The following is a 144179-nucleotide window of genomic DNA, read 5'->3' as shown; positions in this document are numbered from 1 at the left end:
GTGTGTTGTATATATTTATAATATTTGCATAGGGTTTGTCGTTGTTTTGGGCGGGGTGGGCGGCGGAGCCGAGCTGTCTTGCAGCCATCATGGCGTCGAGCTCAGTTCCTCTCACTAGTTTCATATTTCTCATGAGGGGTTGTTCCTAATGTTTCTATTTTAGCGAGGTCAAAAAGAGATCCCATTAGTGGCCTACTGATTTTGCTTGATTCCTTTTGTTGTTTCTAACGATTTTTCACTATCTGCAAAGACTAAACAGAGTATTGGGACTCTGTGCTTGTTTGTAAATAGAGAATGAACCAAAGAGAACCAATTCTAAAACAGTAAATGCTTGGATAACAATCAATCAAATGGAGAAGGAAGCAGGCACGACGGATTACAACGGGGGCAAAGGCCTGCGTTACCTACCCTTCACTATCTGCAAAGAGAGAATACTCCTAAAAGAAAAGAGGGGGGAGGGGGGGAAGCGTTCAAAGCACATCAGCGTGCATAGACACGAAAATGTTTTTACCTACCACGTACTTGACATTTTAAAGCTTTTGATATTTGCTATTAAAAAAACATTGAAATTCACTGAAAAAACCATAGGTTATAGACCATATATAGTTAGGAATTAGCATTTACAAAACCTTGAAAATTCACTGAAAAAACCATGGGTTATAGACCATATAAAGTTAGGAATTAGCATTTACAAAACCTTATTTTACTCACACAAAACCATTGAAATTCCATATATAGTTAGTTGCACTAACTATATATAGTGCACCCCCAATCCACTGCTGATGATGTCACATATTACATCATTCATGACATGGTCAGTGACATCACTGATGACATCACTGATGACAACTCAAATGACATCACTGACAACATCACTGATAATATCATTCATGTGATAATACGATGAACCTCTTCAGACTCTAATATAACCTTGGATACAATCAGTGTAAACAGACACTCACAGATTGTCACTCATCCATGGAGTTACTCATACATCTAGTCAGTCATGCAAAGAATCAATCACACCTCCATTTCCTCAACTATACAGTTATACACACCTTACTAATTCAAACATATTCTAACACATATTTACTCTCCTATACGATCCCTGATACAAGTTCACAATGATCCATACAGCCACTCACACATTCATTGGCTCTTATGCACGGTTATATGTGTCAACTCTCACATGCACTGTGTTTTACATATGTACTTACTTTGACATGTTGCACTGAGATATCCATTCACTCACCATTACACTCATGCACACAGTCAACCGCCCATGCAGCTGTTTCCACATGCACTTTTGAACCCATACATCTAGTGAATCAACTGCTCACACATCTATGCACAGAGTCATACACCTCCCAGCCACTCACACACATACTCAGTCTCCCATACAAATACTTGGGCAACCAATGAATATCCCATATAGTTACTCATATAGCTACTGATTAACACATTCAGCAGTTTACAGAACAACAGACATAATGATGCACAAATTAAGACAGTTTAGTCACTAACCCATGCACTCAGTGAGACACATTTAATCACTCTCTCATACAGTCAGTCATGCACCTACTAAATTCTTCATCCAGACACTTATACATCCACTCATTCTTCAATATGTAAGACATATTTTAACTTTACAGAAACATACAGTCATTGGATAATGTCATCAGTGATGTCATTTGAGTTGTCATCAGTGATGTCATCAGTGATGTCACTGACCATGTCATGAATGATGTAATATGTGACATCATCAGCAGTGGATTGCGGGTGCGCGATATATAGTTAGTGCAACTAACTATATATGGAATTTCAATGGTTTTGTGTGAGTAAAATAAGGTTTTGTAAATGCTAATTCCTAACTATATATGGTCTATAACCCATGGTTTTTTCAGTGAATTTTCAAGGTTTTGTAAATGCTAATTCCTAACTATATATGGTCTATAACCTATGTTTTTTTCAGTGAATATATATATATATATATATATGAAGGCTCAACCACTTCTCAGTTTCAATGAAAAGAAAGGCAGCACACCCGGAATTTCAGCACAGATGAGTTTTTTATTATCTCGACAGATGCGCTTTGGGAAAGCTCCCTTCCTCGGTGTCAAACTGAGAAGTGGCTGAGCCTTCATACATATCGCGGTACACCACCGCGCTGCAGCACCCGCTTTGAAGAGTGACTCGCTGTTGGTGTGGTTTGGAGCAGGAATATATATATATATATATATATATATATATATATATATATATATATATATATATACTACTATAATAAAGGAAGAACTTTTAGCCTTTGAGGCGGGTAACTCGGGAACCACAGAGCCAATCCACACACCAGATACTCCGTTGGAATCGTCAGGGTGTGTAGATGGTTATAGGCTATATAAATTTTAAAAAAAACGTTATTTCAAAAATTTACATTAAAAAAACAAATAGTCCCTCCGAAGTAGCGCCGGCCGCGACGTGCGTGCTCACGTCAGGAGCGCGGGGAGGAGAGGCGTCCAGGAGCCAGACGAGGAGTAGTGGACATGGCGCGGGGGAGGAGCGGTGACGTGAGGAGCAGCGGACAGGCCAGCAGCGGTCAGGTGAAGCGGCGAGGAGCGGTAAACTGAGGAGCGGCGGCTGAGGTAAGGAGACCCATGTCGGAGCAGGCGGGGGTCAAGGCAGGCGGGGGACGGCCCGGGCGGGGGCCGGGCGGGGGCCGGGCTGCTGCAGGGGCAGGCGGGGTCGGGGCAGGCGGAGGGCAGGCCGGGTGGGGGCCGGGCTAATAGCTGTGGGCCAGGACTCTCCAGGGCGTAGGAGACAGGTCTTAAAAGAACAACTATCTGGTTTAAATCCCCTCCACCACTGTATGTTTATGCCTCCCGGCAGTGAAAGGGAAGCATACAAATACTGGCGCCTACGCGTTTTTCTATACCCCCGACTGCTGCTCTCATGGAAGGTGAGGAGACGCAAAAATCATGTTTCTGCGAATATGTTTAAATGCAGGTTTGTACTTCTCCGAACTTTGTGGAAGTGGAATTTTGCACATGAACATTCTGCTGTAAACTATATTTTCAATGGGGCGGGGAAGCCTGATTGCTCCCGGACAAGGTTGGGACGGGCTGCTAGTATATATATATATAGCATCTTTATTCCATTTACAGAATCATCAAAGCAGTAAAAAACATCTAATTTTTATTGAAAATATATAAATAGCATACAACTTTATGCCAATTAAAACACAATATATATACAATACAGTATTTTAACAAGGTTTACAATGATTGATAGAGTGCAATTGCCTAACATTCACGTACATAAAGTGCAATTTTGTTAATTTTTAGCAGCGTATGAATAAATGTTTATGTAAACCTGCAATCTCTTAATAATTACAACACTTTAAATTCATGATTCCTCCGTATATTACTGTTCAAAATCAAGGAAGAATATAAGCAGCAGGTCATTTAACAGGATCCTAAATGCATAAAGTGCATATGCCTCACAGTATTTCATCATTAATGTAAGTTTTGCCTTTTAGCTACAAAATATTCGGTGCCAAAGTGTACAGGCACCAATAAATAAAATAACGATTCTTGAGCGAGACCCTAAGATCATACTTCGGCATATTCCCTCACTTATTAAAACTTTAAACCTCGCTGTTCTTTATAGGTGATTTATGTTCTAAAAGGCGGAATTGCAATTCCCCAGCTGTTTCGCCGACGTATCCTAAGTTACATGGGCATAAGAGCAAGTAAACGATATTACTACTCCTGCAGTTATTTAGGTCCTTCGCAACAAGGGTGTGTTTGTTATATATGATGTTTTTACCCATCACAGATCATACAGCTACCACACGTATAGCTGCCGAAAGCTTTGGTTCCTGTGATTGTATGTTGTCCTGTTTCAGAAACATCTCTATAAATGTGTACCAGTTCTCTTCTTAAATTATTGTTGTGTTTAAATGCAAACAGTGGTTTATCTAGAATGTTTTGTTCACTATCATTGAGAATACTCCAATGGGAGTTGATGATATTTTTTATTTTGTTACTAATGCCTGAGAACTGGCTCACGAACACTATTTTTTGCATTCCATTTCTCTCTTGTTGCTTTTTATTTGTGTTTGTTAACATACTATTGAGGTCGTAAAAACTAGCGCATTTGAAAGAGTGATTTATTAATTTATTTGGGTAAGCTCTATGTTTCAGTTTTATTTTAAGATTCTCTGAATGCTTGTAAAAATCATCCAATGATGAGCAGTTGCTTCGGAGCCAAAGGAAGTAGCCAAAAGGGATGTTGTCTTTTTGAGTTCTGGGATGACAACTGGCATAATGCAGTAAGGTATTCTTGTCCGTGGGCTTTGTGAAAAGTTCCACTTCTAAATTGCTGCCGACAAAAAACGTACAGCCTTGTTGCTGTACTGAGATATGAAGTTTAATTTTTCATCTCCTAAGTTTAACCATGCTAAAATGCTTCTAGAAGTTCCGCTGTCCCCTGCCAGATCAATAAATCTGTACCACTTTGCCACATTTTCGAAAAAAAAGGTGCAGTTTCATTAAAGATATGCATTTCTTCAAACTGGCCAACATAGAGGCATCCAGACTGGGGGCACAGGTGGCCCCCATGCTGGTCCCTTTACATTGAAAGTATAGGTTGTCTTTAAATAGGAAAATGTGATTCAGAACTATTCTTATGCATTCCATTATGAATTCAGCGTTGGCCCCTCTGCTTTGTGCAGGCCCCAGGATGTTCTTGATGACAGCCAAAGTATCATCCTGGGGTATGTTTGTATAAAGGGCTTCGATATCAAGCGTTACAAGTAATTGCATTTGGTTATTAAAACTTGAACCCTCAATAATACTGATCATTTGTGCAGAGTCTTTGACATAGGATTTTTGTGTCTGCACGAGAGGTTTAAGAAAGCTGTGTACGTATTTACTTAATGGTTCTGGTGGGAACATAGCCCACTGAAATGTGTTGACACCCCCCTTTTGCATTGTAAAAAATAAGAGAACATTTGAGCCTAATCATACAAGAACTGATAGACTCTAACACAATTGATTTAATCAAATTAATACAATTATTAAGAATTTTTATGTTTTCACTTGTTTTTGTCTCTCATTTACATTGAAATATCTTTCTTTTTGTGTATTAATTTGTTGACATATATAGATATATTTTAAATTATTGTTATTGGTTTTAATGGTGATTTTAATAAATGATTTTTCATGAGATTCACTAAAAGTTTTTTTGTTATGTTTATAATTGCTTTATGGGTTCCGAATCAAAAGTGGATTAAATATATTTGAATGCTTCCTTTATGGTTGAATGGAGGGAAGTGTGAACCAAAGAGAAAGCTTTACTTTTACATTGTCTGATACACTGCCAGCCAGCCTTCTGTAACACATTGCATTACTGGTCCTGCTTTCTAACATATGGGTGGCGGTGGCCCTATGCAATGTCCGGGGATCTGTGCTTTCCCCTGTAGAGCATCAACGCACCTTACAGCAGATGCCAGGATCAAAATAATAATAACTCAGTGTTGAGAAAGAAAAGAATAAAGTATCATTTGAACACACTAGTGCTTTGAATGTACTCCAGGACCCCTCTCCACAATATCTAAGCACATGCAGCCACATGCATCAAGCGATTTTGGAGTCGCAAATGGTGCGAATCGCAAAATTCGGCTGTTTGCGATTCCAAAATCACTTTTTTGGATGCATTAAACAATTTTTTAGAAATCGCAATTTTTTGCGATTTCTAAAAATGCAATTGCATTTAATGAATCGCATTTTTGCGATTTCTTAAATGCAATGCATGAATGTTTAAAAAAATGTGAATTCGCAAATAGGGGGAGCAAATTAACACGAAGTTGAACCTCGTGTTAATTTGCGAAATCTTTAAAAAATGCTCAAAAATGCATTTTTGAAAGTGTCATGTTACACACACACATGTCCTTTGGACATGTGTGTGTGAAACTTCCACTTAAAAAAACATTTCAAGGGTGCAGGGGGGGTCCTTTGGACCCCCCTCAGCACCCTTGAAATGCATTAACAAATTGCGATTGGCAAAAGGAAAATCGCAAAATGTTAATGCCTTCCCATTGATTCCTAGGGGCCTTTTGGCCCATAGGAATCAATGGGAAGGTTTTCCTTAATTGCGGTTCTCAAAATGTGAATCGCAATTAAGGAAAATTAAGAAATCGCAACAATATTTGTGAATTATTCATGCATTGCCGTTTGCGATTTCTAAATTGCGATTCCTTAATTTTCGCAATTTAGGAATCGCAAACGGGTGCAATGATGCATGTGGCCGTTGGACTGTACACTCATAGGGCCTGATTCAAAAAGGTAAACTTACACTTTTGTGTAGGATTACAATGGCTTGCTTTTCACAAAGGTATTTTACTAGTCTATCAGGGCGTAGGTCCTGGAAGAGTGAGCAGTTACTTATGCCCAACCCCTCCAATTTTGCGAATCTATCTTCAATTTGAGTTCATTTTTGTAACAGAGGGTTAATAAGAACAGAAACCATAGTGTCTAGTCTTTTCCAGAAGTCCTCATCATTTATCCTTGGAGTTAATGTAACAGAGTCATTAGTACTCAATACAGACCTTGCCCAAGATCACGGTCTCAATCTCCGCTTTTTTCTCCACAACCAATAACTGTTGAGTCTTTTTGTTTTTGCGGTCCCCACCTTTTTTGTTTCTGATGGTGGCTCACTATTATTATCTTGCCGAATTTTAGCAACCTGGCCCATGTAACTATGTTAGGCCCATTTACTAACTCAAGGGGAGGAGGGGCTTGTAGGTCTGGTGCTATGTGTTGTGTAAGTAAAGATTGGGGAGGATGTAGGTGAATGTTACCCAAAAAATGACTGTTAGTGGGGAGCGTTTCAGCAAGGTCAAAGGGTCCAATGAGAGCCGCCACTCTGTTACCTCGATCTCAAGGGTGAGGACTAACTCAGCCCATAGGAAAAAAGTGTTCAGTGTTGTTACTACTCCGGACCTCAACTGGTCGTTGATGGTCTTCCATTTACTCATTTCAGTACCCCTGATGATGTAAATAATAGGAAGTGGCACTGTACACTTGATAGTCCCGGGGTCCAGATGTTCGAGGGGGGGGGGGCCCAGCCCAGCCTCCTCCAGGCTCAGACTGGTGTGGAAGGGCCTGCCCTTGGCCCAGGCTTTGCCCAAAAGAGGCCCGGGTGAGCCCACGTGCGTCCCGCGCTGCGGGACCCTTGAGATCCTTTTAAGCGCCTCCTGGCACGAATTACAATCATTGGTGGCTCTTGCCGCTTGGCCCGCTGGGAGATAGAGTCCTACCTTGGTAGCTGCCGCTAAAGTGACGCTGTGCAAAGGGCGCGCCCCATGATGCGGGGCCCTGGAGACCCTTTTAAGCACCTCCTGGCGAAAATAACATGTGTTGGCGGCTCCTACCACTTCGCCCCCTGGGAGATAGAGTCCTCCCTTGCTGGCTGCTGCTAAAGTGGCATTGAGCTGTGAAAAGTGCGCGTTTGAGTTCCAAATGGAGGGCTCAGAAATGCCTCAAGTAAATATATTTTCAGCTTTCATCTCATTTCCATCATATACTGAGAATAATTTCTGTCAGTTTTCTGATCTGTTTGGGTAAGCACTATTTATTGTCTGCTACATGTTTCACATTTCCTTGCCATTTCACTTTTATATGCCACTAGCAGCCCGCTCCAGCGTTGCCTGGGGCAGAAAGGGGCTGGGGGCAGCATTTGAGGCTTGCATGCACTTCTGCCCCCGGCCACCTCCCGCCCCCTCCCGCCCCGGCCCGGCCCGGCCCCCTTCCGCCCGTGTCCCGGAGAGCCTGATCCTTACTTAGCCGCCGGTCCCGCTCCAGGCGCCCCGCCCGCACAGGCTGCCACTCTCCAGGCGCCCCACCCGAACAGGCTGCCACTCTCCAGGCGCCCCGCCCGCACAGGCCGCCACTCTTTAGGCGCCCCGCCTGCACAGGCCGCCACTTCACCCAGCAGCAAGCAGGGCCGCGGCAGTCCTCCCAGCAGGTCGCGATCTTCGGCGCCATTTCCGGAAGTGTTACCAGGGAGCGCAAACCCAAATGATGTCATCACGCAGACGTCGCGGCCGGCGCTACTTGCAAGGGACTAATTTATTTTTATTTCGACATTTTTTAAACAACGTATATTTTTTATTTTTAATAGCCTATGTCCTTCTGCTTGCCCTGAGGTTTTCAAAGATGTCTTGGGTGTTTTGATTGGTGGTGTACTTTTCGAGTTTACCTGGCTCAAAGGTATGTGTTCTCTCTTTATAATAGTAGTATAGATTAAGAACATCTGGTTATTACAGAGCTTTGATACATTTTCAAGAAAGTTTAGAAAGGCCTGTCCACTGAAAGAAACATATGTAGAACATTTTTTATAGGCTGCTGTTTTCAGTAGGCATGTGCACATGAAAATTGAAATTATCAATGTGATAACTCAAATATAAGAACATCACATACTACTCTCTGCGCTGCAGGTTTTGTAACCTCCAACGGGTTTTACAAATGAACATTCTCATATTGCTACCAGTAACTTATTTTTTTCAATGAGTCCTGTTCTGGCTGCAACAATGATGCCAAATGTATCATGTTCTGCAGGATAAACATTCTTTACTATGCAGCCTGAACTACACCCTACCATTACAACGCGGGCAATACAACCAATGCAATGTTACCACGCGTTCCATTATGACGCAACTTGTTACAATGACTTGCATTAGGGAACTTGTTGTTGGCTTTTAAATCCAACACCTTCCCTACTGTTGCACAGACAGGAATCGGAATGGTGATATATACTATTCCAAAGTCCAGCACTTCCTAAGGCAACTCGTCGTGACGACTTGCGTGGTAATGGAACGCGCGGTAACAACACGTTTGTTGTATTGCCCGTGTTGTAATGGCATGCATTGTAAAAGCATGCATGAGTGTGTCATACATCCGTTCTGCAGTGTGTGCTCAGGCCCCCCCCCCCCCATTCCCTCCACCCCGACATAGAGGACGAGAACGAAATTTTTTACGCTTTTGTCATTAGAGAGACAAGACCCTTTGAATAAATGCACCTTAATAATGTAATATATTTTAGTTTTGTATAGTGCTCTTGTTAACAAAGTTTCAAGGTGACACCAGACTGGCTGAATTCGAAGGAGAGGATCAGCTAAGAAATCATAATGAAAATATACTGCTAGAAATAGAATTATTCATGAGTAAGTCATCTTGTGAAAAAAGGAAATCCCGCTCCTGTAGCAGGTTTGGCAGCAGGAGATGTTTCTTCCAGCCGATGCATGCTCTCTGAAGGAGTTATTTTATCACTTGAACGTTATTTCATGAAATCGCACAAAACAAATACACCTGCCTCTTCAAAATGTAAATCCCTCACTTCTAATATAAGTCTCAAAGTAGAAGTTTGGAGCTTGTTAGGACAAGATTGACTAAATTGGGAGGAATGTGGAATACCTGTCTTCTGTCTGTCACTTTTTCCTATTGAGTCTGTGCCCCATAGAGAATAATTGGACTCTCATATATTTCACTTTGATGTCTATCGACATTGCTGTGGGAAATAAAGTCATACATGTAGAATTCAATAGAATGGCAAACGGAACCAAACGCATGTACATCCCAGAGCAGACAGAGTTGACCAACATAACCACCACCAACAGCGCCAGATTTCCAGGTATATTGACAGCGGTGATGAAAAAAACCACATTGGGCCTCATTCACAAACAGCCTCCCCACTCGTGGTGGAGGTCCCCCAGCTGTGGGGGAGTCTCCGCATTTGGGGCGGATTCTCAGCAATGAGAACGGAGGTTCCGCGCTGGGTGCGGAGAGTCCCCCCAAGTCCGCGAGACCCCATCACGAGTGCTGAAGCCCTTTGTAAATCATGCCCATTTACTGCAACCCCTGCACTGGCAGCAATGCTAATGCCAGTGGCATCACCTCCGTAACATGAGTCTGATACTAAAACCTTAAGGGATGTCCGGATGGGATGGAAATACAGACATTCTCTTGTTCAACAGTGAATCTGGTAATAAGCTTCTCTTGGATTTTAATTGGACCAGTGCCCTTATCCTGGATTGGTGCAGCCTGGTTGTCAAGGGATTAATTACCTTTAGCCCATTTCTGCTTCTTTTGGCAGCTGTACATTAGCTTTTGGTGGCAACTTCAGTAGCTACAGTTGGAAGCAAGAAATGTTGGGGATCACTCATAAGTGGAAAAGGAGCTGGGCATGGCAGTCTCTGAGGGTCAGAAACGGCCTCCAACATGCCACTTCACCGCCATGATGTATTAAAACCCTCAACCAGAAAGTCCACCAAACGCACCATCAGGAGACCACACCACTACTGTAATTAATAATGACATGCAGCGCTCCTCAAAATACTCATTAAAAAAGTTTGAAAAATAAGAAGTTACTTACAACCCCAAGCAAGCAAATGACTCTGTGGCATTTAATGGTCATGGTGGTGATGATGAGGGTGAAGATGATGGGTTTTAGGCCAGACGCAGAAAGCCAAATAGAGATTTCAGAGGGTGCATTAGTAAAATGCTGAAAAAAATACTTGTCACAGGTTTGGAAACACTTCATCAACTTTAGTGGCAATGTCATTTCTACAAGAAAGCAACTGATGAAGTAAAGGCTCCACTAGAGTGAAGTCAAGAGAAGGAAATTAACTATCCACAAGCGTGATGCAAATGACCACCGTAGCCTCCTCAGAAACAAACATAGTGCCATCCTTGGTGCAAACTAACACTGCTACTTCATGACACCTATAAGTGAGGCTGATTGCAGCAATTGCAACACTGTAGGTTCCACCTAACATTCTATCTCATTTAACAAAGTGTTAGTGCTCCAACACCAATGTGAAGCATTGGCAAGCCAACTGGTCTTGCTTTGCCAATGCTTGTTAGTTTCCAGTATTGGCTTTGCCAATCCGACACAAGCTTTGGCAAAGCCAATTATGGTGGGCATTCATCTTGAGAGTATAGAAAATAAAGTTGCAAGCCTGCAAAACGTTATTTTGAATGCTTCCATCATAGTAGCCAGATTGCACCTAGACAAAACATGATTACTACCTTGAAAGTATAGAAAATAACACTTCTTGATGGCCACATCTGCAGCTATTGGCTTTGCAAGCATTGGCATAGCCGATAGTAGTGAGTAGCCAACTTGAAACGTTAATTTACATGCTTTCAAGATTACTATCATGCTGCATCTACACACAAACTGGCAGCCATCATGGAAAAAATGTCCCAAGATGGCCGGCAGCCACCATCGGCTTTGTCAACAATTCAATAAACATTGGCAAAAGCAGTAGCTGCAGCAACCGGAAACCATTGCAGTTTTAGCCTGCCTGTAATTGCATATTTGATCCCCTGTGTTGTGTTTTAAACTTGTGCCTTTCCCGGCTCATGATTGCCTCCATTTAGCGAGTTGAATTGTGGGATTTGCAGGCCAACCTCTGTAGTTTGACCTGGTTTTTTGGCCAGCAGAGGGAGTAAAGGTTTATTCAAACAGTATTGTTAGATTTCAAGTTAGTGAGGTCCTTACCTGCTGAAGTCCAAAGTGTGGATTGAGCCTGTCTGTCTCCTAGGAGATTCTGAACAGGAGAAGCTGCTGCCCAGTCCCCACCCCCAGGACAGCAGACCTTTGGCTATGCAGCTACCAGGCAAGTCTGAGCCCTCCTCTCTCACCTGCCCAGGCCCCTTAAGTCCTTGCTGGGTGCACCCCAAATAATTCTCCTCCATCTTGTGAGTTCCAGCCTACCTGTGCCCCAGATTGCAGTGAGTAGAGTCCAGGAAGTGGTAAGGAGACAGACTAGTGCTGTCTCTTTCCAAGACGAAAAGTTATTTAAAAAACGATTTTCACTTTCTGATTTTACTGTCATACGTACTAGCACTTTAATCCGGATTTCAGTAGCTACTGCTAAATACTTAGGCTGGGCTTGGGTGGTTAGATTGAAGCTTTTGGATATTGATCGTTGATTGTGTACTTTTGTATAGGAATATTGGATTTGTTAGTCAATGTAAAAAATTAGTATTCATAATTTATAAGTCATTTATAAATAGCAATCAAGATTTTACCTTTTGAATTGTGTTTTTATTAATCTGATTGTAAATTATATTTTAATTTCATTTTTTTATTGATATGTAGGGGGGAACACCAGGAGAGGAAAAACTTGCCTGGGACGCCAAAGGGCGGTGCCGGGAGGTGAACGGTGGTACATTGACTGGCACACGGGGAGCGCCGGGAGACTCCCCGAACTACAGCCCCCAGCAGCCTCAGGGGCGGCGCGCCCGTGACGCGCCTGGAGCGCCCGGAGGTGCTAAAAAAATGCTGACCTCCCGTGAGCCCAAGGGGGAACACCAGGAGAGGAAAATCTTGCCTGGGACGCCAACGGGCGGTGCCGTGAGGTGAACGGCGGTACATTAACTGGCACACGGGGAGCGCTGGGAGGCTCCCCGAACTACAGCCCCCAGCAGCCTCAGGGGCGGCGCGCCGGTGACGCGCCTGGAGGCGCTAGAAAAACGCTGACCTCCCGTGTGCCCAGGGGGGAACACCAGGAGAGGAAAAACTTGCCTGGGACGCCAACGGGCGGTGCCGTGAGGTGAACGGCGGTACATTGACTGGCACACGGGGAGCGCCGGGAGACTCCCCGAACTACAGCCCCCAGCAGCCTCAGGGGCTGACCTCCCTCTCGCCCCGTGAGTCGCGCGCGGGAGCGACTGGGAGAAGCCCGGGACAAGGGCGGGACAGTCTTTGGCAGTCGTTGGCAGGAGGAGGCAGGGCAGGGCCACAGACCCTGCTCCTCGCAATGGGGAAACACAAGCTGAATGTGAACGGCGGAGAAGGTAAGAAGGCCAAGGTTCCAAGGAAATCAGAGACTATTATATCTTACCTGACATCTGCTGTGGGGGCTCTTAATGACGAAATTGCAAATGCGGAAAAAGAAGTGGGACTCGGACAGCCCGCTCTAGAGCCCGGGGACCTAATTGACCTAGTTGTCCCCGAGTCCGCATCTCATATTCCACTGGAACCCAATGTTGCTGTTAGGGCTCCTACCAAACCTCCCGCACCCAGGATTACCACCTCACCTCCTCAACCAAGTAGTGAAATTGTACATCCTGAACCGGACTTATAACATACCACCCAAAGCTAAACACAAACGAGGCAAGACAATCCGTAAGGGTGACTCAGGCAGTGCGGACAAACTGATTCCCGAGGATGTTCACGCCAACCTGGCCAAAATGATCGAGGGCTTATTTGAATCACGGTTGGAACCATTGTTGGTAAACATAGCGAAAGACATTGTGGACACCCTGAAATCATGTGTGAATCACATTATGAGTAAATGCGACAAGATTGATAAATATTTACATGAGCGCAATGCACACAGCGAGACGCACCCTAAAAGTAACCTAACACCTGAGCAACAAGGGAGGGTCTCCATGATAACTAATGAGCCAGTTAGCTCGCACATGCAATAGCATAGCACTAACTGTGCCCCTATGGTCATAGCACACGATGATAGGATTGCATCTTTGCGGGGGGCACAAAAGGCTGACGGTGCGGGGGTTGGGGCACCAAGTGTGGCAGCGACCCCAATAGCCATGGGGCACCAACCCAATGATGAACCCGTAAAAGACCGACCCGGGCAGTGGATCTTCCACCGGATGCTGCCCGTTTAGTCGTTATTTTGACCAGGATCCGTGCCTCAAACCACACCAGAGTGAATATGAGTCCGAGCTGCTAAATAGAACTAGAAATTGGTGTTCACAGTTCAGTAGTGGGAGTGTGGATGTGGGCAGACACATCATAGCTGCTCGAAGGGTGGATTGGGTGGGAAGGAAGGTCAAATGCATCCCCGAAGACTGTGTAATTGTTAACTTTAACAGACGTAATATAGCAGATATTCTTCTCTGGGATGGTTCTGATCTAGTTGGTGTTGGTATCAGACCACTCCCACTAGGGTATTTTTATCCCCCTCCCACACACCTTTAGCCAAGATCATCCCACCGGCCTATCCCACACCTGATAGGAAAAGCAGGACGGATAGGGGCTCCGCCACACATAACCTACCAAACCCAGCAGGCCCTACTGTGGGTGAGACCAAATCCTGTAGTAGCTCCACCCACCCATGAACATCACATTGACAGTCAGGGGACAGGGATCTTACTTAGTAATAGGTTCTCCCCCCTTTCTACTGACTCTCTCCTAGACTCCAGCGATTGACAGCCATCCACCGTGCCCTCTATCACGGAAGTCACCCCTGCATATAGGTATCGCCACATACCAGTGGTAAGCTGGAACATCGCAGGGCTAGGGAAGAAAGCCACAGATGCTAGATGGTTAAACTTTGTGTCCCAATATGAGATTTTGGGTTTTCAGGAAACATGGGATGCCTGTGATAACTTTTTCTTGGATGGGTACCGGAGTTTTTCAGTCAAGGCAACCCTTGGGGAGGGTGGCAGGCACAAAGGAGGGCTGCACATACTTTTCTCTTTAAAATTGGCAGGTGTCACTAGTAAGATTGATTGTACCTCTGATAACATCTTATGCATCGAGTGGGCCAGGCCAAATTCTCCGCTAACTCTGATAGTTAATCACTACAATGCCCCCACAAGGGATAGAAACTGTTCACTTTTGAAGTCCCTATTTCTGTTTTGATCATCATATAAGTCAAAGCAACATGCTTCTTTCGATATCCTGTTAATGGGAGATTTTAACGTCCACCCATGTGGCTGGGGTTGTTTGGCCAAAGAGGTACTGGGCCCCACGGTAGCTGTCAGTACTCACTTTGAGCACACTGCACAGGGGACGGACTTGGAAGATCTACTCGCAAATCTAAATTTATACGAGGCTGACGGGTCATGGGGAGATGAGAGGGCACCGACTTTTGTAGGCAGGGATGCCAGTACAATTATCGATTACATTTTCATTACTCCCGGGCTAATCGATATGGTGGTATCCTATGAAGTGTGTACGTCCCCTTTCAGTGACCATAATCCTGTAGTCTTGACCCTGGACATGGGTAGCAACATTGTCACCCAGGTTGAGCGTCTGGTGAACCGTGGTGATACCCTCGTCCCTAGGGAGCAGGGCCGCAGATTAAATTGGGCAAAGGTTGTTCCGGATAGCTTTATGGATAACCTTCTACATAGCAGACAAGCTGACATCACAATTTGCATGGACAGCACATCTGAAGGCACCGCCATTATTAGTTCTTTCACCTCTATATGTACACAAATCAGCCATGACCTGACGACCATAAAGAAACAAGCGGATTCATCTAGCCCTAGATGGTTTGATAGGGAGTGCTCTAAAAAACAAAATGCTCTCCTTCAGGCTCTCAAACAGCAGCCAAGAGATAGGGAGTTGGTGGGCCGGCTTAGAAAAGAATATAGGCAGGCTACCGAGACACGTAAAAAAACAATAAAAAGTGAGGCCTGGGAGAGCTTAACAACGGTTAGTGTACTGAAAGACAGTTCCCAATTCTGGATGATTTTAAATCACCCTTACTTTTCCATCTCAAATACCACCGTTCTGGATTGTGTAATTCCCGAGGATGCCTGGTTGAATAATTTTAGTAAAATATATAATAGCGAAGAAGGGCCAGCTACACTCCGTCCCCAACAGCCTTTGACTGAAGCATCCCCTCTGTCCTTTTCTGAATTTGAGGTTATCAGGGCAATCGATGAAATGACCAAACATAAGGCCCCGGGACCAGACGGTGTCCCTGCAGACCTTTACAGCTCCCAGTCACCATTATGGGCCAAAATTCTTACTAACGTTTTTAATTCAACTGTTAATGTGGGATTCCCACAAACCTGGTCCACCTCAACCATTATCCCTATATTTAAGAAGGGCTCCAGATCCGATCCGACCTGTTATAGGCCGATCTCGCGAATCGACTCTGCCGTAAAGATTCTTGGCAGAGTCATTCTACACAGACTAGGCGATATCATTAAGGAGAAGGGGGTGCTCTCTGATCTCCAATATGGTTTCAGAGAGAAACGAGGTACAATAGAGCAGCGTTTGAACCTCCACATGCTGGTCAGCAAATACACTATGGCAAAGCAGGGCCATTTATATCTGGCCTTTATGGACCTCTCCTCGGCCTTCGACCTGGTCAATAGGGCCAAGTTATGGGCCATATTGGCTGGCATTGGGATTGATCCCCCTCTGGTAGACTTCTTGGCCGCACTCCACGCAGACCTATCAGCCACCATTAGAACTAACTGTGAAGGCAGTACCACCAGACCTTTTAGTTCTAGAAGAGGTGTGAGGCAGGGCTGTATTTTAGCCCCACTTCTGTTCACCCTTTATATTAACTCCCTAGATAAAGCCTTGGAGGGGTCTATACCTGATATCCCCTACGTGGGGGGGTCCGCAGTACCCGTACTCCTCTACGCAGACGACGCAGTGCTTTTAGCCCGTACAGGGGTGGGGTTACAGAGGCTTCTCGACGCATTTGGCCACTTCATGACTTCGTTAGACCTCTTGGTCAATAACAAAAAATCACATATCATGCTGGCAGGGAAGCGACCTAGGCAAAAAATTTGAAATCTTTCAGCTGCTGCGAAGAGAGGATTTCGAGGGTACAAGTGTTTACCTATTTGGGTGTGATATTTGAAGAGAAGGGCTCGTGGACCCCACAGGTGGATGCGAAATCTCTAGCTGTTACTAGATCCACCTCCGCACTCCTGAGTTTCGCTAAGCGTCTTGGGTTTGACCGATGGAGGCATTATTGAAGGTTTACAAAACCAAATGCTTATCTATAGCCTCCTATGGAGCCCCATGGTGGGGTTACTCTCACTGTGGCAAACTACAGACAGTAGAAAATCACTTTCTTAGGTCTTTATTGGGTGTTCCACAATCCACACCAGTCTTATCAATACACACTGAGTTAGGGTTGGGATATATCACAGACTTGCTCCAACTAGCGCCCCTAGTATGTTGGACCAAAATCTGGTTGAACAAGAACATTACACTAAACCATACCATTCTTAGGGACTGCATGTCCTTGGATAACGCCTCAAAGATTCCATGGCTGGAATACGTAAAGGGGAAGATGGGCAGACTTGGCAGGCCTGACCTTTTTAGTCACCCAAACACTATAATTAGGGAAGACCTGAAATGGATTAAAGAAAACTTTATGAGGAGGGCAATTCAAACACGGGAGGAGAAAGAACTAATTAAACCCAGAGCTAGAGCCAACTTCCTCCTTCTGACTACGCCCCAGATTGAACCTTATCTAAAAATCGTGAGCAGACCATTCCATCGTCATTTGCTCATTAGATTTAGGTTCAATATAATCCAATATTCCCTGGGAGATTTCCAAGTGTGGGGTGTTCATGATGAGTCTACCCCGGGTAGCTATGATAATTTTTCTCAGCAGACCCTCATGCATTTTGTCATGTTCTGTAGCCACTACAAAGAGAGTAGAATGAGGTTTTTGGCACCCATTTTAAGAGACGCAGGTTTTGTCCAGGTACGCCCTGCTCTACTTTATCTGCAGTTATTAGGTAGTACCAGGACAATCCTCGGGGTTGCTAGCTTCCTGGTCGCAGCAATGCGTACGAGGACCAGGATGCTATCACCGAGGCAACTGGAAGGGTGACCCCACTATCTTGTATTTGCTGCTATTGTTTTTTTAACTATTTTTAACCTTTTTATACTGTGTATGAATTATATTGGTGTGAACCTTTATATCTGTACATTGGACATCATCACAGATTTGGACCTTCAAATGTTTTTTAACTTTATGAACTTTGTTACATTGTAATCAATTTTTAAATTTATGCTGTCTTGTTGCTTTTATGATTTTAAATGCAATCGAATAAAGCTTGTTTTGACTGACTGATATGTATCCTTGAAATATATGGAATTCTCAATGCTTTTATGAGTGAACCTCGATTAAAGCTAAATTTGACTTGACTTGACTTGATTTTACTGTCTTTGCCTGTGGTTGTTACAGTTAAAAATTGCAGTTTTAGCCTGCCTGTAATTGCATATTTACTCATGGTGTTGTGTTTTAAACTTGTGGCTTTCCCTGCTCATGATTGCCTCCATTTAGAGTGTTGAATTGTGGGATTTGCAGTCCAACCTCTGTAGTTTGCCCCTCTCATTCCTTGGTGAAAATTCTGTTTTCCCTCCAAATTTCTCCTTTGCTCTGTGCTAAGACCCGTTTGTTAAAACAGTGCACTCCCAGCCACCATTTTGGGTTCAGAAGCCAGTGAGACCAGCCCCGCTGCCTCCCCCCAGCAACAGGGATTTTCTACATCAGAGGGTGATTCTGTGAGCTGTTTAAACTGTATTTACTAGGGCCTGTGCACTTCATTTCTTGGCCATCAGAGGGAGTAAAGGTTTATTCAAACAGCATTGTTAGATTTCAAGTTAGTGAGGCCTTACCTGCTAAAGTCCAAAGTGTGGATTGAGCCTGTCTGTCTCCTAGGAGATTCTGAACAGGAGAAGCAGCTTCCAACTCCCTGGCCAGTAAACCTTGTCTGAGGTCGCTGGGACCTTATATGGTCTGCTAGTGGTTGGTACATGTCTACACTGATTGGTGGTTGTATCTGGTGTTTCTTTTGAATTCGGGTTAATGTCCTCATTGGTTGGGTGTTTGAGAGTTCTGATTGGTTTCTGGGTCTGTGATTCAATCATTGTAGGGTTGTGACTAGGGCTATGGTTAGGATTTCTATTGGAAGTAGGGACTAGGGCTTCCTATGTTATTGGTTGTTGGGAGTAGGGTGGAACTAGGGCTAGGGTTAGAGCTTTAATTGGAAGTAGCGATTAGTGCGTCTGATGTGATTGGTTGTTGGACTAGGTGTGGGACTTGGAATAGGGTTAAGCTTTCTATTGGAAATAGGGACTAGGGCTACCTGGGCCATTGGTTGCATGGACATGTTTTGGGACTACTAATAGGGCTAGGGCCTTTATTGGACGTAGGGTTTTTGAACTGATTGGGTGCTTGGACTAGGACTAGGGCTAAGATTGGCAGTAAGGTACTGTAAGGTCCTGATCTCCTATTGGTTCTAGATTTTAGGGCTAGTGTTTGATTGGATAGTGTTAGAGTTAAGGTTCCCATTGGCTGAAGGGGTCACCTGATTACTAGGGCTATAAAAAAGGCCAGGATTAGGCCGTCTCAGCCCGGGCGTCAAGGCTAAGGGCAGAGAGGGCAAGGGCAGTTGCCTGTTAGTGCCTGTTCGAGACTGGTCGGGACTAGGCCCAGAAATGCTGCCCTTTTTCTCATTTAGCAATACCCAGCCAACACCATCCACATCCACAAACAGAGCAACACACTCACACCAAATGTATACCACGCACAACACTATGCACAGATTAATGTACCAGCATGCACTACAAACCAAACCAAACCACAGGACTTCACTCGAAGGTGTCAGACCGCTTCACAAGCGAGCAAATGGCGCCATGAGTCTTACCTCGACTGCCGCTGCCGCTGCACACGCGCCTCCAACCGCTTGCACATCCCCAGGCAGACGAGGCAGCAGGACGAGGCAGCAGGACGTCCGAAATATATAACGGGCAGCCAGCGCCGAAGATGGCAGCCCTCACTGTGTTGCACGTTAGGCACGCGCTCCTCTCTCCATGACATGGGCATGGGCATAGAAAGGGGACTGTAGAATGTTCCTGAAGGCAGTAGAGCACTTGCCGTGATTGTCTCTGCACCTGTTCATACTGTACAGCACCAGTACGGTACATCCAGTGCAAATGGCTGACAGTGAAGAACCCGGCAAGGCTCCAGCAGTACATTCAGTGCAAATGGCTGACAGTGAGGAACCCGGCAAGGCTCCAGCAGTACATCCAGTGCAAATGGCTGGCAGTCAAGAACCCAGCAAGGCTCCAGCAGTGGCAAGAAGAAGGAAATATGAAGCCAGTTACAAACTTAAAGTTGTGGATTTTGCCATGGAACATAATAACTGCGCTGCTGCAAGACAATATGGAGTAACAGAAAAGATGGTCCAGGCCTGGAGAGCAAATGAGAAAGCATTAAGGAGTATGCCAAGGGGCAAGTGTGCATTAAGAAGAGGCACCCCACATTGGCCAGAACTTGAAAAGCAAGTAGCAGACATGGTGACTGAGCATCGCCAAAGCGGTTATGTAGTGACCCGAAATAAAATCCGATTGGTTGCACTTCAGTGGGCCACATCTAACCCAGATCTCAGCAACAGATTTAAGGCCACTGTATCCTGGTGTACCAGATTCTTGGGAAGGCATAATCTGGTATTGCGGCAAAAGACAAAAATTGCCCAAAAATTACCTGCGGATCTTGATGCCAAAATGCATAGCTTCCATCGCTACGTTATTAGGCTGCGCAATGAACATGGTTATGCGCTAAGTAGTATCGGAAATATGGATGAAACTCCAATGAATTTCGATATGATTGCAAACAAAACTGTCCATCAAAAAGGTGAAAAGACAATTTTAATAAAAACAACAGGACATGAGAAGTCCAGTTTCACAGTGGTACTAGCATGCACAGCTGATGGCGCAAAACTGAGACCAATGGTTATTTTCAAAAGAAAAACAATGCCGAAACTCAAGTTTCCTGCTGGTTGTTTTGTGCATGTGAATGAGAAAGGATGGATGGATGAAGAAGGGGTAAAGCTATGGCTTGATAATGTATGGAGCAGGCGACCAGGTGAACTTCTACAAAGACGTAGTCTACTGGTGTGGGATATGTTCAGGGCTCATTTAACTCCTAGCACCAAGCAAAGGCTGGCAAGACTAAAAACAGATGCTGCAGTTATACCTGGAGGATTGACATCGTTGGTGCAGCCACTGGATGTGTGCCTAAACAAGCCATTTAAAGATCGCATCCGAGAACAGGGGAATGAGTGGATGGTTAGCGGGGAAAAAACATTCACAAAAGGAGGAAACATGCGTGCTCCACAGTTGGATGTTTTGTGCAACTTTGTCATAAAGGCCTGGAACGACATCGAAGCAGAAACAGTCATAAAGTCTTTCAAGAAGTGTGGCATATCAAATTCATTAGATGGTATGGAGGACGACTACTTGTGGCAAGATGAAGAGGATGCCGAAGCAGAGACCACATCATCTGATACGGAATTGGTACCAGATCCATACGATGACTGCCTTACAGATGTACCACAAGATCTCATTGATTTACTTATGAGATCAGATGACGAAGAGGAGGATTTTGAAGGCTTTTAAAGGGAACGTTGTAAATCCTGTAAAAATCGCTTGGACTTATGAAAAGTTATGAAAAGTTTAATCCACTTGCACTGTTTCATGCACTAATTTATGTTTATCGTACCGTACATGTTTGATGACAAACAGGTATGTTCACAAGTGACAGTTTTTCATATGGTTCTAAATAAAATTATTGCGACTAAATCAATATTGTTTATACAACCAATTTGTTTGAGTTCAGTCTTTGAGTTTGTACAATAAACGCTTAACACTGTCCACTGATAAAGCCTTACTGCTCACCCACAGGGAGGAGGATTAGAATCACTAATACGGTAAGCTCAAAATAAATTCTCGGAATGGCTATGCAGGACTGCGTTGGACTGCGCTGGAAGTGGGGGTAGTCTTATACGGCGAGTATAGCACGAAACCTAAATTTTATCAAGCAAAGTAGGGGGTCGTCTTATACGCCGGGTCGTCTTATACGCCGGAAAATACGGTACTTCCATTGTGCATCTATGTACCTTCCATGTACTTGGATCTGTGTGTCTGTTACTTTTCTCCTGAAAAAGCATATCCAATGCACTACCTTATTTCTCATCCTGTGCCTCTATCAATATCTTTAATCTACATATACTTACCTCCTTTATATATCTATATACTTTCAAAGTATTTATGGATCTAAATATTTATCACTTTCTTCTAATTTAGCATTTCCAATGCCCTACCCTATTTCTCAACCTATACTTCGCTCAATATATCTTCTAGCCCAACCTTGTGACTCATCTCAAACTTCTACTACTCCTTCCAATGCACTACCCTATCTCTCATCCTATACATATATCAATATATCCTCTACATCCACTCTTTCATTTATCCCAAACCCCATACCACTACTATGATTGCCAAAATAACTCTTTCTAGACTCTCTCCTACTCTCTCCTCCTCTCCACACCTCTTTTACTATACCGATCCCCTAAAACAAACTTTTCAAAACTCTTCCCTCTGAGTCCATCCCCTCATAAAACTCCTTTTTACTCATCCAAAAGCCTCCTCCTACTGCTAAGACCTTAAAAAAAAATCCTTAACTTTTTTATCCCTCCACTATCCTTTTCAATCGAAATTAACAGACATGTTCACTTCTCAAATTCCATATTAAACTATACTAATATACTACCCAAATAACTGAATAACATATCCACTACTCAAATTACTTCATATTTTTTTTACTATACTAATTTTCAACAGTAATCCTTTATGGGTTCCTGGGTGGCATGCTACTTGCCAGAAAAGCGCTTCAACACCCATCAGGAGTAACAAGTGCTATATGAATGCAAATCTTTCTTCCCCTTTTATCCCTCCGCTATCCTTCTCACTCCATGTAACTGACTAATATCCACCACTGAAATTACTTCATATTTCACCATATTTATTCACCACTAATCCTTTGTATACTTCCTGAATTGCCTGCGTCAACAAGCGCTATATAAATACAAACCATTGTCCTCTATCCTTCTGCTATCATTCCAAATCCAATTAACTGACTAACCTATCCACCACTTAAAATGTACTTGCATGTTTCACTATCCTAATTCAACACTAATCCTCTAAGGGTCCCGGAGTAGCATGCTACTCACCGAAAAAGCGCTTTGACGCCTCGTCAGGGGTAGTAAGCGCTATAGAAATGCAATTACAATACAATACAATACAATATAGATCTGGAATATGGGTTACATTTGGCTCTACCTCAGCTCTTTCCTTACTCAAACCATATCTGGTGGGACTCGGGTGGAACTGGGTGGGCAATACCGATTGCAGGATAAAAGTTTTACTCATCTTGCTGAACATCAGCTTTTGCACGTGGGAGTGGAACTAGCTTTTCTGATATCGATTATGGACCAGGAGATGAGGAGGAGGATATGCAATGGGGAAATCCGTAGAGCAAGCTGTCACATTACCTATGCACCATTTTGATGCTCAAATCCAACTTGGATACTTAAAGTACTCTTTCTGACTTAAGGTTACATAGCGCCAGTTTCCCACTATACTTCTTTCCATTTTTAGGGGAGAAGATGTAGCCTTACGGCTAGAGTGGTCGACCTCGAAGCTGGGGAACCGGGTCCGTGTCTCGGCAACAACGCTCAACATCCTGTGATTCTGGGCAAATCTCTTAATCTACCTGTGCCTAACAAAAATGAATGTGTCCTTCTGTATTGAAACTGTATAGCGCTCTGATACCCGATGTCTTGGGTCTAGTTCGCATTGCAATTGGGTGCTTGCCTATTATCTCCTTTGAAATGCTGGCCCATCATACTTGTCATGTGGGCTTTAGCATCACATGAAAAGACCACTATAACAAAACAATAATTGGCAAAGCCAATAGGTCTCACCTTTTTTGGGTCATGCTATTGGTTTTGCCATTTCTTTTGCCATTTGCATGTGTGCACATGCGTCAATGCACATTTATGGCTGACATTCTTGCAATTGGTTTATTATTAAAGGAAACCCATTTCAAGATGACTGTCGACACGCACATATGTTGTGACGTCTGCGACATGATGAGTTCATGTGCTTGCGTCATGATGCAGGCAACCAATTTTAGTTTATCATTCTAATATGGCAGACAGCCATGCTAGAACAGTAAGTTCAAATGTAAAAAGAAAAGCTTAAAATAAGAGTGCATGAAGTACAAGCAAGGATTCAAACAGTCTGCTATCACTTTGCAAATCCCAGACCCTCATAAAAAAAAGGATAACAAAACTAAAAAATGTATTTCAGGAAGCAAGATGGGTAGTATTAGTGAGTACGGGGGGAATGAAAGGAATGCATGCAGAGGAGAGAAGAAAAGCAAGTGCAAGGAAACACATGCACTCTCCTGGGTTGCTGAATATAAAATAAAAAAAGTGCTATTATGAATGCAGTCAAAGGATACAACCCATCCAATGAGAAAACCTGTGGCCCCCATCTGACTTTGATATCCCTGAAGATTGTCCCGCTCAGCTGCCCTGTCCATCTTGACCCCCAGTCTGTATGCTGGGTCAGGCAACCCAAAAGGGAACACCCATAACCCCATTGACACCCTACAGGCAACCAGGAATCCCTGCCGCTGCCTCCGAGACGCCCTCTGCGCCAGTGGAGACAGCGACATCGTCCCCACGCTGAGTGTGTTCTACATCAAACAGCTCACCTCCACCTCAGGAACCTATGATATAGAACTTGCTACCGTTTGGGCATACTTCCATCATGCTAGTAGCTCATGCCATTATGTCATCACTGTTAGGCTATTATGTTATATCAGGTCTATGTTCTTTTCATCCCCACTATGTAGCGTGAGCCCAACCTGCGGGCCGATAATGGGGACTGGGCTAGCGGCTGAGGACCTTGGATGCTTTTTGGAGGTACAAACTGACCAACCTGTCTATCATTATGCTGTGCTATATAATATCATTATGTTGTTTCTATATTCTTTGCGCTCAACTTCTGCCAAAACTTTGAGCTTACTTCCTGCAAATATTGACAGTTTATATCTACTCTGTTCAAATTTCACATCTCTCCTACACACCATTGTAATGTTTTCTTTTTGTGTTTTGACGCATGCATCTGTTTTGTATTTTATATGTAATTGATGTACCCTGAAGTCCTTATGTAATGTAACTGGTTCTATTGTAAAACTTTCTGACATCTTCGGGTGAAGTATGCACTATATATATATATATAAATGCATAAATAAAGAATAGGAAGGCAAGCCATTGAATGAAGAACACAAAACAGAGATAGACAACAAAGCAAGCAAATCAGGAGGATGGGGCTGATCCAAAGCTAACTTTAAGCATGTGTTAAGCAACAAGACCCTGGACTGGATCACCTACTTCCTCACCGACAGAACCCAGAGGGTCCGCCTCCCCCATTTCGCTCTGAAGCCACCAAGATCATCTGAGGCGTCTCCCAAGGATCATCCCTCAGTCCTACCCCTTTCAATGTCTACATGGCCCCACTTGCCAATATCGTCTGCTTGAACAACCTCAACATCATCTCCTACTCCGATGACACCCAGGTGATCCTCTCACTCCCCTAGGACCCCGTCACCACCAAAACGAACCTCCACAAAGTACTGAAGGCCGTCGCCGACTGGATGGAGAACAGTCGCTTGAAACTGAACTCAGACAAGATGGAGGTCCTCATCCTCGGCTCCTCCCCCTCCACCTGGGACGACTCCTGGTGGCCTGCTGTGCTGGGAGCCGCACCGACGCCCACCGACAACTCACGCAACCTGGGGTTCATCCTGGACCCATCACTCTCAATGACCCAACAAGTCAACACCGTCTCCTCCTCATGCTTCAACACCCTCTTCATGCTTCCAGAACCAGAAAGACGGTCACCCATGCCCTCGTCAGCAGTAGACTGGACTACGGCAACACCCTCTACACTGGAACCACAGTCACACTCCAGAAAGAAACTTCAGCATATACAGAACGCCTTTGCACGCCTCGTCACCGGGTTCCCCGCCACTCCCACATCACTGCCCACTTGAAGGACCTGCACTGGCTCCCCGTCAACAAGAGGATCACCTTCAAGCTTCTCACCCGTGCTCACAAAGCACTCCACAATGCCGGACCAGCATACCTCAACAAGCGTCTCACCTTCTACACCCCAGTACCCCAACTTCACCCTCTGCACTGTCCCACGCATACACAGAACCACCACCGGCTGCAGATCCTTCTCCTACCTTGCCGCCAAGACGTGCAACACCCTTCCCACCCATCTGCATCAGACCCAGGACCTGCTGACCTTCAGGAGACATCTCAAGACCTGGCTGTTCGAGCAGTAGCTGTTACCCCCCTGTCCCCCTTTAGAGCCTTGAGACCCTCACAAGTTAGTAGTGCGCTATAAAAATTGATTGATTAGGTATTGGAAATAATATGTCTGCCTACATACAATTAAAGCTATCTCTATCAGAGATCTTAAAATGTGAAAATCAACAAATATTCGTAAGTTAATTCTAGGTATCTTTTCATACTGCACTTCTGTTTTTCCTAAGTCATGAAAACAATAGATGTTAGCATTGTCCAATTTGATACTACTCAATGTACAAACAACAACGTGTAGAAAAGACTGGCAAATGATGCTTTGTAATACAGCTGTTACCGGGGCTTCCTTCAACATCACTACTGGTCCTGTCATTGGCATATAGCAAGTCATGCAGTATCTCTGACCCTCCAAACCACACCACGCATGGAGGGTGTATATTTTGTGGGATTGGACAGGCCCTGCTTCATCCATACTCAATTCTTGGGCTGCAGGCAGTGAGTGGTTGTCAATTGTTTTTCGGATACTGAAGAGCCACTGATGGAGGCAGGCTTTCTATGCAGGCTATTTGGTGTACCTCCTTCTCCAGCAACTCTGTGCACAGTCGCCATCAGGCTTAGGTGGTGAGCCATGTCTTTCAGCCCTCCTTCTCTGCAGATATACGAACAGGCAGAAAGAGGACTGCTTGGGGCGTGGCTTGCGCGCCGGCGATAGAGGACGTCTCTCCCGTGAGCTCCGTTTCGGACAACCCGCGGATGCCGTGAGAAAGCGTCAAAACCGCCCTTCGGACGGTTTTCCTGCCGGATTTCAGTGTCGGAAGGTGGGGACTCCACAATGCAGTACTTTGCCGACCAAAAAGAGCGCAGTTTCAAGGACAATTGGTATTGGTAACTTTCTCTTCACTTCGCAACACGAACGGCCGCCATTTTGTATGCCGCTGGTCCGTGTGTTTTTTCTGCGCTGTTCCTGCTCCTTCTCCCTTTGCTCTGGCGCTAGCTTGGCGCTGTTACCGCTTATGACCCTAAATCATTCATGAGTTGCTGTGGACTATTTTTCACCTCTGACGCTACTCCCGCTTTCCAATTTAAAAGCGCAGTTTTTTCTCTGTGGTAAAACGACCGCCATTTTGTGCCTCTGGATGCCTAACATTCTACTTTTGCTTTGCTCAAGGAATGTGATGAATGCCTTAGCAGTACAACAAGTTTCTTGTTCTTCTGACCTCTAATGACCATCGGTCTCCTCCAATACCTTAATACATTGTCTATGCTTCCTTGTGAATGTCTTGGTGCTCTATTCATTTAATCGGACACTCCATAATGCCATGAAGGTCCGTCACAATGTCAAGCCTATGAGTTAGTGGATGCCTCTTGTTTGTCCTCGTGTGGCTGTTATTTCATTCGCACACTGATAAATAGTGTGTCTCAGTGTCCTCTTTTTTGCCACAAGGTGTGCCCCTACCACATTTGGGCATCCACACATTTCCTATTCAACAGCATTATTGGGCATAGCTTCCTTTCCTCATCCTAGCACCATGGCAAATGTCTCTACTTCGCCGAAGTAAACAGGAACAAAACCTAAAAGACCAAAGAATGACCCACCCTCCCCCATTAACTCTTCGACTAATCCTGTTCTGGACTCAATCCTTGAGGAGGTGCGTGGTCTCCAACCGTTTATGACTGCTACCAACGCTAAGCTTCAGCAGATTGAGGAGCGCTGGGTGGTCATGGAAAATAAGGTTTTGAACTTAGAACAACGTGTCAGCGATGTCCAAGACCTCTCAACCCGGATTCCACTTTTGGAACAAGAAATCCACAAACTCAAATTACACACCGAAGATTTGGAAAATAGAAATAGACGCAACAACCTACGCGTTTATGGTGTTCCGGAAAATTTGGAGGGGTCCGACATGGTCTCTTTTATTCGGAAACTTCTTCAGGAACTTTTGGAACTCTCCCCATCGACTCATCCTCTCAACATCCAGAGAGCGCATCGTCTTGGCCGTATTAATTCCAACGCAACCAAACCACGTGGAATCATCATGTTATTCTTGGAGTTCACAGAACTCATGGCTGTTCTAAAAGCCGCCAGGGCCAAACGTCGTCTCCAGTGGTCTGGTCACAACATCTTCATTTCCCAAGACCTCTCTTCTGCTACCAATGCTCGACGTAAGGAATTCCTGAATCTTCGTCCCACGATGAGACAACTCAACATTCAGTATGGAATTCTTCATCCCTGTTTCTGCAAGATCACACACAATGGGCGTACCAAGTCGTATGATGATCCCCAGAAACTTCGAGACTATTTGATGAGTATCACACCGTCCACCATGGAAACTGCCAGCTAATGCCTTTTCGTCTTTCAATGTTTTTCCTCTTCTAACGTTACTGCTTTACTCTCTATATTTTCTCCTACCTTATCTCCCCTTTCTATTTTTCTTCTATACTCTCTTCTCACATCCTTGTGTTTATCCTTTCTAATTTGTCCGTATATGGTTTGCTCGTGGGTCTTGTCCTCTCTCTGGTGTACCCGCGTCTCACATGTTTTGGTTACTGTTCTCTTCTCAGATCAAGCCTTCGTGCCTTGACCTGTTTTCTAATTCTCTCTCCTTCTTTCTGTATCTTCCTTCTTTCTTTCTCTTATCTCTCTTTCCTTCCTTCCTTCTTCTCAAGCTACCTCTGCTGTTTCATTTACTTCTCCGTTTCTTCCTTCCATGCTATTTGGTTTTTCTTTCCCTTCTTGAAATGAGCGATCTCCTACTCCAATGTTTAATCGTTATTTTTTGTCTCCCCCTATATAGTGATCTCCCTGCTGTGTGCTACCTCCACTCTTCGCCCATTCCTTCCTCCTTCCGACATGTGTAATTTTGTCTCTTGGAATGTTCGTGGTCTTGGTCATCCTGTCAAGCGTCAGAAGGTATTGTCTCACTTAACCAAATTTCATTCACAGGTTGTCTTTCTTCAAGAAACTCATTGCTCGGACATTGATTCCCTTAAATTAAAAAGACAATGGGTGGGTCAGGTTGTGTTTTCTCCTGCGGTCAACAAAAAAGGAGGGGTTGCTATATTATTTCATAAGGCTTTAAATGCACAAATTATCTCCTCTCAAAATGATGATGAAGGTCGTTGGGCAATGGCAAAGGTTGTTATTCACAACAAGACAATGGTCTTATTGAATATTTATGGCCCTGTTCGTCCAGACCCCAAATTTTGGAAAGACATTAAGTTGCTTACTGCATCCATTGACTGTCCTAATTTCATCGTTGCTGGTGATTTTAACCAGTGGTTGGACCCTTTTTCAGATCGCTTGTCTTCGAGTAAATTTCAACCTGATAAAACCCATAAGGCTTTTCAATCTGCCATTGCTTCTCGTCCTTTGTATGACTCGTGGAAAGTGTGTAATCCTGATTTACTGGAATATACTTTTTTTTCTAATGTCCACCATACACGTTCAAGGATTGATTACATTATGATCAGTAAGTCTCTCCTTCCCTCCCTTCAAAAATCTGTTATTGGCTCTATTTTTATTTCTGATCATGCACCGGTTTACACTACCCTGGATTTATCTATTAGTCCCTCTAATTTTAGTCGTTGGAAATTTAACTCTTTTCTTTTATCTGATGCCACTTTTATGAAAAAATTTACTGAGTTTTTTAATGAGTATTTTTCCTTTAATGACCCTGTTGATACTTCCATTCCTAACACTTGGGATGCTTTTAAGGCTTCTTTTCGTGCTTTTACGATTTCCTATGTTTCTGCCAAAAAGAAGCTTAACAAGCAAAAATATGAAGATCAACTTAAACATATTAAAACCCTTGAACATACATATTTCTCCTCCAAATCCCCATCTGCCCTTCAGGACCTGATCCATGCCAAAACAGCTCTCAATAAAATTATAACTAATGAAGCTTGTCATACCCTCCTTAAAATAAAATCTAAATATCATGGGGGTCAGAACAAAGCAGGTAAAATGTTGGCCAACTACTTGAAAATCAAATCTGAACGCAAAGCTGTCGGCCCAATTTTTAATGACTCACTCAACAAGCTGGTCACCTCCGATGAAGACATTGCTGAAGTTTTTCACAATTACTATCAAGCCCTATATACAGATGATACTCACCCTTCTGATGCTAACTTAACAACTTTTTTTGAAGGCCTTCCCTCCCCCCCCAGCCCTTCCTCTTGAATTTTCACACTTAGAACGAGAAATTACTCTCCAAGAGATTACCTCAGCTATTCATTCCCTTAAGAAATCAAAAGCCCCTGGTCCTGATGGCCTGCCGATTGAATTTTACTCCTCCTTTCATTCGTTTTTTGCTCCCAAACTCCTTCAATTATTTAATTCTTTTATTTTTGAAGCTAAGGCCTCTGGGTCATTCTTGGATGCCCTCATTGTCATCATCCCGAAACCCGATAAGGATCATTCCCAATGTAAGAATTTCCGCCCCATTTCCTTAATTAATTATGATTGTAAAATTTTTGCTAAAATCCTTGCCTCTCGCCTTGATTCCATTATCCCTCGCTTAATCAACACGGACCAGGTGGGGTTTGTTAAGGGCAGACTTGCTGCGGATAATGCCCGTCTTTTTTCCAATGTCCTCTCTCACAGTAAAAATGTCAAAACCCCATTAGCAGCCCTTTCCCTAGATGCTGAAAAAGCTTTTGATCGTATTGGCAGTACATGTTTCGAACCCTTACTTGGTTTGGTTTTGGTCCAAATTTTATAGCATTAGTCAAACTCCTTTATTCTTCCCCTCGTGCCAGTATTTTTGTTAACAACCAATTTTCCAGATTTTTTTCTTTAACAAGAGGCACAAGACAAGGCTGTCCCCTTTCTCCTTTATTATTTATCCTATGCCTTGAACCCTTTTTACAACGTATTCGTTCTAACCCCCATATCACTGGTTTAAAATTCTCCTCTGTTGAAACCAAACTCTCAGCGTACGCTGATGATGTCCTTATTTACATGTCTAATCCTGAATCTTCTCTCCCACCCTTTTTAGATGAAGTTCAGTTATATTCCTCAATATCAGGATATAAGCTCAATTTATCCAAAACAGAAGTGCTTCCCCTTAACTCTTTGTGTTTTCAATATATGTTTAATAATACTGATTTTGCATGGTGTCCTTCTAAAATTAAATACCTCGGCATATGGTTCTCTTCCTCGCTAAAAGATACCCTTAAAATAACATTTGATTCGTTAATTAAGAAAATTCAATCACTTCTACAGATTTGGTCTCCCCTATTTCTTTCTTGGTGGGGTAGATTAGATACCATCAAAATGATGATTACCCCTCATGTTTTATATACAGTCTCTATGCTCCCCTTCAAAATCCCTAAATCCTATTTTTCCCGTATCAACTCAATCTGCACAAAATTTTTGTGGAATAATAAACATCCCCGCATTGGATTGCATAAGCTGGTTCGCCCTAAAAATGAAGGTGGTGTTCGTTTCCCTGATTTTGGCTCTTATCATTCTGCCTTTCTTATCAAACAATCCTTCTCCTTGGCATATGATTTCCTTGATACTCCTGTCCCTAAGTGGGTGCTCCTGGAACGCTCTTTTTTAAAAGATTTCTCATTTCAACATGTTCCTTTCATGTCAAATTGTACCTTTATATCCAAGTATCCTATTTTGAAATATTGCCAATCTACCCTGCAAAATATTTTTTCCTCTTCCCTTTCCCCTCTTCAATGTTTTTTATCATCTGTAGTTTGGTACAACAAATTTCTTAGATATAAAGGTAAATCATTTTACTTTAAACACTGGAAGGAAAAGGATATAATGTTTGTACATCAATTTTTTCTTGATTCTACTCTTCTTTCTTTTGTGGATCTACAAAATAAGTTTAACTTACCCTCCTCTTTTCTTGCTGAATATTCTATTATAATCTCTGCTATTCAATCTCATTTATCCTCGTTATCCTCTTCCTCTGATTCTTTTTCTTCTTTTACTCCTGTCACTCCACTTTATCCTCTTTTTTCTACCCAACAACCTAAAGCTGCTCTGGTATATTCACTTTTATTATCTAATTGTTCTGTTCGATTTAAGTCTCCAGTGGAGACTGCTTGGGAAACTGATCTGGATGTCTCCTTTGACACTGCATTGTGGGATCGTATATGGTCTCGACTCTTCAAAGTTTCTGTTGCTGCACGCATTACCCAATCCCTACTTTTTATTTACCACAGAGTTGTTATTACACCGGTTACTATACATAAATTTTCTCCAACCTCCTCTCCATTATGTTGGTCCTGTTCTAAAGATCCTGGTACTCTACAACACCAACTTTACTATTGTTCCCCAGTTTTATCTTTTTGGACTGCTGTTTGGAATATATGTATGAAAATGTTATCTCTTTCTTCACACTTGTCTTTTACACACATATTTCTAGGTTCTTTATCTGATGATATTGATATTAGTTCACCCTCTTCTGCTAAGTTGTTAGACCTTTTTATTGCACTTGCATTTAAAGTTATTTTATCGTGCTGGAAAGATAATTCTAAACTCTCGGTCCACACATGGTGGAATTATATATGTGACGAACATAGAATTTCTATTGCCTCTTCTACCTCTATTCCTTTGAAAATTAAATCTGACTTATTATGGCTTCCCTTTACTTCATATCTCCCCTCCAATCCTTCTCCCTTACCGCGTGCTCCTTGTCCCTCATGATCCCTTAATTTTTCTTTCCTTTTTCTCCTCTCTCTCTCTTCTCCTCTTTCCCTGTCTTCTGCTTTCTTCCTTTTCTTTTCTCCTTTCCAATCCTTTCTTTTCTTCTTTCTCCTCTCTATCTTTTCATACCTTTCTTTTCTCTATATAAATTCCTGTAGATTGATGTCTTTTAATTATTATTACACTCATATGTACTTTTTCCTAATTTTTCATGACATGTTTCTTGTATCACTTTTTATTGCTTAATAAAAATTTCTTAAACAAAAAAAAAAAATAAAGAGGACTGCTTAAGCAGTGCCATAGGAATACTGCCTTGTGGTGTCGGAGAGCAGTTGCATAGAGAAGCCCCTTCCATATCGTCTGTTCCATATGGTACAACCTTCCCATCTTCACAGCACTGATTGGTACAGAGGGCGATGCCCCAAAATGATCCCTAAGAAGTCGCTATTGGTAATGGAATAATGAGAACATGATTCCTGGGTCAAAACAATTTCAGCAACCTTGTCTGGGGACACATTGGTCTTTCACAGTGCAATTTCTCTGGAAATAACCGCTATAAATCAAATTGAGTCAAATCGCCAAACCAGTCCAGTGTTTGGTCATCTCAGCTGACAAATGTATAGATGAAAGTACCCTGCGAACATCAGAAATATTATGATAATAAATGAGCGCATCACGAATCTCCCTGAAATGTGCTACAGTATATTATTTAGGTGAGGGGAGTACTAAAGTCTCTTTTTACTGAATAATTTATGGTCCTGGTTGTGTCCTCCTTCAAGACTGTGAGCTGGAGGTTCATTAAAACTCGACAATTCACATTCCCAATTCTGATTACTTGTCTACAGAGCTATCAGTTTTTATTGTCTTTGCTCCTTCGGGTACAATTTGACTCTTGGAGGTGCTGGTACCTAAATGGAACTTGGTTTTCAAACAGGCCAGCAACTCGTAATCTGAGGAAGGTGACTGCTGTTAGTAGGCAGAGCACATTATTCATTTGAGTTTTGGTGTTATACGGAAAAATGTCCTGGATACAGCCAAAGGTTGTAACACAAAATGTGAGATCTGTAACTAAGGATGTTTGTTTAAAGGACATTTTTAGATGACACCAGGTCCACTTTGCTTGGATATTTAGATTGGCACAGGAAAAAAGATTCAGACTGAAAGTAAATAAGGTTAGTGCATCATTTTGCACAGAAATTAGTGAAGAGATGAGGTCAGACTACACTCCGAAAGTCTCAAAATATGATGAGGTCCACTGAGTAAAACAGCATCTAATCAGAAAATATACACGTATTCCTAACATTATACGTATGTCACCCCTAAAATGACATATTTTTACGTTCAATCTTAAATTGTTTACTAGGGCATCCCAAAAAGCAGCAGGTTGGACAAGCAATAGACCAAATGTTTCCAGTGCATACCCATTCGTGCCCAGCAGTAGTTCCAGCAGAAGGGATTGATCTGAAAGAAAGACAGGAGTCATGTGGTGGCACCTGAATCATCACCATTAATCGCACACATTGAAAAAAGTTGGAGGCACAGATCTAGATTAGGATATGACAATCGTTGACCAAATCCCCCATTTTATTTACCCTTCGATGGTAACATTTATAAACTATCAAAAAAGCCCTACAGGTCACCGTGGACCTTTTGCAGTCAACATCTGTGGACCTTTTGCAGTCAACATCTGTTAGAAATGGGGGTCTCTAGTTGGGACCCTTCTTCCTAGTCAGGGTAAGGGGGATACACTTCTAAAATAACCCCTGTTCACCCCTTGGTAGCTTGGCACGAGCAGACAGGCTTATCTCAGATGCATGGTGTAAAGCATTTGTGCACACATACAGTAATACAGTGAAAACACTACAAATGGACACCACGCCAATATTAGAAAAATAAGAAATCTTTATCTAAACCAAACAAGACCAATATTACGCAAATCCACAATACAGTAATCAAAATATATAGATAACTATGGATGCAACACTTTCAACACAAAGGGGCAGATTTACATGAGAGTGCCACAGCGTGGCAATGTGTGCCCTTTGGCTGTGCCACGCTGCGGCACTTTCAAAGCCCAGGAATGCGACAAATTTACAATAATACATCACACTCCTCTGCTCTCCCCTGCGCTGGCGCAGAAAAAGCTGCCATGCATCAATGCAGGTAACCTTGCACCATGGTGCAAGGATGCCTCCGTCATGGGGAGATTGCCCCTTCCTCCACAAAAGCAATCTCTACAGGCACTTTCCTGTAAATGCAGCATGCATTGAAAGAGGAAAAAATGAGGAAAAATGAAAAAATGTCTCCTCATTGCGCCTCGCTACTAGGGGTGGCGTAGCATTTTTACGCATTTCCAGATTAACAATTCCTCGTAAATCTTTAAATGTGTCTGGTTCCATGGGTGTTGCATTGAAACACCCACAGCAACACCCATGGAACGCGCCTTTCATGCAAAGTGTTGCATGTAAAGGGGCCCTATTTACAAGGACAGGAAAAGTCACGCAGGGTGGCTTTTCCTGTCTTTGTAAATATGGAGCAGTAAAATACACCACCGGTATGACACAAAAAGTGATGCCCGAGGGTGCAAGGGGCTTGTAAATCTGCACCAAAGTACCTTGGATGCATCACAGTCACAAACAAAAACAGCCACAGGGAAGGTGATGCGTCGGTTCCTTACTTCAGGGGAGGTGGTGCGTTGGTTCCTTACTGAAAGGGAGGTGATACATCAGTTTTTTAATGTACAGGTAGGTGATACATTGGTTTCTTACTGCGGTCCGGTGTTCTTGTAGACTTGGCGCCTAAGTGCGATTTGCTGCACCCGGAGGTGAGGCGTCGCTTTGCGAGACTTTGCAGAGTCCAGCGTCGGTGCAGCGGGCTGTGCAGCGAGGCTTTGCGTCACCCGGCCGGAATCGCCGCGGCTTTGAGTCACCACTTCCAAGAGGTTTTGTGATGCTTCGCGCCGGTTCTTGCAGAGAGCAGCTGCAAGACCCACGACTGAAGCCCTTTGACTGCAGGAGGCACCTCAGGCAAGGGTAGGTCTCACAGATGGCAGGGTCCAGCAGCACCAGCAGAGGTGCAGGAAGTCTTTTGTGTCCCTGAGCCTTCTCAACAGGAAGCAAGCTCTTTTTCAAGCCCTTGGAGATCTTCTTCAAGCAGGGGACACAGCACACAGCAAAGTCCTTTCTCCTTTCCTTAGTAGAATCAGCCACTGCAGGCCAATCCCGAAAGCAACCAGCACAGAGGCAGTATTACTCCATAGTTGCTTCAGCTCTTCTCCTTGGCAAAGGTTCCTCTTGATTCCCAGAAATGATCTAAAGTTCTGGGGTCTGGGCCCCAATATTTATCCTACAAAATCCTTTGTTCTCTGAGGCAGAGAAGCCTGTGCTTGGTTAAAACCAGTTCTGTCCTCTCTGGTGCAGCATCCTGGCAGGAGGTGGAGACAGCATTGTGGAAGGCAGACCAGGCCAATGCAGGTGAAAGGAAATCTCCACACTACTCTAAATGCAAACCAGGTCTATTCAGCCCACCCCTGACTTATCAGACTCTCTGGAGCCACTGCTCCTCCCCAGCCCCTGTCATTCCAAAGCCAGACATGCAATACACATACCTAGCAGAGGCACACTGGATGGCTAAGCAAGAAAATACCTACTTTCTAAAAGTGGTATTTTCAAACACAGAATGTAAAAATCACCCTCACTAAAAGATGCATTTTAACATTCTGAGTTCAGGCATATCAAACTTTATTTTCCTACCTTGTCGTTCCCAGGGTTATTCATGTTTATAAGAGGTTATAAGCAGACTCCCCATTCTATCCTATAGGAACAGGTAGCCTTGCAATAGTGAAAAACGAAATTAGCAGTAATTTACTGCCAGGACAGCCACTCTGAAGGTGCTACTGCCTGCCTATAATGCGAGCACTACAATTGCTCTGATATTTTTTAAAATATGTTGCCTTGAAATTGAAAGTCACAAATTACTCTTTTGCACTTACTATTTAAAATTGAGCAAAATCACCGCGCCGATACCGCCGTCACACCAGCTCACTCGCTTCCTGGTAAAAACGCCACGAGCGTCAATCAGCAAAGAGTGGGAGGGGCGGAGGCTGACTAAGGATACAAATGCCGCCAGCAACGCGGGAGCGCAGCGGACGCGTGCAGCGGGCGCGATGATGGCTCGCCAAAGGCAAGCCCCTCTGCGCATGTCCGTGGCCGACCGGGGCAAGGGACACGCCAATATACCCAAATCACTACCTACTCTATAAATGATTTAAAATCACTCCATTCCAACGAACTACAAATCGACCAGAGCTGTCTAGCCAACATAGCCACGAACAAACTATTGGTGGAAAGATCTTCCATTCCCAAACTCCATGACTACACACACTCGAGGAAAAGACCAAACAGGGAAGCTATAAAGAAGGAACAATCCCTAACACCTATCTATTTAAATACCCGCTCTATGGCCAAACACCAATTGGAAATACATAACCTACTAACGACCGAAAATCCAGATATCCTCCTGCTAACAGAAACCTGGTTAAGGGAGGACTCCGCCCCTGATATCCTAGCTGCCTTGCTGAGCGACTATTATATCCTCCAAACAAACCGCCCTCATGGAAAAAAAGGAGAGGGAGTGGCAGCCATAATACATCAAGACCGCAAATTCTCTGCTCTCACCCCCCTCGACTTACCTCAAGTCGACAACCTATTGATCAAATTAGAGTCAGTTTCCGCCCCACTAGTCTGTGTCATACTTTACAGACCACCACAGAGCATGCCCCAGTTCTAACAGCTTCTAAGTGAACAGATGACACACATCACAACTAACCACGCAAAGATACTACTAATTGGTGATTTCAACTACTGGGCAAATGACCCAGCAGGTGGCTCACACTCAGCGGAACTAACTGATCTTCTTACAGGACTAAACCTCCGCCAGCACATCACCTCCGCTACTCACATTAAAGGACATACACTAGACCAGTTGTGGGCAGCAAATCTAATGCTAACGAACCCAGATGTCTCCCGTTGTATCTGGTCCGATCATCACCTCATAAAATTTTACATATATGACCTCACTAAATATAAAATACCCCTACCTGAATCGAGATATGTCAGGAGTTGGAACACCATTGATAAAGCCCAATGCATCACAACCCTGGCCAACTCAATCCCCATTAGTCAATCCTCCATAGACGGAAATGAGGAAAATCTGGCGGAATGGCTCTTGGCAGCCAGCAATAAACACGCCTAACTAAGGAAAATATAATGAGCACATTGTCACGAAGCCCAGAGATGGTTCTCCGACGAATTGAAAAAAGCAAAGCTGACAGTGCGTCAAGTGGAAAGGAAATGGAGCAGCAAATACTCACCTAACGACAAGACCACCTATCTAATAACCCTTAGAATGTACAAAAGAATGATTTTGACCACAAAGGCTGAATATTTCTCATGCAAAATCATCACTTCCAAAAACCAATCAAAGGATATTTTCTCAATAATCAACAACTTATCTAACCCCGACCGAGTTACTTTAAAAATCACACATTCACAATCCTTATGTGACTCCCTGAATAATTTCTTTATTCATAAAATTAAAATCATCAAAGCAAGCATCCCCATTTGCACAAAGCCCACTTGTCATAACAAACCTAAAAACGAACAAAAGCTAGAACAATTCCCAATGATAAATCAAGAAGTCTACTCAGAGTTACTAAACAAAGTAAAATCTGGCTCACCCAGAGACTGCTGCCCCCGTGGAGTCTAAAAGAAGCATTTACGGCCTGCCCAATACCAGCCATGACCCTCCTAAACAAATTGTTACTCCAGGGATACATACCTGAGGCCTTCAAAGAGGCGTTGGTCATCCCCCTCCTAAAGAAACCAGGAACAGATCCCGGGACGCTCTCCAACTACCGTCCTATCCCACTGCTCCCCTATCTGGCCAAAATACTTGAAGCCCACGTAGCCAAAAGCCTTTCCACCTTTCTTGAACAATCAGATTACTTGGAGCCTCATCAAGCAGGGTTCTGTCCAGCCCATTCCACCGAATCAGTGGTATTGGCAGTTTTGGACTCTCTGCGACAGAAAGCAGATGGAAGTGCTCCCCAGGCCCTGGTACTATTGGATCTCTCTGCTGCGTTTGACACGGTCGACCATAACATCCTGATCGACCGTGTCGGAGATGCAGGAATCCAAGGCTCGGCCCTGGAATGGATAAACTCCTTTCTTACTAACCGTTATCAAGCGGTCCGCCTGGGAAACTTCACAACCCCTAAAATCAAGAACACGTGCGGCGTTCCCCAGGGCTCATCTCTCTCCCCTCATCTGTTCAATCTATATCTCCTCCCCCTGATCCATGCACTAAACGAAAGGAAAGTCCAAACCTTCAACTACACAGATGACTTCCAACTAATACTACCGATTAACAACTCCCCTGATACCATCCTTGAATTCCAGGAAACCATGCTGTTCATCAGTGACTGGATGAACAGCAACCACCTCAAATTAAACCTGGATAAAATGGAAGTTATCCTCATAGGAGGCGCACAAAACCCATGGAGCTCTATCTTATGGCCTAAAGAACTGGTCAGCCACCCACCCCCTCTACACTGGCTCCCAGTGTCCCAGAGATGCGCCTTCAAGGTAGGCTGCATGATATTCAAATCCCTAAACAGCAAGAGCCCAAAGTTCATTAACAGTGTGATCAACAGATACGTTCCCACCCGTAATCACCTGAACACACCTCCTTTCAGGCTAAACGCGCTGGGGGGTTTAGGTTCGCCATCCTAGGGCCCAAATTTTAGAACTCCTTGCCCTTTGAGATCCGATCCTGCTCAAATCTCATGAGCTTCCGTAAACTGCTAAAAACCTGGTTATTCAAACAGGCATACTAGTGACATCATGACATCTTGACCTAATCCTTCAGAGAAGCGCCAAGAAACCAACCTGGTGTACGTGCGCTATACAAGTAAATTTTAACATAACATACACATCAGGGCATATCCTACCTTTCATATACATTGCACCCTGCCCACACTGTTACCTTGAGCCTACCTTAGGGGTGACTAACATGTAAGAAAAGGGAAGATAAGGGCCTGGCAAATGGGTGCACTTGCCAGGTCGACATGGCAGTACTAGACTGCACACAGGCACTGCAATGGCAGGCCTGATTTACATTTACAGGCTGCTCATGTGGGTGGCACAATCAGTGCTGCAAGCCCACTAGCAGCATTGGATTTACAGGCCCTGGGCACACACGGTGCACTGTACTAGGAACTGACTAGTAAATCAAATAGCCAATCATGGAAACATCAATCCATGACACAATTTACACCCAGGGAATATGCACTTTAGCACTGCAGTGGTAAAGTACCCAGAATTATAAAACCAACAAGAACAGGTCAGAAATAGGAGGTCAAAAAGCAAAAAGCAAAAAGTCTAGGGATAAACCCGCTGAAAAAGCTAGGTTTTAACACAAAAAGACAACAACAACAACATCCCTACAAAATATTATGGTATTGAGGACGTCGTTTGGTCTGCCTACAAGAAGCCATCATTAAGAGGTGTAGCGCAGCAGCCAGGGCGACTGACGCTGGAGATCACGGTTCGATCCCCGGCACCGGTGGCAGGTCAGTCCAGCACCATGTGACTCTGGGCAATAGCTTGCTTAATCTTCCCGACGGCCCCCAGCGTCGGGATGCCTACAGGTAGCTGTGCACTTTACAAATACTGGATTTACATTTTTACATTTTTTCCTATCTTTAAGACATACATGTATGTTGGTTAAAGAAACCTTTACATTTGTGTACATCAAGCCAGTTATTACACATGAAAACCCATAACAAGTGAGTTTGGGATATTACCATGAAGAAGCAGATGGTGGCCTTGACAGTCTAGGCAGATGCAGAGAAAAGAAGCATCAGACATCAATCAATGTCATTGTCCTTGTGACAGCACAGGCAGGAAATGTACCTTTGTCAATATCTTTCATCAGCATTGCAAAGGAAGTGGTGACATGGTGAGATCAGCAAAACGTCTATTGCAGCGCAGCAGAAGCCAATATTGTGTCCTAGAAGATCGAAGGTAGGCCGTATAAAAATGTTCCATATGATATCAGTGAAATTCATATCTATTGCTTTGCTGGATATCAAGAAATTTGTACAGCTGATGTTGTGTGATATTGCAATGGAAGGTCCCAAAGCAATTGTAAATCTAGTGCATCACATGGCCAGAATTGTGTATGCAATAGCAGTAGTAAAATTGCCAGTCCTGTGGCAGCCCTAAAGGGCACACATGTGACCTGATTGCAAACTACATGCTTGTCCCTGATTTGTCCAATGTGAATACTTGTAGACAGATGAAAACTGACTTGAAGTAAGTGAAGAAGGCCAATATGTAGATTGAGAGTGTGCTGACTTTGGACTAATATTTTTGGGAAATGGTTTAAGTATGTCCTATGAAGAGTTTGTCCATGCACCAACTAAGCACCAATAACATGGGGTACCCATATATTAACATTAGATTTAGTCTATTTTACCAAAAATATGGTTCAATCTGGTTCTAATCAGATCTCACCATTAGAGGCGCAAATATTTCAAAACCACTTTACATGACACTTTCACCGATTTAGAGATAAACTAGAATGTGCATTTTGCACAAGATGAACAAAGTGATATGGCATTAGAAACAAGTGAAGTATCAGCACTGTAAATGTGTGCTTGAAAGAGTTAGAAAAAGGAGAAAAGACATTGCTAAATAGTTATAATTCTTATTAATAGATTTTTAATAGCAATATTATTCATGAAATTATGTTTTACTATTCACGTACTGATGAAAACTAATGAATCTAATGATGAGGCCTAACAGTTCTTTTGCCTTTCATTGCAAATGTAGTAGGTTGTGGTGCAATTATGCAATAAAATTAATTAGGAAATTGAAACTTACAGATGCTATAGTAGAGACCCTAATGATTATAAAAATTAGGAAACGCTTTTAGTAAAATGATTTTTAAGGGAATTTACATGTATGGATGTGAAAATTTGCGCAATAGGCCATAGCAAACGCTAATCAATTCCATATAATAATACATTGGTGAAGCATATATTCTTCTTTTTTTATGCAATTGAGCTGATGCATTATATTTGATTCTGATTAAGTTTAATTTATTTAAAGCTAATGTGTGCATTTTAAGCTTTAAAAGTGTTCTTTCTTGAGCTGCAACTTTCCCTTAGCAAGCAAAATAATTCACTAGCATTTCTGCAAGTGTTGAATTATTTGTTCTGTGCATATTTACTTAAAGTTTAAAGGACATTCTTTCAAAGTTCATTTTGAGATAGTTACTGGGAAAGTTAACTCCAAACTGATGCCATAGACTGTTACATTGTATATTTCTTACCGTTGACAGACCGGTGATCCCCGAAAAGCCAAGTCGTTCAGATGAAATGCTTCCAAAAGAAGGCAGGAGAAACTTAATGTACTTAGTGATTACATATGTAAACCAATCTTAGGATGAACTGGCCAGTGGAGTGACGCCACATCATTAAGTGCTGTAAGGACTCTAAAAGAACAAACCACAAAGGAGGGACAATGAAACACTAGTATCTTTCTTTAGAACATTTGGAACAGTGGCATTCACTCAATGCCTTGATTTTCTATTCTTCTCAATGTGAGGATACCCTCATCACAATGTAATACTACAATTTCTTTCTATGGGACACAACTTATCACGTTTTTTACTTTATGTTTTTATTGCAATGCCCCAATTGTCCTTAACTCAGACTGCCTTTTTGCTGATGCTGATGGTGCTGTATTCATGCATTTGACCAGGAATCCTTCTTTGCCAAAAAAAATAGTTTTTGCTTTAAATTTCCTTTTTGCTAATGCTCATGGTCTCGTCCTAAGAAGCCTTTCAAATTGATTCCTTTACCCCTTTTTTTAGAGCTGCAGATAAAGGACTGTACTACCCTTCTACCTTTAATGGTGGTAGGAGTCTGTAACCTTGTATCTGATGTTTGTTTTAAACCATTCTCTTTGGATTTGAACCTCTGGATAAATGTGTAGTCTAATACTACATGCCTTAATATTCTTGACTGAGATGCTTAAGAAAATGCTTATCTGTATAATTTTGGAACAATAATACTATACCTAGCTATCTAAATTGCCTAAGTCTATTATTGTGTCCTGATGTTATTTATTTGAAACTGAGTACAATTATTTTGATCTAAATGCGTTGTACAGAGAATCAGCAAATTTTTCAGAATATTGTCATGTGTTTCCTGCATGGCCCATTGTAGTTTTCCCTATGTTAGCCTAACAGTGCATATTGTAGGCCTCATTTTCCTTTGCACATGTTACCATATAAATACATTTGCTTTCGTACCACATTGTATTTTCACACAGAACCTCTATATGTTTTCAAGTTGTGTTCTTTTCCTGGGATTTGGTCCGAACACCATAGACAATGTAAAAAAAAAGTCCCATGTTATTCTTTCTGGCAGGCCCTAGCATTTAAACAGAACACAAGAATGCAGCTGTTGTTCATGCACACATGTCCTATCATAGAGATGAGCACATGAGCAAAAAGCAGATACATGGCACAAGATTTCTGAGAGAAGAGCACTGCGTCTGCTGATATGTAAAGTGTTCATCTGTGTATGCTAAGGTACGAGGCAAACAGTAATCCCAGATATCTTTGATATAAAATCATTTAGCTTTATTAGCAATGGAGGGGGTTCAGGTTACTCTGTCCTATAAAATGACAGGGCTTTTAATCATATATGGATTATTAACCATGCTAACATATGTTTAGTATATATCTGTTATCCAATTGTGGCACTTTTACTGCATTTCACAGCACAATGGTTTGAATAAATATACTAAACTGCCTTTGAGTATGAGTAAGGAAGCGAAAGGCTATGTCCTGTTACTGCGATCCCTGAGAGGGTCGAGAGTGTTGTGTTCTGGGGTGCTAATTCACTTTTTTTTCTGGAAAGTGAGGCACTATAGCTTGTTGGATTCAGACTCATGGATACCGAGGTAGTGTGGTGACTTAGGGGCTCATTACGATGGCGGACAGACCTGGGTCCGCCCACCATCTTTGCGGTGGTTGGGACCCCCCACCAGTCATGTCGTGGTCCCATCCCTGAAATTACGATGCGCCTGCCTAGGGTGCAACCCGGGGATTTAACATTGCGGACAGTGTAGCTTGCTGCAGCACCGTTCACAATGTTAATATGTCATACAGTGCATTTCCTTGCACTACATGGCAGGCACCATGCGGTGCCTGTCATTTTGTTGAAGGAAATGCAGGGGGGTACCATGGGTACCCCCCCAGTGTACCACCACCCAACCGACACACAGAGGGGGCCCACAACGGACCCCCAAATTCATTCTGTGCCAGCCTTTCCATGGAGGTTTCCCTTCCATGGAAAGGCTGGCTGAGGCCAGCATTGTGATCTGGCAGACGGTGCCTACTAGGCACCGCCACCATTCACCTCCATCTGTCCTCTCCACCAGGAAATCGTAACAATTCCCTGTGGCAGAAGCGTGGCAGGCGGTCTTTGCGCCCACCATGCTTGCGGAGCAATTCTCCCAGCCATCTTAAAGTGGCGGGGGAAATTGCCAGTCTGATGGCGGAAGGCCCGCCAATGTAGGGCTGGCATTGGCGGGCCTTCTGCCATCATGATGAGCCCCTTAGTCCCTGATGTTCTATGGTTCCAAGCATAGATCTATTCCAGAGGAGAATCCCTGCAATAATATCATGTTCTGCTTCTTCAATTCTGTGTTGCAGTAGCAGAGCTTCTAGAATGTATCCTTTTAGTTAGGCTTAATTTCTTTAGGAGATTGGGTTTCCCCATTGCAACACTTTATTTTTACAGTATGGTCCTGAGTGTAGTGTATTTGAGCTTTATTTCAAACTTGTGGGTTAAAACAAACACCAATTAATGGTCGCCATTGAGTGGCCAACGTTGTGTTTTGGACATCCTGATTCCCACCCGCCTATCGGCAGGAAAAGATCCATCAGAGTACCATATGCCCATGTGGTGAGGGTAATTCTGTAATCCCTCTACCTGTAGGTGGTCCAGTAAAGTTACAGGGATAAATGAGTAAGTAGTGAATTGAAAGTTAAACTTAAAATATTTATACCATTCACGCTGGATCAGTATGTCCTATGATGAGTTTGTCTATGCACCAACTAAGCACCAATAGCATGGAGAATGCATATACTAACATTTGATTTAATCTATTTTACTAAGAATATGGTTCAATCATGTTCTAAGCAGATCTCCTATAGGACATTGGATAAGAGTGTTTGATAGACTAATGATGCTGGTCATTGATGGGTGTTATTAATGCTATTAGGAGTCACTGGTGAACTGGCTCAGATTTTCCAGAGTGGGTTCTGGAAGTGGTGTTTATGGTCACCAAAACAGACTAGTTAGATGAGTATACAATATCTACCAGGAACGGGGACAAGGTTTTTCAGACTCCAACAATCAGCCTTCTAGTAGTCTACTCATTCAAATGGACACCAAAGCCCATATTACATATAGGGCACGCTTTTCTGGGTTGCTCTAGGGTGTACCTTCAAACAGGTGCACTGTACGCAAACAGGGAAAATGGGCCCTATGATTTTGAATACACTAACAGGGGGCAGCACATTCAAGTGATATATGGAGCAGCTGCTTCAGAGCTGCTTTGAGTTTCACAGTGCAAGCCGTACCCTTCTGCACTTTCAAAAGGGATAAGAGATTCCCTTACAGGCAGGTGCAGTGAATGACTGCACCCGCCTGAAAGAAGATCTCTGGGAGGTTTACTGGGACCCCTTTAATCCCTTGAAAGGGCTGCCTCAGGGGGCGAACAGACAGTACACCACCTTTTTGTGGCACACTCTCAGTGCAACTCCTGCTTCTTTTTTGCGTCCATGTCTATAATGCAGAGGTCAAGAGAGTCTCATATTTGTCTGGGGTGCACAAAGAAGGAGCACAAGCCTGTTGTGCCCCAGTGGCACTTTGTACAATTCAGCCCCAAGACTCTCTTTGGCATTAGGACCAGCACCTGGCACCGAAAAATAAAATCTGGGACTCACTTTAGTTGACCATAATGTTTTCGCCAGTTTCATGGATTTACAGACACCTGGAGTGGACCCCTCATTCAGCCTTACACCAAAGCTTGTAGAGGATATTTATCAATGAGTAAATGTATCAAAACTAGAATAATATACTGTAGCTTTCTGTCATTAACCTCTGCCCCATTCACTGATAAATGTGAACCATAGTTTCTTATATCGCTATACTCCCAGGGTATTTTCTGGTCCAATGGATTACCTATTCTTTCCTTTAAGGCTTAATGCTTGAAGCAGCTGTTCTTATCAAGAGCCTAAAGATATTTAAGTGTATCACCCCAACCCGGGTGGAATCAAACAGGCCCCCTCCCTCAAGCCTGCATCATCTTCAAGATAGCCAACCTAACAAACACCACCCTCACCCCATGTCCAGCTGAGAAATTAGATATCTTCGAGGAATGGCCCCACATCTGAAGCCAAGACTTCACTGGACATGAAACAAAAAACTACAAAAAAGAGCAAACCTGAAGAAAAGTCTTTATCTATGCTCCCGATATCGTGAGAACTATACTATTTTTTGGGATTGCACCAGCATAGATTTCCCCACCCTATCTTGTAAGTGCGTCCTTTGCAGAGAAAAAGAACACAGTCAGGTGTTTCTCACCGCTACGTGAACATTGTTCTCCCATACAGAAAAGGCTGTTTATAGGAAGACGAGTATGTTAAAACATCTATGGTTCTTAACGGAGAATGTTAAAGGGGTGACATCTGAACCCCAGAAAGAGTACTCGCCAAGACACCGCCGGTTATTCGCGTGCTTTAAAAGTATATATATAACTTAACATAACAAACGTCATTTTATTATGATTAGTGTGTGTATGGTTCTTATCAGAGAATGTTAAAGGGGCGCCATCTGAACCCCAGAAAGAGTAAACGCCAAGACACCTCCGAATATTCGCGTGCTTTAAAAGTATATATATAACTTAACATAACAAACGTCATTTTATTATGATTAGTGTGTGTTATTCGTATAAAAATCATGTAAGAATAATAATGAATATTTGAGCACTTGCAAACTTAAGTAAGAACAAATGTTTACTTCGAACATTGTTCAAGGTACATCCTTAGAAAATTAGTCTAAAACTCCCTATCTACCTATCACCTTTACATTACTATTGTTTATTTCTGCGTCATAGTACCCCCTCCATAATAATACATTGGAAAACCTTTAATTAATTGTTCCGACTGACAGCATCGATTGCAGCACTGAGCTGAAAGCAATGCTTTTACTTAGCTTTGTTGAAATATTAGGGGCATATTCACAAAGAGCTATTGCCGAATTAACAGCGCTTTAGCACAGCCAAAGTCGTAATAAATGTACCGCACCATTCACAAGCTGGTGCTAACAACCCACAGCACCAGTTTTCCCGTGATAGCAGCTGCAAAAAACATTGCCACAGAGGACCTCCGCAACCATCGCTAATGAGATGCAGAAAAGGCGTTACCATGCAAAAGTCGCGAAAACACGACACCTCAACTTTCACATCAACCAGCCAGATTGGCGATAAGGACACAAAACACGCAATAGGGCGCCTTAGCAGTAGGATATTAACACCTGCTCTGACCTGGTGTAAAGTCGGACGCTGTCCTGCACCATAAAAGGGACCCCAGCCCACGGCGTCATCGGAAGGGCAACAGATGCCATGGAGCCACACATCATGCAGGCTGGACACCCAAGAGGGCCACAACACCCACCCGGCACACACCCCCACCCCCAGACCACCACAGAGGCAGCGGAGACAAAGACAGCGGCCCCCCACGAAACACAGCTGCCTCACAGGCCCAACATCTGACAATGTCACTGTCCACTACAGGCTGAAAGGGACAACCATCCTACACATCCTGGCCATCATCGCCCAAAAGGCCAATGGCACCAACACAGTGGACAACCAACATCCCACCCCACACCAAGCTGCTGCCTGGGCTGCACCTGTTGGCCCCTGGCATACCCCAACCAACACCCGCCAGAGTCGGCGAAGTCTCACAGCCAGACACATCCAAGTCCCCCACACCTGTCCTGGACATCACCATCACCCTGGCACCCCAGGCCCCATACATCCAACACAATGTGCAGGAACCCCTGGAGACCAAGCAAGGACCATACGCTATAGCCGGATGCATGCACGTGTTGAGGGCAATCCAAAGCGCGCATGTCCTACCTGTGCCCCCTGGTGACACAGCACACAATCAGCGTGACAGGAAGCACACGTCACACATTCACAACCAACATGCACAACAACATACCCACCCACCAGACACGAAAGAACAACTTACAATGGTAACCTGGGCAAGCCGTGAACATGACCAATCAACAGCTTGGCACCTCAGCCACTCAATATTCGAATGTGGGGAGAAGTAGCAACCAGGCATGTGTGAAGGATGAAGCAGACCCATCATTGGGAAAGTACACAATGCCAAGAGTAGCGGCAATGTGCTGGACAGATGCGGTATGCAGAAAACCTGCATATCCACGGCGACATACACCTCTGGTGTATGGAGTGTAGTGGACAGCTGGACGCAACCATTTCACCCCAGCCATAGGGGGTCCTCACTGAAATGTTGCCTGTTACACCCCCCCATAAGCATAAGCATAGTGGCATGGCCCGGCATATGCCAGGCCAGCGTAGGGGTGTGAATAAAAAGCACTTAGCCCTGGGCGTGGTCCTCTTCCAGAAAGCCCAATGTCTCTGCCAGGGCAGCGGCTCCCACCCCACAACAAGGCCGACACACGTCGAGTTGCCTGCGATCCTGAGTGCCTGCCACACCAGGGGCTGCCGGACCACGAGCCTGTCAGGCCGACCCTGCGCAGCCAGGCCACACTGATCAGCAGCCGACACCGGCATGTGTCAAGGAGGGCCCACCACGTGCCTGTGTAGGCTCCAAGCCAGAGGTCCGCGAACCTGCCAGCCTTTCAAACCATCGCTGGCCTCCCCACGCTGGCCCACATTACTCCTTCCTCATTTACATATTCTACTGTGATCCTCTGCAGCCCAGTGGGTCCCATATGTGAAACTGAGTCCTGGCTCCTGAATGGCAGTGATCCAAAGTCTGGCCAGCAGCATCAGCACCAGACTCCCTTTGATCTGTAAGGCATAGATCTGTATGGGCATCTTGCGAGATGTGGTGCCACCAACCCTGTTCAACGCCAGCCGGCGACACATGCTGCCACAAACCCTGTTCAATGCCAGCCGGCGACATGTGCTGCCACAAACCCTGTTCATCACCAGCAGGCGACATGTGCTGCCGCAAACCCTGTTCATCGCCAGCCGGCGACACGTGCTGCCACAAACCCTGCTCAACACCAGCCGGTGACATGTGCTGCCACAAACCCTGTTCATCGCCAGCGGAAGGCATGTGCTGCCACAAACCCTGTTCATCGCCATCCGCCGACACGTGCAGCCACCAACACTGTTCAATGCCAGCCATTGACATCTGCTGCCACAAACTCTGTTCAACCCCAGCTGGCAACACGTGCTGCCACAAACCCTGTTCAACTCCAGCCGGCGACACGTGGATAAGGGGCCAGGACTACCCTGCGGACCAGTAAGTCTCACATCCAGCACCTGGTTGCGAATCACGAATGGCAGAGTCCACACCAGTGGTCCCACAAAGAGAAGTAAGTGAAGATGCGGCTCAGTCCGGACAAAAACCGGGTCACAGTCACAGAGGTGAATGAACATGTTGTGCCACTGAACCTGAACTGCGCAGGCCAGGGGGGTCAACAACCTATGCCGGCGACACTTGGTGAATGGCCCGTGATGACCGCTGCCTCCGGCCTACACTGCTCTCGGCCTAGGTTGTGCTCGAGTAGGTCACAGTTTTGGAACAGAACATTGAGTATGCAAAGGCAGATTACATATCATTGCACGCAATGAGAGGCTTAAGAGGATGATACCTTGCATCATGGCAGAGAGAAAAGGATCATCGTTATGGAGGTGTTCCTACACTACAGACAACTGCCCTGGTGTCTCTAGCACTGTGCATCGCGAGCCAACAACACGTGGCTGTGGGCCACTGCTGACCGCAGCCTACGGCCTATACTGTGGTCCAGTAGGTCACAGAGTCATGATTTTGTAATGGCGGAGTTCATATCAGTGTACCAGCATCATAGCAGACTGCATCCCCACTCTCTGGTCAAACTTTGGTGGCGTCTGAGTCTATGGACTAGGGGGCAGTTTTCAACCTGATGTAGCTGATACCGAATTGGTGGTGGCAACGAGGCTGTACGATTCCACTCCACCATTTGCTGCTTCCAGATAAAATCAAATCTTTCGGTGACATGCCCTGGAGGACACCTTCCACTGTCCCCAGAATCCCTCCACAACATACACATCGGACATTGATGGTGACCCGTTCAGGTCACATGGCCCATCTGACTGCACCGCAAGTCACAGTCCCGTGGCTGGGCGCCTGTGCCGGCCGCAGTGCATCCGGGACCACTAACACTGTGCTGGTCCTGTCCCGGACCCCTTCTCTGGAGACACTGAATGGCCCCTGAGGCATGGGCCTTGGGGTCATCAACGCCATTTCTCTGTGGCCTTGTGCTGTATGCAGCCTCCGGGCCCAAATGCGTCCCACCAGGGCTCACACACAAAAGAAAATCCAGACCGGCCCGGACGTCGCATCACCGCATGAGGCACACCCCACCACCGCAAGGACCACCTCCAACCACCATCTGCCAGAGTTGAAACGGTGGTCCACTCCTGACAGACTTACGGAGTTGCTCAGACCTGTCGTGGATGCCATCATCGGGCTGATACCCTGCTCAGCACTTCAGGTGCCAGTGACTCAGTGCACCGCAGGCCATTGTCCATTGCTGATTGTGTTTTGTGCTGTGGAGCGGTTGCGCAGCTATGTCAATTCAAACAGTGTGGGAGCCCGGAGACGTTGATGGTGAAGATGATGCAGGTCTAACACACCTCACTGCATCTGCATCAGGAATATGTCGAAGGGACACAATTCGAGACTTCTTCTTCACATGAGCGGGCTCATCTCTAGTGTCCCAGTGTACTGCAACTCACTGACACTTCTGTTTGCATCTTGGCTATCCTCTGGAATTTCTACGGCTCACTCCATGTTGCTCAGCAGTTGACTCTGTGATGCATGTGTGTTCTGTTTCCTTTGCACTGGTGTCCAATGTTAAAGTGGTTGCCAGCACCAGACATTCCGTGCGGAATGGCTTTCACTCACCCCACACACATCCAGCACAGGCGTCACAGTACATGTGGCCCTGCCAATAAAGGAGCCGGGCGCATGTGCCCGTAGCCAGTTCAACATGATATCTGTGTGTCTCCCTGTGGCCTTGTAGTATGCATGTGGGCCCTGACATTACAGTGTGCTGTGTATATCGGATGCAGACATGTCACAGCAGGCAGCGGGTTGGAGCTCGGACATGTAGCTTAGTCATCACCCATTTACTTTGTAAGGGGAGTGGCCAGGCCATTGTCTGTAGAGCCAACATGGGTGTGTGACTGCTATTTGAGGCCCCTGGGCATGGTTTGGTGCTGTGATTGTGCATCTGCATGTGTGTCTATGACAGTGAGGTCTCTTTAGTGGGGTGTGGGTGGGCCCTGAAGGGTGAGGGACCCGTACGTATGTGTCCTGGTTCGCATTCCATGGGTTCAGCCCCCACCCACACCTGTTGGGCCACCTCCTATTGGTATGCTGACACATGACATTGGGGTGCCATGTGTGGGTGGGTGAAGTGTTGTGGGCCAGTTTTGCTTACGGGTGCTTCCTGCTGTGTGGTCTGTTGCAGGCCCGGTGTTCCCCCCTGAGTAGCTTGGCTGGCCGGGTCCTGGTGGGGGGTTGCGTAAGATATCCAAGGGCTGTTGTAGGGCATTGGTGTTGACTGTGTGGTTGTCCACTCTGGCATCACTGATGTGTTGTATTCTGTGCTCTGCTGAAGGTGTTCTGTGCTCCTCTGCGATGTGAAGGGAAGGTTCGTGTTGACTTTGTGTTGACAGTTTTGTTGGCGCATTGTGCTGGTTTTCATGCAGACTGTATGGCAATGTACATTGTGACTGTTTGGGGGTGCTCCTTCGGGACAGTGTACATTTGGACTACATGGCAGATGTGAGGTTGTATGCGTACATTTCCATTTCACTGTTTCCAGCTCTGTCAGATGTAGTGGGCATGTTTCTGTGCATGTGTGGAGCCAGCTGTGTCCTGAGGTTCCGTGACAATTGTAAGTGATGTTTTTGACTCGCACGAATATGGTCGAGTCTGGTATCTATGAACCGCAAATGACGAGTTTAGTGGGTGTATGCAGTTTCGCTGTGCTGACCTAAACCGTTCGTTTGTTACGTGGGTTATTCTATCTGTACCCACTGGTTCCATCTTAGATATGGCATCCATTTTGTCTCTTGCCCTCAAGTAGCCATCGAACGGACGTTGTCCGCTTCGCGACCCTGGGATTCCCAAGGCATCTACGGAAGACACATGTTCTTTGAAAATGTCTTTATGACAAGGGGGATGATACTGTAAGGCAAATGGCCCCGCTCGAGGCTCATCTTGCCGTGCTGGTTTATTGTCTCAGCCGTGCATCTCATTAGGCACGTCCCTTTGATGCCAGGAGCTCGTGTTTCCCGATACCTCCCCTTTTACACCCTTTCCAATCTCCCCACTGTTTCCATCTTCCCCTGCACCTGTCCTTGTTCCTTCTTCGATCTGTTTTACTGTTGATTGGAATGTACTAATGGTGGGAAGATGGGTTTATACAGTTGGGAACCGCCAAATGTTTCCGCACTTATGTTCTCGACCTCGAATGTATCAAAGAGACCAAAGCGACCCCTCTGGGGGATAATCATGGGAACCGAGCCATAAACCTTTGTGTACCATGTAAACCTATGGGTGAATTATGTATAAAAGGAGCGATCCACAGAACCAATTTGAAGCAGTCTCCACAAGTAGCACACGTTGTACTTGCCGTGACTTCTGTGTTCCCTGCAGTAAATAAAGCTCGAATCTTTGACGCCGAAGGAAGTGTCCCGTGTCTCTGTCACTTGTACGCCGGAGCAGGTTACCCACGAAGGTTTCAGGTGTTGTCCCCTGGCACCGCTGGGTCTTAAATAACCCAGTCCTTCAGTTGGCGCCCAACGTGGGGCTGCATCAGTGGTACCGGTCCAAGCCCGACGATCGTGAGGAACTTCGTGTGAAATCTCCGAGGGAAGGTGCACTCCGCTTCATCGATCCTGTTGTCGAAATAAGTGGCCCTAAGACTTTTCCCGCGAAGATTCCCGCCTCCTGACGGCTGCGACGGACTGCTGCCCTGACTGTAGACCTGTTTTGGCGCCTGGCGTAGACCTTGGTATAGTGAGACGATTGACGGGCCTTCCTGGTGACGCCATCGATCTTTGAGTTAAGTATTTGTGGGTCGCTCCCAGAGTTCTTGGTTGTGGTTACTTAGTTGTTGCATGGTTCCATTGCATTTGTGGTTCTTGGTACTTTGTTGTGATATTTGACGACTGCAGACGCCAAAAACCGAGGGTTTTTTCTCTTTGCTGGGACTTGGTAAATCCCGTAACCCTTGAAGTTTGTGAAACACGGCTAGTGTGCAAGATGCCTGGTCGCTGTACTTTGTTTAGTTGTTTCAGACGTTGTGGTACGGATTCCCGACTGGAGGACTCGTGTCCGATACCTCCGGTTGGAACTCCCACTTATGAGCTCTACAGTAAGCATGGGCTAGGCCCGATTACTTTTAATGACTATTGGATTCGGTATACTAAGAAGGATGGTGTCCTTAGTTGGCCACCTCATGGTAGCTTTGAGACTCCAATCTTAGATAATCTAGAGGCTAAATTATTTGCGAAGAAGTCAAGGCCGGCCATGTTTGATGCCTTTCGGTTGTGGCGTAAAGAAGCCCGACAGAAAGAGATCAGACAGACTAAACGTAATCAGAGAGATGGTGTTGCTACCATTGTAAAGAAAGCAGAGCAGTTTCAGCGTGATAAGGAGGATAAGGAAAAGGAAGTGTTTGATAGGCTACAGCGTATGTCCATAGATAAATGCTATCCTGCTTTGCCTACGGAGTCGGATAAGAAGGAAGAACCAGTTGAGGATCCTCTAATGTCTTATCTTCTGAAATCGCCACCTCCGTATGTACAGGGTACCGCTGCTCCAGTGGTTCCCCCTGTACCTGTTCCTCCACCCATTCCTCAGCCTGTTCCTCAACCTGCACCCGTTCTTCCGACTGTTCCTGCTCCTTTGCCTACTGCTATTCCCACTGCTCCTCCACTTCCGCATACTCCTGCTCCCGCTACTGTTCTACTAACTCCTGTTGTTGCTTCTGTCTCTACTCCTTCTCTTGTTAGTCCCTTGTGCTATACTTCTTCTGCTACTCGTAGTCGTACTTCTCCCGTTGCGGCTAACTTCTTCCATTCTCTTGGACCTGTTCTTGGGTCCGCCGGTTCAGATGGTCCTCAGAGACGTAGTCAGCTTCCCGGTGGTAGGGAACGCGCTTCGCTATATAACATGGCGATGGGTTGGATGACGCATCCTCTTAGAAATCCTCCACGTATTGTACTTGATACGTTCTGTCAATTCAATGTACCGACACAAAGATTTGTTTTCGAAGAAATGTGCAAAGTTTTGCGCGATCAGATATCGGCCGATGCACCTGACGAGGTGTTGACCGCTTTGTCTGATCTACAACTTCAGTTCTCGAACGGACTGATAGTGGATACCAACGTTCGACGTGCTGTTGAGCGGTTGTTATCTTTCCGTCCCACTCCTATACCTCAAGCCCTGTTTGTTGAGGACGTTGAGAGGCAGTTCGATGCGTCTGGTCAGTTTCCCATGCGGGAAGTTCCTCCAGTATGGATGCCAGCTAACCCTCAAGCTCAGCCACCGATTGTGGCACACTTTCAGAGGGTATGGATACATCTCCCATGGAAACGATCGGAAGTGTTACAGGTGAAGCAATCTTTGCCTGACCCTCGCAAAAATCCTGCAGGGTATTATAAAGAATTATCGCAGCTCGAAGATGCTACGATAATGAATCTTGCCGATATTGATATGCTGTTTGGCAACGTAGTACCGCAACCGGTATGGGCTAAGATTCGTCAGGAAAACCATCCTAACGAATTAGGCGGTGATTGGGCTGCCCTTATAGCGGCGGATGGGTTGCAAACTGGTGGTGCTAAACCCGAACAGTTGATTGCTGCTCTCCCTCAGAGAATAATTACATTAATGAAAACTCTTATGCCAGCTATGAGGGTGAATTGGGACAAATTGTCAGCTTGTAAGCAGAAGAAGGATGAGAGTGTCTCCGACTTCTTTACGAGATTTGAGGAGGCATTCATCGATCATAGTGGGCAGGATATGGGCACTGAGGGTGGTCAACGGTTGTTCGTGGATAAATTTGTCTCTAACTTATTGCCTGATTTGGGCAGTAAGTTGAAAAACTCTGAAAGTGCGTGGGCCGTTTCTACCTCGGCTCAAATATTGGCTACAGCACAGTATTATGAGAATAGAGAGAAAGAGGAGAACGACCGCGCTGATAAAAAGACGAAAGAACTTAAAACTAAAGTGTTGTTACAGCAAGCGTATCCTCCGCGTTCGAATCAGAATGCTTCACAGCAAAATAGATCACAGTCGCAGTCTAATCGATCACAATCTCAAAATGACTCCTCTTCTCAAAGATCTTCGTTAGGGTACAATCAGTGTGCCTATTGTAGACAGGAGGGTCATTTAAAATTCAATTGTCCTGTCCTAAACGATCGTAATAGTGGTAACACATCTAGAGGAGGTCGTGGTGGTTCTCAACAGACATCACGTGGTAGAGGTCGTGGTGCTCAAAATGACCGCTCAGACAACTCATCAAATTCTAATAATTGTTTCGATCAACGTGGATCATCGCAAGGACGATCTGCGCAGTACAATGTAGACGATTATTACGTCGATCAGGGAACTGACGACAGTAATTACTAGGACAGCCATAGACAAGGAGAGGGAGTGGTATCAGTTCCGGTTGATCAGAGAGGGCCTTACGTCGCAGTTGCTACATCGGGCGTCGTCGAGCCTTTCTGTTGGACACTGGTGCAGCGAAAAGTTCCATTATGCATTCGAAACTCCCTGGCGCACCTTTGTCTGGCTTAACAAATGTTTCCGTTGGATTCTCTGGCGCCCCCGTTAGCAATCCAGTTTCACGCCCTTTGCCTCTTACAATTGGGCCACGCGAGCTTGAAGCTCCGTTGATTTTGACTACTGGTTGTGGTGAAAATCTCTTGGGTCTGGATTTGCTAAAACGTTTGTACGCAACTCTGTATTGTTCTCCTGCGGGTGTAAAGCTTACGTTAGGAGAGAGGGTTGTCTCTCCTATGTACTTGTCTCTCGATAAGCTTCCGCCGGAATTGAGTTCTCTTCCTGCATCTCTATGGGCAACAGGTCCCAATGATGTGGGCCTGCTTGACATCTCCCCTTATGTTGTTCAGTTGAAATCTAATGTGCGATTGCCACGTATTCCCCAGTACCGTATCTCTCTTGATGGTGAACGAGCACTGTTAGCGATCATCTATGATTTGATCGACAAAGACGTTATTGAAGAGACTCGAGAAACGTGTGCAACAGCCCTGTACTGCCTATTTTAAAACGTACTGATCCTTCGAAACCACCTGTTTATCGTTTTGTTATCGATTTACGGGAGGTAAATAAAATTGTGATTCCTCAGTTTCCTGTTGTGCCTGACATCACGGCACTACTGACTCTGATTCCAGCATCTGCATCTTGGTTTTCGGTGATTGATTTGAAGAATGCATTCTTCAGCATCCCGATCGCAGAAGAAAGTAGAGACCTTTTCGGTTTCTCTCTTGGTGGACGCAGCTTCCGGTTTAAACGCGCTCCTCAAGGCTACTGTGAGAGTCCATCGATTTACAGTCAAGCCTTGAAGGGTCAACTGGATGCGTTTACGTTGCCGGCTGGTGCGGCCTTAATCCAATATGTCGATGACTTATTGGTAGCTGCGGATACTCAGAACATTTGCAAAATTGCTACGGTGTCATTGCTGCAACATCTCTGTGACTTACATCACAAGGTGTCACCTTCTAAACTCCAATATTGTTGTCAAGAAGTAACTTATCTAGGTCACTTATTGTCAAAGGAGGGAAGGCGGTTGACCCCAGAGAGAATTGCAGCAATTGCACGAATGACTGTGCCAACAACACAAAGAGATGTGCGTGCCTTTCTAGGTATCACGTCGTACTGCAGACAGTGGATTCCGAATTTTTCATTGCTAGCGAAACCATTGGTGGCTCTTACGTGCAAGGATGTTTCAACTCCTTTACCATGGACGGAGGAATGTCAGAAGAGTTTTTCTGAATTACGTGATTCATTGTGTTCTGCTCCTGTGTTAGGTACTCCTGACTACAGTAAGCCGTTCACATTATACGTTCACGAGAGGGAAGGTTGTGCTTTGAGTGTCTTAACGCAACCTTTTGGTGATAAGCAACGTCCATGTGCATATTTTTCCTCGACCTTGGACCCGGTAGCTAGAGCATTGCCGAGTTGCCTGAGAGCAACAGCGGCAGCTGCGGTGTCCATCCGACAATCAGCAGGATTGGTCATGGATAATATGCTTACGGTGATGGTTCCGCACGCAGTCGACACTCTTTTAAATCGTACGAAAACTCAGCACTTGACAAGTGCGAGGTTGTCTGGATACGAGTTGACGCTGCTGGCAAGTCATATTCAGATAAAACGTTGCAATGTTCTGAATCCGGCAACTTTGTTACCCATTAGTGCAGAGTCAGATGAAATAGCAGCCCATGACTGCTATTTGCGAACAGAAGAGGAAACAAAAGGTCGAGTGGACCTTAAAAACACTCCTTTAGAAGATCCAGATGGAACGTTGTATGTAGATGGTTCATGTTTTAAATTGCCGAATGGTGATGTGACCACTGCGTATGCTGTTGTAACTTTGAGTACTGTTGTGGAAGCTGCAAGATTGAATCAGAATTCTGCCCAGGCTGCAGAGCTGATTGCCTTAACTAGAGCGTGTGTGTTAGCGAAAGATAAACGTGTGAATGTGTATACTGACAGTCAGTATGCATTTGGTGTTGCGCATAGCTTTGGACGGTTGTGGAGAGAGAGAGGTTTTATGACGTCGCATGGTACGAAGATTCAGCATGGTCAGCTTGTGAATGATCTTTTGGATGCACTCACGTTGCCTAAGCAGGTAGCGATTGTTAAATGTAGTGCGCATCGTAAGGTGACGGATGATGTTGGACGCGGTAATGCGTTTGCAGATGAGACTGCTAAGGAGACTGCCCGGAACCTTAGCACTCGAATGTATGTGGCAAGTTCGGTTAGGTGGCCTGCGGAGACTAGTATGTGTGAGGACACTATCGAGAGTGTGAAGGCGATACCAAATGAGGCCACTGAGACTGAAAAGAAGAAGTGGAATGAAAGTACGGGAAAGTTGGATGCGAATGGTTGTTGGGTAGACTTGTCGGAACATAAGAGATGGATGTTGCCAGATGCGTATGTGCTGGCTATTGTGACAATGGCACATGGGTTAGCACATATTAGCGTGAAAGGTATTTGTAAGTTGCTGTCCCCTGTGTGGAAGAATGATGGTATCACGAAATGTGCTGAACGATTGGTTAAGAATTGTATGGTATGTATGTTGTACAATCCTGGTAAGGGAACCCCAACTCCTCCTGGTAGTTTTGCTCCCCCTTCGTGTCCCTTTGAGGTGATTCAATTAGACTTCATCCATATGGAGCGATGCAATAACCTGAAATATGTTTTAGTTGTGGTTTGCGCGTTCTCCCGATGGATTGAAGCCTATCCTCTCAAGGACAACACTGCTTTGTCAACGGCAAATATCCTACTGAAGGAATACTTTCCTCGGTACGGAATGCCTCGGGTTGTGTGGTCTGATAACGGAAGTGAGTTTGTGGGGAGTGTGATGAAGAGTGTGTGCAAAGGCCTTGGAATTAATCAAAAATTCCATAGCGCCAATCATCCCCAGTCAGCTGGTTTGGTTGAAGGGTATAACGGCACCCTTAAACTAAAACTAGCGAAGATTCAGGCTACGACTGGTCTTTCGTGGCCTGACGCTTTACCCTTAGCTTTACTGTCAACAAGGGCAACCGTACACTCCCGAGTAGGGCTTAGTCCCTATGAAATAGTGTTCGGTCGCCCTGCGAATGTGTGGGGGGTCCCTAGACCAGGTGTGTTCCGTGATCTTGAGTACCCAATGTTGATTGACTATCTTCATGATCTGACTGCTAAACTGAGGTTAATTCACCAACAGGTTTACGAAGCATTGCCGACGCAGACGGAGGGTCCAGGCCACCAGCTCCAGCCCGGAGACTGGGTGGTCACCAGAAATTTTGCTCGGAAGAAGAACTTGGAGCCCAGGTTCACCGGACCCTACCAGGTCCTCCTTGCCACGAGAACTGCCGTTCGTTTAGAGGGCCGGAAAAATTGGGTGCATGCCACCCATACGAAGAAAGTTCCTATTCCGTTACCGGCAGACTCGTGGGTGAGGAGGGGCATTGCTTCAACTGAATCCGAAGGATTGCTGGCGTTTGTACCTTTCAGCGACGCACAACCTGTTGGAGAATCCCCAGTGCAGCAGAAAGATACTGTTGAACATTTGTCATCAAAAGACTCGAGACCAGAACATTCGACTGATCAACAGAACTCTGTTTCTTCAACGGATCCTTTGTTCGATGAACAGACACGTCCTGGGAAAACTCGATACTTTTTGCGATCCAGCACTAAGGACAAATAAAATTCTGTTCTGCCCCTTGGCAATTGTATTATCCCGTTTTCCACGATCAGTTTGAACACCCGTATCATTGTAATTTTTTGTATATATATATATATTGAGTTTCGTTCCTCATATATTTTTTTTGCTTCCACAGCTGAGAGACATTTGCATATATGTTGTAAATAAAGGCCGTAGGGCCGCGCGCGTACTTCCTTCTGGTTAGTAGGTCTTGACGCTAGGTTAAAGACCGTCGGTTCCTGGGAACTCCTAGGGATTGACTATTGCTACACAGAACGAAGTGCGTCAAGAAACGTTGCGGACGGTCATAGGGGATGGCGTTTTCAAAGCTGATGGACTTGGAAGAAGCTCAGGCGCAAAGGTTCAAGTTACAACAACTTAGTCGTACCAAATGTTTTATGTTTCAAATATTCATATTGCTTTTGACTGTTTCTGCATTATTGGCGGGTGGGGTGTATTACATGATGTCTTATTTCTTGCCTTTTGCCATACCTACTCCTACTCCTACTTCTGACTCTAAACTTACCTCTACTGCATCTCCTCATTCTTTCCATATCTTACCCGAACACGAGCAGGCTAGACGTGCAGAATTTCGCAATAATTCCTTTATTTAGCTCCTTCACCAGCACCAGTTAGTGGTTAACACTACTAATTGTTGGGTGTGTGGGTTGATGCCACACACCACAGATAAGGGAATTCCATATTTGGTTTTACCATATAGTTCCCAGGGTTCCGCTCGAGCATTCCAAACAATGTTTCGAAGCGCACTAGGTTCCCACCCCAATCGAGAGCCACGATCCCCCTACTCTGGCCCTGGCTCGTATCAAAAGCCTTTGTCTATAGCGATAGAGGATTTAGATAGAGATATCTATGAACCCTCGCTTATTCCAGAAGAAGAGGTACAAGCCTATAGGGTCCTGAGTAGAGGCGAGTATAGTGTGTTCGCTAGTGAAAAACAGCTTAAAAGCTCGCCTCCGATATGGGTCGTACCCCACATTGGTAATTTTTGTCTAATAGGTCGTGGCCGAAGATCGAAAGCCCGACTTGGAGAGAGTGCTTGCACTGAAAATTACATTTTGCCGATGGTCTCGTCCCCTGTGTTTCTGGCTGCCAAGGGTACATACTTTATCTGCCATGATCGTGCGTATGCATGGTTGCCCTTCGACTTTGTGGGCTCATGTTTTATCGCAAATTTGTTGCCTCCGACGTTCACTGTAGATGCAGACTATCACAAGACTAGAGTTGTGAGAGGCGTAATTAGCGAAGAGGACACTGCCGGTCAAAAGGCAGGAGACTTTTTCAAGGGTTTCCTCCCGTTTTGGGGGCCTATGGTTAATAGTAGGAACCTGAGACAATTGACTCGAGTGGTAGAATCGACAGCTAACATTACTGCCAGTGCCCTTGGTAATATCACCACAGAACTTCAGGCGGATAGACTTATGACGTTACAAAACTGTATGGTTTTAGACGTGATCTTAGCAGATCGAGGTGGGGTATGTAAGGTGATCCATTCGAGCTGCTGTATTTTCATTCCAGATAACGCTCCGACTGTTTATCAAGCCATCTCAAAGTTGCATAAGATCTCTGAGTCCATACACGTGGACGTAGGGGATTGGACGCTACTTGGGTGGTTTTGGGGCCTGATGTCGACTTGGGGTTGGAAGATTCTGATGATTATCGGAGTTGTTGTGGTATTCCTGTTCACGTGTTGCCTTTGCGTGCAGTGTGGTCCTGCCTTATGTGGCCTCTGTGCTACAACGTGTATAAGACAGCCGCCTGTTACCAAAGAAGCTCGATTGGACAGAGCTATGTTACAGCAACATCTAGATGGTCTGATGAATATCGAGTATGATTCCGACTAGTGCTTGCCTACATGAGGGCAAAAGGAGCGTCTGAGGTTCCGTGACAATTGTAAGTGATGTTTTTGACTCGCACGAATATGGTCGAGTCTGGTGTCTATGAACCGCAAATGATGAGTTTAGTGGGTGTATGCAGTTTCGCTGTGCTGACCTAAACCGTTCGTTTGTTACGTGGGTTATTCTATCTGTACCCACGGGTTCCATCTTAGATATGGCATCCATTTTGTCTCTTGCCCTCAAGTAGCCATCGAACGGACGTTGTCCGCTTCGCGACCCTGGGATTCCCAAGGCATCTACGGAAGACACATGTTCTTTGAAAATGTCTTTATGACAAGGGGGATGATACTGTAAGGCAAATGGCCCCGCTCGAGGCTCATCTTGCCGTGCTGGTTTATTGTCTCAGCCGTGCATCTCATTAGGCACGTCCCTTTGATGCCAGGAGCTCGTGTTTCCCGATACCTCCCCTTTTACACCCTTTCCAATCTCCCCACTGTTTCCATCTTCCCCTGCACCTGTCCTTGTTCCTTCTTCGATCTATTTTAATGTTGATTGGAATGTACTAATGGTGGGAAGATGGGTTTATACAGTTGGGAACCGCCAAATGTTTCTGCACTTATGTTCCGGACCTCGAATGTATCAAAGAGACCAAAGCGACCCCTCTGGGGGATAATCATGGGAACCGAGCCATAAACCTTTGTGTACCATGTAAACCTATGGGTGAATTATGTATAAAAGGAGCGATCCACAGAACCAATTTGAAGCAGTCTCCACAAGTAGCACACGTTGTACTTGCCGTGACTTCTGTGTTCCCTGCAGTAAATAAAGCTCAAATCTTTGACGCCGAAGGAAGTGTCCCGTGTCTCTGTCACTTGTACGCCGGAGCAGGTTACCCACGAAGGTTTCAGGTGTTGTCCCCTGGCACCGCTGGGTCTTAAATAACCCAGTCCTTCAGTCCTCTGTTCAGCAGTGTCAGCTATGTGCGTTGTTCCATGTTGTTGTCAATGTGGGTGTGCTGTCCATGCTATGTGTGTGTGCTGTAGTGTGCCAAGGGGATCTGGGACATTGTTCTGGGTGTTTGTGGGTGTGCAGTGTGCTACGCCTTCTTGTACATGTATCCCATTGTGCCCATCTCCCCCCATCTCCACAGTCCCTGTTCGTTGCACTCCCTGTTGATGTTGTGTCAGGTCCTCTCGAGCTGTATCTGTACTCCTTACTCCTGACACCGTCTCCACACTGATGACTGTGACCTGGGTTTCCTCCAGCTCCTCCGGTGGTGCAGGACCTCCTGTCACCTTTGCTGCCTTCCTGTTGGCAGTGGGTTTGTGCCTAGTTTAGGTAGTCACTTCATGCCGGCACCTAATGGCCTCTTGGATTGGCCTCCTCAGCATACCGACTGCAATCCAGGTGGTCTGCTAGTGGGTCAGTTGCTAGTAGTGTTCTTTCAACTCTGTGACGCTGGTCTTGTTTTCCTGTGGTCTGCACACTGTATTCCTCTTCCTCTTCTCCTTGGCCTTTCCGGACCCCTTTGTTCCTTGCTGGTGGTCTGTGGGGGTTGTAGGGTTTGAGTTGGCCTCTCCAAGGGGTCAGGGTGCATACATGTTGCTACGTGCTTTGGCTTGTTTCTGGTGTATCTTTTTTGTGGTTTTTATGGTGCATTGTCCCCCCCAGACGCATGGGATTTGCAGGCCGGTGGCTGGTTTTCACTACTTTTTGTACTGTGGTTGGCCTCATTGCATGTTTTTTTGTGTTCGTGTATCGCATTTTTGCGGCGAGGCATTGATTTTCACGCTGACATTTGCTGCGTTTTCTGATGGCTATTGCATGCTACCGCCACGTTGTGAACTCCACATTGACACTGGGTTATTTTTCCACGATAGACTGCGATGTTGAAAGTTGCGTTACGCTACTCTTGCGGTAGTTATCACACGTTCTTGTGAATATACCCCTTAGTTTGTTAATTAACACCACATTCACTAAGTAGGTAGGGTTTAGTCACGTCATCCTGTAGAGCACAGTTTCATTCTCTGCTAATTTTCAGCATGTACACGGAACATGTCCCTATGGTAGAAACAACAAACATGTGGAACTTTTGCACACATGCAGAATACCATCCCCTTGCATGAAATAGTCCAATTAAAATAGCATTTATTACTTAGCTGGAGTTACTGGTTTAATACCGGTTAGCCATGTCAGTTCTCATAAATATGAAACAATATGCCATTCTATGCCGTTCAAAGCACAGAGACTATAGTAGCATGCAGCAGTCTCTGCAGTGCATATGTTACATTGTCAATTCATATAAAAGAGTGGTGCATGTGGCACAAGGATCTTCAAAAACAACCTCATTAGCATCAAAGATTCCCCTCCGTTCTCCAATTCAGAAAGGAGCTGTAGACCCACCTCTTTGGAGATCACTTCATCTCCACAGGATAGTAATCACTACTCACAAACATCGTGCTTCATTGCAAACCAGTGGCATAGCGTGGGCATGGCAACAGGGGCGGTTGCCCTGGGCGCACAATTCTAAGGGGCGCAACATTTTCAAAGAAAAAATATATATTTGGCAGCAGCTTTCTTGCTGCCAAAGTTTCTTTCTTTCAAAATGTTGCATCCCAGCGCTGGGTTAGGGGGCCAATACTTGCCATGCCCCGGGCGATGGCAACCCTCCCTACCCCACTGTTGCAAACAATCCCGAATCCTAATTCTCAGCTTCAGTCCTTGTTTGGCGCTCCTTTGTTCTCAGGCTAAATTCATGCTCTATTAATACATAAACATGAATACATATAATTTACACCACAAAAACTCCTCAATATAGACCGACTTCTCCCATGAGGGAGAAAAAAGGCCTTGTGGCAAAGGTGGACCAGTCTATGCTTCTCAGTAGATCATTGTTGACAGTCTTATGCTGTAAATCTGATTACAGAGAATCGCAGACAACCAGCAGCTGAAGCCTTAAAAAACGAAGGGGCATTTTATCAAGAAACAGCGTTAACATTATCGCCTCTTTAGCAGCAGAAAACTGCAACAAAAGCGGCGGTAATGTTATGTTATGTTATGTAATAAAAAGTTTTATAGCGCGCTCAATTACTCTAGAGTATCCTGGCGCGAGTTCGTGCAGAGAGGCAGAATGGGTGGAAAAGGAAATTGGAATGCTATGGTAAAGAGATGTGTTTTTAGTGCTTTTTTGAAGACAAAAATATCTTGGATGGCACGAAGTTGCAGTGGAAGTGCGTTCCAAGCTCTAGCTGCTTTTACAGAGATAGATTGACCGCCTAGCCGAGCGCGCTGGAATCGTGGAAGGGCCATCCGACACTGGTTGGATGACCTAAGGCAGCGGTTGGGAACATACATGGAAAAACGCTTTCTCAGGTAATGAGGACCTTGACCATGCGTGGCTCTGAAAGAAATAACCAGAGATTTAAATAGAATGCATTGAGCCACAGGCAGCCAGTGAAGACTACGCAAATATTGCTGTATGCTGGACCTCCTCCAGATGTTAAAAAGAAGTCTAGCCACCGCATTCTGGATGATCTGAATACGCTTGGTCAGGTAAGCTGGAATGCCAATGAACAAAGCGTTCGCGCAGTCTAGCCGAGAAAGGATAAGGGCACGTGACACTGACTCTTTGGCTTCCCTCAGGAGCAAGGGAAAGAATCTGCGTAAGGCTTTGAGAGTGCCAAAGCAGACGCCTGTTAATTTTTTTATATGGTCCTCAAATTTAAGGTTTTCACTAAACCACACTCCCAAACTTTTTGCCGGGCTACCCATGGAGTTAGGGCAAGGAGCGTCTGGTGGCCACAGAAGTTCTCTAAAGTTAGTAGGAAAATCACCATAGAGAAGTACTTCAGATTTTCCTCATTGCATTTCAGTTGGGCAAATGTAAGCCAACTAAAAACAGATGAGAGACAAAGCTGGACACCGGAGGTGTCCAGATATTCACTTGGCCAAGTAAACAAAAGCTGGGTGTCATCGGCATAGGCAATTATTTTTGCACCTAATTGCTCTGCCATGAAAATCAAAGGGGTCAAGTAAATATTAAACAACAGGGGGCTAAGAGTAGACCCCTGAGGCACCTCAGTAGACAGTGCCCTGGCAGAGGACGCGTGTGGCGGCATCCACACCTGTTGGGTCCGATTGTTGAGGAATGATGTCAGCCACTGTAAGGCGGAACCAGTTATGCAGATAGCAGACAGCCTGGCGAGAAGAAGCTGATGGGGCACCGTGTCGAAGGCGGCAGGTAGGTTTAACAAAACCAATGCCGCTCTGCCGCCTCTGACCAGGCACTCCAGAATAGCCTCTGCCATCTCTACCAGTGCTGCTTCAGTGCTATAAGCAGCACGGACGCCCGACTGAGCCGGGTGAAAAACATTGGAGGCCTCCACAAAAGCGTCCAACTAGCGAAACGCCATTTTTTCACAAACCTTGGCTAGCACCGGTAGCAGGGAAATAGGTCTATAGTTAGACGGAACTGATGGGTCCAGATCTGATTTCTTTAAGAGCGGCAATAGTTTGGCTTGCTTCCAACAAATCGGAACTGTAGCAGTTGTAAAGGAGAGGTTAACAATAATGGGCTTGATAATATACCCATGTGAATTCCCATAGAAGCCCATGTTCTGGTGTGAACATGGGCTTCTATGGGAATTCTCTACGGCGTATTATCAAGCCCATTATTGCCGTTTAGCAGCAGTTTTCTGCTGCTAAAGCGGCGATAATGTTAACGCTGTGCTTGATAATTTCCCCCTAAATGCTTTTAGGTTTTAAAAGCACTGTAAAGTAGTAGACTACATTGCAGATATTTCACTGAAATAGAAAGGACAGTCAAGGGACCACATAGAGGTAGGGAGGTGAATACTGTCTCTCAATTCCGGTCGTTTGAGGATTTTCATGTTTTCACCTGGGGATTAGCATAAAACCTCTCTTTCCTCGAATGAGACTGGGAAATACCCTCCACAGGGATTTCTAAAGAGCTGCAAATTAACTATTCTTCGTTGCCGCTGCCTGTGGCTAAAGACTTTTAAAATAAGGGGCCCTGGTAGCAATTTGAAACATTGTCATCTGTCACACGCGTGGCAGAATCACATATATATGTACTCCTGTCACTGTGACAAATGTGTGCACAATCTGCAATGCTCTTGTGTGTTTCTAGCAGTCATTTGTGACAACCTGCTGTGGGATTTGAGATTGGATTTCATATTAAACTCTGATTGTTTTGCTGAGGTGTCCCGAAAACTGGTCTGACATATGGGCTGCGAAGTTGACTTGCAGTGTGGGAATTCCCTACCGGCTGATATTGGAAATCAATCCCAGCCTGGGCAGTGCCTGACACACCGTGCTCCATCTTTTAAACTCGCAGTTTCCGCTGTGGAGTGGAAGCTGCAATGATTTCAGAGTGTAGCTGAAGAACACGAGGGGTGTGAGAAACGTGTAAATTGCTTTCATGTGACATTTTTAGAAAATTGTGCGACATTATGCACAATTATGTGAATTACAAATCTGTCATTTAGTGCTAAATTTGAGTGCAAAATGCATCCTCAATTTTTGACACGAGGATACACTCTGCACCCATAAATATGTAATTTAGTGCAAAATTTTAGTGCAAAATGCATCCTTAGTTTTTGACACCAGGATAAATTCTGCACCAAAAAATGGTAACACAATTGTCTGAGCAACAGGAGCTCATGTTCTGGTTGTTTGTGTTGTTGATGTGCGCATGTGCTATACATTTGTCACCAACTGCAGTGTAATTCTTGACATGGCGTAAATTTTGCATAGCTAGAATAGGAATACATTTTCAAAGTTACACACAAATTAAGTTGCATAATTTCAATTTCGTCCAGCCTCTCGATGACTGCAACTGTCTTTTTATGTTGGTCATAGCTTTAATGTATGTTTAGTCTTCGCTTTATTGCTGTAGTTTGAGTTATTTAATTATGATCACTGAAGCTCTTTGGAATTCCAGTAAAAGCGCAGCAAATGCATACAAATGAAGGCATTTTATGCATCAGCTTTTTAACTGGGTTTCCAGGCACGGATCCATCCTGGGTAAATTGATTTCATGCAGAAGGTAAACCCACGCACAGGTGATAAATCGGTATCTCTTTAACGAGCTTCTCCCGTCAATCTTTGGAGCAGAACAGTGGATGCGGCAAACGGGGAGGATGTCGGTGAAATTGAATGATCTCAGGACTGCTCTGAGACTGAATGGAAGGTGCAAGGACAGGGGATGAACGTGAACAGAAAAGACAGAAAGTGCATAAGAAAAGTGGCATTTTAGGGAAAACCTTCACCACACATAGGCCTTTAACAAACATGCCTTTGCAACGAAATTCATTGTAGAGACATGCATCGTAAAGGCATACTCGTTATCAAAAAATGTGTGGTAAAGGCATTCGTGTTGTAATGCACGTGTGGTAAAGGCATGTGTTGCAACCAGCCGCGGCCCATGCCGATAAGAGCAGTGCGGCCGAATGGGGGGGATTTCGACAGATGACGAGAGAACATTGATTATCTATATCATTTTCCCTTATGGTCGTCTGTTGAAAGCCCCCCCATCGGCCCCACCACTCTTACCTGCACGGGCCGCGGATGGTTGCAACGGAATGTGTTGTTGAGTCATACAACTCTATTTCATCAAACCTTAGGTTTGGAATGGCACAGAAAATTGGACTGGGCACCAAAATAAAAGTGTCCCCCAATTAGTGAATCATATTCCTAAATAAGTGGCCCATGTTTGGGAATCAGGCAATTTTGAGCTTGTAAGGACACACTGGATAGTTGAGTTGTGAGGTATGGATGACTACATGCATTTATGCATGCTGCAAGTATTGTTTGTGATAGTATCAGGAAATTGAAAAGTAAAAAAACATCCTATTAGACCATATAATTGGCCCACAAATAGCCAAAAAATGCCCTTACGCTGTCCTGTCAGACCAGCTCTTCAGGTACTACCGGATTGCCCTACAGGCCAGTTCCACCCTGCCAAGCTGCAGTCAGCAAGAAAACAACCATAATAGAAATCAGAGGCAATTGTGTGGCCTAGGAGTCAGTGCTACTTTGTAAAAAGATAAGTGCCAAGGCCCTCATCAGGAGGCCACTGCAGCTTGCACCACCCATTACACTTGCAGCACTGTCAATGACACTACCAGCACAAGTACTAACCATCACACTCCTACAAGTGTGACAGTTCAGACCATTCCAGGCCCCCAAAACTATAAGAATAGCTTGGGCAGGAAGTAGTAGGTGTTATTCATCTATATTGAATTAATAAACAACTGTTGTTCTGCTCATCTCTAAATTACACACACACTGCCACCATGTGGCAGCTCTCATAAGTACCGGCTCAAAGTAAGCACTGGCCTGGGTATTTGAACGTCATTTGTGTGAACCCCCCAATTAAAATCCAGTTGTTCCCTGCTAATTTGCCAAAGCAGGGGAAAACAAAAGACATTTTTCACTGCTATGAACTCACTCAAAAAATGTAAATGACAATAACGTGTTGCCAGTTGCCACCTGTCCTCTCAGACACACATCGGCACAGGCTCATTGCAGACAAGGAATTTCACTATGTGTCAAGTCATTTTCAGGATGGAGGATGAGCTCTGCCCTCTCACTGAGAGTGCACATTACATTGCTGGTTTGACAGGGATAAGAATGGTCAAAGGAGCTGGGGGGAAAGATGCCAGTCAGTGCAGTCTTTAGGGCTACCTCATCGGTGCCAAGTTTGTGGAGGCACCCTTCGTGTGACAGGTTAAGGCGAGAGACGCCTGGAGAGAGGCTTGTGTGCCCAGCATTTTCCAGGGGACAATAACAATGGCATAACTCTGGTGGTTAATGCACTTGATGGAGACATCTGTGATTTCGTTGAAAAACGTTTTGACCCAGGATAAAGTCCCATACAGGGTTAATGTTACTGCTGCAAATCACAATGTATGACATAAAGAGCATAGATTTGTGATGTATGTTGATAGCTCAGTGGGTTGCTGCTTTTGTCACAGAGATCGTTTCATTTTGTTACTCGGAGTTCCGAAGTTACAATCCTTCTAATATAGCACATTGAGCTATGAAAAGGCATTAAGGCACTGCATGCTAATTGTAAGGCATAGGTTTAGAACCTTATACTTTTGTCCTCGATGTTTTGTTATTCTAAGGTGTATAAGAAGGGAGGCATTTGAGCAGTTATACAATTTTATCAGTGAGGCATCCCTAATCTTTGTGTTATATTTCAATTCCTCAGTTTATGGAGCAGATTTACTAACATTTTGTGCCTGTTTTACATCACATAGGTGACATACGCTTGGTCCAAAGTGTTGTTTTGGGATTTACTTTCCAGTACAAATTGTGGATTCCATGGAAAGTATCCCCAAAGTATCACAAAGTAGCACCATGAGCTACTTTCTTTCAAGGAGGCCTACCATGGGTATAATAAGGATGTTCCCATGCACCCACCTTTGGGTTTTGATGCTAATCACTGTACAAACTTTGGTAGAAAGGGATTTGCATCAAAAACGTACACCTTCTCGAGGCCCGTCGGGTATTGCAGTGCCGACCCGACGAGGAGCATGCCAAATGATGTAGTGGGTGCCTTAATTCTGAAAGGAAGGATTCCACATCCTCCCTCTTGGTAGCCAGCTATTGGCACTCACTCCAGTCACTATCAGCCTCCTTAGGAACCGCATACTCCATTCTTTTAATATTACCTTCTCAAGGCAAGCATACAGTTGGAGAAAACATTTATTTTCTCCAAACCTTTCCATCTTTGCATGTGTACAGTACACATACAAAGTGGTAACGTGTTAAACTTTGTCAAAGCATTGAGGTTTGTCCTGGAAGAGTACCCTTCCATTATGAAAACCTTCCAGTATAAAACCTGTGTTTGACATCACACACCCTTGCACTATGGTGAAAGCTGTATGCTTTGGCACAAGGCAGCCTAAGGTACGCAAGCACCACATTAGAGAGCAATAGCACAATTTCTTAGCAGATATGGTGCTTTGAGATTTCTTATTTTAACGCAATGCAGGGCAGACATTTTGGTTACTGTGCTGTATTAAACCTTAGGAAATCTTCCCCTTCCCTTCTCCAAACCTAGCACTCTCAACATATAGGGCCCGATGTAGGTAAATCTTTTTTACGACTTCATAAATACCGATTCATACCGAATCGGTATTTAAGAAGTGGTAAAAAAGAGAAGGGCAGATGTAGGTAATTTTATTTTAAAAATTACCGAATCGGAAGGAATCGGTATTTACCGATTCGGTAAATACAGAATCGGTAATGCCCATTGATTCCTATGGGCATGAAGCCCATAGGAATCAATGGGCATTACCGATTCGGTATTTACCGAATCGGTAAATACCGATTCCAGCAAGGGTGCAGGGGGTGTCACTTTGACACCCTCTAGCACCCCCAATACTGGCTTGTGTGCCATGTGGCACACAGACATGCCCTAAGGGCATGTCTGTCTGTCACATGGCATAGGTGTGCATGCACACATGTGCATGCACACCTGGATTCGGTATTTTAACACCCAATTGGATTGGGTGTTAAAATACCGAATCTGAAAGGCCTGTGGGACTCAGAAGAGTCCCACCTACATCTGGAAGATACCGAATCGGTAAAAATACCGATTCGGTATTTTACAGATTCTGTAAATTTACCGATTCGGTAAATATACCGAATAGGTAAATACTGGCCCCCTACATCTCAAAGTGCCAAACACCGGTCGGAAACGGCCGATTTCGGACGTTTCCGACCGGAATTTGCCACCTACATCGGGCCCATAATGCCTACCACTATGGCTGATGTGACTCTAACACGTAGTTCTCCTCATTATCTAAAGTACTATGGGCTAGATGTAGGTAAATCTTATTTACCGATTCATAAATACCGAATTTTACCGATTCAGTATTTATGAATCGGTAAATAAGATGTAGGTAAAAATTTGTTAATTTTTACCGAATCGGTAGGATTCTGTATTTACTGATTCGGTAATTACCGAATCGGCATTTGCCATTGATTCCTATGGGCCTTGAAGTCCATAGGAATCAATAGCAAATACCGATTCGGTAATTACCGAATCGGTAAAAATATCGAATTGCCAAGGGGGACAGGGTGTCACTTTGACACCCTGTTACACCCCTGTTTCTCGCTTGTGTGCCATGTGACATACATACATGCCCTTAGAACATGTATGTGTGCCACATGGCACAGGTGTACATGCACAGATGTGCATGTACACAGGAATTCGTTATTTACCACCCAATGGTATTAGGTGGTAAATAACTAATTCTAAAGGCCCTGTAGCACTGTTTAAAGTGCTACCTACATAAGAAATTACAGATTCGGTAATTTTACTGATCGGTAATTTTACCGAATCTGTAATATTACCGATTCGGTAAAATTACCAAATCTGTATGATTTTGCAAACCCTACATGCCAATGTCCAAATACCGGTCGGAAACGGCCGAAAATCGGTATTTTCGGCCGTTTCCGACCGGTATTTGGACACCTACATCTGGCCCTATATCCTTAGAGTGACTTACACACTTGTCTGACTATTTGCCTCTATCAGATATTTGTGATGTAACCTGCTCTGATACTCTACATTGGTCTGAGTAGCTCTATAAAATAAATAAATATGGGAAAGGGGCTAAGGAGAGATGAGAGGCATCACAGGGGGGGTGGTATAGAGGGGATTCTAGAAGAAGGAAGACAAGAAGGGGGAACCAACAAGGATTGTAACATCTGGTACCACCATCGCTAATGCCAGCCCTGGCGGCTTAGCACTCTCTGACTATAACAAATGTGCAGGGTTTTGTATAAGAATGGATGTGGCAATTCAGTGCACATTGATATTCGCTAATTCACTAATGAGTTTATGAGAACAAATATCTTAATGCATTCAACATTTTACGTAAAAAAAGCTAACAAGCTAACCAGATTAGCTGCTATTGGCCTGTTTTACTCTAAATAGTCAAACAAATATTTCCTTAAAAAAAGGAAATAACGAACACAGATTGGTTTTCCTTAGTTTCCAACAGTGTGGTCTTTGTGATATGTCCAAAGCAGTGACAACAGCAGTTACTGGCCACAAAGAGGCCTGATCACAAGTTTCTCAGTACTGTGGTATTGGCAAAATCATATGCGATTTTGCCATTACCATATGGCAAATCAGCACCAGTATGGTGCAATTACGAGTAAAACCCAAAGAAATGGGGGATTACCATGTAGGACTGATTTTACTATTTGTAAAACCACAAGGTTTGCCAAATACTAGGGGAGTTTCAAAGCATACGTTTATCACCTCCTTTGAACAGGTGGTGAATGTATGTGGGAAGCTCCTGGTGGGGTGGGGATAAGGTAGTGGTTTGGGGGGGGGGGGGGTTGGGTAAGAATGGGAACGTTTTTCTTGCAGAAAGAGTATGCGTTAAAAAAACCAGGGAATGAGGTTTTGCTACTGCAATTTTTCCAGTCAGAATTACCGTTCTCTCACACCTGGAAATACAAGTGTGACAAAAACACATACCCAGTGTGAATATGATGGAGCGAGGTGGTAAAAGTAAAATTTTGTATACCCCTCTTGAAATCAATGTTCCATAACGTTAAAATTCACTAATGGTATGATGTGTTTGAATAACCAACCTTAGAGTAATATGCATACATGAACATATGAGAACACTAATCTTGTTTGCATGATGCCATAAAATTAGCTAATATGTGTTGTTGATGTGTTGTGAACTAATGCACAGCTTAATTATCAACAAACTCAATTTAAATGTGCTTATTGTACACGTTTTGTGCCAGAAAATCGTTGGATATGTAAGTTTAAAGCACATATATGTGGCATATTTGCTAGGTAACAACTAATAGGGAAATATTAGAATGGTGGGAGGTAAACAGAAGGGTTTTCATTACCGCAATTAACATGAATTTGTGTTTGTTTCTATGATAGTTCCAAAATGTGGCTTGTGAGGCCTAGTACGAAATTGGCCACTCTGATTCACTGCGAGCGAGAATTGGTCAACGCATGTGCATCTAAAACCTGCCAGCGCGAGTGAGCTGACTGTGCTTGGATGGGAGGTTCAAGGACGCCTTGCCCGGGAACCTAGGATGGGTGCCAAGCATGGACGATGTAATGCTCAGAGCCTGAGAACTTTTCCCTATGTTTCAAGTGAAGGAAGCGCCTAGGCCACAAACTGTCTTAAACAAAGCTCCTTTATTTTTCTGCTGATTCATCGTGAAAACATACTGTAATAATGTCATGTGTCCCTAAACGTTACAAAATAAGCCAGATCCTGTCAGGGGACAATATTTTAAAAAGCACTTGCACTTTCCCCTATCTCGGTTTGTTATTCTCCAACACTGGATCTTGGCAGCCACACGTTGCCCATGGCAGGAACAAAATGAGCAAAGCAATAAATGCTTTACCTCCCTCCGCCACCCCATCCAGGCAGATGTGATTACATCAGTGCTGCAAATCTATAGAACACAATGCTTACCTGTAGGAACCTATGGTGCTGAGGTGTGGGGTTATTCGAACTGTACCCAACTACAGACGGAAGAAAATAGATTTTGCCGGAAGGTCTTGGGAGGGGTTATTACTGCACCAACTTACGTTTGCCACAGGGAATTAAACCTCCATTATATAGAGGATTTCATAAGATCCAGACCTGCCCTTTTCTGGATAAAAATTTGGTGTAATTCTGCTGCCTCGCTGTCACGTGACATCATTATGGACTGCTTAAATTGTGAGAGGGCTAGTCTCATACCCTGGTTTAAGGCTGTGGAAAACAGCCTATTGAGTGTGGGGCAGGGACATCTTTTTACCTCCCCTCAACTGATTGACTGCACGCATAAGAACTTACTAAAAAAGGCTTTGTATGATTTTTACTGCAAAGAGAGGTTAAGGTGCGATTTGGCAAAGCCGTCCACATCCAGGTACATCTCCCTTGTGGAGCCAAGCGACAAACCCCATGCCCTGCCTCAGGGCTATTTCCGCATAAAATTGGGCAGGTGGAACAGGAGCTTGCTGTTTCGGTTCAGGGATGGAAGCATTATAAATTTACTCTGCTTCCCGTTAGGCTTCAACAAACATGTGTAAAATCTAAGCTGTCCCTGTAACCTTGGCGGCAAACAAAGTCTGCTCCATTTCACTTTCTTTTGTGGTTTTTATAGAATGCACACTTTGCACTTTTTAATGCCGTATTGTAGAAAAAATGCTTTGATGGATTTTAAACTAGCTTTTAAAGACTTGCTATTGCTAAAGACGGATGATGCTATCTTTAGAGTGAGCTGCTTTCTCAAAGCAGTTGTCCGGTCCCGTGCCTCTTTGCTCATCGATTGAAATATTTGCGTTATGCACATTTTGCACATTGTATATTTTGCACTAATAATTGCCTCTTTGCACATGATAAAGCTGTATATTGCTATGAATTTGTAACCATGCGGGCTGTCATTTGTGTTTATCTTTTTTTATATATGTGTTTTTACCTCTGCTGTGTTTCATATGTACTTTTATGGATGTTTTACAATTCGAATAAAGATCTTTTGACTTTGACTTGATTTGATGAGGAAGTGCTTATCTACCCCAAATTTGTCCAATCAGAACACGAATTGGTGATGTTAGTTACTTTTTTTAGATAGACTAAGCTAGAAAATAGTGTATAAAAACCCCTGATTTTGCTTAGAAGGGGTCGCTCTTTTGATTTCCTCTGGAAGTGCTGCCGGATTAAAGATCGATTCCTGGATGTAAGAACTTCTGTTTGATTTGGTTTTTCATTGCAGGTCTGTTAGGTTCAGATGAGGGTGTTAGCTAGGGATGTTAGGGGAGAATGAAATTGGATCTATCTGTTCTTTGCTAAACTTTTACTAAACTTTAAATAAATGTCTATTTCTGAGCTTTAAACTAAATGATAAATTTTTGAAAATAAAGTTAAAGATTCTTATTGTATAAAGAAAGAAATAAATGCCTAAATGTCGGACAAACTAAAAGTTTTCTTTGAATAAAAATTAGATAAATGGAGAAGTAAAAGCTGGTCTTTGGTTTTTCCTACGCCTAGTTTTCGTTCTAGCAGATCCATTGCCATTATGGTGGTGGGTCTGAATACAATGGTGTTTAAAATTTAAACCATGGTAAATTGCTTTACATTGCAGGTGTAAATAAAATAGTTAAATAGGTTTAGACACTCCGCCAATGTTATAGTAGGACTCCTGGTTCGTTGGCCAAATCTGTGAAGCCGAATTAAATTAACAGAGTAAGTGGGCAGTGTAATGGGCCCCACTGTTGAATGTATGTTTTTATGAGAATTCGGGGAAATGGCCATGGTGATTTAGAATATATTTTTGGAGTCCCGCTGTAGCAGTAATTACTTGATAGCAGAGTAGTGGTTGCTAAGGAAATTAGCTCGGAATATGTATAAAGCACTATATAGAGTTTAAAATGTACAGATTTATGAACTAACATCTGTTGAGTTTGTATTACGTTATATATAGTTCAGAAAAGCTTTCAAGTGTTGTGTGAAGCTAGTGCCTCTGTCTGCAGGCAGAGGAAGTGTGGCAAGTAAAGTTGCACAGTGCATTGGTCTGTTTCACAGATGTAGTATTGTCATATACTGCGGTGGTATCGTCGTATATCACTGTTTGGGGACATTAGGTGTGAAAGGATAAATATATAGTGAGGGCAGTCTATGAAATCTTGGCTTTCAAGTATAGGGATCATTGCGTATCCTGACTAAAACTTATCGCTGAGCAGAGTAGTAGGATTGAACCCGAGCTTGATAGAAGGGTAAAGGAATGGCGTCTACTTTACTAACGATAGAGGAATTCTGTGGTGGGTTTGCTGGGAGCGCTGCCTACTGGTGATACAGAGTTCATGTACATATGAATAGGGTTTCCTGTATGAACGTGTGTAAATGTAACTGCAATATGCGTTCAAGTGAAACTCTGGGATTGTCTCTAAGGAGGTGAAAAAGATCTCTGTATGTGCTTTCCTAGAGAAACAAGTTTGTTATTGCCTGATAGAAGGGTAAGGCCAGTAGTGTTGCTTTATCGGCGAGTCTAAAAATTCTGAGGAGATAAGCGTCATCTACTCCGGTTACAGAATACTTGTGCGATTGAAAATTCTATCACTTTATTAGTGAAACAGGCAAATGGTATTGTTTTCTGTAAGTTACTAACTGATTTTGTAAAATATCTTGTAAATACGACTTCTTGAAAAACCCTGTAAAGGAAGGGTTAGTCGGCGATGTCAGAAGCCGGAGCGCTGGTGAGGCCAAAGTGTCGCGCTGGGATTGGTTCACGTGACCAAGACAGAGTAGGAGCTGATAGGTTCCTCACCAAAAAGCAGCAAAGTGATTGGTTAAGCACTTAGAAAAACGTATTGTGTTCTAATTGGTGCGTTAGTGTGAACCGCGCTGCTATAGGTTGGTGATACGGAACAACAAACAGGGAAGTGCGTGATCTTTTGAATGACAGAGAATTATCGGAAAAATGTCTTACTATTACGAAGAGGAGAAGAAGAAACCTTCATGGTTTAAGAAATTAAAGAATGTATTTTCAAAAGACAAAGAAATTGTGACTAGAGAGGGAAAATTACTTCCTCCACCGAAAACGCCCGCTTCTTACATGTTATCAAAATATGGATACCATACATGTGTTTGGTTAGAGAACTGGGCAAGATATACTCAGGATGATGGTGTCTTAGCTTTTCCTGAAGAAGGATCGCTTGATTCTGCAGTTTTGAGAAATTTGAGAGACAAAATGATGAAGCTTGAGCCGAGAGCTAGACCGACACAATTTGAGGCTTTAGTTGAATGGGAAGATGAGATGCATGAGCAAGAGAGTGAAAGGCTATGCAGACATATCAGACCGAGAGGTAGAGGTCGAAGTTTATGGGGTGAAACTCATGAAAGCAGAATGCGTAGATGGAGAGACAGTAATGTGTTTGATGTTATGTATCCAGTTAGGTTAGTGGATGAATATGAGGGTCGGAAATGTACAGAAAAGAAAAAGAATATAGAGACAGCAAACCAAAGTTATGGTGACAGTAAATCAGAAGATGTTGTATTAGAAGAAATATTAAATAGGAGACTACCACCATATCAGCCAAGTTCTTTATGGACTACTCCAAATGCTCCGGTAATAGATGAAAGAAATAATGAAACCTCAAGACCATATTCAAGCTTAAAAGATGTGCCAGACAGAGTCGAGGTTAGATATATTCCAAATACACCTGTTGTGGAAGCTAGAATTACAGGTACTCCTGTATCAAGGAATGATTCACATAAAAGCGTGCAAAGTAGTGAAAATCGAAATGATGTGCAACCAAATATTTCTGATTATGAACGTTCTACACATGAACTAATTCAGAACCTTACTAAAAACATGGAAGCAGTGACTGTCCCTGTAATGATAGGGCCGGTAATACCAGTATTTGAAAATCAGAAAATATAAGAACCAAGCTTGACAATCCCGTTACAAGGTTTGCAAAAAGCAAGAGAGAATATTTATCCTGATTTGTCAGAAATAAAGCGAATTGTTAACGTGAATCCACCTGAATTGACTTTTAACCAAAGTTCATTGTAAAAATACCCGATTGGTGCAGAATCTGACTCTGCAACACCAGAGAAAAGTCTTGATAAAATAGATTTAATACAAACTCCTGTAGGACCGTGAGATAGGGAGTTGAGTGACTGGAATAAAACTTTGAAATTAAAAGAGAATGAACCAAAAATATTGGATGTAGCGAAACTAAAAGAGGATATGGAAGAATTAATTATTGGAACAATTGGTACAGATAGACTAAAAACGTATCAGGATGATGAACTTATGTGTATGTGTAAAAGTATTACATGGAGAGCTAAGACAGTGTATGATCAATTGGAAGAATTAGCAAGTGAATTGGGAGTGGAATTTTCAAAATTCAAATCATTGCAGAAATCATACAGAGTGGGTTTTGCAGAAAGAGACATTGAGAATATGAATACTGCAGGAAGGTTGTTGCAAATAAAAGAGCTAATTGTGCTGTTGTGAAGATGGGGAGATGTAAATAAATGGAGACTTAAGTGGGCAAAGAAGAAAGAAGAGAATAGTGACAAATCCACATTAGCTTTTCCGGTCAGGGAAAAAGAAGCAGTAACAACTGAGTTTCCTATGAGAGAGATACCTGGAGGAGGATATGTTCATGTTCTTTGGAGCAGACAGGATATATTGTCATTTACTAATGATTTCCCAAGATTGAGAGAGAAACCAGTAGAATGGTATCGACAAGTAGACAGATTGTTGAAAGTGTCAAAAGTCCTATGGATTGATTTAGATGGATTGTTTGACATACTAGTGCCAGCAGATTTATGGACAGAATGTAAAATAGCTATAGATTGGCCAAGGGAAGAATTTACCAGAGACAAAGTTACTGGAGCTCCGTCACCAGATTTAATGCAGAAATATGAACAGGTAATATTATGGTTGAAACATAAAATACCTCCAAAAGAGACTGATTGGGTAAAAATAGACAGAACCACCCAGGAGCCAAAAGAATCAGTACATTCATTTTATGAAAGATTGACGTTAGTCTTCAAACAGTATAGTGGTTATGAGGAATTAAATGAGAAGGATATGAGCCACTTTATATACAGATTTGTGTATGGATTAAGACCAGAGATTGGAGACATGATTCGACACAACATGATAGGTTGGCAGTCAGGTACTGTGGATAATGTTTTACGAAAAGTGAAATATTGCAGTGAAGAGATTAATGCAAAACAGAAAAAGCTGAAAGAGAAAACCTTGTGGGCACAAGTAAAGGTAGCGTAACAGAAAGTGATGCAGATGGAAAGTAAAAATGCAGGGAATCAAGGAAATTTTAAGGGTAAACCAAAGTTAGTGGGAAACATAGATGAACTAAAGAAAAAGCATCCTTGTTTTAATTGCGGCAAGCTAGGGAACTGGAAGAAAGAGTGTAAATGTCCGCCAAGAGTTAATATAGAAAAGAATTCATTGAATTTGCACGTGCAGTTTGAGGTAAATCCACAACAGCAACAACAGCAGATAGCAAATCAGCAAAGTCAGGTGCCACAACGGCCTCTGCCAAACAGTGTAAACCAGCAGAGATACAGTGCAGAGACAGGATTCAGCGGAGGTGAACAGGTAAAAAGACTGCTAAGAGTGAATGCGTGCCCTCAGTATTGGTTACAAGAAGAAGGTGGCAGTGAGTCAGATGAAAGTGTATGACGGTGCCTGAGAGAGGGAGAAGAGTGTGTGCTTGGAGCCACTCTTGAGGTAGATCAGTCTGGTCCATTTGTGAACGGAAAAGTGAATGTTGTAGAAATAACTTTCCTAGTGGACACTGGTGCTACCCGTTCTACTGTTAGATCAGTGGAAATTCAAAATCTTCCTCTCTCGGGAGAGAGCATCCAAGTTGTAGGTGTAGCAAATAGACAGATACAAACCCCTTTGACAGAACCAGTTGAAGTAGAAATTGGAAGCTACAAAGATATGCATCGATTTGTGGTGTGTGACAGTAGTCCTGTTAATTTGTTAGGTAGGGATATACTGTGTAAAATGAATTGTGCCATCTATTGTTCACCAGATGGCATAGAATTGCAAACCCCAGATGAAGACAGTCCGTACAAAATGATGATGCTCATGATTGAGGCAGAGCAGAGCAAGTTATTTCCTGTTTTTGATCGAGAAAAGATTCCTGTTGAATTGAAAGAAGTAGTGAAAGAGGAAGTATGGGATTTCACTGGAAAAGATATAAACGATTGATGAAAGGTGTTGATCCTGTAAAAGTTACAGTGAAAGAAGGTGCAAGCTACCCAAATATACCTCAGTATAAGATGACTGCAGAAATAATTGAGGGAATCACTCCAGTGATTGACAAAATGATTGAGCAAGAAATTCTTAGAGAAATAGAAAGCAGCCATTGTAATTCCCCGATTATGGGATTGAAAACGCCAAACGGAACATTTAGAATTGTTCAGGACCTTAGAAAGGTTAATAAAATTGTTGTCCCATGTTGCAAATCCAGCAGTGATTTTGTACCAAATTCCTCATGATGCAGAATGGTACACAGTGATTGACCTGTGTAATGTGTTCTTTACTGTTACATTACATTCAGAAAGTCAGCCAATTTTTGCGTTCCGATTCCAGAATCGCATTTTCTAGCATGGTGTAGAATTCCACAAGGGTATACTGAGAGTGCATCGATTTTTAACCAGTTGCTAAAGAAATCATTAGAAAGTTTGAGCGGGAAACAACCTTTACAACGCAACTTTTACAACGCACTACCATTACAATGAAACTTTTACAATGCAACATCCATTACAACGCATGCATTTACAACGCAACCATTACAACGCATGACAGTACAACTCACACCTCTACAACGCATGCCATTACAATGCAGTCATTACAACGCATACCATTACAATGCATAGCATTACAACACATAGTACCCTCACACTATCCAACACTTACCCTACTGTTGCACCCCCTGGAGTTAGAATAGTAATTTTAACCCCTACACTATCCAACACTTACCCTACTGTTGCACCCCCTAGAGTTAGATTAGTAATTTTTACCCCTACACTATCCAATACTTACCCTACTGTTGCACCCCCTGGAGTTAGATTAGTAATTTTTACCCCTACACTATCCAATACTTACCTTACATGCAATGTAATGTTATGCGTTGTAATGGTATGCGTTGTAAATGTAGTATGCGTTGTAGTGGAATGCGTTGTAAAGGTAGTTTCAAAGTATTCGTTGTAATGGTATGCGTTGTAATGGTATGCGTTGTAATGGATGTTGCGGTGTAAGAAATGCGTTGTAAAGGTAGGCATTGTAAAAGTATGCGTTGTAACGTCATACTTCCAGTTTGAACATGCCTGGAGAGTCTGTATTAGTACAATACATAGATGATCTTTGGATTGCATCAAAAACAAAAGATGCATGTGTAACTGACCGAGTAGCATTGTTGAATCATTTGGCAGAAGAGGGACATAAAGTGTCTCCATCCAAATTGCAGTTTTGTCAGAAAGAAGTACAATATTTAGGCCATAAGATTGCAAAAGCAATCAGACAAGTCACGATAGAAATAATTAGAATGATACAAGGAATGCAACCACCCAAAACTCAAAGACAAGTGAGAATGTTCCTGGGAATGGTAGGTTTTTGTAGACAGTGGATTAGTGGATTTTCATTGATTGCAAAACCATTACAGAGATTGACAAAAGCAGACATCAGAGACCCAATAGTTTTGACTAAAACTGAAATGGAAGCATTTGAACAGTTGAAAACAAAATTGTGTGAGGCACCAGCATTGGGAATGCCTGATTATGAAAAAATGTTTGACCTGTACTGCAGTGAGCGAGAAGGATGTGCATTGTCAGTATCAATTCAGAGACATGGAAAAATGAGAAAACCAATTGAGTATTTCTCAGCTGTTTTGGACCCTGTTGCAAAGGCTTTGCCAGGATGTCTAAAAGCAGTAGCAACAACAAGTGTGAGTCTCGAGCAAAGTGAGGGAATTGTGATGGGATTTCCTGTGAGGGTGTATGTACCTCATTCAGTGGAGATTCTCCTCACAAGAGCAAAGACACAATACATGACCAACAGCAGAATGACCCGTTATGAAAAAGTAATTTTGGGAGCTGAAAATGTGACTATTGCCAGATGTGTGAATGTTAATCCTTCTACACTCTTACCTGACACTGTTGAAGCAGAAGTGAAAGGTGAGCTTGATCACAAATGTCTGGATGCTCTTGAGTATTGCACAAAACCAAGGCCAGATATTAAGGATGAACCATTACCTGAATCAGATTATGTGATGTTTGTAGATGGATCGTGTCCGAGAACAGAGAGTGGCATTTTGAGTGCTGCTTATGCCATTTGTACAGTAGCAGAAGTGTTGGAAGCATCTTGTCTGAAAGGAATTCATTCTGCTCAAGTAGCGGAGTTGATTGCTTTGATACGAGCATGTGAATTGGGAAAAGAGGTGAAAGTAACCATAGTGACTGATAGTCAATATGGTTATGGAGTTGTTGATGATTATTGACAACTCTGGTCTCGAAGAGGTTATTTAACTTCTGCGGGAACACCCATTCGGAATGCTGAATTCGTGAAGACACTGATTGATGTAATTCAGCTTCCGGAAAGAATAGCTGTAGTAAAGTGTAAAGCACACAAAAAGAATGAGGATTATATTTCCTGAGGAAATAATTATGCGGATGTCATTGCAAAGCATTGTGCGAAAAATCTAATTTCAATCAATCGAGATAAACTGAAAGAACATGTTCCGAGTCCTTTGATGCTAACCACTGTAGTTGAGACATGGCAGGAAGTGAAGCAGATGCAGGAAGAGGAAGAACCAGAAGAAAAAGATATTTGGCTAAAGGCAGGATGCAGACAGAGAGAAGAAGATGAAATTTGGGTTTGCAAAGATGAAAGACCAGTAATGCCCAATAGCATGATTTCAGACATGGCTCGAATGTACCATGGTGAAGCCCATATTGGAAGAAATGCCATGATTCGTCTTTTCAGACAAACTTGGTATAATCCCAAGTTCAGGATGACTGCTGAAAGTTTGTGCTAAAGGTGTCTAGTATGTCAACAATTTAATCCAAACAGAAGAACCGTTGTGAGTTTGGGAACCATAGGACGGGAGGGTGGTCCATTTACAAGGGTTCAAATTGATTTTAAGGAATTGCCCCCATGCAATAGGCTTAGATATGTTCCTGATGAAAATCTGTTTGTTCTCCTGATCGGTTGAAGCATTCCCCACAAGAAGGAATGATGGAATAACTGTTGCCAAATTGCTATTACGAGAAATAATACCGCGTTTCGGATTCCCAGTGTCCATTGAATCAGACCGCGGACCACATTTTCAAAATGAGTTGATGCAAATGATATGTGAAGCTCTGGACATTCGCCAGAAGCTGCTTTGTGCTTACAGACCTGAGGCTTCAGGGGTAGTAGAGCAGGTAAATGGAGCTATTATAAACAGAATTGCAAAGATGTGTTTGGCGACAGGACTTAAGCGGCCAGATGCCTTGCCGCTTGTCCTGATGACATTGAGAAGTATTCCTGACAAGAGAACTGGACTAAGTCCACATGAGATTTTGATGGGCAGGGTAATGAGACAAGCTTATGTATCTGTTGACAAATTGCTAACGATAAATGATGATATCATATTGGACTACTGCAAAAATTTGTCTCGTGTGGTAACTTCTGTGCTCCACCAGGTGGGAACTGAGTCAAAATCTAAAGAGAAAAATCCAGCTCATGATCTAGTCCCTGGAGACTGGGTTCGAGTGAAGGTACATCGCAGAAGAAACTGTTTGGTACCTCGGTGGCAGAAGCCATGACAGGTAATCTTGGTCAGTACTACTGCAGTCAAGTGTGCTGGATTGAAGAGGTGGGTACATGCCAGCCACGCCATCTGTTTGCCTGCACCTGAATACCCATACGATGGTGAAAGTACAACTGACTCTGATTCTGAAGCTGAATCAGAAAAGACTCCAGATACTGAAGATCGACAGGAACGTCGACATCTGGAAGTATCAGAAGCCAGTTCTGCATCTGAAGGTGAAGGTGAAAGGGAGATTGTGGAGATACCAGATTCCGAAGATCAATTTGAAGGTCGAGAATCCGTAAAGACAGACACCAGTAAAGACGCAAAAGCAAGTGAAGACAAGGTCATTGAAGTGGAAAAAGCTGAAGAGAAATCTGGAAACTCTGAAGGTAGGAACGGAAATCCTGAAACTGGGGAAGAGGAAGTGACTCACGAAAAGGATGAGATTCCAAGTACCAGTTATGAAGGTGTTCCTAACAGAGTAACAGAAAAGAAATCTGAATCTGATGAAGACAAAGACATTGTAAAGATCATAATCAATGATACAGTTGAAGATACTGAAAGTGAAACTGATGACAGTTCAGATGAAATTATATTAAGAAAAAGCCCAAGAAAAAGAGCTTGGAGAGTGGATCATAACACAATAGAGCCAAAGACTAAGAAAATCGGTAAAGGAGATAATTGGCCTAAAGAAACTGGTGGACTGAGATTTAAAATTGTGAACAGAGCAAAAGAGACAGAAGAGCAAGCGAATGAGATCACTAGCCAGAGAGAAACACTGGGAAAGAAAATAGAAGTTGTTCAAAGGCCAAAAAGAGTAAGACGACCAAATCAGAAATACAAATCGCCTGAGTGGACTTATATAGTCCTACCACCCATTGCTGAAGTCAATAGTAGTCAAGACTTGTACTGCCCAAAAGCAATTGGGAAAAGTGAGTAGAAGAAGTCAGTTTAAGAGAAAAATGTAATTGGTATTCAAAGTATATGATATTAAGTAAAAGCCTGTAGTCCTGTGAGACGGATATTGTAAATATAGAAGAGGTCGGAGATGACACAAGGTCGAAGAAAACTTGTTAGAGAAATAATGTGTAATATAGATTAGAATAGAATTGACACAAGGTCGAAGAAACTCTGTTAGTGAACTGATATTGTGGAATCTATAGGTGACACAAAAACGAAGAAAATTGTGTTAGGGAAAATGCCTACTAATAATCATAAAACAAAGTTTTCTATTTTTTGAAAATGGTGTAGATGTTGTTCCATTTGTATTGGATTATTGATAATATTATGGATAATTTTAGCTATTGTTATTCCTTTCCAGGGTAATTTAACACAATTGAAATCAAATGTGAGTTTAAATAAGCCAAGTGAGAAAGTAGAAGTTCATGAGACTCATGTGTATAAACCAGAGTTGCATCAGGATAGGTCTATCAGTGATTTCCCACAAAACACATTTTCAAAGCTATTGCTTGAGTATATCAACACCATGAATGTTGATGATTGCTATGTTTGCGTAAAATTTAAGCATGGGCCAAAAATTCGTTCCGCTCGCGGAATTTGCGGATTTTTCGCGATTTCGCGATCCGCGAATCTCGCGAAATAGCGGTAAAATCCGCGAATCAGGGGGAGCGAATTTTCAGCCAAGCACTTACAGGGTTACAGCAGCAGGTGCAAAAGTTGAAGCTAATTTTTGTAACCTTTTAAAAAAAGGGTTAAAAAGAGATTAACTTCAACTTGGGCACCTGCTGCTGTAAGCCTGTAAGTGCTTCCTGGCGCCTCGTTGCCTACTTGCAACTATTCTCTGACCCTGCTCTGTGCCCTTGAAGCAGGGTCAGAGAATAGTTACAAGTAGGCAATGAGGCGCCTTTATTTTTCTGCTGATTCATTGTGAAAAACATACTGTAATGATGAGGAAGTGCTCTTCTACCCCAAATTTGTCCAATCAGAACACGAATTGGTGATGTTAGTTACTTTTTTTAGATAGACTAAGCTAGAAAATAGTGTGTAAACCCCTGATTTTGCATAGAAGTGGTCGCTCTTTCGATTTCCTCTGGAAGTGCTGCCGGATTGAAGATCGATTCCAGGATGTAAGAACTTCTGTTTTATTTTGTTTTTCTTTGCAGGTCTGTTAGGTTAAGATGAGGGTGTTAGCTAGGGATGTTAGGAGAGAATGAAATTGGATCTATCTCTTCTTTGCTAAACTTTTACTAAACTTTAAATAAATGTCTATTTCTGAGATTTAAAATAAATGATCAATTTGTAAAAATAAAGTTAAAGATTCTTATTGAATAAAGAAATAAATAAATGCCTAAATGTCGGACATACTAAAAGTTTGCTTTGAATAAAAATTAGATAAATGGAGAAGTAAAAGTTGGTCTTTGGTTTTTCCTACGCCTAGTTTTCGTTCTAGCAGATCCATTGCCATTATGGTGGTGTGTCTGAATAAAATGGTGTTTAAAATTGAAACCATGGTAAATTGCTTTACATTGCAGGTGTAAATAAAATAGTTAAATAGGTTTAGACACTCCGCCCATGTTATAGTAGGCCTCCTGGTTCGCTAGCCAAATCGGTGAAGCCGAATTAAATGAACAGAGTAAGTGTGCTGTGTAATGGGCCCCACTGTTGAATGTATGTTTTTCTGAGAATTCGGGGTAATGTCCATGGTGATTTAGAATATATTTTTGGAGTCCCGCTGTAGCAAATACAGGTGAAGGGAAATTCCTTGAGGTAATTTCCCTCAGCTTGACTCAGAATCGGGACCTTAATGTTAGCACTGCTAGGTGCAAAGGGCTTTTTTTGTCTTTTTTATTTTTTTACATTTCCAGCTACAAATAAAGAATAGAGTATGGCCAAATCAACATGACATTTAATATTATCTATATATTTTACCCACTTAGAAATACTCGCTAAAGGAATGAGATTTCCTTTTTTATGCCCTACTAAACCATTTTTCTCCAAACGTCAAAGTGTTCAATCCATGTCAAGAGGTTTACACATGTTTATGATACCGAAGAAAGCCCACTTGTTTACTGCTGCCTTGAGTTATAGCGTTCAATGCATGTCAAGAGGTTTACACATGTTTATGATACCGAAGAAAGCCCACTTGTTTACTGCTGCCTTGAGTTATAGCGGGTGTATGAATCCAAGAAAAATATTGTTTTTACGCCTATTGATATTTTCTATTTTCCAGCTCTAGAGGTAGAAAAGAGATGTACTTTATGGGGTGAAACCCCCTGTTTTAAAGCTGTTACAAGTTGAGGCATCAGAAGTACTGCAAACAGACATCCTCCCATTACAGCACACGAGCTTGGTTGCATCTGTATTAACCCAGGCTTATTTTACTGTTTTTTGGGAACTTAGGGGGTGAGTTACAAAGATTTTACATCGTGTTTGTGTCACAAAAGTGAAGCAAATTGGCTCAACTTCTTTTTTTACAGATTTAATTTTCCAGCGCCTAACTTCTTTAGCGCTGGAAATAGCTTGAAAGGAACGAGAAGCAGCTCATAGCTCTGCTTTGCATTACTTAGCGCCAAGGGTGGGGTGTACCTTGGGTGGTGTAAGGGTATTTCCATGCAGCCACCCAAGGTTTCTGATGCTAAACCCTATTTCCTAAATAAAGTAGACAGGGTTTAGGGTCAGAAAACTGTGCCCTTTTGAAGTAGGCGCAACAAAGGAGACATGCTTTCATTTCTCCTTCCTTTCCTGACTTTGTACGTGTGCTGCTCTTTACAGCACACATACAAAGAGGGAAAAGAGTTCATGTTAGTCTAATCATGCTATTTTATAATGGAAGGCTATCCTTCCAGTACAAAACCTATGCTACACTCACAAAAACACCCTTGCACTATGGCACCAAGTAGTTTCTGTGGAGCACAGCAGCTGATTTCAGCGCTGGCTCTAGGGAAAGGAGACGAGAGTGCCATATTTCTGTAAATATGGTGCTCTCCCCCTCTCTCCTTTTCACGCAGCGCAGCATTTGCAGATGCTGCACTGCACTGCATGAATAAGTGTTAAATCTGGCCCTTCGAGTTTTGTCTCACTACACATATTTAGGACATTGTCATGAGGCTGTGCTACTTAGGGCCCTCACAGCAGCACATTACATGGCTGGGTATCACCACTGCTAGAGGCAGAATTAAAGACACCCAGGGCATATTTATCAAACGTTCATGCAATGCAAGGCAACAGGCAAAGTGCTGAGCTGTGAGGATGGGACAGACATGAGATGCACCATAGCTACTAAGATACAGCAGTCTTCAGGTCTCCCCCAGTGCTGGCTCGCTTGTGGCTTTCTAGCCCCAATGCAGACACCCCTGGGCCCAGATTTACCAAGCATTTGTGTGGCCCTTGTGTCGCCAAAGGAGACACAGACTTTGTCCTTTTTGGCAAAGGAAATTGAAAGGTTCTCAAGTCTCTTCTTTATGCTTGTTTTAAAGACTACAATGTAGCATTCAATAAAATCAAGTATGCTCTACTTTGGTGCAAGTTGGTGCTACTTGGGATGGACAGTAGGTAAACAAAAAAATCGATTATCATTCAAAAATATGGGTGGCGTCAGACTCATGTGTGGACAGCCATTGTTTTCTACCAGTAATTTCCCCAGTGGGTTAAAGGCATTGATTGGAGGCTGATTTTTTAAGACAGGACTGCTGCTGGCACCTTGGCACCTTTCTCCAGCTACCCCATGCTGGCAGAAGGCAAGTAGAGAAATATAGAGGGAAGGGGAGAGAGAGGACGGGAGCAGGGCGGATTTCGCTTCTCAATCCGGCGCTGGTCAGGTTCCATCAGGCAAACTTGTCTCCTAAGACTTGTTGTTGGAATGGAGTTAAATAGGAGTGCATAATAGCAGCTTTGTTGTTCAATCAATTTCAGACTGACATATATGATGAATTAAAGCAAGTGTCATTCTTTGCTCCTCTAAAACGTTACTCCTGCCAGTAATCTTGTGTATGCTGGCGAACATGTTATTCATTGACAGAATACTAGTGGGTCTCTAGGGCTTCATCAATACATTCAACAGTTTCAACAAGGTAAATATGTCTATCGTAGAGCAGTGCTGAATTTCTGGAGTAATTCATACCTCTGATGAGGCCACAAAGTGCTACAATTTGCATCGGTGACTAGGCAACCTTTCGAAGGTGTGTGGTGTGACGAATGGTGGATGTACAATGACCTATCAGGTAGATGTTGGTTGAAGTACGTGAGTCAAACACATGCTCAAAACATGGTGCAGCATACATTGCTAGAATGTGGACCTAGAGGATCTCTAGGGACATCCCTTGTTGGGCACACTTTGCCATTATCTTTCTAAAAAGAAGAAAAGATTTCCATTCTTTTGGTTTGTTGTTCATCAGAAAAATGTATTGATTGTTGACGTATTTCATTAGTTTTCCATGATCTTTCTACTTCTTGACATGTTTAAAGTACAGGCAATGTCATTTTGTCTAATCATATCCAATGCATTTCGGGCATTATGATGTCACGCCCTTCATCAGGGAAATGGACACTGTGAAAAACGAAAATGGGGTAACATTTACTAATCTCAAAAAAATTGAGTTAATTGCATCACAATTAAAATAGTGCATCACAGTTAAAACGGTGCATACAAGTCAAACGTGCAATTTGGTCATGTGGGGGTGTGATACAGGCAAGGATATGCGTGCAGGGGTGCGGGAACGCAGTTACTTACATGCCTTTCTCCATGTAAGTTTCAAAATCTGAAAGGAATAGGGAGGATACTGTTAGATTGTATCACGGAGGTTAAAGAAAAAACGGGGGGAATTGTACGCGAGTCAAAAAGACTGCGTGTGATTCTCGTCGAAACTAACCTGGTGGGAGAAAAGTCCGGTTCGATGTTTGTTGTTCTGATCGCCGTAGCGGTTTAACGTAGCAGCGGCTGCCAAAGGATCAGCATACATTGCCACATGTATGAGTAAGGTGTTGGAGATGCTGTGAGGGAAGACGCAGGTGCGCATCTTAAGTGCTACACTAAGGTTACTGATGGCCCTGCTTCTGTCAAGACCAGAAAAAGTCATAAGGGCTTGCCAGGTTAAAACAAAAGACTTTAAAAATGGCCTCATTTGTAAGGCAGCACTTGCACCCAAACATGTGCTACGAATGAATGTGGATCATTATTTTTGGAAGGAGTGTATACCTAGTCAGGTGTAGAACACGTCTCCATATTGAATTCACAAATTTTGTAAATATGAAAAGATTGTATGTTTCTTTCCAGACAGCTTTGGTTTAGTCATATATGGTGTAATAGTTGTCCACTTAATTATCAGCTTAACACTCTACTAATGAATTCTTTAGTTAGTAAATCAGTGTCACAAGAGAGGAATTTGGTTTATTTTCAATTACATTCAATTGAAGCCAGAATTGGTTGTGTCCTGCTGTTTTATTTGGAAGGGACGATTTCTCCATTAGGGCTCTGGGGCTGCGCCCCTCTGAATTTCCTACATGTTTACCTCAAAAAATATTACATCAATTTATTTAGAGATATGATTGTATCTCTAAAAAATTTGATGTAAGTTTAGGCTGTCTGTCCCTGGCTGCCTGCTCCGCCTCACTCTGAAGCAGGAGATGGAAGCCAGGCAGAAAATCGACTTTCTTCAATTTGACATATAACTCAGGACATACCTTTCTTAACCCCTTCAGTGCCATTGTGGTCTATGGGGGTATCCACCATTGGCCATTAACATTGTTACCATCACAGTTTTGGGCGTTGGAGTCTGCATCCCTGCATGAGACCAGTCATCTGTCACTCACAGGCATAGATCCCACCCTTTCCCACTAGTCACCCTTTAGGGCTGCATACAAACACGTGATTTTGCTCCTCATCCTCATTGATGGTAAGGGGTATGATGCTAATCTTGTGTTATGTATATTGTGCTGAGAATCCTGGTCTTACTAACCTCCCCCACTGTGACACCCCAGGTCCTGGCTGCAGGCTGCCTCCCCTTTTGAAGGGAAGCTGGTGTAATTGTTCCCATGCGAAATTGATCCAAAAGATGAGCAAAGTTTTTGTTCCTTTGCAAAGTTGATACAAATAAAATATCAGAGTCAAGTGCAAAAGGAGAAATATGTGCCTATTGTAAAGACAGCTACACACTGTATGACGTTAAAACTGGCCCTGTATTCATGCCCTTAACATTAATGCCAAAAACATGGATTGATTTATGAATACTGACTAAGGTTATGTATGTCAGCGATTTATTTCCTTTTATTTCATATTTTACTTAATTTTGCTTTTCTAAAGAGTGTTAACTATTTCATCATGTTTTGTTTCTATATTTTTTGGTGAATCTTATTATTCTTGTATAGTGCATGCATGGAGTTGTGCCAGGTGAGCTTTGATTGAGAGCTCGGGCGCTGAGGCTGAAGGCAGAGCAAAGTGCCTTGCTATCCAAAGCACACAGAACAACAGTCATGTATTCCAGCTGCAATTGAGATTCTGTGTAAATGTATGTGAAGGAGTACACAGATGTCAAAATATTTACAAGGCAAAAGTAAAAGAAATTAAAGTGCATGCCTGTGAGTTAGTGCAATGTCTGTTTGGGAGTGGTGAAGTAAGGGAGATGTGAGGCAGCACATTCGTGTGAGAGTGAGAAGAGGGCGTTGACGACAAAAGAGATGAGGTTGAAGATGTGCAGATGCACAAGATGTGCAGAGTATAAGGTCATATATATCTAATATAAAGCGCATATAACTGAAGGCCAATACTCCTTGCACAGGTGTCAAAAATATTTAATTCACAGTCCCACAATTTCAGAATTGAAAAACGTCCAATGTTTGTTACTCAATTATCTTAGACAGTTAATAATTTTTGACAAAGCCAATAGTGCTGGCAGGTTTTAGATATATGTCAGTTGCTGTGTTATATATCTGGATGCAATAACATTTCAGAGAGAAACCAAAATATTGGTCGGGTGGCACACTATGGCAATCCCAGGAATTTATTTCACATGTGTCCTTTTAGAGATACCCAACTTTTTCATCCCACACAAAGAACTGTCTTCACACATTTCTATATGACTGATTGCAGCCAGCAAATGTGGATGCTTCCCGACGCCTGTTTGGAGCATTTTCTTTCAAAGTCGGTGCCGTATGCAGTGAAAGACTCTAGGCAAGCACACACTTTAAAGGGCCTGAAGTTGTCGCACTGTACACTTTGCATATTAAAGTAACTGTTAAACATATTAATGAAGTAAAATATAGGGCAATTTTTACTCTGTTTAACAATTCATGACTGTAAGTCCCCACTGCTTTCTCACAAATTAATTTCTTTAAAATGCATCATTTGCCAATCAGGTTTCAATGTTATCTCAAGAGGAGGACCCCCTAAACCCCACGTTAGACCATTAAACTTGCTCGCTTCATTCGCTACATAAAAGTCATAACCAACTTTTACACCCCACCACTTTCACATGCCTCGAGCCACCATTATTTGGCATGAACCCTCTTCTTTGGGCAAACAGTTACTGATTAGCTGCATTGTGACTACTATTTTTATCAACAGACTTCAATATAAGTGGGAGAGTTGTGAATACTAGTCTGCAACTTTTAAAAATGTTTGCAGTTGGGCTATAACCCATTAATCCACACCTCCACCAAAGCAAATGAAAATGACTTTCAAAATGAAAAAGCAGATATGTCACTGCAAATTAAATATCTTCAACTGCATACATGCAGCTTTACTTTGCACATATTTCCACTAGAAACACAGTTCCCTAAGATAGATAAAATAAGCTTTTTCTAGCTCAGCAACCTGCATTATTCGGATGATCATGTTGAATCTAGCATCTTATTCCGCCACCATTTTATTACCAGTCGGAATCTAGCATCTTATTCGACCAGCATCTTAACTGCAGCTTGAAGGAGCAACATAATATTAGCAGTAGGATGGGAGCAGCAGTGAGTGGATCTGGAGGGTACAAATAGTCTGCTCTGAAACTGCAATTTGAAGGCCGCTGATACCATCTCGCAGCTTTAATGAGTTCTGGTGACTGCAGTTATCCCACTCACTATCAGCTGCCGGTGGCTTTACTTGCCTTCAGCAGCTGCTTGTTTTTTATTTGTTCAATTAACTCCTGTGTGCTCCTCTTTTTGCTACCTCTGACCCCGCGCAGTCTTCCTTTAGTGCGAACCATCGAGCGGCAGAAGGAGTCTCATGCACACACTGGTGTCGCTGATTGTGTGGGAGGACAGATGACAAGGTCAGGCAGAAAGCTTCCCCTCCCTGGGTTCAAGGCCCGTCTCCGGAATATAAATGAAAGGCTTTAGCAAAACTGCCTATTAAATTGTCTAAAAAATACTGCTGAAAGGAGAAATAAATGGAGAAAAGGTTTTCTGTTAAAAAGGATGAAAATTGTAAATTGGTCAGTTCCTGGAAACAAGCTTTGAAAAGGCTGTATAGCTGAAGAGCTTTCCATTGCAGATTAGTTCCTCGAATATTTGGAGCACACTGTACTCCAAAAATATATTAGGAAAAAATCATGACTAAGGGTCATATGAATCAAAGTTGGAAATGGTGAATACCTAATTGCGATTTTCTGAGAATCAGAATTAGGTAATCGCAATTTCCAATGTATGAAACTCCATGAGTTTCATATACCGATTCCTAGGGGGTCGCAAATCAACCTAGCTCATTAATATTAATGAGGTAGATCGTCAGTTGCGATCCTTTAGGAATCGCCTAAATCAAGGGGATGGTGGCCTGCTGTAGTCGGAAGATCACCATGTCCGTGATTGCTTTTAAATAAAGCAATCATTTTTTTTAAATGCAGCTCGTTTTCCTTAAAGGAAAATGGATTGCGTTTATAAAAAAAACTGAAAAGTTTTCTTTTAATTTTTTAAGAGCAGGCAGTGGTCCATGAGACCACTGCCTGCTCTTCAAAACGTTTTTTCAGCCATTCCCAAAGCCTCCCCATTTGCAAATGGGTACCACCTACTTGCAATTGGCGGTAAAATGCAAATGTTTCGCGACTGCATTAACGGGCACAAAACATTCATACATACTATTAGGATTCGTTATTCGGAAGAGACACTCTAAACACAACCCTACCAAATACCGAATCGCAAACCCATTGTGCGATTCGGTAACAGGTTACCGAATCGCAAAATGGGTTTTGATACATATAAAAGCCTTTTTTTCGTTTGTTGATACATATACATGTTGCCTTAAATGGCATAAATTTTAAGAACAGTATATAAAATTGTGTATGACTATGTTGCTGTTGCGTTATTGACATGCAAAATTATTGCATCCACTATATACATAACATAATTAAAGTATATATATATATATATATATTACCTACTGGCGGTCGCCAGTAGGTAGTTATAGTTAGGATAATTTTCAATGTTAAATCTCAACATTCTATTTTGAATAACTTTGGCGCCGGTTGACGAATCTGCCTGAAATTTTCAGGAAAATGGTCTCATGGCGGTCCGGTCCTTCCCTGAAAGTTTGGGGGGGATTCGTCAAGCGGGGGCCGAGATAAAAGGGGGGTCCCAAAACGCGTTTTCCCCATGTTAATTTCCATAGGGCGGTCGATTTCACTTTTAGCCCGAACGGCTGAATGGATTTCCACCAAACTTGGCAAAATTGTAGGGACTGGTAGCCCGATGTGCCTTTGCTATGTCTCAAGATATGTGCTCCAGTGGATTTTGAGTAATTAAGGTTCAAAAAAATATATATATCTATAGCAGCGCACGGGTACGCGCACGGGTGCGCGTACCGTGCGCGCCACGCGACTTGCGCGAGGAAAGCTGATTGGCTCTCGGGTGTCTGTAAACATTCTGAACAGTCCGGAGCGGCCGCCATCTTGTGTCTCGGTAAAATCGAGACACAAGAGGTGGCCAAAACAAAGAGGGAAATGAACATAAGGGGGCAGAGTAGACCCCCCCTGACCCCCTAGGTTTGATGTGGGGGCCATAAAAGGGCCCCGCAAGGCAAAAAAAAAAATTTTTTTTTTTTTGATTTTCGCGGGGGGAGCGCCCGGTACGCGCACGGGTGCGCGTACCCGGGAGCGTACCATGGGAAAAAAGAATGACAGTTTTAAAAGTAGCTGTTTAGAAAAAAAAATGTTTAGTTGTTTTTTTTATACATACACATACATATATATAAATGCATATGCACATATATATATGCATATATGTCTATATGTGTGCGTGTAGAGAGAGGTAGAGAGGTAGAGGTGTAGAGGTAGAGAGGTAGAGAGGTAGCGGTAGAGAGGTCGAGATTAGTAGAGAGAGAAGAAGAGAGAGGTAGAGAGGTAGAGAGTAGAGAGTGAGTAATAGAGAGTAGAGAGTGAGTAGTAGAGAGTAGTAGAGAGCAGTAGAGAGAGTAGCAGAGTGAGTAGTAGAGAGTAGTAGAGTGAATAGTAGAGTGAGTAGTAGAGAGTAGTAGAGAGTGAGTAGTAGAGAGTAGTAGAGAGTAAGTAGTAGAGTGAGTAGTAGAGAGCAGTAGAGAGTGAGTAGTAGAGAGTAGGAGAGAGTAAGTAGTAGAGAGTAGTGGAGAATATTCCAAAGTTTGGCACAGCACCACTTTCACAATGAGTCCAATCAAATCATATCACTTAGAGTACTTATTGAAGCGCTGAATCTTGGTGTATATTCAAATGCTTTTATTTTCCTTAAGTTTATGTACCACCGCCAGCCGAAACGTTTCGTTCTGTACAACAGAACTTCTTCAGGGCGTTCTTATTTCCTTCAAGTTATGTCGGTATCCCGTTGTCATATAACTAGATATTTCTTCCAAATGTTAGACGAGACATAAGTATATTCTTATTAAAAGTGACTAGGTATCAATTTTACCCACACAATTCGGGCAGACTTGAGTAATTTATAGCATCCTCAAAGTCAGTCTTTCAAAAATTCCAAAGTATAGGACATGATAATCCAAATCCAAATGTTTCTCAAGAAAAGTCATTTACAATCGTTCGGAATATCGGTGTTTGGGCAGATATGATCCAGGGACCCCCAGTATGCAAGGGGAATTAGTCCCCCCTCTACAAACATGCACGGGGGCTGCGTTGCAGAGAGGTGTAAAAAGGGTTGTGGCTTCATTACACCTCTCTGCAATGCAGTCCCCTGGCGCATACTGGAGATTCCTGGTGGGCTTTCAGGTCTTATATAGTTAGGAATTAGCATTAAAAAAACCTTTGAAATTCACTGAAAAAACCAAAGGTTTCACACCAGTTATAGTTAGGAATTAGCATTTAAAAAACCTTTGAAATTCACTGAAAAAACCATAGGTTTCACACCAGTTATAGTTAGGAATTAGCATTTAAAAAACCTATTAAATTCACTGACAAAACCAGTTATAGTTAGCTGGAAATTTTACTGACATAAAACCATTGAAATTCCCACGTTATAGTTAGTTGGACTCACTATAACTTGCGCGCCTGCAATGCACTGCTGATGACGTCACATATTACATCACTCATGACATGGTCAGTGACATCACTCATGACATCACTGATGACACCATCCAGTGAATGTGTGTCTTTCTGAAAAATAAATTTGTTTTATATATGTATTTGTAAAGGTCGATGGAAGAATAAATGTTTAAATAAGTGTGTAAATGGATGTTTTTTTTAACAAAAATTGGTTGGTTAACTGGCTTATTAAGTGTATCTTAGTGAATACATATATTAGCGAGTATTGTTTAAATATTTAAATGTTTGTATCAGTGTTTCTCTTTGTGTATAAGTGGCTGCAGGGGTTGGTGACTGACTCACTGTTTGTATGTGTTTTGAAGACAGAATATGTGCAGGACTGTATGGGTGGACGAGTGTGTATATGTGTGTGTTAGTGAGTGAATGACTGTCTCACTAGTGTCTTCATTACTAACGACATATGTTTTAATCTAGTATATGTGAGTATTGATGTATATAAGTGAGTATAGTATATATAGTGAGAGATTGTAGGAGTTCCTGTTTAAATAAGTATGTGTTTCTATAAGTGATTGTTTAAGAGAGTAAGTATGTGTAAGTTTCCTTAGAAGTAAGGTGGTAGTGTGTGTATAAATGTATATGCAAATAAATGGATGTTCAATAGTTTATGTGCATGTGTGAGTATGTGTGTGAGTAACTTTTGGATGACTGCTGATGTGTAACAGGATGTATAGGTGTATCACTACATATGATGAGTGAGTATATATATGAGTGACTATATAGAACTGTTGGTGAATGAGTGGATGAGTATATAGATGGTGGAATTACTGAATTGGTTGTTGTTACTGGTTTGGGTATCTCCATTTTTTTGAAAATGTTTGTTTCTATTTTTGAATATTTGTTTCAAGCGTTACATTACACTGAAATTAGGTCTGTCACTCTGTCACAAGGATGGTGTCATCAGTGATGTCATGAGTGATGTCACTGACCATGTCATGAGTGATGTAATATGTGACGTCATCAGCAGTGCATTGCAGGCGCGCAAGTTATAGTGAGTCCAACTAACTATAACGTGGGAATTTCAATGGTTTTATGTCAGTAAAATTTCCAGCTAACTATAACTGGTTTTGTCAGTGAATTTAATAGGTTTTTTAAATGCTAATTCCTAACTATAACTGGTGTGAAACCTATGGTTTTTTCAGTGAATATATATATATATATATATATATATTACCTACTGGCGGTCGCCAGTAGGTAGTTATAGTTAGGATTTTTTTCAATGTTAAATCTCAAAATTCTATTTGGAATAACTTTTGCGCCGGTTGACGAATCTGCCTGAAAATTTCCTGAAAATGGCCTCGCGGCGTTCCGGTCCTTCCCTGAAAGTTTGGGGGGGATACGTCAAGCGGGGGGCGAGATAAAAGGGGGGTCCCAAAACGCGTTTTCCCCATGTTAATTTCCATAGGGCGGTCGATGTCACTTTTAGCCCGAACGGCTGAATGGATTTCCACCAAACTTGGCAAAATTGTAGGGACTGGTAGCCCGATGTGCCTTTGCTATGTCTCAAGATATGTCCTCCAGTGGATTTTGAGTAATTTAGGTTCAAAAAAATATATATATCTATAGGCGCTCTCCGGTGCGCGCACCGGAGAGCGCTCCAGGCGCGCCACGCGACTTGCGCGCAGAAAGCTGATTGGCTCTCAGTTGTCTGTAAACATTCTAAACAGTCCGGAGCGGCCGCCATCTTGTCTATCGGTAAAATCTAGTCATAAGAGGTGGCAAAAACAAAGGGTGGAATTGACCATAAGGGGGCAGGGTAGACCCCCCCTGACCCCCTAGGTTTGATATGGGGGCCATTAAAGGGCCCCGCGGGGCCTCAAAAAAAATTTTTTTTTTGCGTTTTTCGCGGGGGAAGCGCCCGGTACGCGCACCGGGGAGCGCACCGGACGGCGCTCCAAGGAGGGTACTATGGAAAAATAATCACTTCAAAAAATTGTATGTTTATTAATTGTTTTTTTTTTATTTTATGTAAGTACCTACATGTAGGTACCAATGCAGAGACTTTAATTTAATGTACACCATCTCCTCTGTAGATATCTTGCATGTTGTTATTGTATTTCTTGTGGAATATGGAAGTTATAACATAGTCTGTCTGGAAAGCAGAAACAGATCTTTTAAGCACTCCCTGAGAATTTCTAGGGGATCATGAGTAGTCTATCCTGCTCCCTCATGAAAAAGAGGTGTAAAATATACATAGGAGATAATATAGTGTGAGAAAGGTAGTAACTATGAGTAAACTTACTATGTAACAGAAAAATAGTTGATCAGTATACTATAAGTCTCACTTTATATTTTAAACATTTTTGGTAATACTTTATGAATTCCATATAAAAATGATTATTGTCTCAAACAATTTGAAATTATTAAATATAAATTTATTCCTCTGATTCTTTTTCATAATTTAATAAAATTTCTAACATAATATTGTCCGGAATTTCTTCATAATTATTAGTACATGATTCCATTTGTTCCAAACATTCAATAAACTGTTCATCTAAAGAGTCATCCATGAAATCAACTTCTTTTTTTTCATCTTCTGGTTTTTCCACCTTTACTTTGATTGAAGTATCATTTGGTTTCAAAAAGGAGAGGATACCCCACTTTCACCAGGGAACAGGGTAAGGAGACAGTTAGTCAAAGGGAAGATCCCTGGAATCGGCTAGTCTACTACTCACTGAAGGCCTTTCTTGTTATACAAGGAAAGGTCACAATACGCCATGGGTATTCGGACAAACATAGAGAAAGGTTTCCACAATGAAAAAATCTTGTTTACAGTCTAAATTTATTAAAAAGTTTTTTACATTGATTTAAACAATAAAAACAGTATAAATTCATACAATTCTTCCGAAATGGTTAAAATCCAAGATAAGATATCTTGGAGGGATAAAAATAATTGTTCCACAATATTACACAAGCAAAATGTTACGGTACATAAGCAATAAAAAAAAACAATCAAAGTATGTTCACAATAAGCAACAGACTAAACATAATGAACAACAACCCCTCACCTATAAGTGGCCCACTTGTTATCTCTGCCACTGTATTTCGCTAGATCCAATGGCCGTGGAAAGTTTAGTTGATGTATAGCTTTAGTGGAGAGATGTCATATCCATCTAAAGGTTATACCCGGCCCTAACTGGATTCTTTTAGACCAAACAGTGCGTCGACGCGTTTCGGTGCTTGACACTTGATATCGCGGCACCTTCCTCAGGACTTCTTATTTCTGGGGTTTCGGGGAACGGATGGATGCACCGTATCTGTGGATGTATTAGAACAAATATACGTAGTCAGGTATTTTGTACTCAAACCTGTTGTCTCATTTACTCTAAGGGCCGGAATGTTAGGATTGACACATACCCACCCTGACTTTGCACTGGGATTTATAGCTGCCTTTGTTCTCTTTTCCCATTACATTTCCTAACACAGGTTTACTTAGTTGTAAAAACACAGTTCATTGCATAAAAAATGTTTACAATGGCTCAATTATGGCTGGTTTGTCCTCTATTTATTTATTTGACAATTCCACTTACCAAGTGGTCAACATATGGTTCGCATGTGACATGTGGTCCCTCCAAGTCTCTTTCATTGTGGAAGACCAACTAGTAAAGGGAACTTATGGGCACTGGTGCCTGGGAAAAATAGATAAATGTAGATTCTCACCCTCGGGACTGTGTCAGGAATGTTCCTGGTTCATTATTGAAACCGCTCAAGCAACAGTTTTGATAGAAATTAAAGAGATGGAGGAGTTAGAGAAGGCCCTATTAGAAAATAATGTTGTAGAGGACGTAAAAAGAAGGCTAGAAGAGATAAATCAAGATATGAAGGGATACTGTGAATATTTGACCAACAGGAAAACTCAAAAACTTAGAAAGGACATCAACAAATTCAGCCAGGAGGTGGTCTATACATTCCTGAGAAAAGACTACTATACAGACAAGGGTGAGTTTAATAGGAATGAGGGACCAAGACCCAGATTTCAAACGAGATTTCAACCCAGGAAACCCAGACATGTACACTTCTCTGGTACGTCTGAAAGTAGCATAGAGGAGGAGGAGCTAAGCAGGGAAGACGGAGAATATTTGGGCCAGAACAGGGAATACGAAACCCCTTTTTTAGACCAGCGCCCACAAAAAAACAGGGGGAGCTTCCGTGGCAGAGGGGGAGGCCAATACCCGAGAAGAGCAGTGCCCAGAGAACAGGATCAAGAGTACCAACAGACCCCGGCCCCTCAAGAATACAAGAGGACCAGAAACAAAGTATATTGGCACTAGAGAAGACTCCCATTATAAATCTTTCAAATAGAACACTTACACACACAGAAGAGCAAGTGTTAGGGATGGGCTTTAACTTTGTACCAACCACAGGAATCAACAAGTTCCAACTGGAAAAGGATCTGAGGTCCTTTTTTCGCAAAATACGCCTACGTAGGTTTTTTGAGGACAGACCAGTAAGAGAGCAACCCCAAGATTCGGGTCTTAGAACAAAATCCACCTTTACCCCTAGTTTAGGAATGGTGGACAAGAACCTGGAGACCTTTGAATCAATCGTAAAAATAGAAATAGGTCTCCTGTTAGAGAAAGATCATTTCCAAAAACATAATATTAGCAAAGATCAGAGAGAGGCCATCAAATCCCTGTCCGAGGACAATAGTATAACCATAAAACCCGCGGACAAGGGGGGAGGAGTGGTAGTCTTTGATACACCTGATTACGAACAGCGAGCACTCACACTCCTCACAAATGAATTACACTATTCTAGGGTCCCCCAATCGAGACTAAACAAATTGAAAAAGGATGTAGAGATACTACTCCATAGAGCCTTGGAGGAGGACAAAATCACTGAGGAAGAGTGGAAATTCCTGAATAACACCAACCCAAAAATCCCCGCATTCTATGGACTACCCAAGGTCCATAAGAATCTAAGTGACCCCCCCCTAAGACCAATAGTGGCATCGATCGACTCTCTGTTGGAGCCATTGAGCCAATACGCTGATAGATTCTTGAAGCCCTTAGTAGCTGAACAAAAATCGTATATCCGAGATACAGCGGATATGATATCCAAAGTGGAAGGGATCCCCTTTAATGAAGAAAATGAATTGTTGGTGACTCTCGATGTAGAGTCACTCTACACCAACATTCCACAGAAAGACACTATAGTGGCAGTTAAGAACCTTCTAGAAGAGACGGACATACGAGGGGGAAACAAAGAGTTCATTGTCCAATGTGTCTCAATGGTCCTACTTAATAACATTTTTCTCTTTAAAAAAGACCTTTACATTCAAAAGAAGGGGACCAGTATGGGCGCAACATGTGCGCCCAGTCTGGCCTGTATATACGTGAGCTTGTTTGAGAATAAGCATGTGTACAATGAGGTGAGCCCCTTTTTCGAGAACATCCGAAACTGGGCTCGCTTCATTGACGACATATTTTTCATCTGGCAGGGAAGCACTGAGCTCCTAGAAGAATTCCTTAGTTGGCTTAACCTAGGGGACCCTAATCTTAGGTTTACAGCGGTATACAGTAGGTCCAAGGTCAACTTCCTGGACATTTGCATCGAGAGCCAAGATCAACACTTAAAAGTGGAATTATACAAAAAGGAGTCCGATAGGAATACAATCCTACATTACTCCAGTTACCACCCCAAGAGCCAGAAGGACTTGATACCATTCGGTGAGTTTCTTCGACTCAGAAGAAACTGCACGGATCTATCAGATTTCCACAACCATGCCCAAGAAATGAAAAAGAAATTTAAGGACCGGGGATACCCCAAAAAACTGATTAATCATTCTCTCAAAAGGGCACAATGCTACAATAGGGACTGCCTGATCAACAAAACAGACAAAAAGAGAACACAAGATAAAATAGTGATAGGGACTGCCTGATCAACAAAACAGACAAAAAGAGAACACAAGATAAAATAGTGATGGTGAGCCAACATTCGGTCATAGCCAACCAAATCAAAAACATTATAAATCACAATTGGAAGATTTTAAACAATGGCCCAGATGTGACTCTCCTGGAGCGCCCCCTATACGCATACAGGAAGAACAAGAACCTCAGGTCGAACCTGGTGCACACATATAGAGAGGACAAGATAGAAACCCAAACCACTTTGAGTGGACAGAAAGCAACAGGTAACAATAAATGTGGTACCTGTTGCATTTGTGAGCTATGCATAGTGACCAAAACAGTGGAACATAACGGTGTGAAACACACAATCACCAGCTTGAACAACTGCAGAACAAAAAATGTAGTATATATGATCCTGTGTCCATGCAACCAGGCATATATAGGTGAAACTGGCAGAGAAGTGAGGCTCAGGATAGGGGAGCATAAGTCTGCAATAAACAACAATAAGGAAAATGCCCCCCTGGTGGCTCACTGGAAAGAAAAGGGACACAAAATAAAGGACCTTAGATGGGTCATTCTGGAAAGAATTAGGGAACTCACCAGATCAGGCGATAGTACAAAGAGACGAAAGTTACAGGAACAATGGTACATGGTCAAATTTAATACCATCAAAAAAGGTTTAAACTCTAGGGAGGAATGGGAGGCTCTTATCTAGGATGCCGTTCCCTCTAAATGATTTTCTACCCAATACGCTAGACCATAGACACCTTAAACACTACTTGAACTGAAATTCATGTCGGAATTATGCAATTGATCCCCCTTTATACATAAATACTGAGGTCCAGGACCAGTGCTACTATCTAGACCATAACTAGTAAAAAAACCCCCCCCTCTCTTCTGGTTTTGGGCCGTTTCAGGCACTTATATCCGGTGGGGCAACATTGCCCACAAACACACTATACACCAGTCCAAGATGGCGCCTGTATTAAGGGGCAGATCAAAGCGACCAACCTGTCGGTTTAAAAACTAAGGTGTAACCGAAGATCCTCTGAATCTCCATCTGAAAATATACAACGGGTAAATTCACTCACACTGGGTAAAACGAGAGAGCACCACGCGTAAAACGAAAAAATAGGTCCCTCTGTGCTAATTTGGCAAGCAAGGATAAATTTTGTCGTATAATTATTTGCCTTTCGCTCATAAAAATAGGAAACGAAAACAGAGACCTTCTACTTTAAGCGAGGAATTGATGATACACCGGAATGGCAGGCTCGGTGATACGCTAGGTGGAACTTTACACCACTTAAAGATGGCGCCCGTGTGTATGGCGGTTCTGTTAACCGCGTAAAACGGAAAATTCTATCCCTCTATGATAACTCGGCGAGCGAGGGTAATTCCTGGCGTAGAATTATTACTGCGCAATACTTATACTAACAGGAAACCAAAATAGAGACATTACATGTCAAGCACAAATGTAAAAAAACACCATAAGGGCAGGCACCGGTATACATTAGGTGGGACTTTACACCATTCAAAGATGGCGCCCACGTTCACGGCGGTTTCGATTACAGCGCTCCCCTTCAGACAGGTGTTGACAATTAGTCAATTAAAGTGAGCTATATAAACGCACACCATACAAACACTCCAGATCGAGTGAAAGAACGAGGCAGAAGCCAACAGACAGCGCTAACCTGGTAAGTGGAGAACAAAACCCTTTGCAAACCCCCCCCCCCTCTTTCTGCCTAAGGAGCAGGGGAACTATAGATTAATATAGGCTCAAGGACAGGACATTTGATCCTGTAGGGAATTTAAACAGGGGACACTTTCAGCCCTCATAAGCTTACATCTAAAGTTAGAGACTCTCAACCAGGGTGGGATGGGGTAAAACTAATCCCCTGTACAAAAATCCGGCCCATCTGAAGAATAGCTCCTAAAGTTAAGCAACAGGAACCTGAATAGTACGGGCACTAAAACATGTATCTAGGGCACTATCAGCACTGAATAAGAGACTATGAGCAGGTATTAAGAGGTGAAAAATAGAAAGGTGCGAGATAGTTTGCATATTTCCAATAGAACCATGAGTATAATATCTTGGAACACAGAATAAATACATGATGATGTCACATGTGCCTTTACTTAACAGAACATATCCGGTTCAGGAGTAGACCAACGACTTCCTATGCCCGTTCCAAGTACGTTTTAAAAAAATCTAAGGTAAGACAGTTACGTCACAAGAACACGTAATTTACAAAATAGTACCTAGAAAATAGTAGAGTGAAATGGTGCAATATATTGTATTTACTACAGATATACGACTAGTGGGCAACCGCCCGATAGACAAACAATCAAGGAACCCCATTAAAAGGAGCTACCTTTACATGAGAGAGGTAAATATGAGAAAAATCGCCCCTCAGTAAATAGATGATGGAAGATTATATTTTACACCTAATAAAAGTTTGTTTAAATTTAACAGAAGGCTCCAAGAACTATATCCGTAGTACCAATAAGTGATACATCAAGTAGACTCCAACCAGGAACATTCCTGACACGGTCCCGAGGGTGAGAATCTACATTTATCTATTTTTCCCAGGCACCAGTGCCCATAAGTTCCCTTTACTAGTTGGTCTTCCACAATGAAAGAGACTTGGAGGGACCACATGTCACATGCGAACCATATGTTGACCACTTGGCAAGTGGAATTGTCAAATAAATAAATAGAGGACAAACCAGCCATAATTGAGCCATTGTAAACATTTTTTATGCAATGAACTGTGTTTTTACAACTAAGTAAACCTGTGTTAGGAAATGTAATGGGAAAAGAGAACAAAGGCAGCTATAAATCCCAGTGCAAAGTCAGGGTGGGTATGTGTCAATCCTAACATTCCGGCCCTTAGAGTAAATGAGACAACAGGTTTGAGTACAAAATACCTGACTACGTATATTTGTTCTAATACATCCACAGATACGGTGCATCCATCCGTTCCCCGAAACCCCAGAAATAAGAAGTCCTGAGGAAGGTGCCGCGATATCAAGTGTCAAGCACCGAAACGCGTCGACGCACTGTTTGGTCTAAAAGAATCCAGTTAGGGCCGGGTATAACCTTTAGATGGATATGACATCTCTCCACTAAAGCTATACATCAACTAAACTTTCCACGGCCATTGGATCTAGCGAAATACAGTGGCAGAGATAACAAGTGGGCCACTTATATGTGAGGGGTTGTTGTTCATTATGTTTAGTCTGTTGCTTATTGTGAACATACTTTGATTGTTTTTTTTTATTGCTTATGTACCGTAACATTTTGCTTGTGTAATATTGTGGAACAATTATTTTTATCCCTCCAAGATATCTTATCTTGGATTTTAACCATTTCGGAAGAATTGTATGAATTTATACTGTTTTTATTGTTTAAATCAATGTAAAAAACTTTTTAATAAATTTAGACTGTAAACAAGATTTTTTCATTGTGGAAACCTTTCTCTATGTTTGTCCGAATACCCATGGCGTATTGTGACCTTTCCTTGTATAACAAGAAAGGCCTTCAGTGAGTAGTAGACTAGCCGATTCCAGGGATCTTCCCTTTGACTAACTGTCTCCTTACCCTGTTCCCTGGTGAAAGTGGGGTATCCTCTCCTTTTTGAAACCAGTTAAGTACAGCCCCGTGCTGGAGAGTCTAGGTTTTTGTGCAGACTATCACAGTTTTTTCCTATCCCAATAAAACTATATAGTCCCTGTCCAATCATACAATGGACACACTGAAAACATTTGGTTTCAGTGAGGAGCAATTAAATAAAATCTTAAGCTCCAATAGAGGGAGCAACAACATTACAGTCATCCCGAATGGGGGCGAGAAATGGAACCAACTTATCAATCTGAAAAAGAAGATTATCAGAACAGAATTACACGCGGATTTCATGACTCAATATGTGAGGGCAGGGAAAATACCGATAGGTCTTCAAATACGAAATGAGCCAGGCTTATTCGTAGACAATCCAAAGTTCTTGGAAACATGGACTTTCATCTGCAATAGATGCAGTAGGGACCTTATGCTTCTCATTATTGAAACCGCTCAAGCAACAGTTTTGATAGAAATTAAAGAGATGGAGGAGTTAGAGAAGGCCCTATTAGAAAATAATGTTGTAGAGGACGTAAAAAGAAGGCTAGAAGAGATAAATCAAGATATGAAGGGATACTGTGAATATTTGACCAACAGGAAAACTCAAAAACTTAGAAAGGACATCAACAAATTCAGCCAGGAGGTGGTCTATCCATTCCTGAGAAAAGACTACTATACAGACAAGGGTGAGTTTAATAGGAATGAGGGACCAAGACCCAGATTTCAAACGAGATTTCAACCCAGGAAACCCAGACATGTACACTTCTCTGGTACGTCTGAAAGTAGCATAGAGGAGGAGGAGCTAAGCAGGGAAGACGGAGAATATTTGGGCCAGAACAGGGAATACGAAACCCCTTTTTTAGACCAGCGCCCACAAAAAAACAGGGGGAGCTTCCGTGGCAGAGGGAGAGGCCAATACCCGAGAAGAGCAGTGCCCAGAGAACAGGATCAAGAGTACCAACAGACCCCGGCCCCTCAAGAATACAAGAGGACCAGAAACAAAGTATATTGGCACTAGAGAAGACTCCCATTATAAATCTTTCAAATAGAACACTTACACACACAGAAGAGCAAGTGTTAGGGATGGGCTTTAACTTTGTACCAACCACAGGAATCAACAAGTTCCAACTGAAAAAGGATCTGAGGTCCTTTTTTCGCAAAATACGCCTACGTAGGTTTTTTGAGGACAGACCAGTAAGAGAGCAACCCCAAGATTCGGGTCTTAGAACAAAATCCACCTTTACCCCTAGTTTAGGAATGGTGGACAAGAACCTGGAGACCTTTGAATCAATCGTAAAAATAGAAATAGGTCTCCTGTTAGAGAAAGATCATTTCCAAAAACATAATATTAGCAAAGATCAGAGAGAGGCCATCAAATCCCTGTCCGGGGACAATAGTATAACCATAAAACCCGCGGACAAGGGGGGAGGAGTGGTAGTCTTTGATACACCTGATTACGAACAGCGAGCACTCACACTCCTCACAAATGAATTACACTATTCTAGGGTCCCCCAATCGAGACTAAACAAATTGAAAAAGGATGTAGAGATACTACTCCATAGAGCCTTGGAGGAGGACAAAATCACTGAGGAAGAGTGGAAATTCCTGAATAACACCAACCCAAAAATCCCCGCATTCTATGGACTACCCAAGGTCCATAAGAATCTAAGTGACCCCCCCCTAAGACCAATAGTGGCATCGATCGACTCTCTGTTGGAGCCATTGAGCCAATACGCTGATAGATTCTTGAAGCCCTTAGTAGCTGAACAAAAATCGTATATCCGAGATACAGCGGATATGATATCCAAAGTGGAAGGGATCCCCTTTAATGAAGAAAATGAATTGTTGGTGACTCTCGATGTAGAGTCACTCTACACCAACATTCCACAGAAAGACACTATAGTGGCAGTTAAGAACCTTCTAGAAGAGACGGACATACGAGGGGGAAACAAAGAGTTCATTGTCCAATGTGTCTCAATGGTCCTACTTAATAACATTTTTCTCTTTAAAAAAGACCTTTACATTCAAAAGAAGGGGACCAGCATGGGCGCAACATGTGCGCCCAGTCTGGCCTGTATATACGTGAGCTTGTTTGAGAATAAGCATGTGTACAATGAGGTGAGCCCCTTTTTCGAGAACATCCGAAACTGGGCTCGCTTCATTGACGACATATTTTTCATCTGGCAGGGAAGCACTGAGCTCCTAGAAGAATTCCTTAGTTGGCTTAACCTAGGGGACCCTAATCTTAGGTTTACAGCGGTATACAGTAGGTCCAAGGTCAACTTCCTGGACATTTGCATCGAGAGCCAAGATCAACACTTAAAAGTGGAATTATACAAAAAGGAGTCCGATAGGAATACAATCCTACATTACTCCAGTTACCACCCCAAGAGCCAGAAGGACTCGATACCATTCGGTGAGTTTCTTCGACTCAGAAGAAACTGCACGGATCTATCAGATTTCCACAACCATGCCCAAGAAATTTAAGGACCGGGGATACCCCAAAAAACTGATTAATCATTCTCTCAAAAGGGCACAATGCTACAATAGGGACTGCCTGATCAACAAAACAGACAAAAAGAGAACACAAGATAAAATAGTGATGGTGAGCCAACATTCGGTCATAGCCAACCAAATCAAAAACATTATAAATCACAATTGGAAGATTTTAAACAATGGCCCAGATGTGACTCTCCTGGAGCGCCCCCTATACGCATACAGGAAGAACAAGAACCTCAGGTCGAACCTGGTGCACACATATAGAGAGGACAAGATAGAAACCCAAACCACTTTGAGTGGACAGAAAGCAACAGGTAACAATAAATGTGGTACCTGTTGCATTTTTGAGCTATGCATAGTGACCAAAACAGTGGAACATAACGGTGTGAAACACACAATCACCAGCTTGAACAACTGCAGAACAAAAAATGTAGTATTTATGATCCTGTGTCCATGCAACCAGGCATATATAGGTGAAACTGGCAGAGAAGTGAGGCTCAGGATAGGGGAGCATAAGTCTGCAATAAACAACAATAAGGAAAATGCCCCCCTGGTGGCTCACTGGAAAGAAAAGGGACACAAAATAAAGGACCTTAGATGGGTCATTCTGGAAAGAATTAGGGAACTCACCAGATCAGGCGATAGTACAAAGAGACGAAAGTTACAGGAACAATGGTACATGGTCAAATTTAATACCATCAAAAAAGGTTTAAACTCTAGGGAGGAATGGGAGGCTCTTATCTAGGATGCCGTTCCCTCTAAATGATTTTCTACCCAATACGCTAGACCATAGACACCTTAAACACTACTTGAACTGAAATTCATGTCGGAATTATGCAATTGATCCCCCTTTATACATAAATACTGAGGTCCAGGACCAGTGCTACTATCTAGACCATAACTAGTAAAAAAAAACCCCCCTCTCTTCTGGTTTTGGGCCGTTTCAGGCACTTATATCCGGTGGGGCAACATTGCCCACAAACACACTATACACCAGTCCAAGATGGCGCCTGTATTAAGGGGCAGATCAAAGCGACCAACCTGTCGGTTTAAAAACTAAGGTGTAACCGAAGATCCTCTGAATCTCCATCTGAAAATATACAACGGGTAAATTCACTCACACTGGGTAAAACGAGAGAGCACCACGCGTAAAACGAAAAAATAGGTCCCTCTGTGCTAATTTGGCAAGCGAGGATAAATTTTGTCGTATAATTATTTGCCTTTCGCTCATAAAAATAGGAAACGAAAACAGAGACCTTCTACTTTAAGCGAGAAATTGATGATACACCGGAATGGCAGGCTCGGTGATACGCTAGGTGGAACTTTACACCACTTAAAGATGGCGCCCGTGTGTATGGCGGTTCTGTTAACCGCGTAAAACGGAAAATTCTATCCCTCTATGATAACTCGGCGAGCGAGGGTAATTCCTGGCGTAGAATTATTACTGCGCAATACTTATACTAACAGGAAACCAAAATAGAGACATTACATGTCAAGCACAAATGTAAAAAAACACCATAAGGGCAGGCACCGGTATACATTAGGTGGGACTTTACACCATTCAAAGATGGCGCCCACGTTCACGGCGGTTTCCATTACAGCGCTCCCCTTCAGACAGGTGTTGACAATTAGTCAATTAAAGTGAGCTATATAAACGCACACCATACAAACACTCCAGATCGAGTGAAAGAACGAGGCAGAAGCCAACAGACAGCGCTAACCTGGTAAGTGGAGAACAAAACCCTTTGCAAACCCCCCCCCCCTCTTTCTGCCTAAGGAGCAGGGGAACTATAGATTAATATAGGCTCAAGGACAGGACATTTGATCCTGTAGGGAATTTAAACAGGGGACACTTTCAGCCCTCATAAGCTTACATCTAAAGTTAGAGACTCTCAACCAGGGTGGGATGGGGTAAAACTAATCCCCTGTACAAAAATCCGGCCCATCTGAAGAATAGCTCCTAAAGTTAAGCAACAGGAACCTGAATAGTACGGGCACTAAAACATGTATCTAGGGCACTATCAGCACTGAATAAGAGACTATGAGCAGGTATTAAGAGGTGAAAAATAGAAAGGTGCGAGATAGTTTGCATATTTCCAATAGAACCATGAGTATAATATCTTGGAACACAGAATAAATACATGATGATGTCACATGTGCCTTTACTTAACAGAACATATCCGGTTCAGGAGTAGACCAACGACTTCCTATGCCCGTTCCAAGTACGTTTTAAAAAAATCTAAGGTAAGACAGTTACGTCACAAGAACACGTAATTTACAAAATAGTACCTAGAAAATAGTAGAGTGAAATGGTGCAATATATTGTATTTACTACAGATATACGACTAGTGGGCAACCGCCCGATAGACAAACAATCAAGGAACCCCATTAAAAGGAGCTACCTTTACATGAGAGAGGTAAATATGAGAAAAATCGCCCCTCAGTAAATAGATGATGGAAGATTATATTTTACACCTAATAAAAGTTTGTTTAAATTTAACAGAAGGCTCCAAGAATTATATCCGTAGTACCAATAAGTGATACATCAAGTAGACTCCAACCAGGAACATTCCTGACACGGTCCCGAGGGTGAGAATCTACATTTATCTATTTTTCCCAGGCACCAGTGCCCATAAGTTCCCTTTACTAGTTGGTCTTCCACAATGAAAGAGACTTGGAGGGACCACATGTCACATGCGAACCATATGTTGACCACTTGGCAAGTGGAATTGTCAAATAAATAAATAGAGGACAAACCAGCCATAATTGAGCCATTGTAAACATTTTTTATGCAATGAACTGTGCTTTTACAACTAAGTAAACCTGTGTTAGGAAATGTAATGGGAAAAGAGAACAAAGGCAGCTATAAATCCCAGTGCAAAGTCAGGGTGGGTATGTGTCAATCCTAACATTCCGGCCCTTAGAGTAAATGAGACAACAGGTTTGAGTACAAAATACCTGACTACGTATATTTGTTCTAATACATCCACAGATACGGTGCATCCATCCGTTCCCCGAAACCCCAGAAATAAGAAGTCCTGAGGAAGGTGCCGCGATATCAAGTGTCAAGCACCGAAACGCGTCGACGCACTGTTTGGTCTAAAAGAATCCAGTTAGGGCCGGGTATAACCTTTAGATGGATATGACATCTCTCCACTAAAGCTATACATCAACTAAACTTTCCACGGCCATTGGATCTAGCGAAATACAGTGGCAGAGATAACAAGTGGGCCACTTATAGGTGAGGGGTTGTTGTTCATTATGTTTAGTCTGTTGCTTATTGTGAACATACTTTGATTGTTTTTTTTTATTGCTTATGTACCGTAACATTTTGCTTGTGTAATATTGTGGAACAATTATTTTTATCCCTCCAAGATATCTTATCTTGGATTTTAACCATTTCGGAAGAATTGTATGAATTTATACTGTTTTTATTGTTTAAATCAATGTAAAAAACTTTTTAATAAATTTAGACTGTAAACAAGATTTTTTCATTGTGGAAACCTTTCTCTATGTTTGTCCGAATACCCATGGCGTATTGTGACCTTTCCTTGTATAACAAGAAAGGCCTTCAGTGAGTAGTAGACTAGCCGATTCCAGGGATCTTCCCTTTGACTAACTGAAGTATCATTTGCCTGATTTTCTCCTTCCATTTTCTTTCTGAAAATTGCATACAAATTAACTATATTAGTAGAGTTAGGGTACTGTATACCAGAGAAGCGTAACTCAATCCATAACTATTACAGAGAAGTCTATCTCTATCTCTAACTATTAAAGAGGGATAGCATATAAGTAACAGAATATTTTTTCAGAAATTAACTTAAAGTGTACAATATACTTCCATAATTAGAACTTACCTTAGAGAAATCAGTTGAAGTTGTCAGTGATATTTGTTTTCAAATGTACTTCTGGAAGCAGTAGTCAAAATGGCTGTGTTTCCCTCTCTTCTTTTATATATATTCTTGTACTTAACCAATCAAACGTCAGGAAAAAATCGTAGAAAATGAAAGAAACTTTTTAATTGGTTGTAAATTCTAACATTACAAGTGTGTTTTTGTCATGTAATTTACCTCAGGATATTTAGACAGGCCTGTAGCCTAAATGTCTCAATGGAATTTCACCAAATTTGGGGAAATGGTAGGGACTGCTATGTAGTAGGGCGTATTCTATATTTGATGAAAGTGTCTCCATTGGGTTTTCCGTAAATTACTTTCCCACCTTTTTTATTTTGCGCTTACTGGTGCGCGCTCCAGTACGCGCACCGGCAGCGTAACGGGAGTCATCCATTTTGTGTTTCGGTACAATCGAGACACAAGATGGAGGGCAATCAATGTTCGGTATGGCTAGAAGGGGGCACAGTAGAGACTTCTTGACCCTCTAGGTTTTCTGAGGGGGTCTTAGGAGGCTCATAAAGGTAAAAAAAAAAAAAATAATAATATTTTTCGCGGGGGGAGCGCCGGGTACGCGCACCGGTAAGCGTACGGGAAAGCTTACTTTGGTGAAAAATAGTGAAAAATGTTAGAAAAAAATAAACGCTTTGAATGATCAGAGGTAGGGTAGCTCTGAACAGAGCTTTTGGGTTCTGTGGTTGATTTAGGTACCTACAAGTAGGTTCCAATACACATTCTTAAATTCAGGAGGAATATTCTATTCCCCTCATCTGAGAAGTGCACTCCATCTCCTCTGTAGATGTCTTGCATGTTGTAACGCAAGTTATTATTGTATATTGAACCCATTCCATAGTCTCTCATGTAAGCAGAAACAGATTTATTTACATGTTTCCGTGCTTTCTCAAATTGTGGACCAAATTGGTTGGACCAGTTCCATTTCTGTCTTTGGCATATATTGGAATATACCAAGGCAGTGTGGGGAAAAAGTATCATCAATTGATGAAAGGTGTCCTTTAAAAGCATTTCCAGACCTACCCCAGTTAATGTGCCTAGATCGTTTCCACCACAGTGCACAATTATAAGGTCAGGTTCTGGCAGATGCAAAAAGGTTTTCACCAATGGTATCAATTGGTGACATTTTAATCCTCTGTGGCCAATCCACTTGATTTCCACATTTGATAAATCAAGGTTATGAAAATTTCTGCTAGCTGCATACCTTTGAGGCCAGTGGATGTAGCTATGTCCAATAATCCAAACAGAGTACATGATGTGAGAAGGTTCTGGTGCAGTCAGATGAAGTGTGGGAATGAAATGGCAGTTGGAACAGTAGGAGTTTACAAAAAAATAATTGTGGAGTTTCTCTGCTCTTGAATCACAAGCAATGATTGGTGGATTCAGATAGTTGAAAACTGAAAGTTAGGGTGCATGGTTATGTTGTGTGAAAGAATCAATTTGAATGGTTTAAAAAAAGTCACCAAAAGCAAAAATACCCTGTATAGGCTGCTGTATTGAGAGGTCAAACATCCTTGCTGAGTTAATTTGCAACATTGTAAGATAAACTTTTGAACCTTAGAGTTCAGTTAGGAGGGAGTTGCTATGGTAACAGATAGACAGGTTTGAGAGGGGGATGGGTGTTGGTTTGAAAATAGTGAGGGAAGAGTTTTCATTGGTTGAATTAAGGCATATGTGTACAAAGATAGAGATTTTCTATGCCAGTCTTGGTTTCAGTGTATTGAGAGCACACCTTTTCCTCTGCTAAAGAAAAATTGGTGTGTGTGTCTGACACTGTTTTCAATCTCCAAAAGCATTTGTAAAGGTAAGTAATGATTCATTTAATTTAGATAGAGATTTATTTGCTCTATGGAGAATATTTGGAAGCAGATAGTTATGTTTTAGAAGTGAAATTGTATGTTAGTATATAAGTCCTGCGCAGTGTTTCTTACATGTTATTCAAAAATCGATTTTTGGATGCAATTGATTGGTATATGTATTTGGTTTTTATTTATGATTGCCATGTGCAGCTGATGCATGATTTTAAACATGGGTAATAAGTGACGCACTGGTGGCGCAAGGCTTTCATAAATAAGGCCCTGACTTTGTTTCATGATATTGAGTGGTTGTACATAGGTTCTGCGCAGTGTTTCTTACATGTTATTCAAAAATCGATTTTTGGGTGCAATTGATTGGTATTTGCATTTGGCCCTTATTTATGATTGCCATGTGCAGCTGATGCATGACTTTAAACATGGGTAATAAGTGACGCACTGGTGGCGCAAGGCTTTCATAAATAAGGCCCTGACTTTGTTTGATGATATTGAGTGGTTGTACTTAGGTTCTGTGCAGTGTTTCTTACATGTTATTCAAAAATCGATTTTTGGATGCAATTGATTGGTATATGTATTTGGCTTTTATTTATGATTGCCATGTGCAGCTGATGCATGACTTTAAACATGGGTAATAAGTGACGCACTGGTGGCGCAAGGCTTTCATAAATAAGGCCCTGACTTTGTTTCATGATATTGAGTGGTTGTACATAGGTTCTGCGCAGTGTTTCTTACATGTTATTCAAAAATCGATTTTTGGGTGCAATTGATTGGTATTTGCATTTGGCCCTTATTTATGAATGCCATGTGCAGCTGATGCATCACTTTAAACATGGGTAATAAGTGACACACTGGTGGCGCAAGGCCTTTATAAATGAGACCCTGACTTTGTTTGATGATATTGAGTGGTTGTACTTAGGTTCTGTGCAGTGTTTCTTACATGTTATTCAAAAATCGATTTTTGGGTGCAATTGATTGGTATTTGCATTTGGCTTTTAATTATGATTGCCATGTGCAGCTGATGCATGACTTTAAACATGGGTAATAAGTGACGCACTGGTGGCGCAAGGCCTTTATAAATGAGGCCCTGACTTTGTTTGATGATATTGAGTGCTTGTACATAGGTTCTGCGCAGTGTTTCTTACATGTTATTCAAAAATCGATTTTTGGGTGCAATTGATTGGTATTTGCATTTGGCCCTTATTTATGAATGCTATGTGCAGCTGATGCATCACTTTAAACATGGGTAATAAGTGACGCACTGGTGGCGCAAGGCCTTTATAAATGAGACCCTGACTTTGTTTGATGATATTGAGTGGTTGTACTTAGGTTCTGTGCAGTGTTTCTTACATGTTATTCAAAAATCGATTTTTGGGTGCAATTGATTGGTATATGTATTTGGCTTTTATTTATGATTGCCATGTGCAGCTGATGCATGACTTTAAACATGGGTAATAAGTGACGCACTGGTGGCGCAAGGCTTTCATAAATAAGGCCCTGACTTTGTTTCATGATATTGAGTGGTTGTACATAGGTTCTGCGCAGTGTTTCTTACATGTTATTCAAAAATCGATTTTTGGGTGCAATTGATTGGTATTTGCATTTGGCCCTTATTTATGAATGCCATGTGCAGCTGATGCATCACTTTAAACATGGGTAATAAGTGACGCACTGGTGGCGCAAGGCCTTTATAAATGAGACCCTGACTTTGTTTGATGATATTGAGTGGTTGTACTTAGGTTCTGTGCAGTGTTTCTTACATGTTATTCAAAAATCGATTTTTGGGTGCAATTGATTGGTATATGTATTTGGCTTTTATGTATGATTGCCATGTGCAGCTGATGCATGACTTTAAACATGGGTAATAAGTGACGCACTGGTGGCGCAAGGCCTTTATAAATGAGGCCCTGACTTTGTTTGATGATATTGAGTGGTTGTACATAGGTTCTGCGCAGTGTTTCTTACATGTTATTCAAAAATCGATTTTTGGGTGCAATTGATTGGTATTTGCATTTGGCCCTTATTTATGAATGCTATGTGCAGCTGATGCATCACTTTAAACATGGGTAATAAGTGACGCACTGGTGGCGCAAGGCCTTTATAAATGAGACCCTGACTTTGTTTGATGATATTGAGTGGTTGTACTTAGGTTCTGTGCAGTGTTTCTTACATGTTATTCAAAAATCGATTTTTGGATGCAATTGATTGGTATATGTATTTGGCTTTTATTTATGATTGCCATGTGCAGCTGATGCATGACTTTAAACATGGGTAATAAGTGACGCACTGGTGGCGCAAGGCTTTCATAAATAAGGCCCTGACTTTGTTTCATGATATTGAGTGGTTGTATATAGGTTCTGCGCAGTGTTTCTTACATGTTATTCAAAAATCGATTTTTGGGTGCAATTGATTGGTATATGTATTTGGCTTTTATTTATGATTGCCATGTGCAGCTGATGCATGACTTTAAACATGGGTAATAAGTGACGCACTGGTGGCGCAAGGCTTTCATAAATAAGGCCCTGACTTTGTTTCATGATATTGAGTGGCTGTACATACGTTCTGCGCAGTGTTTCTTACATGTTATTCAAAAATCGATTTTTGGGTGCAATTGATCGGTATTTCCATTTGGCCCTTAGTTATGAATGCCATGTGCAGCTGATGCATGACTTTAAACATGGGTAATAAGTGATGCACTGGTGGCGCAAGGCTTTCATAAATAAGGCCCTGACTTTGTTTGATGATATTGAGTGGTTGTACATAGGTTCTGTGCAGTGTTTCTTACATGTTATTCAAAAATCGATTTTTGGGTGCAATTGATTGGTATTTGCATTTGGCCCTTATTTATGAATGCCATGTGCAGCTGAAGCATGACTTTAAACATGGGTAATAAGTGATGCACTGGTGGCGCAAGGCCTTTATAAATGAGGCCCTGACTTTGTTTGATGATATTGAGTGGTTGTACATAGGTTCTGCGCAGTGTTTCCTACATGTTATTCAAAAATCGATTTTTGGATGCAATTGATTGGTATTTGCATTTGGCCCTTATTTATGATTGCCATGTGCAGCTGGTGCATTACTTTAAACATGGGTAAAAAGTGACGCACTGGTGGCGCAAGGCCTTTATAAATAAAGCCATGAGTTGCTATTGTATAAACTTAAATATGTTGCAATTTATTGTATATATTGTTTGCTTTTTAACATTACTTTGTTGTTTGCTAATAGTGGTCTTTCATGTGTTTTTTTAACAGAACAACAGATTCAAATCAACTTCTGAAAAGGAAGCAAAAATGCCTTCAAAGCAAAGAAATATCAAAAATAACATACGGAAAAGGAGAACATCAACAACAGAGTTTATGGAATCCTCTTCAACAAGTACTTCAAAAAACACCAGAAAAGCTTCTGGTAAGCCAATAAGTCTTTTCTTCGCAACATATGTCGTAGAGAAAAAAATGATATTGCTAATGTGAATATACAGAAAAAGTCAACAAATCTAAAAAGGAAAGAGAAGCCCACAAAAAATGTTTCAATTGGAGCAGGAGAGAAGAGAATGGATAGCAATAGAAGGGTAAATGTTTTTAGGGACATTCGTAGGCGAATGTTTCGCAATAGGGTAGTTTTAAATTTGCTAAAAAATGATAAGAAAAGTAAACTAAAAGCTGCTTTTTACAAGAAAAAGAAAAGTGTAGAAAAGATTGTTGATCAGGCTTTTGAAGTTAAGAAAAAATTATTTATTTTAATAATCAATAGAATTAGGATACTTAATAAGGCAATTGATGTTTTCAAATCGAACAGTAGATGGAAAAGAATTATTAATCGGAGTAATTTTTGTGAAGTATTTTCTGGTGAATGGATGCATAGTTCAAGTTCTGAGCCTTTTTTCAATGAGGAGAGTTACTTTCAGGAAAATGATTTGGTGCATGCAGTTGACACCAGTGGTCGTGCATATGAGGTGAAAGATAGTTGTGTGATGGAAAAAGAGAAACTTGTATCTAGAGATGCAGAAGAGGTGTTAGCTGATGAAGTTTTAGGGAGACGTACTAAGGGTCCAGTGTACACATGGAAATGCAGTAGTATTTGTAGTGTGCGACAGGAATCAATCGATTTGCTTCGAAATTTCTTACGTACATATAGTAAGAAAAGTCTCAAACAAAAAATGAAGATCCTGCAAGAGTTAGATCCTTGCAGAGTGAGAGAAAGCACAGGTTTGCAAGGGCATTCACTAGCTTGTCTTTCTAGAAAAGTTTGTCGGAGTGTTTTTCATCATTTTAGGATGTTAGCAGTGCATCATAATAACGTAAGGAAATTAGTGAGAAAGTTGTATTATGCAAAAAGTCCTGCACTTAAGCTTAAACAGTTAAATAGTGCTCTTTTGCATGGATCTGAAGTGGATGTGAAGACTATTTGTGAAGAAATTGAGTTTTGTTATTTTGGGAACAAAGAGGACAGTGTAGAAATAGATATAGTAATGGATGGTAATGCAGAAGATAATGGACAAATTTCAAGTCTTGAAAAGTTTGATGAGGAAATTATCAAGTTTAAGGTGAAATCAAGTGAGAGGCCTAATTTAACTTGTGTGTGTTGTCGACGGACTCATTATAAAATTCAGACCAGGTTAGTTGATTTATATGCAAAAAGTGAATTGGAAAATAATAGTCAATGGGAGGATTTTGTAAGTTATTTGTTGGTGGAGAATTCTTTTGATTTGAGTTTGGATCAGCGTATTTGTAATTATTGTTTGAAAAAATTAAATGAAAATAGAATGCCTGCTAGAGCAGTTTATAATAATCTTCAGTTGATAGATATTCCTTCTGAATTGATGGATCTAAATACTTATGAGTCTATTTTGATTCAATGTGTCCATCCTTTTCAGGCTATTGTACGCATGGAGCCTAAGACAGGGAAATTGCCTCCATCAGATTTACTGAGAGGATTAAAGGGAAGAGTTGTTTATTTGCCTCTAGATGTAAAGAAAAATATTAATACAATTGGTGTAGAAAGAGTAGAAGAAGATCCTTTAGTTATTCTAGTTAATGGGGTTCCAACAAAGAGTAAGAAAATTTGGCAAGATTTAGTGGATGTTAAAAAAGTCAAGAAGGCAACGTTGTATTTGGTCAAAAACAATGAGTACTACAAAGATGTAAGTGTTGGAGCAGAGGAAACAGCTATAGAAGAAGATAGTGATTCTTCAGTTGGTCAAATTGAAAAAGTTGATGTGTCTAGAACTGAAGAAATATATGAACACTATACTGTTCATCCTTTGCATTCCAAAGAAGTAATGGGAAATGCAATTGACTTGTTTCAAATGAAAGCAGCAAAAGGAAGCCCCATTAGTGTATGGGAAGAAAGTTTGGAAGCTCGTTGTTTTCCACAATTATTTCCAACAGGTTGTGGTGGACGATATGATGATCGACCAGTTCAAATTCCTGCAGCTGAATACCGGACTCTAAGATTATATGCAGAAGATCCAAGGTTTCGTCAATGCATTCCATATTTATTTCATCTACTATTTGAAAGTGATTTGTCTGGGCTTTCTTATGCAGTTAATCATATATTAAAAAGTGGACCTCATTTGCAGAATGTTTGTGCAAGGGACTTTATGGAGAAAGTTAATTTGCAAGACAGTATTTTGGAATCTCAGCTAATCAATCTCATGGCATGTCAACGTGGAACAACGAGTATTGGTTTCGTCGTCATGGAGAATTGAAATGTATGCTAAGAAACTTAGGAACTCCTACATGGTTCCTCACTCTTAGCTGTGCTGAGTATGCATGGGACGATTTACTTCAATTTCTACGCGAGGCAAATGAAAACATACCAAATATAGAATTGAAAACACCAGGAGAACTGTGTTCTTTAGATCCAGTGAATGTTTGCAGATATTTTAATCATAGATTTGAAGCTATGATGTCTTTTATTACCAACAAAAAAAATCCTCCCCTTGGAGAGGTTTTGGATTTCTTTTGGAGGAAGGAATATCAAGCGAGAGGTGCTCCTCATATACATATGTTGTTGTGGATTAAAGATGCACCCAAATTTGGATCAGATTCAGATGAAACAGTGATGAGTTTCATTGAAGAGTATTCAACATGTGCTGTTCCAAAATCTACTGAAGAAAACAATTTAAGGCAACAAGTTTTACGTTTTCAATCTCATCGTTGTGGAAAGTACTGTCGTCGAAAATTTAAAAACAAGGAAAAGTACTACACGAAATGTCGTTTTGCATTTCCTCGACCAGTGATTTCTAAGGGAAGAGTAAATAATTTGATGTCATCTCTACGACATACTGTGACGAGGAAATCTCCCAAAAATACATATAATTTGAAAAGAAATGAAGAATCTAAGTACATCAACGATTACAACCCAGTGATTTTGTCCATGTGGAATGCTAACATGGATATTCAGTTCGTTGCTGACAACTCTATTGCTGTGGCTCGATATGTGACATCTTACATCACCAAAAAAGAAAAGACAGAACTGAAGGAAATGTGGGAGGACATTTCACATGAAAAGAGTCTAAGCAAGAAATTATACAGTTTCAGTCTGAAGATGTTGTCGCATCGAGAAATTGGAGCATATGAATGTTCTGATCGGTTATCATCAGCAAGTCTCTATGCCAAATCAAGAACAATCATTTGGGTGAGTCTTGGTCTTGCTGCAACACGAAACCGAGTTTTGAAATCTGTACAAGAAATTGAATATTTGGCGGAAAAAGAACCAAACAGTACAGATATTTTGAAGACAAATATGTTGGATACATACTATCCAAATAGAAGTACTCACCTTGAGAACACATGTTTGTATGAAGTTCTTCAAAACTACAGTTATAAGAGGAACATCACAGAAGATATCAATAATGGAAAATATGCACTCATTGGCTATGAAGGATGTCTAGTGAAGCAGAAAAAAGGCCATTTGATTAATCATCGAAAATTGAGTTGTGAAGTTCCAGACAAAAGAGAATTTTACTATTTAGCTCTTTTGCAACTCTTTAAGCCATGGCGTACAGAAGAGGAACTACTTGGAGATTTTGTCTGTTATGAAGACTCTTTTAATGCAACTAAGGATACCATAGAATGTCCTATTTTTCTAAATTATCTGCAAATGTTGAATGAAGAAATGGAGCAAGAAACTACAATTGCTGAAGAGATAGCTAGAAACAGTTCTCAAGATAGTCAGAGTTCTACTTCATTGAGCCAGGATCCACTAGGAGGACCAATTATCCAAAATGAAGCTGCCACTGCCATGGATGAGGTGGAAAGAGCTATGGAACAAGCTCAAGAGGATGGAGTTAACTTAGAAGATTTGGTAAAGCAACTAAACATTGAGCAGAAAAAGATATATGATGAAGTCACAGAGCAGATTGAACATGGATTCAGACATGAGAAAAAAGAGTGCTCATGTATATTATTTGACCCTGTCCGATTGTACGTAAGTGGAGAAGCGGGGACAGGAAAAAGTTTTCTAATTAAAGCCGTTGCAAGTTATCTGCAGAAAAGGACTGATTCACCACTGTCTTGTGTTGTAACTGCTCCAACTGGTCTGGCAGCACATAACATTAAAGGGATTACTCTACATCGTTTATTGATGCTGCCAGTTGAACATGATAATAAATTGCATTACAACAAGCTATCTGGAGATGCGTGTTCTGAAGTTTCAAGAGTCTTGAAGAAAATGAAACTTCTTATCATAGATGAAGTAAGCATGGTCTCAAATCTAATGCTTGCTTTTGTGCATTTGAGAATGCAAGAAATTCTTAAAACAGACTATGATGTGTTATTTGGAGGAAAACACATTATTGTTTTTGGAGATCTATTGCAGTTGACTCCAGTAAAAGGACAACCAGTGTTTAAAATGCTCACGCATGAAGATACCAGGAAGTCCCTTGGAAGCATTGGAAATGTTAATATATGGCTAAATTTTAAATATGCTGAACTGCTTCAAAATATGCGACAGGCCAAGAATGAAGATTATAAAAATATTCTACAAGATGTAAGAATTGGAGAAATGACTGAGAAAGGGAAAAAAGCTTTGCATAGTCGATTAATTTCAAATTTGTATCCAAATGAAAACATTCTTCCAGAGAATATTTTTAAAAAAATGACTGAGAAGAAATCTGGGATATGTTTGATGCCAACTCTGCAAGAATGTTCCATCTTCAACCAAAAAATGTTAGACTTAGAAAATGAAGAGATTGTGAAACTGGAAGCAATAGATAAAATAGAGCATATGGGTGCAACAATTGTTTTGTCAGAAAATTTGAAAACTAAATTGCATTCATTGGAGAAAAGTATTTCAAAAACAGCTGGTTTTGAAAAGACTCTGAATGTGTGTTTAAATTGTCGTATTATTTTGAGAAGGAATTTAAATGTTGAAAGCGGTCTGGTAAATGGAGCAATGGGTTATGTTGTTGATTTTGTGAATTACAGAAATAGAGATGGAATTGAATTTTTAAAAATAAAATTTGATGGCATTGAACAAGTACAACAAATAAGTCGTTGTTCTGCTAGATTTTTACTTGTAAAAGACTTATATGTTCGCCGAAAACAGTTTCCTGTTTGTTTGGCGTATACGGTGACAATTCATAAATCTCAAGGTTTAAGTGTAGATAGTGCTTTGGTGAACATTGGAAGATCTGTGTTTAAAGAGGGTATGGCATATGTGGCATTATCTCGAGTCAGAACTTTATCAGGATTGTACTTGATTGCGTGTGATGAGACAAAGATTTCTGCAGATCTAGATTGTGTTAAAGAATACAATAGGTTAAGAAGAGAGTATGCTCCACATTTGCCTCAATATCCTCTGTTTGAAAAACGTGTGGTAGGCCGATTAAGAAGAAATGAGGATAATTGTAGTGAGGTAGTTGCAAAAAGACAAAAAGTAGAGAAAACTGTAATTGAAAACAGGAAGAAAAAGAATTGTGGAGAAAATGTTGTTGGATTTCAGTTTGAAAATAGTTCTGGTGTCAACTGCTATGCTAATGTAGTGGTTAATGTTGTTTTTTTTCTTAAAAGTTTACAAGAACAGATTGTTGAAAATCGGGATCAAAGATTGTGTGGTTTATTGAATTCTGTGTTTCAGAAATGTAGCAGTGGTACACCACAAATAGAAAGTGTAACAGAAATTCGAAATATTTTAGATTTGTGTTCTGGTCAAGATAAATTTTCACAGAACATTCAGCAGGATTGTCAGGAATTTTTAATGTATATGTTTGGTGTTTTGGAAGATGAAGGAGTAGATGTAGATAATCTTTTCAGTCTTTCTTATCAATGGCAGCATGACTGCCACAATTGTAGTTTATCAAGTACTACTAGAATAGACACTGAAAGATTTATATATTTGACTTTACCAGACTGTAAATCAGTGTCTTTTAAAAATCTAGTTAAAGCAGCAGATCATAATATGGTGTGTACCCAATGTAACTGTACAATGCTGTCCACATTATTTATACAAAGGTATGGGCAGTATATCATTTTAGTTTTCCAACGATGTAGACCTGATGGAACTAAATTGAAAACTTCTATCAAAAATTTTGTGGCTTCTCAGTTATCAATTTCTGGAAGGACCTTTACAACTGAAGCTATTATTTATCATGATGGATCTTCGACCACCTCAGGACATTATACATGCTACTTAAAATCTGAAAATGGATGGAGTTACTGCAATGATTCTCATTTAACTTATAAACAACGTTTGCCTTATGACTCTACAAATTCTTATCTAGTGTTTTTAAAACCAAAGTTTTAGTAAAGGGAATTGGCCTTTGAAGACGGGAATAGTTAATAAAAGTTAGTTAGTTAGTTAGTTAATATAATTTTTTTAATTATTTATCTCATGTAGATACTTTAAGTGGATCTCAAAGTAAAAAATACTGATATATCAGACACAAATTGGCCGTGAGGATTGTGTATGGTATGATGTTTTTAGATCTTTTTTCATAGGAAGTCGATGAAATGGAACTTATAAGGAACAGCAGACTTTTTTCCACCAAAAGGACCTTCACTATCTTCTATTTGGCCTCATGGAAAAGTAAGTGAATCAAAGATTAGTGTACATATATGAGATGTATGTTTGAATGGGTTTTTTTAAACACAATCTTTTAGATTGTGTTTTTTTTTTCCAGCTGTTATATGATGAAGACTTTGAACTCACTAATTTAAGTGGAATTCAATATATTCTGAGAACAGCAAAAATAAATAATGTAACATATTGTAGAAGTTATTGTGTAGTTTGCATTGTGTAATTTATATTGTGTTCACATTGTTATACACTCATTTTCTTTTTCACCCTTATTTACCTCTCTTTACTAATTTACACTCTTTTTTCATCGCTGTTTCTTTACTGCACTTCATTCACAACTTCTTAATCTAATAGGAACTATCTGCATTTCCTCTGTTCCTTCCACCACTTTTTATCTTTTTCATATTCTCTTAGTACCACTGCTTTAGTTTCCTAACCCTCTTTCTCTTTCTCCATTTTTTTTTTCACACTCATTGTACTGTAGTTCAGTTAGTTCTTCCTTTTGTCTTTCTTTTACTCTCTCTCTTCTTTCTCTCTATTACTCCCCATGTGTTGCCCTTATTCACTTACATGTACCCTCTTTCACCCCTCTTTACTTATATTCACTGATATTTACTTTCCCTCAATCACTGCTATTCTTTTCCTCTGATTCCGTCACTACCTGTCATTCTCATACTTAACTGTCCTTCTTTTTACTTTCAACATCCATTTACATTTTCCCTTAACCTCTGCTTTAGTCTTCTTCCTATTTCTTCTTTCTTTTGCTCCCTTATTCATTTTTCTTTTCTCAGTTACTTCCTTTTACACTTTTTATCTGTCTTACTATCTATTACACAGTCCCTCCTTCATTATTTTTTTTTTCTTTTTTTTTGTTAGTGCGCTGACGGAACGCGCACCGGTGCGCGCACCGGAAGCGCAGCAGAGTGAAATATAAAAAAAAAATATTTTAAATTAAAAATATTATCTCAATATACATTATAGTGTTCATTTTTACAAAAACATACTTTAGCAATTCACTAAAAAACACATAGGTATGAGTCTGTATAAAAAGTTAGGAATTAGCATTAAAAAAACCTATGAAATTCACTGAAAAAACCATAGGTTTCACACCAGTTATAGTTAGGAATTAGCATTTAAAAAACCTATGAAATTCACTGAAAAAACCATAGGTTTCACACCAGTTATAGTTAGGAATTAGCATTTAAAAAACCTATGAAATTCACTGAAAAAACCATAGGTTTCACACCAGTTATAGTTAGGAATTAGCATTTAAAAAACCTATGAAATTCACTGAAAAAACCATGGGTTTCACACCGGTTATAGTTAGGAATTAGCATTTAAAAAACCTATTAAATTCACTGAAAAAACCATAGGTTTCACACCAGTGGAAGTGCTTGTTGTGACTGATATAGGTATGTCCATTTTTTAAAAATTTCAGTTTCTATTTTTGAATATGTGTCTCAAGGGTTACTTTACACTGAGAGGAGGTCTGTGACTGTGTCACAAGGATGGTGTCATCAGTGATGTCATGAGTGATGTCACTGACCATGTCATGAGTGATGTAATATGTGATGTCATCAGCAGTGCATTGCACGCGCAAGTTATAGTGAGTCCGACTAACTATAACGTGGGAATTTCAATGGTTTTATATCAGTAAAATTTACAGCTAACTATAACTGGTGTGAAACCTATGGTTTTTTCAGTGAATTTAATAGGTTTTTTAAATGCTAATTCCTAACTATAACCGGTGTGAAACCCATGGTTTTTTCAGTGAATTTCATAGGTTTTTTAAATGCTAATTCCTAACTATAACTGGTGTGAAACCTATGGTTTTTTCAGTGAATATATATATATATATATATATTACCTACTGGTGGGTAGTTGTGACCATGTTTCCATAAAGCATTTTTGGACTAGCCTATATCTTTAGCGGCATTTACCGAAACTTTAAGGAGTTTTCCTGAAAACTGTGCTGGCGATTCTTGTTGTACAAGGAAAGTTTTGGGTTATTCCGTCAAGCGGGGGCCAAGAAAAAACGGGAATTAAAAAAAGTGTGTTTCACATGTGTTACATTCTCTAAATTACGTTACATGTTATGTATATTAATGTTATTTATACATGCTCCTTTAAGACATGCAACACGTGTATTTTCTATGATAGTTCCATATTCTAAACTGAACTTTGCTAATGTACAGTTCTATTTCTAATGTGCAGTTGCATCTCGAACTATGCCGTGCTGACAAATAAAATAACTTTATTAATTTAAATTGGACCATTTCTTACAACATGTTCATTCCCATAGGAGCTTTGAGCATGACTACAGCACTAATCGCTGGTCGGAATTACACCGAATTTGGCAGAAATGTTTATTTGGTTACGCAGATCATGCTTTCAGTTATTTAGTGTAGATCCATTTAATATTTTTTTTTAAATGTAAGGAAATCCAAATTTGTATATTTGCAATTGCGGAGAATTCGTGAATAATAACCACCTTGTGCAGAGAACTGCAGAGCTCTGATTGGCTGCCAACACTTCAACTAGGAAGTCTGGGACTCAGTTTCGACCAAGTTCCAAATAAAAATGTGAAAAAAGAAAAAGGAACAGGGTAGGAGTACCCTGGCCCCAAGGCCTTGGTGTCGGGGTCCCAGAGGGACAGCATCTAGGCAAAATAGCATTTCTTTTTCATTTTGCTTTGAAATTTGAAGGAACAGATTGTTTTCAAAAGGGCCCCTAGGTGGGCCAGGTCCTGAGGGCATTTTATAGAGAAAAGGAGGGGAATCCACATAGCCCCCCCCCTTGAGGCTCTTTGAGCCTCAGGGACCACCAACTCCCCAGGGCGTTAATAATACAAAAAGGAGGGGGTACACAGGACCCCCTTTTGAGGCTTTATAAGCCCCAGGAACCACCACCTCCCCAGGACTAAACGAACATTGATGGGGATACCGCGTGGACCCCAAAGCAACGGGAAGCACTACCTTCCTGGGGATACATAACACAATGGGGATCCCTGCGTAACCCCCCCGGGCCCCTGGGACCGCCACCGTCAGGGGGCTACCGTGAACAAGAATGGAGAAGGGCCACGTGGCCCCCCCACCTGGAGCTATATATGGCCATAGGGACCACCAACCCCAGGGCTGGCTCCTGCCATTTCCTGGGGTGCCCATCCCTGGGACAAAGCTGTGTGCTTCTGCTACGGCCCGGGGGATAGAGTCCCTGGGCCCTAAATTGGCCCGGGGATGGGAGGATGTATGGCCACAATTTTCCTATTCAATTAAGGCTGGCCCCTGAGGGATAGGGTCCCAGGGGCTTAAATTGGCCCGAGGGGGGGCACGTGGTCCCTCTCCTCCAAACAAAGTATACATTCTTTAAAGCTGGGCCCCAGTAGATGGGGTACCCAGTGCTGAAATTAGCCCGAGGTGAAGGAAGTGACCTGATTTGGGTGACCCGGGTCACTCACGATCACCTCTCAGCCTTCCATACAAATAAAGAGTCAGTCAGACAGTAGAGAATACAAACCAAGTATATTTATTCAGATACACTCAAGTGGAGCCCAATCTGCTAAGTCACTAGGATTACTGCAGAGGGACTGAGATCAGCAAACATGGAGCTGCATTATGTACAATTCAGAACCAATGAAGGCACGCCCAGACTGGAAATCTCCAGGCAGGTGCAGCTACACAAAGAAGTACAGGAGGATAAGTTTCGATCCTGAGACCGGGCGCACACTATCTCCTGCTCAAGGTCATTCCGTTTGGGCCTACCGCTAGACTAGTGAGAGAATGCCTCTATCTAGTGTGAAAGGAATGCGCTAATAAGAACAGTGTATTTATTAGCAAAACGAGGCCCAACCTTGAAGAAACAAAACTTAGCAAAGCTGCTTTTCTGGCAGAGAGATAAATTAGTTTCGATCATGCCTTAAAATGGTGGCAAAACAGAAAATGGTGCTGGGAATGCTAACTTACATAGAATAATACATGAGCAACATAGCGAAAATATTTTTATTCGAACAAACCCCCTTTTAACATTAGCTAACTAATTTTCGGTTAATACTAAGAGACGTATAACATTGTGCAAGGATAAGGGTTATCACTATAAGATGTAGTTCATACAATCATTACTCAAAGATACCTTTGTCGATCTGCATTATCTCGCCAATATCTTTTTGTAAATAATCGCAGCATTAGTATCATGAACTGATATTTCCTGTTTGGGGTGAGAATATTGACACAATAGGTGCATCAAGCTGGAAGACAGTGTACACAGAGGCAACATGCAAAAATGATACCAGCAACCACAACCAAGAAGGTGAGGACTTTCCAACCTCATGATGTTAACGGATTCCAAAACCACCCAACAGAGTCCAAGTACCTGTTTCTTGGTATTTATTTATTTATTAAAAAGTTTTATATAGCGCGAACTTGACCCTTGGGTATCAGAGCGCTTCACAGATATAATAACATGATACATCTTACATAACATAACCATACATATGATGAGGTAGGTAGGTATAGAACAATGTTATAAACGTTCCATATAGCTATGAGGTAGGTTAGGAATATGTCTATAAGGTAATATAGCAAAGGTGTGCCATGGGGCGGTATATTTTATGCTAATATTTGACATTGTCATGTTTACATGTCTATATAATTACAGTCTCTGTCTGTCATCGATGTTATCATAAAGATATTCTATTTCACACTGCACTGTAAGTAGTACTACCATAATCTTAGATCCCCTTTGACTTTCTCTGTGCATTTGTCCTCCAGATTTCCAGGTAAGTGGAGCATCTCCGGTTTATCTCCAGTATACCGATAGGCTTTCTCTTTTCCCCAATTGATTTTCCGTTTTGGCATCACACACCTTTCTGGGAAACCAGCGAAGTTCCCTGCAAAACGGCAATAACCTCGCTATCGCTGGAATTTTTATCGCCCTGGAGTAAAGCGTTGTTAATAACGCGCTACCAGGGCGATAAATTCAGAGATAGCCTGCAATAATAAAATTATTGCTAAGCACCGCCAGCGATAATTATCGCTGGCGGTTGATAATATGCTCCTAAGTAGTTTAAATCCATACTTCTTATGCACTGTCTTTTAATCCTGTCAGTAGGAACAAGCTATTAAATGTTATTTTGTCCCCACTAGGCAGTTTTAACTTCACCACCTCACAATTTGTTACATTTTTTTGAGCTGCACCCTCACCATTATTCTCCCAGCGTCTATCATCTGTTGGATTTAGTATATCCTTGATAGTGTAGGAATATCAAAAACATCCTTGAGCTCCTTCGTCTCAGAGAAGAAGTTGTAGACCTTGGTGGGACTACCCAGATGATGAAGCATGCCACCTCTGGTGGATTATGGTATTTGCCCTGAAAGAGATTTCTCTCACAGTTAGATTGTGTAAGATTCTAGTCTGTCACTCCACATACTTATGTTGTATTGCAGACCAAAGGACTTGTTTGTGTTGATTATGTACTGTATAGTGGATTTTTTCCTTGCAGGTCTTTAAATATTTTCCCTTGGACCCCCCACACTATTTTGTGTTATGCCTCATCAGATTGATCCATTTGTAATCGAACTCTCCTATATTCACATTTAATTCCTGTCTCTTGTTTCTCTCTATCATGTGCTACAGCTTTCTGAGTCAATGTTTGCATTCTCCCTTTTCCAGCCTCTTTCTCTGCTTTCCGTTGCCTCTATTTAGGCTCCTTCTGCCACGTTTGAAGAGAATCAAACATAGACTGCCTACTTCGCTTTGCAAACAATTTTTCCTGTAAAAACCCAATTTCCTGTTCGTCAATAGTGCCCGTGGATCTAAAATGCAATTTATTTTTGTACATTTTTGCTACCTCAACTCAAAGAATATAAAAAAATAAAAATGTATATATATTTCTAATATTTTCTCTTGAGTATACTTGGATTGACTTTGTTTTTGTCATGTGCAGTGCCAGCTCCTAGACTAATCACCCCTTATATACTGTTTGGATCCTCTAGTTAGGACCGTTATATCCCTAGGCAGGGTGTTTTCTTTTGTTCTATTTTCAGTTTTCTCCCCCCTATGGCCTGCCTATATCCTTAAAAACCCATCGGGGAACCCCCTTCTTTTACTTATTGTCTCACAGCCTTGTGCTGTGGGGGTTGTCTGGGTCTTTGATCTAAATGAACCAACAGAGACTGGTAATGAGAGATAATTGATAGATGATACGAATGTTTATTTGAATGTTGAGCACGTTTGACTTATATTTACCTTGGTCCCCAAAAAATATTTTTGGGATTGTCTATTTCATCATCTTAACACAATATATCCCCACTAGAGTAATACCTAAAATGGATACTATAAAAACATTCGGTTTTACCGATGACGATTTCGCTAAAATGCTTGGGCTTCCAGCAGACGGCAACCAAGACTTTTCTGTCCCCAAAGGGCTCAATGGAGATTGGAACAAATTGCTTAATCTCCGAAAAAAATCAAAAAGGACAGAATTACACGCTAAATTTATGCTCGATTATTTACGAGCCGGCACCATCCCTATCGGACTTAGAGTCCGTAACATCCCAGGAATGTTCATTGAAATCAGACAGTTCCTGGAGCGATGGGCTCTCATCTCCAACCGTTGCTCCAGGGACTGGATGATGCTTATTGTGGAAACAGCCCTTGCCGTGATTGACATCCTCGACAAAGAAATCCGGGAATTGGAAGATAAACTGAAAGAGGGGAATGCAGTAGATGATGGTAAAAGGAAGCTCGAAGAGATCCAATTTGAATTGGAATCCTTCTCTGAATATCTACTCAAAAGAAAAACTGAAAAATTGAGGAAAGATATTCGAATGTTTTCCCAAGAAAGGGCATATCCCTACCTGGGAACCAATTTCTATACTACCCAGGAAGAGAATGCGCCTCGCGGACAGGCACCCAGATGGGGCCAAGGAAGAAAAGTTACCACCTTCTCAGAAACGACTGATTCTGAGGGAGATGCCCCTGAAGAATATGACCCCAGTTATGATCAAGGACATAACTCCAATCAAGGACATAACTCCAACAGAGGGAATAGAAATGGAAGTTATGATCTTAATCACCAACAGAACCGTTTTTTAGGGAATCGTCGGGGCAACACTCGTCCCCCGTCGAGAGCCCCTCAAACGAGGAATTACCGTCAGGGTCGCGGACAACCACAGATGTATGTACAGACGCGCCATCATCAGTACTGGCGAACATAAGGGGGCTCCCCGTGTTCAACCTGTCCAGTGAAATTATAGACCCTATGGCCATTCAACTCCTAACGAGGGGCTTATCATTTGTACCATCTGCCAACTTCAACAAATTTGAATTAAATAGAGACCTGCAGCTATTTTTCAGGAAGGTCCGCCTTCAAAAATTCTTCTTAGAGGCCCCACCTACTAACAACGAGAATAATAGATCTGGGTGTAAACCTCCCTCCACATTTACACCTTCATTGGAAATGGTGGGTCCTGAGGTAAATATTTTTGAAAAGACAGTCATGCATAAAATTAACAAAATGACACAATATGTACCCATACCTAAAGCAAACTTGTCGACATCAGAGAACAAAGCCCTTAAGGAACTTGAATTAAACAAAAATATCACAATTAAACCTTGTGATAATGGGGGTGGGATCACCCTATTTGATACTTCTGACTACAAAAGGAGAATGACCGAACTGCTTTCCTCTTCAGGTCACTACATACGTATCACTCGGAACCCTGAAAAGGCCCTGAAAAAGCGCATATTAACTATGGTCCAGAGAGCAGTCAACCAAAACCATATTTGTGAGGCTGAAGCTGAATTCCTCACTCCCAGTAACACCAAAATACCCATTATATATGGGTTACCTAAGACCCACAAAAACAGTTCCGATCCTCCCATGCGACCAATTGTCTCCACAATTGGCTCTGCCACCGAGCCACTGTCAAAGTATATTGACAAATTCTTAAATCCGATGGTTACTGAATTGGAATCATATGTGCAAGATACGGGACACTTTATCCAGCAAGTGGAAGGCATTCCATTCTATGAGAATTCTGAGATAATGGTCACCCTTGACGTGGAATCATTATATTCCAACATTCCTCAAAGAGGTGCATATGAAGCTATCTAAACCATACTCTCAAGAAATACTGATATCACTAATGATGGATTCATCCTACAATGTCTTAAGGTAGTTCTTTTTGAGAACTACTTTGAATTCGATAATACCATGTACAGGCAGGCTTCTGGAGTCAGCATGGGAGCTAATTGTGCCCCAAGCATAGCTTGCCTATATATGGGGGAATTTGAAAGAACCAACATCTTTAATGAAATGGCTCCCTTCTTTGAAAACGTCAAGAGCTGGAAACGGTTCATTGACGATATTTTTTTCATCTGGAAGGGGGCCGAAGATCAACTCCTCGAATTCATCGAGTGGCTCAATGCGGCGGACGCCAATTTGAGATTTACCATTCACACCAGTACATCCAAAATTGAATTTTTGGATATCTGGATTGAACACCATGAAAACATCATTAAGGTATCTCTGTATACTAAACCTACGGCTCGGAACACCTTACTCCAGTACGCCAGCTTCCATCCGCGGAGTCAGAGGGATAGTATCCCTTACAGCCAGTTTCTTCGTATTAGAAGAAACTGTACAAATATGCATGACTTTCTGATTCAAGCCGATATCTTACAGGAGAAACTCCGGTTCCGAGGTTATCCACCCAGATTGATCAAAGATTCCTTCAAACGGGCGAGGTATACTAACAGAGAGGCGATGTTTATGGAAAGAAACTCTGAGAAAACAAACCAGCTAGTATGCGTCACCCGTCACTCGGAAATGAATCACAGAATTAGACAAGCCATCAATTCGAGCTGGCACATTCTGAACCTGGAAAATGAGAAGACACACTTGAGCCGACCTATATTTGCCTTAAAAAAAAACCCCAACTTGAAAAATCGCCTGGTAAGAGGCAAAACTCAAGAAACACCTAGAAATACCCAAACCACCGTAACTGGATTGGAACCTGTATATGGCAACCACAAATGTGGGACATGTCATATTTGCCCACAGGCTATCGTGGGTGAAACTGTTAGTACCAACACCCTCACGATATCAGTACGACGCAATGCTACCATGACCAACTGCCGTACCAGTAACATCATTTATTTGATACTGTGCCTATGCAATCTCCCATATGTTGGGGAAACAGGCAGAGAATGCCGAGTGCGAATAGGGGAACATAGGTCCAACATTAGGAACCAAAAAACTGCAGCCCCTATGGTAACACATTGGCTAGAAAAAGAACACAATGAACTGGAACTTCGGTGGTTCATCTTGGAAAAGATAAAGGCCAGCCCAGGAACTGACCCTGTGGGCCTTCGAAAAAAACGAGAGGTGTTCTGGATTTTTTACTTGAATGCTGTGGATAAAGGACTAAATGAAGAATGTCCTTGGCACCAGGCATTCCTGTAAAAAGATTTTTTGACTACTTGACCTTAGAACCATATAGTAAATAGGGGATAAAAATATCTTATGATTTGGCAATAATCGTTAATTTGTTGCATCTCCAACAATACAAGGGAGATGAAGAAATGGACGTGTTTAATGGACCTACAGATATCGCAACTGGACCCCTCTTGGTTTAAACAAACTTGGGACTCACCACTTAAAGATGGCCACTGTATAACTATAATAGCAACCAGGTCCGTCATTGTAATGGCTGGATTTTCTGTTTAGATGGGATCAGCCCCCAGGGGCCCCTATGACCCAGCCAAACGTACTCACCTTCCGTCCTCAGGACCACCTATCCAGGCACCTGGTACCTACCTGAGGATAGGGAACTCGCAATATACAAGCTCATATTGTCAAAAACACCACTAAATCTATAGGGATACTAAGAATACTCACTGATTACTAGGGATATCCATACCCTACACTACACTTATTCACATCAGTTGGTCTCGCGGCCACCCTGACCCAGACCGTTCTACCCTAGGGCAGATCTGACACACAATCCGGCGTGTCTACACACGTGGGTCTGCAGCCCCAGTGCTCTCCTTTTCCAAACCGTTCGCGATCCTGCGAAACTTCCACATTGGTAATCCCCCCCAATGCTCTCACTTACACACGGGCTGCAATCCGGCAGCCCTACACACTGGTAATCCTCCCCAGTGCTCTCATTAACGCCGCATATCAACGACGACCACATTCCTATGAACACCTATACATATATATATATATATATATATTGGGATATTATCTCAGCTGTCTACTCGGGATGAAACTACAATGATGACTTTGGATATGGTTTCAGATTATTATGTATTACCTGTTCTTGGCATCAAAGGTCCACTCACTCCCTATTTATGTGATCACCACTCACCTGATTGGGATTACTCATCCATTCATGCACCTGGCAATTACCTAGAAGCGCCGTTTACCTTTAGTGAACAAGAATAGGGACTACACGCCAGTTAGTTATAAACTGGGGGTTATTTTATTATAGGATGGTGTACTAACTTAGTCCCTTGGTTGCAAGTCTTCTCTCTCCCTCACTATTACTTACCTGATCAGGGGTAGCATCTGTTCAAACAGCAATACTTACCAGGAAAGATTATTCTTACTGTATGAGGACAAAGATATACACACTATGTGCTAGAGTTGTTCTCTGATTTAAGCGCTCCTACCCCCCTCTTATCCATCAGTGGCTCAACAGCAACTGGCTTGAAGCCAGGATAACTTTATCATAAAAGAACTCAAGCACTGTAGTTATGGGGATGTTTATTATTACACTAATAAGAAACACATATACAGATATGTAACTGACAAAGACTATAGGTAGAACACACCGCTTGAAAGAGAAAAGATTACACATAACAGGAACACTCCGCTGAAAGGGAAAAGATTAAGTGTAGCTAATGTGATGAAAACAATATCACCTGATTAGTGTGAAGTCTTGTTCTAGCTGTCATCTGGGTTCCTCTCTCGTCTGTGCCTTGGCTCATCTCATGCTCTCTCTCCTCTCCTGCACTCTTGGGTACACCTCTGCGCTGATCGCTCTGTCTCTGGACTCCTCTCCCCCACACGAACTGTCTCTCCACTTTGCGTCTTCACTCTTTAATGGTTCCTGCCGCTCTGATCACCGTTCATTCTACTATCTTAGTCGTTCTATCTCTGCGCCAATGTCCAATTCCATCTGCTCCCATAGGTTAATCCACGAGCTCTCCTCTATCTCTTCTAAAAGGCATTACTTCAGACTCCAGCTATTCACACTTCCTCCTGATAAACAACTGCTTCTGACTGCTTCCTTCAGTTCCAGCTCACTATTCAACTCAGCTCTTCTCCAGATTGAACCCTCTCTCTCTCTCTGACAACTCCACTCCACTGCTCTCCTCTCTGCTGGACTCTCTCCTCGACTGACTCCTCGACTCCCCTCTGCTTGACTGACTGACTCCGCCTCTGCACTTCACAAATATAGAATGCTGTTTCCTCATGGAAAGTTCCAGCCAGCAGCTTCTTCTCACCAATCCCATGCACCAGGCTCCTTGCGCTAGACGCTCCCACAGTGACCAGTCTGCTTGTTTCGTCTAGAGACTGAGCCCGGGAACAATTCCTGATTAGATTCAGCTCTGGCCGGTTCTCTCCGGTCCGCTTAGGGCGAACAACAGTTATAACTATAAACATTACTTTTGCCCTACAAAGCCTCTCTGCTTCCATCAAGATGGAGTCTCTCTAGCTTTAGACCTGTAGGCCCGAAAGGGGTGAAATGCTCCTTAGCTCTGTCAGAATACCTACATGAACCATACCAATATGTCTAATATGTCAAAGCCAATAGGCAATAGACAGGTTAAAGTCAAGAATAAAGGCATATTAAGCAGCTATCCTCTTCTAGGTCTGGAAAAAGGGCTTAAAAGGGCCAACACAGGCTAAGAATGCCTATACTAGATGCGAGCAAGAATAATGATCTATTATCACTGCTAAATAAAGCCAAAAACCCTGCCATTACAGTCATCTAGCTTGATAGCCCCTAGACAGTTTACCTAAGATGGCAGCTGTATAACTATAATAGCAACCAGGTCCGTCGTCTAGCTCGATAGCTTCTAGACAGTTTACCTAAGATGGCCCCAGGTTGCCTCATAGGAAAATCGTGTCTGTCATTTATGTTCGCTACCCAAACACAGCTGATGCAGTTTGACTATGGCGCGAAGAACTGCCTATTTAAATGCAAATAGAGACTAAACGGGCGAGAATCTTGTCTCCCGCTGCAGTAGGTCGACCCGTTGAGTCGGCGGAACCCCATCTAAGGACGATTGATTAATCCTTTAAGGTATGTGTATCTGATCGGCAATTTGCTTTCTGGACGGAATTGGGCAATCCGCATACGTAATGGGCTCCTTACCTTCTATCTCCCACTAGGATTCCCAGCTATCCGTTCTCTTCCGTAGCAGAGAATACGGCGGCGTCACGCCCTTTTGTTTCACGGTATGTGTATTTTACCTACATCGCTCCACACCACTTAGGAAATATCTGTGAAACTTTATACTTAGTTTTGACCTTTTTCCTCCCACTAGAAACTCCGATTGATAGCTACCTGATTCTCTAGACAACTAGAAACACGGCGTCTTTAGGCCAGTCCCACGACATTCCCTTCTCAGATTGAATTTCGTCGGACATTGCTACTTGATAGCTAACCCATCCAGGTAACGGAATTTCGCTATTTACTTGTCTAGCATTTTGACCTTATAGTTGAATTATGGCCATAATGAGTGTATCGTTTTTCTACTAGGAAGTATCTCCGAAATTATTAATTCCTCGTGCTTTGAAGTGTAACCAACTTTAACAACCGCCAGAGAGCCTTTACTAGAACCTTTCAGGTAACTCGTGTAAATATAGCTCATTTTTTAGCGGAAGTTGGGACCATAGGAGTTTAGACAATGTGTGAGTTTAATTTATCGCTAGTTGGAGTCAATATCTGTCTTAGAACAAATATGAAAACTATACCATGGTCTTGTCAAAAGAAGTATTCATTTAAAACATTTTTTACCTCCGTATTGCCCTGTGAAGTTTTTATCCTAAACTGTGCTTTAATCAATATCACATTCATGAAGTTCCAAATTTATTTTAACCATAGGATCACTACCATCGGTGTCCAGTGTTAATGGAAGTAGAGAGTGTTATCTTTCCAGCGTAGGACATCTAGTCACATGCTTTTGGTTCCTCTTGACCAGAATATAGGTAAACATCATTCTATAATCCTCCTCTTTTATGAGGGTATATAATTTTTAAAAAAATGTCTAAAATCTGATCAAAAAATTATTTTTCAAATGGGAACAATATGTTGTTTTTAACGCGCTTGTCTCTCTATTGGGCTTAAATCCGAAACACACCTGAGAAATTATGCCAATAATCCCCCTATTTGTCTATATGTGACAATGAATTACCTGCTTCACCTAGAGGTCTGGTTGACCTCGACTAGTGATCATGATAACTGGCCCTGAAAGACCCTGGGCCTAACTGTAACAACTTGGTCATATGCGTGCTAGAATGAATGTATGTATATATTTAGAATAATGTGTATACATGAGTGTTGCTATGATATGTACTCTATGGTTCATTTAGCCAAGGTTATCACTGTACCTTTCACAGACTTCACCTAACCGGGAATCTGTTCTAGGGAGTGCCACTAGGCAGTTTGGCATTGCACAGCCACAAAAAGTCAACCATATATGTATCGCACCAATAAACAATGTTTATCTAAAATGTTAAAATGCACTAAAACAGTGGAAAATGTATGTTTGAATATTCTATACTGGTATTATATATATAGAACAAAAAACTAAGACATTGTTTTTATTTTCAGATTTTACACTTGTTTCCCTCCCAGTACACAACTCTCAGCCCTGACGAAGGTGTGGCCTCACTGGCCTGTCACCGAAACGCGCGTCGGCTTGTGTTTCCAGAAATACGGCATTTTGTCCTATTTACATCAGGACCCGTATTAATGTCATCTGCCTGGAATAACATCCTGATTTATGCAACAAATTGACCATCTATGTGTTGCACACGCCAGGACTATAAGAATGAATGGAAGAATGAAAGTTGAATGATAGAATATTAGGTAGACTAAAAACAGTGAATATGAGAGTATGATTGAAGTATGGTTTGTTACTGGGTAGGTCTTAATGTAGTATGAATTTCCCTCTCTTTCCCTCCCCCCACCAGTGTCTGTCTTTTTATGCTCTAAAAATATCACGTGGATCTAAAATGCAATTTATTTTTGTACATTTTTGCTACCTCAACTCAAAGAATATAAAAAAATAAAAATATATATTTCTAATATTTTCTCTTGAGTATACTTGGATTGACTTTGTTTTTGTCATGTGCAGTGCCAGCTCCTAGGCTAATCACCCCTTATATACTGTTTGGATCCTCTAGTTAGGACCGTTATATCCCTAGGCAGGGTGTTTTCTTTTGTTCTATTTTCAGTTTTCTCCCCCCATGGCCTGCCTATATCCTTAAAAACCCATCGGGGAACCCCCTTCTTTTACTTCATGCTTCACGTACATATCAAAATTTGGAGTGCCTTCTGGAGGCGCTGGCTGACTTTCTTCCAGTCGAGCATCAGCAGAAAAAGGACAACAAGAAACCAAGAATCAACTAATCCCAGGCATTTTCAAAAGGGACCCAAATTCGTTATGTTGTCTGGCAAATTATTTTCAAAACACTTTTTACCAAAATCGGTCATCAGACTGTTCCAAATACAAACCAAAATGGTACCATATCCACAAGGAACCAAAACAAACTCACCTGATGCATGCAGGTCAAACTCATTTTTTCTCCATTGCCGCCTCTTGGACCAAACGGTCAGATCCAAGGGTTTCGCTGTTGGGGACCCCAGTCGGGATGACAACTGGGTGAGGCACCATCTGGCAGGACAGAAGGGGCAGCTGCGAGTTCAGGAACTCTCTCAAGCAGGGATCCCTGATCCGTCTGTCCGATGATGGCCTTGACGGCCCCACCCGTCCTCAGGAGGGGATGGGCCACTCGCCCGACGGAGTTCCTGTCTGGGACCAACTGAAGGAAGTGACCCGATTAGGGTAACCCAGGTCACTCGCGACCACCTCTCAGCCTTCCATACAAATGAAGAGTCGGTCAGATTACTGCAGACGGACTGACATCAGCAAACATGGAGATATAATATGTACAATTCAGAACCCATGAAGGCACGCCAATACTGGAAATTTCCAGGCAGGTGCAGCTACACAAAGAAGTACAGAAAGATAATATTCAATCCTGAGACCGGGCACACACTGTTTCCTGCTCAAGGTCGTTCAGTTCGTGCCTACAGCTGGACTAGTGGGAGAAGGTAGGAAAGGAATGCGCTAATAAGAACAGTGTATTCAAAAGTAAAACGATGCCCTACCTTAAAGAAACAAAAATTACCAAAGCTGCTTTTCTGGCAGAGAGAGAAATTAGTTTCAATCATGGCTTAAAATAGTGGACAAACAGAAAATGGTGCTGCAAATGATAACTTACATAGAACAATACATGAGCAACACAACAAAAACATTTTTAGTCTAACAGGGGAGGGGTGCATGGCCCCCTTACCAATTGAGTTAAAGCCTGCCCTAGGGGGGTGGGGTACTGGGCCAAAATCAACTCAGTGAGGGGGGTTGCACAGTCTCTGTCCCCATTCACATGTGGCCAGACTTTGGGGGATGCAGTCTTAGGGGCTGAAATTGGCCTGAGATGGGTGCTGCATGGGCCCAACCCCCATTCAAATGTGGCCTGGCCACTCTCACACCCACGTACAGACCCACTTATCAACTCCTAGACCAACCCACAGATACACAGTCACTCAGAGACCTACTCAGACACTAAAACACACCCACTCACAGACCCCCTCAGAGACTCATACACCTTCTCACAGACCCACTCAGACTCATGTACCCACTCACAGACCAACTCAGACACTCACAGACCCACTTAGACACTCATGCACTCACTCACAGATCCACTCAGACACATGCATTCACTCACACACCGACTTGAACGCACATGGAGGTACTTGCAAACCAACGCAGACACTCTTGCCCATTTACTGACATAGCCACTCACACAGACATTCACTCTCCAATACAGCCACTCACCTTTACACACACTCAAATAGCTTCTCACTCACCCATACAGCCACTCAAATGCCCACTCCCTCACCCATATAGTCACTCAAACATCTACTCAGTAACCCATATGGCCACTCATACACCTAATCATATACCTGTTCACCCACTAACACAGCCACTAACTGACTCATACAGCCACTCACACAGCCACTCACTTTGCAAAACAGCCACTCACACAGCCACTCACTCACCCATACAGCTACTCACATACCCACTTGCAAAAAGAACAGATGATGGATAGAATGCTGAGCCAATCAAGTATTCACCCAAGTCACAGATCTTGGTTAAATTCATCTTTTTTTGCACACCATGCCATTCTAGTTTAGACACAGCCATTTGGAAATCAGCCTAGACCCTGTTCCAATGGGAATAGTCCAGCCCAACCTGCAAGGTCCCTCGACCAGAAACAAGCATCCTGGGACCGGTTTGAGGGTTTCAACCCTCGTCAGCCAGGCTAGTTTGAATGTGGTGGCGTGGCAAGCACTGGACCCATGCTGGGCATACCTTTCCCACTTAGGGTGACATATGCAAAAAGAGCAGATGATGGACAGAATGCTGAGCCTTTCAAATATTCACACTCAGTCACAAATATGGGTTAAATTCATTGTTTGTATGCACGCAATGCCATTCCAGTTTAAACCCAGCCATTTGTAAATCAGCCTTGACCCTGCTCCCTAACGGGTCCATACATCCACTTAGGCACCCACTCACACACCCATATAGTCTCTCAGACATCCACCAACATACTGATGCAGACAGTCATAATGCCACTCAGATAATATATTTTAGAAAGTGTATTACTCATTAGTAGTACAAAAAAATAGCAATTTGACTTAGGCCTTAGCTTAGTATATATCTTTAAGTTTCCAAAAGGTTTTTGAAACACTTACACTCACTGGATGATGTCATCATTTATGTCGTTTGAGATGTCATCATTGAGGTCACTGACCAAGTCATGGGCGATGAAGTATGTGAGGTCATGAGTAGTAGTGGATTTCAGGGACATAAGTTATAGTTAACTCAAGTAACTATAACTTCTGAATTTCACTGGATTTGTACAAGTGAAATCTGAGCCTTAACTATAAATTCCCTGTAATCCTTGTATTTTCATTGATACTACCTACTGGCGGTTGCCAGTAGATAGTTATAGTTAGGATGTAGTTTCCATAGGAAGAGCGTTTTTTGTTTTGCCAATAACTTTGTCTTTGTTTGATGAATCTTTACGAAAATTTTCAAACCTAGTTCAACGCACACTTCAGCTGCTGTCCTTAAAGTTTTGTGGTGATCCGTCACCAAATTCTGCAGAAAGGTAGCTGTTGATCCAGAAAGCGACCTTTTTGGTAAATGGAGTAAATAAATCTGTTCAGTGGTTTTGGAGTTATTTAAAGAGATTTCCAGTTGTATACATAGTGGCGTGAAGGATCCGCGCTCCCCTCCTTACCTTGTGCTGAGATCTAATTGGCTGCCAACACTTCAAACAAGGAAGTGTTGGCAGCCATCTTGTAATTCGGTTCAAACGAGTCACTGAAAAAAATGTTAAAAAGAGAATGGGGCAGGCTGGAAACACCCCCTACCCCCTAGGCCTCTTTGGTGGAGACCCACAGGGGCAAAGACGCATTAAAAAAAACAAAATGGCGGGAGTCGCACTGGATCCCGCCAAAAATGTAAAGAAAAACAAAAAGCAGGCTCCTGCGTTTTGTTATTAATAGGCCCACAGATGAGCCAGGTCCTCGGGCAAATAAGGAGGGGGCACACAAGCCCCCCACCTGGGGCTTATTATGCCCCAGGGACAACTTATTTTTATTTTAAATGTGCCTGCATGCCCCTCGCAGCCCCAGGGACAGTCACCTCCCCATGTCAAAATAAAACATGAATGCAGGGGAGGCGCACGCCCCTCACATATCCCCGGAGGCAGTCACCTCAATGGAGCTAAAGTGATATTGGTACAGGGGGGCCATGGGGCACCCCTGCAGCCCCGGGGACCACCACCTCTCTGGGTCAACTCTTTCAAATTATATATGGGGCCCTGTGGCCCTCATCCCTGGGGACAACCACGTCCTTATGGCTCTATAGTCAAATTGAGGGAAGCCGTGTGACCTCTGGAGCCAAATGGCCATGGGGACCGCCACCCCCCAGGGCCGACCTCTGCAATGTGCCAGGATGCCCACCCCAGGGACATTGCAGGTTTGCTATGGCTTGGTGGGAGCATTGCTCCCACCTAGCCATAGCAAACTCGGTTCTGCTTTGAGTAAGCGAGAGCATGAAAAATGCTCATGCTTAATCGAAGCAGAGCAGAATTGCTTTTAGACGGGGGGAGCTGCATGTTAGCAGCTCCCTCTATCCAAAAGCAATGAAATGAAATACCAGTATTTGTAAAGCGCACAGCTACCTCCGAAGTGGTGTCTCGGCGCTGGGGGCCCTCAGGAAGATTAAGCAAGCTATTGCCCAGAGTCACCTGGTGCTGGGCTAACCTGCCACTGGCACCGGGGATCGAACCGTGAACCCCGGAGCTCGGATTCAGACACCCTGGCCGCTGAGCCACACCTCTTCCAACTTCTGCAGGATGCAGGGAGCTGGCAGGGACCATGGGGGCCTTCTCCTACATGAAAAACTGGTTGCCCTGGTTGTGACCAGGGCCCAGAGTATTGTGACCAGGCCCTGGGGGATAGAGTCCCCAGGGCAAACATCAGCCCAGGAGAGGGGCCACACAGCCCCCCCATGTTTAAAAGAAAAGAAAATCAAAGGCAGGCAGTGGGGAATAAGGTCCCTGGGCCATACCTTCACCTATAATGAAAAAAAAGCTAGTGGCACGATGTCGGAGGCCCTGCCCTCTTTCTGCGCTACACAAACAATTGATGGACAAAATGCTGAATAAATCATACATTCATTCCCAGTCAAGAGATCTGGGTTAAATCCATTGTTCTTTTGCTCACCATGCCACCCCAGTTTAGACCCAGCCATAATCAAAACAGTCTTGACCCTGTGCCTCATGGGAACAGTCCAGACCGAACTGCCAAGGCAGGTCCTCCTTGGACCGGAAACAAGCATCCTGGGACCGGTTTCTGTGTATTACCCTTCATCAGCCAGGCTAGCTTAAATCCAGTGGCACAGTGAGCAAAGGAGCTATGTCTGGGCATACCCATCCCACTTAGGGTGAAAAGTGCTATGCAAAAAAATGATGGACGAAATGCTGAATAGATCGTACATTCACCCCCAGTCAAGATATCTGGGTTAAATCCATAGTTCTTTTGCTCATCATGCCACCCCAGTTTAGACCCAGTCATATGCAAATCAGTCTTGACCCTGTGCCTCATGGGAACAGTCCAGACCGAACTGCCAAGCCAGGTTCTCCCTGGACTGGAAACAGGCATCCTGGGACTGGTTTCTGGGTATTACCCTTTATCAGCCAGGCTAGCTTGAATACAGTGGCACAGTGAGCAAGGCCCCCATGTCTGGGAATACCCATACCATTTAGGGTGAAAAGTGCTACGCAAACAAATAATGAATAAATCATGCATTCACCTCCAGTCAAGAGATCTGGGTTAAATCCATTGTTCTTTTGCTCACCATGCCACCCCAGTGTGGACCCAGCCATATGCAAATCAGTCTTGACCTAGTGCCTCATGGGAACAGTCCAGACAGAACTGCCAAGCCGGGGGCCTCCCTGGACCAGAAGCAAGCACCTTGGACCAGTTTCTGGGTTTTAACCTTCATCAGCCAGGCTAGCTTGGATCCAATGGCACAGTGAGCAAGGGACCCACGTCTGGGCATACCCATCCCACTTAGGATAAAAAGTTCTACACAAACAAATGATGGACAGAATGCTGAATAAATCATACATTCACCTCCAGTCAAACGATCTGGGTTAAATCCATCATTATTTTAATCACCATGCCATCCCAGTTTAGACCCAGCCATATGCAAATCAGTCTTGACCCTGTGCCTCATGGCAACAGTCCAGATCGAAATGCCAAATAAAGTCCTTCCTGGATCGGAAACAAACATCCTGGGACCTGTTTTAGGGTATTACCCTTCAACAGCCAGGCTAGCTTGAAGCCAGTGGCACAGTGAGCAAGGGACCCACGTATGGGCATACCCATCCCAATTAGGGTGAAAAGTGCTACGCAAA

The sequence above is a fragment of the Lissotriton vulgaris genome, chromosome 10 (assembly GCF_964263255.1).
Source record: "Lissotriton vulgaris chromosome 10, aLisVul1.2, whole genome shotgun sequence".
In the NCBI taxonomy this organism is placed as follows: domain Eukaryota; kingdom Metazoa; phylum Chordata; class Amphibia; order Caudata; family Salamandridae; genus Lissotriton; species Lissotriton vulgaris.
This window is presented reverse-complemented; position numbering follows the sequence as displayed.